General features: G+C 37.9%; 2 protein-coding genes across 3 annotated transcripts; both read left to right on the forward strand.

Annotated features, from left to right (window-relative positions):
• Positions 1-36183: 36183 nt before the first annotated feature.
• EED (embryonic ectoderm development) lies at positions 36184-71072 on the forward strand. Its single transcript, XM_043998846.1, has 12 exons — positions 36184-36399; positions 42848-43000; positions 45092-45184; positions 48680-48745; positions 58806-58931; positions 59518-59599; positions 61720-61811; positions 66293-66426; positions 68281-68386; positions 69373-69531; positions 70187-70260; positions 70718-71072. The coding sequence occupies exons 1-12, from the start codon at positions 36286-36288 to the stop codon at positions 70842-70844; spliced, it is 1326 nt and encodes a 441-aa protein (XP_043854781.1). The 5' UTR covers positions 36184-36285; the 3' UTR covers positions 70845-71072.
• Positions 71073-79915: 8843 nt separating this feature from the next.
• HIKESHI (heat shock protein nuclear import factor hikeshi) lies at positions 79916-121089 on the forward strand. 2 transcript variants are annotated; one of them, XM_043990582.1, is made up of 5 exons: positions 79916-80233; positions 89159-89396; positions 115720-115871; positions 117690-117808; positions 119873-120361. In XM_043990582.1, the coding sequence occupies exons 1-5, from the start codon at positions 80204-80206 to the stop codon at positions 119925-119927; spliced, it is 594 nt and encodes a 197-aa protein (XP_043846517.1). In that variant the 5' UTR covers positions 79916-80203; the 3' UTR covers positions 119928-120361. The 2 variants fall into 2 exon arrangements, with proteins under 2 accessions (XP_043846517.1, XP_043846516.1); XM_043990581.1 differs by having other exon boundaries at positions 79921-80233; positions 120281-121089.
• Positions 121090-134863: the final 13774 nt, after the last annotated feature.

Consider the following 134863-nt stretch of genomic DNA (forward strand, 5'->3'; position numbering starts at 1 on the left):
TTCACTGAGGATGATCTCTTACCATATCTTTATTTCAGGTTTCAGCTTCCTACTAACCACATTTTATTGTCTCTTTCCCAGTCCAAAGATATACTCCTTGACAAAACAAAACAAAACAATCAGAATCAAATAATTATGCTCTCTGTCATCCATTATCACTGTGTCATCTACCCTGGCCCTAACCCAGGGATATGCTGGCAAATTTTTAACAACTGGCTCTCTGGGAAAAAAAAAATGTACCTGTGACATACCTTTATGTTTAATCTGTGTTAGTAACATTTTCTCCATCACTTGATTAAGTCTATGTAATCAACAAAACTATAAATGAAGCCTTGCTTTGTAAGCTTTGCTGACTTCCAAGGTGTAAATGTTCACACTGAAAATTACAATCCAATTTCTGGAACATGTTTGACATGGCTCCAGCACACCCCTTCTTGGACTTTATGCCTCTGCCCAACATAGTTTAAAAGTCTTTTTCATTATACTTTGCTTTCTGAGATAGTCTCAACCATCATCATTCTGAGCTTTCTACTTCTTGAGACTCTCTTACCAGATCAGCACTTATCTATTCAATCTCACTTAACCTTCCCTTAGCTCCATCTTCTTGACATTGTTGTTTAAAATTGTACACTTTTCAGCGAATTAGTTCTCTAGTCATTCATTTTGGTCTCTTCTGCAATGTAGGCTTGAGTCTTCCAGATATAATTTTATTGAATTTTACATTAATCTATATCTAATCACTTTCTAGCTGTTGGGGTGGGGGGTGAGATGTGTCCAAACTGGCATAGTCCTCCATGACTTCCAATACTCTGCCCCAAGAAGATTTGATATAAAGTTTGTAGAAATCTTGAACAAGGAATAAAAATTCTAATATGTTAAAATAAGGTTTTGAGTTAACATTCCAAAATTACTCAGTTCCTTAGCTTGAACCACTTTTCCTTTAATATTTTCCTTTAAAATTGTGGAGTTGTGAATTGATCCAACCTTTCTAAAGAGCAATTTTGGAACTATGCCCAAAGGTCTATAAAACTGTGTATAACCTTTGATCCAGAAATTCCACTGTTAGGTCTATATCCAAAGACATTTAAAAAAGGAGAAAAGGACCTATTTGTACAAAAATATTTCTAGCAGCTCTTTTTGTGGTGGCTAAGAACTGGAAATCAAAGGAATGCCTATTAATCGGGGAATGGCTAAACAAGCTATGGTATATAATTGTAATAGCATATTATTGTGCTATAAGAAATGACAAGCAGGATGATTTCAGAAAAACCTGGAAATATTTACATGAACTGATGCTTAGTAAAGTGAACAGAAGCAGGAGAATTTTGTATGCAGTAACAATACTTTGGGATGAGGAACTGTGATTGACTTAACTATTCTCAGCAATACAATGATCCAAGACAACCCAAAGGACTAATGATGAAGCATAGTATCCACCTCCAGAGAAAGAACTGATAATGGATTGAACACAGACCAAAGCATGATTGCTCTTTCTTTCCTTCTTTCTTTCCTCCCTTCTTTCTTTCTTTCTTTCTTCTTTTCTTTCCTTCTTTCTTCCTTCCTTCCTTCCTTTTCTTTTATTCAAGTCTTCTTATACAAAATGACAAATATGGAAATGTTTTATGTAATTGCACATGTATAACCTATATTTTGTTTACAGACTCAAGGACAGGAAAGGATGGAGGGGATAGAATTTGGAACTTAAAACTAAAGTAAGGGGGCAGCCAGGTGTACAGTGAATAAAGCACTGACGCTGGATTCAGGAGGACCTGAGTTCAAATCTGGCCTCAGACACTTCATACTTAGTAGCTATGTGACCCTGAGCAAGTCACTTAACCCTCATTGCCCAGCAAAAAAAAAAAGAAAGAAAAAGAAAAAGAAAACAAAACAAAACAAAATTAATTTTTTAAAACCCCAAATATTAAACAATTTTTAAAAATCCCACCCTATGATGAATATCTTAATCTTCAATTTCAAAAGAAAAAATGCTGTCCTTGGGTGGGTAAATAACTCCAGGTAGGTGGGAAGGCAGTGATGACTCTCTAAGATAAGAGTTAAGCTTGGTTACCACTCTTACATCATTCAAAGGAAAGCCTTTGCTTTTGTTCCTCCCACTTGACTAAGGCGGAAAATCTTGGAAAGGGGCTGGAGAAATAATATTTCTAGAGAAACAAACAAAAAAAAAATCAGTGTTGGTGTTTTTAAAATAAGCTTCCACAGAAAGCTCCCCTTTTCTTCTTCTTTGGAATCATTTGTGTCTAGAATTTCATTCTTAAGAGCTTCTTATCTCTTATGGAACTGGCTTTACTTCTGTGAATCCTCCCTTCACCCTCCCAGTTACTAATGATCTGTCCTTTCTTGAAGCTACCATATAAGTAGCAATTTGAACATCTCCTGTGCAGTTAGGTGGAAAAGTGGGTAGAGTGCCAGGAGTGGAGTTAGGAAGACTAATCTCTCTGAGTTCAAATATGGCATCAGACACTTATTAGCTGTGTGACCCTGAGGAAGTCACTTAACCTTGTTTGCCTCAGTTTCCTTGTTTCTAAAATGAGCTGGAGAAGGAAATGGCAAAACTGTTCCAATATCTCTGCCAAGAAAGCTCCAAATGGAGTCATGAAGAGTTGGCCATGACTTAAACAATAACAATGTGCACATGTTATTTTGTTATATATAATTTTATATATTATAAATAGTATACTTATTGTGTACATTATTAACTTTCATTATAATTATGTATATATTTGTTTTATGCTCTCTCCTAGACTGTAAGCTATCTGAGGTCACTGACTATGCTATAGTCTACTTATACCCAACATATATCCTTACACTGTGTTTTGGGTTACTTGTGATTTTGATGTTTTGTGATATCACAGTGCTCCATGATTTGCAACCACATAACCATGTCCAGAAAAATATTAGTGTTTTAGAAAGAGAGAGAGAGAGTTGTTTTTTTGTTTTGATTTGGTTTGTTTTGGCAGCAAGCAATTTGAACTTTGACCCTTGAAAGTACAGTTCAATTTCTCAAATAGAATACAGCCTGATCTCCTCTGCTTGTTCAATTCAGGGGCTAGCCCATCATTTATCTGCAATGCTTGACCTCACTTCATACTTGGCCAAAAAAATTGAGGCTGTTTGCCAAGAGCTCCTTATTCTCCCTTTCTCCTCATATGACATCCCTCTAACATCATCTCCTCCATATCTTCCTTCACTCCAGTCTCTGATGAAGAGATGACTCTTCTTCTTGCCATGACTATTTCCTTACGTACCCAAATTCCATCCCCTCCCATCTTTTCCAGCAGATTGCCACCAGTCATCTGCCCGACCCTAATCTTTAATCTCTCCCTATATTCTAATTTCTTCCCTTCTGCTTACAAACATGCCTATCTCTCCTCCCTCCTTAAAAAAACTCCTTACTAGATCCTATCATCCCCACTAGCTATTGTCCCACTGCATTTTGTGCCTCCACTTCTCTTTTCTTTCTCTTCTAAACTCTGCAATACAGTTTCTGACCGCCTCATTCAATTGAAACTTCTTGCTTCAAAATTACCAGTGATCTCCAAATTGATGTCTAATGACCTTTTCTCAGTCGTTGGTTTTTGCAGCATTTGATACTTTTGACCGTCTTCTACTAGAGACTCTTTTCTCTGTGTTTTCGAAACATATCTCTCTCTCTCTCTCTCTCTCTCTCTCTCTCTCTCTCTCTCCTCTCTCCTCTCTCTCTCTCTCGGTTCTCCTCGTATCTGACTACTTCTCACGCTGCTTTGCTTGAGCCTTCATCCATTTCATGCTCACTAACTATAGGTGTCCAAATATCTAGCTTGAACTTTTTTCTCTTTTTTCTCCATGTTATTTCACTTGGTGGTAGCATCAGTTCCCACGGGTTTAGTGACCATCCTTATGCAACCTTAATCTCTCTCTCCTGAACTCGAATCACTAACTGCCTACTGGAAATTTCAAACTGTATGTGTTGTCAGCATTTCCAACTCAACAAGTCTGAAAGAGAACTCGTTATCTTTTCCCCCAAACACACTTTTCTTTGGAACTTCCTTATTACTGTCAAGAGCACCACCATCTCTCCAGTCACACAGATTCACCTCCTTGGTATCATCCTTGACTCCTCCAACTAGTTCTCCAAACTTGCCACCTCTTTCTGTACTGCATCTCTTAGATAGCTACCCTTCTCCTCATTCACACAGCCACCACCACCTTAGTTCAGGCCCTCATCACCTCTTCTGAACTATTGCAATTCTCTCCTAATCTCTCCTTTCATTCCGTTCCCTCTCCAGTTCATCCTTCATATAGTTGCCAAAATGACTTTCCTGAAACACAGGTTTAACTGTGTCACTCCACTATTCAATAAACTAATGGTTTCCAGGATCAAATATAAGCAACTCTACTTGCTACTTAAAATATTTTGCTAACCGTATTTTCATATAATTGATTTCCTTTCTAATCCTATACCTCACCAGACCCAAAGTGGTCTATGATACAAAAATGGCTTAGAACCCTTTTCTATTCTAAATCCTCTCACCTTACCAATGAGGAAACTGAAACCTGGGATGGATCAGCGACTTGTCCAATCTTATATCATATTTACAAAAATACCATCTATGATATATGCAATCAATTAAATTCAGCAACCATTTATTCAGCGCTTACTATCACCAAGATATTGTTTTGACCCCATAGGTACAAAGATGGAAAATTATATGATCCCTTCCTTCAGGAAGTTTACAATCTAATAGGAAGGGTATGACATGTATACATACAAAGAATAATAGGGGCAGCTAGGTGGCATAGTGAATAAGCACCGGCCCTGGATTCAGGAGGACCTGAGTTCAAATCCAGCCTCAGACACTTGACACTTAGTAGCTATGTGACCTTGGGCAAGGTCACTTAACCCTCATTTGCCCCGAAAAAAAACAAAACAAAAGAAAAGAATAATAATAGCAAACATCTATCTAGAACTTTTAAAGTTTACAAAGTAATTAACATATTATATCATATAATATGTTATACAATCATATTATACATCATTTAATACATATTATATCAGTAGAGCCTTAATAACTTTGTGAGTTAGGTGCTAGTATTAATCCCATTTTATATATGAGGAAATTGAGTTTCAGAGAGATTAAGTGACTTGTCCAAGGCCATGCAGCTAATAAGATGACCCCATGCAGGGTCATCTTTTGAAACCAGATCTTTCCTAACTTCAGGTCCAATTCTCTTTTCCACTCTGCCACAATAACAGTAGAATGTGATGGAAGCCAAGCAAAAGAATAGTCAAAATGGGCCAAGAATATTTGAGGAGGGAAGGAAAACTTTTGGTGAGGGAGAATGAGGGAGGATTTCACTGAGGAAGTGACATCTGAATTGAACTAATGTCATGTGGAATCGAATTTGTTAAATGAATAGCTGATTTCTCCAGATATGCCTTCAGCAAACTATTAGAAGGCCTGAGAATTTTCTCTAAAGCAAAGAAGTAGCTGAAAAGGAATGTCATGAGCATCTCCATGCCCAGGGATACTGACATGTGACAGGAACCCTCTACTATGTGCACATTTTTTGTGGATAGGGAGAGGAAGGTCAGTTTTTCTCTGGGGAGGTTTGATGTACAGGATAGTAAACATGTCGGAATGGAGATCTCTTTGACTTGTCTTATCAACAAAAACCCTGGAAACCCTTTTTTCCCTTCCTTTTGGGTACATTGCTGTGGAAATGTGTTTGGGTTTTCCATCAGCCTAGAAATATTTTCTCATCAGATCATTTCTTTTTTTTTTCTTTCTTTCTTTTTTTCTTTTTCTTTTTATTTTTTTTTTTGTTTAGGCAATTGGGGTTAAGTGACTCACCCAGGGTCACACAGCTAGTGTTAAGTGTCTGAGGCCAGATTTGAACCCAGGTAGTCCTGACTCCAGGGCCTGTGCTTTATCCACTGCGCCACCTAGCTGCCCCCCTCTTCCTTTCTTTTTAAAGTGACTTGCCCAGGGTCACACAGCTAGTGAGTGTTTGAGGTCACATTTGAACTCCAGTCCTCCTGACTCCCAGAGCCAGTACTCTATCCACTGTGCCACCTTGCTGCCCCCCTGGTGGAAGTTTCAATTTCACTATATACTATTTTTGAATCAGATCAAGGAGAACCATACGCCAGCCATATTTCAGTAGATTTTTAGAGAACCAAATCATGGTCTAAGCTATGAGAACTGTTAGTTACAGGTGGATTCCAACAAATGTAGAGAAGATGAAAATAACTGCAAAGTCAATCAAAAAGAGAAAATATTGAACTGTGGTACATGAAGTGAACAAAAGGGCCACAGTAAGAGAGACCAAGTTTGCATAGACTATGACAGCTACTAATTTCCTGATAAATAGTGTTCCTCCAGTCCTCCTGCCCTGACCTGGCACTGTCATCTAATGAGTTATTCCACACATGTGATGTTTCCAGATAAGTATAAACGGGTCTTTCAAGCACCAAAAATCTTCTTTTCTTTCAACCATTTCTGGTGGGAAAGTTTTCTCAAATATATTATACTTGCTTGTCTTCTCAGACAGAGGATTAATGTTCTCCCAATGGTTCAGGGTCACCATAATGACATCCATTGCTGTCATGTGGTAATATAATTGTGTCTACATTTTTGTTTTTGTCTCCTGCCTCGGTCAGGTTGTCAGTTGTGACTTCTGTTGTTATTTTATCTGCTTCTAACAGCAGTTCTACTCTTGACCTTCCGTGATCTCTACCTACCCGCACCACTAACCCTCACTCCTTTCTAGTTTCAAGTTCCTTGCTTCTAATCTGTTCTGAGATGACATATTGGATACGCAGTAGATAAAGAACAAGCCTGCAGAGTCAGGAAGATATGGGTTCCTGGGCCACCTCAGACATACTGACTGTGTGACAAGTCATTTAACCTCTTAGTGCCCAGACATCTCTCTAAGACAATAAATTGAAGAGCAGACACCCATCTGCATGGTAGAAAGTTTCCTCATTGGTAATTCATACAATGAAATCATAGTTTCCAGACAAAAAAAGAAAATAAAAAGAATTATAGGTTTAAATGAGTGTCAATGAGGTTTAGTGAGGCCCTGAAGTATAAAATACCTGACTTTCTTGCCAGGGAATATGCCAGCTCTTTCCCAATCATTTGATGTTTTATACAACCAGAGGACTTCTAGAGGGTTGAAGCTCTCAAAGTCTAAGAAAAACCTGCCCCAAATAAGTAAGATTTTGCTATATTGATCATAGCTTTATTTATTTATTTATTTATAATTAAAAATTTTTTTTTTAAGTGAGGCAATTGGGGTTAAGTGACTTGCCCAGGGTCACACAGCTAGTAAGTGTTAAGTGTCCGAGGCTGGATTTGAACTCAGGTACTCCTGACTCCAGGGCCGGTGCTCTATCTACTGCCCCACCTAGCTGCCCCTATCATAGCTTTATTTATGACTAATAATAATGTGATTAATCAGCAAACGTCTCAGGAGAAAATGCCCAACAAGAATAATATAGTAACATTTTTCAATGGGTTTAGTTTTCCTGATCGAAAGAAATTTGTTCTTTTCTATATTTGATTAGGCTGGGGTTTTTAACTTTGGGGGGGGCGGGGTAATGAGGGTTAAGTGACTTGCCCAGGGTCACACAGCTAGTAAGTGTCAAGTGTCTTGAGGCTGGATTTGAACTCAGGTTCTCCTGAATTCAGAGCCAGTGCTTTATCCACTGCACCACCTAATTGCCCCAGGTTTTTAACTTTTTGTCTGTCATGGACCCCTTGGAATGTCTCTGTACCTCTGAACTCCTCAGAATGTTTTTAAACATATAAAATAGGGGCAACTAGGTGGCACAATGGATAGAGCACCAACCCTGGATTCAGGAGGACCTGAGTTCAAATCCAGCCTCAGACACTTAACATTTACTAGCTGTGTGACCCTGAGCAAGTCACTTAATCCCAATTGCCTCACTAAAAACAAAAAACAAACAAAACCAAACACAAACATATAAAATGAAAGTCATAGGAATATGGAGCAAATCAATTATACTGAAATGGTTATCAAAATATTGAAGGAAGAAAGTTCACAAAACCCAGGTTAGAACCCCTGCTTAATGGATCAAGGATTTCTTTCTGGGGCAATTCCCTCCACAAATACAAGTGTTGTCCCATCCACACTATCTCATCCGTAGTAATTCTTGTCCATATCCTTTCAATAGAAACCATCCAGAAATCCAGTAGTGGGAGGGGTCCTATAAGGCAAGTCAACAAGTATTCATCCTGCACCTTCTAAATGCCAACACTGTGCTAAGCACTGCTCCTGCTCAGGGGGCTCCCAGGCTCCTCATGTTATCTATCCTTCAAAATCAAATTTTCATTACAAATACTATTGGTGGGCTCAAGGCCCTTCTGAAAACTTCATGTGAAGTTTTCATAAATTTTCATGCTACCCAATTAGAGTAGTAATAATAATAATAACTAACATTTATATAGCACTTAACTATGGGACAGGCACTGTACTAAGTGCTTTGCGGTTATTGTCTCATTTAATCTTCACAACAACCCTGGGAGGTAGGTACTATTATTGTTCCCAATTACAATAGAGAAAACTAGAGCAAATAGAAGTTAAATGACTTGTCGAGAGTCACACAGGGAGTATGTATTTAAAGTTAGATTTGAATTCAGGTCTTCCTGACTCCAGGCCCTGTGTCACCCAGCTGGCCCCAGAAGAAGTATTCTATCCTCACTCAATTAGAGCAAGATATAGGAGTTGAAGTAAGAAAATACCGTCCACTTTCATCCATAACTGTGACCGCAGAGACTGAAGGCTGATAGGCCCCAAATAACCAATTTCATCCACTTCTCAGCCACATTGGGAAACCACTTCATATTTCAGCTATTGTATAGGGTACAGAAAGTCACATTGTGCTCTTAATACTGCCAGAAGCATTATTTGGAGCAGATGTTTACTACTATTCAGTTAGAATGCCTCTGACTATCCCTTGTTTATAGCCTAAAGCCCTGGAACTTTCAATATTTGTAGTGATGTCGAGGCAGAGTAGCCATTGCCACATAGCCTGTGTGGTAGTGCAATTAATCTAGTACTAGAAGGACCAGTTCTGGTCAATGCATTGCCTGGGCCAGGCACCATGGTTTAGAAAGAGTTTCTAAGAAAGAACCTGAAGAGGTTCATTTAGGTCCACATTGTTGTTGTTGTTTGTCCTTTGTTCCTCAAAGAGGACCATGACATTGGGGGAGGTGATGTCATGCCTTCCAGTAAATTGGATTTAAGTGAAGGAGGGCTGTACGAGGTCACTAGCCTTACTTTCTCCTTCAGAGCTATCTGAGTTCAGTAACAAGATATATATCAGGACGACTGGAGATGGCCCTGGATGTTTGAGGCAATTGGGGTTAAGTGACTTGCCCAGGGTCATATAGCTATTAAGTGTCTGAGGTGAGATTTGAACTCAGGTCCTCCCAACTTCAGGGCCAGTGCTCTATCCACTGTGCCATCTAGCTGCCCATAGGGGCACATTATCTACCAGTAGAAAAAAGCATGGATTTATGACTATAGACTCTTGAAAAATAAGGCCATCCATAACTAGTCAACCTCTGATAGTGACACCTCTCTACCAAATGTGACTTACTGGTCCAATACAATCTGATCTGGATTTGGGAGACTGCTCCATGAAAGATGGTCTTCCAAACCCTGTGTGGCCTAGATGTCTATTGGTTTATATCCTTCTGTTTGTTCGGGGCCCCTGCAGCTGATGAGAGGTTTGTGAATTCAATATCTCAAGACCTATTGGGCCAGTGAGAGGAGGTTTGTCTTGCTGATATCCTTAGCTACTTCTAGTACCCTGATGAATCAGGCAACTAGGTGACACAGTGAACAGAGTACCAGGCCTGGAGTAAGGGAGAACTGATTTCAAATCTGGCCTCAGAGACTTACAAGCTATGTGACCCTAGACAAGTAACTTATCCCTATTTGCCTCAGTTTTCTCATCTGTAAAATGAACTGGAGAAGGAAATGTCAAACCTCTCCAGTATCTTTGCCAAGAAAACCCTAAATGAGGTTACAATCAGACATGACTGAATGACTGAAGAACAACATTCTGATGAATTGGTCTGAATGGTCATATAATACCTTTACCCCTTATTTATTAACTAAGTTGGAGAAATGCACTTTAAACAAGGAAGTTAAATTTCTGGGATGCCTGGGAAGAATATATGGATATTCCAGCAGTAAGAACAAAATGCCTTCATGAGGTCTGTCTGCTAAAGTAGCAATAGCATTCTTTATAGTATAGCCCTATTAATCGCCCTTAATTACTAACATATGTCAATCCTATCCCACTTATGTGGTCAGTTTCCCATATTTACAAGTTTACATGGACTGAACTTGCACAGACGTCATTAAAGGTATCAAGTTTCAGGCCAAGATCTTTTTTCAAAGTTCAGCAGAGGTCTTGCCTCCTTTGTGAAGCCTTCTCTGATTTCCCTAGTTATTAATGCTTCCCTCATCAAATTACTTTGTATCTGCTTTCCTGTGTACCTGTTGTATGCCTACCAACCTCCCACCTCCCTTCCCCAGTAGAAAATAGACTATTTGGGACAGCTAGGTGGTGCAGTGGATAGAGCACTGGCCCTGTTGTCAGGAGGACCTGAGTTCAAATCCGGCCTCAGACACTTAACACTTACTAGCTGTGTGACCTTGGGCAAGTCGCTTAACCCCAATTGCCTCACTAAAAAAAAAAAAAAGAAAGAAAAGAAAAAAGAAAATAGACTATTTGAAGGAAGGGATTGTTCTCTCTCTCTCTCCCTCCCTCTCTCTCCATATTCTCCCTACCTAAGTCAGGCTGGAAATGCATTCATTACTCACTGGCCCAGCCCCAATGCGGAAGTTTTAACCTGCTCCATTTTGGACCTGGGTCATTTTGCCTCTTTAGGCAATCTGGGTGTCCCCCACTCCTGGGTCCTCATCATATTGGTGCCAGACTTAATGCATACCCCTAATAAGCATTAGCCCAACTATAGCTCAGAACTCCAGAGCTCAGTTGATCAACCAACCTCAGCCTTCTTGGGCACCAAGGATTGTAGGGGTGCACCATCACTCCCAGCATTCATTTTTATTTTTTTAGCACTAATGCCTAGGACAAAAGAGGCATTTAATACATGTTTTTTAACCTTTGAAGGTATAAATACTTTACTCTCTACTACTCGTGTAATATTGTAATGAGCCCAATATTCAGAATGTATTGATCATGTACTGCTCACTCAGCACTACACTAGGAGTTATGGGGGATACAAAGAAAATTAAGAAACTGTCCCTCTTTTCCTTGAGGCTCTCATGAAGTTGACGAGTTTGGTGTGCACATTGTTTTAGTACTACAGAATCTGTCATCTGTAAAAGACCACTAAGATCATCTATCTCCATCCCTTCATTTGACAAAAAGGAAACCAATGCCTACAAAAGTGAAAAGAGTTGACCAAAAACACATCAAGAAAGTAGCAGAACTAAAGATAGTCCTGGGGTCTCCTGACTCCCTGGCTAGTGTTCTTTTCACTATCTTCACATCTTCTTCTTGATTACACATATTTTTCAGCATTGTTTTGTTGTTGTCATTCAGTCACATCAGACTCTTCAAGACCCCATTTGGGAATTTCTTAGCAAAGATACTGAAGTGATTTGCCATTTCCTTTTTTAGCTCATTTTACAGATAAGGAAACTGAGGCAAACAAGGTTAAATAGCTTGACCTGGGTTACATAGATAACAAGTATATGAGCCTAGATTTGAACTAAGGTCTTTCTGACTCCAGGTCTGGCACTCTATCCACTGTACCACCTAGCTGCCTTTCAGTATCATAGTCATAGGTAAACTTTCAAGGGCTTGTTTTCCTGATTTCCTAATTTCCTTGTCTTATATGATCCTCCCCTCCCCCTATTCCTAAGTGATCATCACAGAGTGGTAGAAAAGGAGACAGAAGGTACCAAGAATATCACCGTTTTTAGTCTACCACCTCAATATTATTCAGCAACATCCAGAGGCAGTCAAGAAAGCTATTAAGATCTTGGGCAAAAAATTGGGACACTAATGCATTGTTAGTGGAGCTGTGAACTGATCCAACCATTCTGGAGAACAGTTTGGAACTATGCCCAAAGGGCTATAAAACTTTGCATACCCTTTGACCCAGAGATACCACTATTAGGTCTTTTTCCCAAAGAAATCATAAAAAAGGGAAAAGGACCCACATGTACAAAAATATTTATAGCTGCTCTTTTTGTGGTGGCAAGGAATTGGAAATTGAGGGGTTTCCCACCAATTGGGGAATGGCTGAATGAGTTGTGGTATATGAATGTAATGAAATACTATTGTGCTGTAAGAAACGATGAGCAGGAAGATTTCAGAGAAACCTGGAAGGACTTGCATGAACTGATGCTGTGAAATGAACAGAACCAGGAGAACATTGTACACAGTATCAACAACATTGTGTGTTGATCAACTGTGATAGACTTGATTCTTCTCAGCAATACAATGGTCCAAGATAGTTCCAAAGGACTCATGATGGAAAATGCTCTCCAAATCCAGAAAAAAAAGAACTGTTGAACCATACTATTTCTATCATTTTTGTTGTTGTTTTTCTTTTGTTTTTTTTTGAGGTTTTTCCTTTTTGCTCTGATTCTTCTCTCATTACATGAATAATGCAGAAAAAAAAAGATCTTGGGCAAAATTATGAGCAATTCAACATTCAAGAGTAAGGATGTGATAATCCCAGTGAATTCTACCCTGGTCAGACCATATGTAGAACAGTTCTAGGCACCACATTCCAGGAAAGATATTGATAAGCTAGAAAGTGTCCAGAGAAGGAACAAGTATGATGATCAAGGGCATTGAGTTCAGGGAATATTAGTATGAAGGAGTTGAGCATGTCTGAACCTTGAAAAGAGACAACTTGGAAGGACATGATAGGTATTTTTAAGAATTTGGGAGAAATAGATTCTCTCACATTGGAAGTCTTTGGGCAAAGACTAGATGACCACTTTTTGAATTGTCTTAGGAAGATTCTAAAGATCACCTGTCAGCGTAAGATACCAAACACTGAGGTCCTCTCTCAAGCTAAACTGCCAAGCATTCAAACTCTACTGCAGAGGGTGCAACTCCAATGGTCTGGCCATGTTGTTCAAATGCCAAATGTATGCTTACTTAAAAGACTATTTTATGGAGAACTTACAGAAGGCAAAAGCTACCATGGTGGTCAGTGAAAGCAATATAAGGACACTATCAAGGTCTCTCTTAAGAACTCTGGAATTGATTATATGGAGACACTGGCACAGGACCACCCAGCATGGTGTGCCCTCATCAGAGAAGGTGTTGTACTCTATAAGCAAAGTAGAATTGAAATATATCAAAAGAAATGTGGGATGTGCAAATTTAGAGAATCCAACCCAAGTGTTCACATGGGTTATTTTTGCCAGACCTCTGGTAGAGCATTCCAAGCTCATATTGGTCTGATCAGCCACAGTTGCACACATTAACTTGATTCTAACATAGTGATGTCATTTTGGGTCTCTTCAAGAACAAGACAACAACCAACTAGATGACCACTTGCTGGATGTTATAAAGGTGATTCTTTTCCAAGTGTAGGTTGAATTATGTGGCGATTGAAGGCCCCTCCAGCTCAGAAATTCTGTGATTCTGTGTCAAGAAAACGGATTCAAATCTTGCTTCTGATTCTTACTACCTAGGTAACTGTGGGCAAGTCATTTAACCCCTTTGAGAATCAGTTTCTTCATCTGTAATATGAAATAATAATACCTGTGGTAGCTTCCTCATAAGGTAATTGTAGATAATTACAACAAGGTATCCAAATGAAATAAAATAGATAAAGGGCTTTGCAAACTTAAAAGCACCATTTTATTTGAGTTATTATTAAATGAAAAACACAGGTTGAGAAGTTGTAGCTAGGTTGTGAAATGCAATACTGGAAGGCTGAGCTCTTAGATCCACAGAACTATCAAAATAAATAAGATAAGGGGGCAAGGGGCTTGGAATAAACAATTTCTGACATTCCTTTCAGTTCTGACATTCTTCAGCTTTATGCTTATGAGGAAAAGAAGAATTCATCGTGGAGCCTTGAAGGGCCTGGTTAAATTAATGGAATTGAGAATTAATTGCAGCTTGATATTAGTGTGAGAAGTTTGCAATATACCACATCCTACACCACAAGTCTGAGGGTTTACACACAGTTAATAAGTGGCTTGTGAAGATGATGCCAATAACATTGCCAACTGATGTTTTATAAGAAAAAAGGCATTAGCTTTGGCTTCCCTTCACTGTCTCTAATAGCATTCCATTGCAATTTATTCCCCACCTAGTTCTTAAATGGGAAAATTAATTAGATTGTTAATATATCTCCATTGAATAATTACAGCACTCCCTTCCCACTCCCTACTTTAGTTGTTTCAACATCTCCGAATTATTTATCGGATAATTAGATGTTAGGGACAACCATTCAGCAGATGTGCTGCTTAATTAAATATGTTGGCACTGCATTTGGAAGAGGAATAGGGGTGGTGACTTTTGTCAACTTTTGAGCCCAGTCAAAATTCAAAATTTTAGTGCCTTACCTCTTAATTCTCCCAAATGTTCAGCAATGAAGTGTGTGTACCTATAGAACACTGTGCTAGGAGAGAGAAGAGATGGAACATTTATACAAGGTAGTTCCTGCTTTCAAGGTGCTTATTAGTTATGTATTAGGGAGATAGACACCAACAGAGATAGCCAAAATATTCAATATTAGGAGATAAGCACATTAGATAGTCATAAAACTAAATCCTGGGTGAGGTATGGGAGGGGAAAGCTTTAAAAAGCATATATGGGGGCAGCTAGGTGGCACTGGCCCTGGATTCAGGAGGACCCGAGTTCAAATCCAGCCTCAGACACTTGACATTTATTAGCTGTGTGACCCTGGGCAAGCCACTTAACCCTCATTGTCCCACCAAAAAACAAAAAACAAAAAGCATCTATCTCTGACTTCCCTGCCTCCCTCCTTCCAAATGATGCTTAACAAGAGAGGCAGATTGTAGAGAAAGTAACTCTGGACTTTGTTGTTAGGCTCTTTGTGACCCCATTTGGAGTTTTCTTGGCAAAGATACTGGAGTGGTTTGCCAACAAGGTTAAGTGACTTGCCCAGGGTCACACAGCTAGTAAGTGTCTGAGGTTGTATTTGAATTTAGGAAAATAAATCTCTGACTTCAGCCCCGGCACTCTATCCATTATGCCACCTAGCTGTCAGTCTCTTCATGGCCATGTTCAGACTGTCCATGGGGTTTTCTTGGAGAAGATACTGAAGTGGGTTCCCATTTCCTTCTCCAGTGAATTAAGGCAAAGAGAAGTTAAGTGATTTGCCCAGGGTCACACAGCTAGTGTTTAGTAAGTTTTCCTAACTCCAGGCTCAACCCTCTATCCACTGAGTCACCTTGCTGCCTTCTGATTCCAGACTAAGAGTCAGTAGAACTCTGTTCTCGTCCTGGATCTGCCACTCATTACCTTCATGACCTTGGACTAGTCACTTCCCTATCCTGGCAGCCTATGATTCAGAGCTGCATTGTGTCCTAGAGAAAAAAAACAGAGATTAAAAGAGGAGAGTTACAGTCATGTGTCTAATGACAACAGTCCCACCCTGACCTGGTTACACAATCCATTGATGCAGAAAATGGAAAATGACATTGACTTTGATCAACACTGTTCCAATAACAGTGTAACTATATCTACTGATCTCCCAAGCCAGATTTCACATTACTCTTTATGCATTTGGCACGTCAGTCAAACTGACCTACTTGCTGTTGTTTCCCATACAGGGCGTTCTGTCTCTTGCCCTGCTCTATCTGCACAGGCTCTCCCCATGCCCTGCCCCTTCTCTTCACCTCCACCTCTTAGAATCTACATCCCTTCAAGGCTTAGCTTGAATGCCAAGTCCTATAGGAGATGTTCCTTCCAGTTGTTAATATTCTTCTCTGACCTGACAAAGTTACTTTGTGTCTCTTTTTTCATATATGCTGTATTTACTTATCTAGGTACATATTGTTCTAGAGTATGAGTTCCTTAATACCAGACTGCTGTTGCCATTCTTGCATCCCTCGCACTTACCATAGTGGCCTGGTATTTAATACTTTTCTGTCCTTCATTCCTCAAAGAGGACCGTGACATGAGGGTGATGGCATGACTTGCAGTGAATTGGATTGAAGTGAGGGAGGGCTGTGCAAGGTCACCAACTTCACTCTCTTCCAGAGCCCTCTGGGTCCAATGGCAAGATATATATCAGGACAACTGGAGATGGCCCTGGATGTTTGAGGCAATTGGGGTTGTGACTTGCCCAGGGTCACACAGCTAGTAAATACCTGAGGTGAGATTTGAATTCAGGTCCTGTCAACTTCAGGGCCAGTGCAACCTAGCTGCTCTATTACTTATTTCAGTTTAGTTTTTGTTTGTTTGTTTGTTTTTGTTTTTTTGTGGGTTTTTTTGCAGGGCAATGGGGGTTAAGTGACTTACCCAGGATCACACAGCTAGTAAGTGTCAAGTGTCTGAGACTGGATTTGAACTCAGGTACTCCTGAATTCAGGGCCGGTGCTTTATCCACCATGCCACCTAGCCACCCCCCCCCATTACTTATTTAATACTAGATAGTAAATAAATGCTTGCCAATTTTAATTGTAATAAACCGGACTCAACTGAACTGATAGAAAGCAGTTGCCTTGAAGAAGAGGTTTAAAAAAAAGCCCTCAAATAATTTGAGTGTGTGCCAACACTTGATCTTCCTGGCAAGCTAGGAGACACAACAGTCAAGGGCAATATCAATTTAGAGGGCTCATTTTAAAAAAATACAGAAGAAGATGGCCAATATAAATATTACTGCTTCACAAAACAGTAAAAATCCATGGGGATTGGGGTGGGGGTGGCACAGAGGGCCAGGGAATCCAAGACACTGCTTTAACTATCAATCTCCAAAAAGCTTGGCATGAAACCCAACAAAACCAGGTTATTCAAAGGTGTGGAAGAAGGATCAGGGTAGTTCTCCTTGGCCTTAGAGAACAGAAGCAATGGGTGCATGTTGTGAAGAAGCAAATTTAGGTTGACAACAAGGAGGGAGGTAGTGGGTTCCACAGAAGCAGGGTAATCACTTGTCAGACATGCTGTTGTTGGGATTCTTTTGGAGGTATCAGTTAGATTGGATGGATGCAGAGGTACCTTCTAATTCTGAAATTCTGGGATTCTGAGAACAGGATTTATAAATTAGACTGAAAGCTGCTGTTCAGTCATTGCAGTTGTGTCTGACTCTTCATGACCCCTTTTGGGGGTTTCTTGGCAAAGATACTGGAGTGGTTTGCCATATCCTACTGTCTGAGGCCAGATTTGAACTTAGGAAGATTATCTTCCTAACTCTAGGCCTGGCACTCTATCTACTGCGCCACCTAGCTGTCCTAGACTGCAAAGTGTAAAACAATTAGGGAGAGTTTAAAACAGATTTGCCAGCCTGCATTTCTGACTGTCCTAATGAACTAAGAGAAAGCAAATAACAAATGAGGTCTAAGCTGAAACACAAACAAAAAATCATCTCGTGCAAAAAACTCAACCATAGAGTGTATTGTTGAGGTTTTGACAGTGAATAATTTTATGGAAGATCAAGAGGACAATAGGGACAAGGATTAAACAAGATGAGCTGGGGAGGTTTCTAATCTAGTGAAGAGATATCTCTATCAAAGTTGCAAACTACCTACCTGTCAGTGATGGTAGCCAAAGCCCTTCACTGGAACTTCAAAGGGTGTCTAAACTCCTGATAAAGAATAAACACCAATACCAATTTAAAACTTCCTCAGACAGTTCTAATATCACCCAGATGCAATTATAGAACAGTAAACCTTTTGTTTATATGAGGAAGTCTATGGCTCTGGCCTTTCTCGCTGGAGATAAGTGATATCCAGGCTGAGTGAAGGAGAGTGGTTGGCATTATGAGTCAAAGAGATAAAGGGAGCTTCAGGTTTCTTTCCACCCCCTGGAACATACTGCATTAAATACAAATTAGCAGGCTGGGGCTGGGAGGGGGTGCCCTATATAGTTTTATGTTAGTGGGATTTTAAATTTTCTATTATTAGAAATATACAGGGGGACAGCTAGATGGCGCAGTGGATAGAGCACCGACCCTGGATTCAGGAGTACCTGAGTTCAAATCCGGCCTCAGACACTTAACACTTACTAGCTGTGTAACCCTGGGCAAGTCACTTAACCCCAATTACCCTGCAAAAAAAAAAAAAAAAAGAAATATACAGGGGCAGCTAGGTGGTGCAGTGGATAGAGCACCGGCCCTGGAGTCAGGAGGACCTGAGTTCAAATCCGGCCTCAGACACTTAACACCTACTAGCTGTGTGACCCTGGGCAAGTCACTTAACCCCAATTACCTCACAGAAAAAAAAAAAGAAATATACAGATTAGGACTAGAGAGAAGTATTTACAGCATCGAATTGTTTCTTTAATATTTCAATGCATCTGTGATCTCATCAATCAGTAAAGCAGGCATTGACTTGCTTGCACAATCAAGAATTTAAGTACCAGGTACTGTACTAAGACATTGAAGTGATCTGTTGTATTTATTTATTGGTGTATAAAATAAAAATGCACCTGTCTCTTGCTCTTAAAGAGCTTTGAGGAAATTAGAGAAAATGGTGTATATGTATGTAAGTATACACACAACATAGACAATTAATGCAAGGTGACATCTGAAGGAAGCGTTCCTAGCTGGAGAGATCAGGAACAGCCTCATGGAGGAGGTAACATCTGAACTGAGCTTTGAAGAAAGCCAGGCCTTGACTCTAAGAGGTGGAGATGAGGAAAGAGGAAATGCCAACTACAGGGACAGCTTGGAAAATGAACTTGAAGGCAAAACTGGGAAGCTGAATTCAGGCAACAGCAAGCAGACCAGTTTGGCTAAACCAAAGAGTTCTTGAAAGTGAGAAATCCATAATAAGCCAATCCAAGTAGGTTGGAGCCAGGTTCTCAGGCACTTTAAATACAAAGTAGTTGAATTTGTACTTGATCCCAGAGGTAATAGGAAACCATTGGGGTTTATTGAAGGGGGGAGGGTGACACGGTCAAGCCTGTGCTTTAAGAATATCATTTCGGGGGCAGCTAGGTGGCACAGTGGATAGAGCACCGGCCCTGGAGTCGGGAGTACCTGAGTTCAAATGCGGCCTCAGACTAGCTGTGTGACCCTGGGCAAGTCACTTAACCCCAATTGCCTCACTAAAAAAAAAAAAAAAAAGAATATCATTTTGGCAGCTTTGTACGTGGAAGACAGATTACAGAGAGGAGGGACTTTAAGAAGGGAGACCATATAGGAAGAGGGGGTGCTCCCTCTAACAGAACAGATCAGCAGCCATGTATAGCTTCTCACCTTATGCCCCTCTCCTCCATGGCCTGGCAAAGATCCTCCGCACAAGGGCTCCATCCAAATTTTCCTGGCCTACCTTTGGTCTCTTGCCATTAAGTGGGTGGGTACCAATGCAGCATGTAGACTGTGCACTAGTTCTCTCGCTCATTCTCACCATATGACTGGCTCACTCCCTTTTTTCTTTTTTTTTTTAGTGAGGCAATTGGGGTTAAGTGACTTGCCCAGGGTCACACAGCTAGTAAGTGTTATGTGTCTGAGGCCAGATTTGAACTCAGGTACTCCTGATTCCAGGGCTGGTGCTCTATCCACTGTGCCACCTAGCTGCCCCTGGCTCACTCCCTTTTTCAGTCACGTATCTGAGGATTATTTTTCAAATCGATTTTTTTTCTTGCAAATAAAAATGTATGTGTTGCATCACATAATAGCAAGTAATTTCTTTATAAATAAATTCTGCAAAACTCTACTAGTATGGATCACTGGGCTATGTTAGAAATGTTTTCATTATAATGACAGTTGGGATATTGGTATATATGAAAAAATTGAATCTGACTTTTAATAACATTGGTTACCTAATAATTGAAAGCATTTGGCACAGTGGATAGAGTGTGCTGGGCCTCACCTCAGGAAGACCTGAACTCAAATCTGACCTCAGACATTTTGTAGCTGTGTGACCTTGGGCAAGTCACTTAACCTCTGTCTGCCTCAGTTTCCTCAACTTTAAAATGGAGATAAAAGTAGTACCTACCTCACAGGGTTGTTGTGAGGATCAAATGAGATAATATTGGTAAAAAGCTCACAACACAGCACGTAGGAGACAGTAGGCACTGTATAAATGCTTCTCTTTCCCTATCAAGTTGGGGTTTTTTTGGTGAAGCAATTGGGGTTAAGTGACTTGCCCAGGGTCACACAGCTAGTAGGTGTTAAGTGTCTGAGGCCGGATTTGAACTCAGGTCCTCCTGACTCCAGGGCCGGTGCTCTATCCACTGCACCACCTAGCTGCCCCTGTATATTTCTTTTTTTTTTTTTTTTTTTTGCAGGGCAATTGGGGTTAAGTGACTTGCCCAGGGTCACACAGCTAGTAAGTGTCAAGGGTCTGAGGCCGCATTTGAACTCAGGTACTCCTGAATCCAGGGCCGGTGCTCTATCCACTGCACCACCTAGCTGCCCCTCCCTATCAAGTTTTACCACAAATCTTGTTAGAGACAAGGCTTTGGCTTTTTTTTTTTTGAAAATGTACACTATAAGAATCACTAAACATTTATTAAGTGCCTACTATGTACCATTTATTAGTCACATGTGCTATGTGCTGGGGAGACAGAAAGAGGCAAAAGATTATAATCTAATGGGAGGGGCAATATCTAAACAAATATATACAGGGGCAGCTAGGTGGTGCAGTGAATAAAGCACCAGCCCTGGATTCAGGACGACCTGAGTTCAAATCTGACCTCTTGACAATTGACACTTACTAGCTGTGTGACCCTGGGTGAATCACTTAACCCTCATTGCCCCGCAAAACAAAACAAAACAAAACAAAATACATATGAAGCAAACTATATAGAGGATAAATAGGAAATAATTAAGAGAGGGAAGGTACTAGAATTAAGAGGGGATGGGAAAGGTTTCCCATGAAAGATGGGATTTTAGCTGATACTTGAAGGAAGCCAGGGAAGACAGTGGGTAGAGATGAAAGGGAGAGTATTCCAGGCAAAAGGGACAGGCAAAGACGATGCCTGCCCACAGTTGTTCTCATGTAACCAGGGCTCTCCAGTTCCTAATTATTTGTTCTATATAATACCAACAACTTAAGGAGGGATGTTTCTTCATATCCTCTAAAGGAGTTCATCTATCCTGGGGTATGGAGGGGCACCCTTGCCTTTGTTGGGAGGAGCTTTGGATAGGAAGGCAGAGGCTCTGAGTTTCGATTCTGGCTCTGTCACTTAATATATGTGTGATCTTGGGGGATCCACTTAATTTCTTTGGGTCTCAGTTTCCCCATCTGTAAAATGGGGCTAAAACGTGTAGTGCTTAACTCACAGGGTTGTTGTGAGATGCAAATGAAATCAGGGGAAATGCTTTGCAAACTCTAACATTGCTAAATAAATACTGATTTTTGTTTTATAGCCAGAAGGATCCTGACATTAATAACGGCAACTCACATTTACATAACGCTTCACAATTTATAAGTTATTTACCAACCAACAATCTCATGAGCTTATAGTACACACATCATTATCCCCATCTTACAAATGAGGAAACTGAGACACAAAGGAGTTGTCGAAAGGCCAGGGCAAGGGTAGTCCAGGACATGGTTTGTGAGAAGGCAAGCCAAGATTAAGCACAGGGCATTAGACCCAAGTCTTCTGCCTCTCTCTCCTGCTCTTTCCAAGAGACTCGATCATAGGTTAGTCCTTTAAGACATACTCACATATGTACAAAGCTAGCAATCACCCTCAAAAGTGCCACATTTGATCTAGCAGAGCAGTGATATGTTCATGTGTTTCTATTTGTGTGAAATGCTTTCCCACTAATTGAGTGTTTCAAAACCGCTGAACTAACACTAGGGGGATTCACCTGTTCCCAATTTAACACCAGGAAATTTAAATGGGTGTTAACCAAAATCCTGGTAGTGTTATGAACTTATACATTAATTGCTTCCTTTTTGGAAAGTACTGCTTTAAACCTTTCTTTAATTGATACCACCATGGGTTTATTTTTTAATGTAAAAAAATCTTCTGTTCTGAACAATTTTTCCTATTTCTTTTTTCTAGTTTGAAGAATAAATCACATGGAAAATCTGGAAATAATTTCATTTCTCTGGGACTCAGTTTCCTTGTCTATAAAATGAGGCAGTTGAACCAATTTTATCTCTAAGGTTCCTTCCAGATCTAAAAACCTGTGCTTATATTCTCTAACTAAAAACAAGGTAACGCTTTGCTCTTCCAGCTGTTAGATTCAGTAGAACAGACAAGCCTGATGACAGTTAACTTGGGAACCTTATCCCTGGATATAGGTTTATAAAATCTGGAAAGGGAATCAAGGGAATTCCAATCCACTTGACCATTGACACTGGAAATGGGCCTCTATGACTTCCCTTAGTGCATATCTAATGGATTAAGCATTATTTAAAGGAGGAAGGAGGAGTAAAAAATTGCCCAAAGTATTTTACCAAGAGTACTTTTCTCTTAATCCTTAAAGAGCCTTTATCAAGTGTTTACTGTGTTAAACCAATGTGCATTTTGAAGGGATAGAATTAATCTACTTCTGATTAATTTACATTTAACTCATCAAAATAATATTTCGAAGCTTTGCGTGATATTAAGGCTTCCCCCAGAATCCTTTAGCTACTTGTAAAGCCTTTGTTCTTAGGAACAGGAAGTCATTTTTTGCCATGAATGAACTCCAACCCCTAAAGGTTTGAAATAAAATGAACACCAAAGCAAGAGTGGGCTGTAGGGGACAGCTAGGTGGCACAGTGGATAAAGCACTGGCCCTGGATTCAGGAGGACCTGAGTTCAAATCCGACATCAGACACTAGACACTTACTAGCTGTGTGACCCTGGGCAAGGCACTTAACCCTCATTGCCCTGCAAAAAAACAAACAAATAAACAAAAAAAGAGTGGGCTGTAAATCGATGACCCATAATTGAAATGGCTAATACCTTCTTAGCTGCCTGCATTTATATAGCAATCTCATCTCCATATGGACCATTGGTTCTTCCCCCCTCAGTCCCTTTCATGTTAGTTATGTTTTCATTTATATGTACAACTTCCAGATTCAAAGCAGCATGTAGTCAGTCATGCAGAAATATTTGTCTTCTCTCCTTGGTTACAGGGACCCTTTGTGGATTGCAGGCTATCAAGGCTAACTGATCCAAATGCAATCTATTTTAAGGGAACTACTCATGCCATTTTGCAGAATCTGTGCAATCTGCATCATTTCTGTTTCAATACCAAACTTCAGTCCTGTTTTCTTATTCTAGCAGTATCAACAAAATCCAATCCTACAGGCCAATATTTTGGAAACACTCTATAATAATAAACCAAAAGGAACACAGAAAGAAGGAAAACCAAATATTAACAAAGAAATTCAAAGAGTAGTTTTTCTGCTTATAAAGGCTCAACCTTACCAAGCTCTGGTTAAGCGCTACCTCTTGAAGTAGGGGCAGCTAAGTGGCTCAGAACATGGGCCCTGGAGTAAGGAGTATGTGAGTTCAAATCTGGCCTCAGACACTTGACATTTACTAGCTATGAGAGTCTGGGCAAGTCACTTAACCCCAATTGCCTTAAACATCCAGGGCCATTTCTAGTTGCCCTGACATATATCTCACCAATGGACCCAAATGGCTCTGGAGGAAAGAGTGAGGCTGGTGACTTTGCATAGTCCTCCCTCACTTAAATCCAAATTCACTGCAAGTCATTACATCACCTCCCAAAGTCATGGTCCTCTTCAAGGAATGAAGGAAAAAGAACAGCTTAGGCAAAGACTCTACCTTGAAGGTGGTATTAGAGTTGACTTCCAATTCTTCAGTCTATTCAAACAAATAATTTTTAAAAGTGAAAACCAACCCACAAACTTCTCTTCTAGCTGGTCTCTGGTTCTGTTAGTGCTGTAAAGTTCCATCTTGGGATTGGGCATCAAATTCTATCATTCCTGAGTAGACAACAATAGTATTTATCATAGATGAGTATTTGTAGAGTTTCCCTTCCTAACTAATACAGTGCTGGATGTTGTGATATAAATTAAATTAGACATAGTCTATGCCCTATAGATAGTTATATACTTAAGTTTGGTGCCTAATGCTTCATTAAAACACTATCCTTGTCCTATGGACTCAAAATCAAAATGTGTTCCAGAAGATCTCAGTGCAAGGAGAGAATGGGAGTTGGCATTTGAAAACATTAATTGAAATGTTTTACATTTTAGTGGCACTCCCAGTTTTCATTTGAAGTTGTTTCTTTTTTGGGGGCGGGGCAATGAGGGTTAAGTGACTGCCCAGGGTCACATGGCTAGTAAGTGTCAGGTGTCTGAGTTGGAATTTGAACTCAGGTCCTCCTGAATCCAGGGCTGGTGCTTTATCCACTGAGCCACCTAGCTGCCCCCAGTTTTCATTTGAAGTTTAAAAAAAATAGAGTGTAAAAGTTTCAGATCAAAGGCCCTATAGGATCGTAAAGTATTTTTCTTTAGAAACATCTTCATCTCTAAAGAAAACTAATAATTGAAAATACGATGTGAATGGGCCGAGGGGTGGAACAGACACTAAGCTGGGGAAAGGGGGGGGCGGGCAGGAGACCTGGGTTCCAGTCCCTGTTTTGCCAGTCACTTGCTTTGGGACTATGAAAAAAGTCACCTCACTGCTCCAATTTTCCCTTTCTCTGAAAGTCTTGCCCACAGTAAATACTTAAATTCAACTAAATTGTTGAATTGGATTAAGTGCAGGGCCAGAGGACTTCAGAGTCCAAGATGGATCACCTCTAACTGGGGGTTGACAGGGTAGGAGAGCAAGACTCTCCTCTCTAAGATTCATTGCAGCACTAAAGTTCTTTTCTGTGGCCTAGTTTTTCTCTCCTACTTGGGGTAAATGATGGAACACTGGAAACTTTATAAGCAGTAATGAGATCATCTTTAAATGTATTTCTTAAAATATATTTGTCATCAAGTGTTGAGGTCCAAGTTTCAGTATTCCTGAAAACGCATAGGATGATGACTTGGGAGCTAAAAGATCTCTGTGAAAGAATGAGTAAATGAATGTGTAATGGGAGTGGGGACAGGGACTGGACAATGGGAACCTTGCCCTCAGAGGATATGCAGGATGCTCTGCCTACAAACTCACAGGAGCTCCTCCAGTTCCTATATCTCCAGTGAGGCATTCTTCTGACCCCTCAAAGCTCATTGGGTCATGGACATCTTCAATACTCCTTCACATACAAATAGGGAAAGAATAGATGCAAAAAGACAAAAGCAATAGTAGGGTCATATGATCATGGCTTCATGCTGACCCAGGAGGTGAAAGTAAGCTCTCAGTGCAGATGTTTTCTCTGAGCAACTGAACTGGCTCCAGATGGGAGCGATCCCATCCCATGGCCCCTCCCCCATCCAGAGGCCCACTGAATCTTGTCCTTGCTTGCTGCCAAACTAGGAGAGAGAGGCTATTTTGCTTGATGGGTAGATAGTACCTTTTTTCACTAGGTGGCACAATGGATAGAGTGCTGGACTTGGGCTTAGGTAGACCAGAGTCAAAATCCTGATCAGACACACACTTAACTATGTTAAAATAAGTAATTTATCCTCCCTTAGTCTCATTTTCCTTTACATACTTTAACTCATTTGATCCCCACAACACCCCAGTGAGATTGATGCTATTTCCTCCATTTTACAGGTAAGGAAACTGAGGCATGAAGGAATTTAAGTAATTTGCTCAGAGTGTCTGTGACAAGATAGAAACTCAGGTCTTCCTCACTGTAAATATCTTACTCTATCCACTGCACTACCCAATACTTCCTCAAGATTTTGCTACTGCTTTGAGTTCGTTTTCCTCCCTTCACAGGCTCAACGCTTTCAGTAGTTCAGTAGAATCCAAGCATTTTAATATTGCACCTTAACAGAAAAAAATTTAAGCATACCCATATATATGTATATATACATATACATACATAGATATTAACTCTATATGTGTGTGTGTGTGTGTGTGTGTATGAGGGTATGCTCAAAATTTTTTCCTGATGAGGTGCAATATTAAAATGCTTGTAATCTCGGGGCAGCTAGATGGTGCAGTGGATAAAGCACCGGCCCTGGATTCAGGAGAACCTGAGTTCAAATCTGGCCTCAGACGCTTGACACTTACTAGCTGTGTGACCCTGGGCAAGTCACTTAACCCCCATTGCCCAGCCAAAAAAAAAAAATGCTTGTAATCTGAGGGAGAGAAAGGGTGGGTAAGAGGAGCAAGACATGAATTTTTTAATGGCTAATAGGAACCGCCAAATCCATAGAAATAAAAGGGACATCTGCCCTCCAACATATAACCTGATTCCTAGCACCCACAACACTGGGGACAGTTGAGGAGACTCCTCTGGTGAGATTATTTTCTTTTTTATTAAGTTGAGGATTGTTTTTCTTGCTCTCAACTTCAATATCCTATTTATTCTTGTGTATTTTGTCCTCTACCTAATATGATAACGTCCCTAACTTCTATTTTGCTGATTGATTGAATAAATATGTTTGTTTGTTTCTTATGAGTTTCTTTTGTGCAACAAGTACTTGGGAGGAGGGAGGTAAGCTGACCAAACATAATTGTTATCTTCCTCTTTAGAGCAATCAGGGGGAAAATACTTTTTTCCTGAACCCCTAAAAAAACATGATGCCCCTAGACTTCATACAGCCCAATACCCCTCTTGGAGATAAGAAAATGAAGGAGTGGGTGCCTCCTACTCCACCCAAAGGTAGAAATTGCATTCTCCCTCAGAAACAGGCAATGGGATGTTATAGATCTTACATATATAAATATGCCCTTCTAACACAGGCTACTCCAAGTCTCTATGGACTTGTTAACCTCTAATACACTTGAAATGTCAAATCAGATTCTCAGTGAGTTTTCACTCAAAGAAAGCTGCCTTATTCTTAATTGCCACATGGAAGTTTAGTCTGCTTACTATTTTTGATTCCCAGCAGTCCCTGCTTTTCCATTCTTTAAAGCTGTGCCTTCAGGCAACTTTAACTGTCTATGCTTTTTTTTTTTTTCAGGGCAATGAGGGTTAAGTGACTTGCCCAGGGTCACACAGCTAGTAAGTGTCAAGTGTCTGAAGCCGGATTTGAACTCAGGTCCTCCTGAATCCAGGGCTGGTGCTTTATCCACTGTGCCACCTAGTTGCCCCTCCTATGCATTGCTTTTACCCTTCTTGCTTAAAGCTCCCTTTACAATAACTACAGTTGCTCTGGTATTCTGCTATGATTCTGCATATTCACCTAACTTGGCAAAGCTATTGTTAGCATCACTCAAAACCACTTATATTCTAGGACACCATATTTGTTGTCCTACCACTTGTTAGCAAATAAGGGTCCTAAGAAATCCTCAAGAATCAAATAATGTTTGCTCTAGGTTCAGATCCCACTTTGCAAAGGAACTTCTCTTTTCACTGGGTGTGGCAACTCAATTGAGGGAAGCCTCAGAAACATACATTTAACTACATGCTTCAGTAGCAGATTATCTCCTACCATTTTGATCTGACCATCCTAAGCCATTTCCATGGTCAATTTTTGTTACCCAGAAACACACACAGAAAATACCCCAAGTTTAAAAGGGGAGGACATTGAGCAAAAGTAGCATGGTACAAAGGAAAGACAGATTCTAGTCCAAAGACTTGAATTTATACCCTATTCCTGACACTTATTAGACTTATAAACAAAAAGGAGTGACCTTCCCTCTCACCAGGAATCTTCAATCACCTGCTGGGCCCGTCCTCTGAGTGAAGAGGAATAAGAAAGTTGGTGAGGAATGGGACTTCCATAACTATGCAATTTCAACTTCTGTCTCCTGTTATTCTGTCTCCAGCCCAATCTCCAGCCTCCTCTGGGAAGAGGAGTAGTTACCTTCCACTCAGTGATTAACAAACTCATACCTGGTCATACTCTATATACCTTTGCGATTCTGTTTGTTTGTTTGTTTGTTTGTTTGCTTGGTGGGGGAATGAAGGTTAAGTGACTTGCCTAGGGTCACACAGCTAGTAAGTGTCAAGTGTCTGAGGCCAGATTTGAACTCAGGTCCTCCTGAATCCAGGGCTAGTGCTTTATCCACTGCACCCCCTAACTTCCCCCTATCTTGGTGATTCTGAACCCCTGTAGTTCAACGTCTGAACCCCATTCCCTATCCCCCAATTTCCAATTCCTTATTACCATTGCCCTCAACCCTTCTACCCCAAAGTCCAAATCAAATAATAACTATTCTTTTCACTGTGCCCTTTGGAATGCCTGTACAATAGGCAATAGGCTTGCCTTCATCTTAAATCTTTTCTTCTCCCATTCCTCTTGTCTTCTAGGAATCACTGACACCTAGCTCCTTACTGATGACACAGCCTCCCTGGCCACTCTTTCCAGTACTAACTGTACCTTCACTCATTCCCCTTAGTTCACTGATGAAGGTAGGGGAATTAGAATACTCCTTGCTTCCTACTCCCACTTCCTAGTTCTCCCCCTACCTCCTTCACTCTTCTCCTTTGAGATCCATAAAACTACACCTCCTGATACCCTCTACAGACCCTCAGGTCACTCCCTTCCTTCCTCAATGACTTCAGTACCTGCATCACAATTTTTCTCTTCTCCCCAACTCCTGCTGTCATACCAGAGACTTCAAAACACATATTGACTCTACTTCAAACACACTAACCATTTAGTTTCTCAACCTACTCATTTCCCTACTCCTCCACCCCACTTCAGCTATACACAAAGATAGTCATACTCTAGATTTTGCCATTACTCATAAATGCACTACCTCCATGTTCAAGAATTCCTGAAATCACCTTATCTGTTCATAACATAGTCTCCCTCTGCCTGCCCTTACCAAACTCTACTCTTCTTCCACACTGTGACCTCCAAGCCCTCAGCCCCCTTGTTCTCACCAATGCCATCACCCATGAGCTAGACACTTTCTTCTTGTTTCCCATCTTGACCTCTTGGTGAACCAGTTTAACTCTATACACTCCCGTTCTCATAAGTCCCTGGCCCCATTATCATATTGCCAATTTCTCCCTTCCAAGGTTTAGCTTTGGATGATTCCCACAGACCTCTGTATTCACCCCTATGTGTGTGCTGCTGAAAAAGGTGAAGGAAATCATGGAACTATTCTGACTGGGTCTACCACAGATTTATATTATATGACCTCAACCGAGCTCTTGCTGCCACTAAGTAGCCCTCCTATACCTCCCTTATCAACTCACTATCCCACTCTCTACAGTGGCTCCTCTACACCTCTTCATCCCTCTTCAAAACTCTCATGGCTCCCCCTTCCTTTTCCCTTCATTTGAAAACCTTGCTTCATATTTTATAGAAAAAGAAAACAAGGCCATTTGCCATGAGCTCCCCCTTCTCCCTTCTTCCTCATCTCATATGATTCAGATGACTTCTATTTATATTTATATTATATTATATTTATATTTATATTATTCTCTTTCACCTCTGTCTCACAGAAAGAGATGGCCCTACTCCTTACCAAGGCAAACACTTCTACCTGCATAAGCAATCTCATTCTATCCCATCTCCTCCAACAGATGCCTTCCTAGTGCCTACAAACATGCCTGTCTTCCTCGTCCTCAAAAATTTCCCACTTGATCCTTTCCACCTAATATCATCCTATCTCTCTTCTGCCTTTTGTGACCAAAGTCCTTAAGAAGTCTACCTCCAAATACTTCCTCTCCTCTCACTCTCTTAACTGACCCTTATCCAGTTTCCAAATTCATCATTCTGCTAAAACTATGCTTTCCAAAGTTACCAATGACCCAATGGCCTTTTCTCAATCCTCATTCTCCTTGGCCTCTCCACAAACTTTGACAGTGGCAATTACCCTCTTGATAATCTTTTCTTTCCAGATTTTTGGGACACCACTCTCTTTTGGTCTTTCTACCTATCTGACTATTCCTTCTCAGTTTTCTTTGCTGGGTCTTCATCCAGATCATGCCCACTAATTATAAGTTTCCCACAGGGCTCTGTCCTGGGTTCTCTTTTTTTTTTCCTGTATACTACTTCACTTAGTGATCTGATCTTATCGGTTAGTTCCCAAGGATTTAATGATCATTTCTATACTAATGATTCTCAAATCTACCTACCTTGCCCTAACCTCTTTGCTCACCTTGAGTTTTGCATCTCCAACCTTCTTCAGAAAGACTGAATTAGATATCTCATAGACATTTTAAATGCAAATTGAACTCATTCTCTTTATCTCTAAACCTGACCCTGCTCAAAATTATTACCAAGTGAACTATTATCCTCTTAGTCCCCCCAGGCTCACAACCTAGGAGTCATCCTTGACTCTTCATTTCTTCATACTCTCTTATCCAATCTGTGGTCAAATACACTTCCTTCTCTCCTTTGATACTGTTACTACTCTGGTGCAGGCCCTCATTGCCTCACAATTAGACTATTGCAATAGCCTATTGGTGTCTCTGTTCACTTCAAGTCTCTTCCCATTCCAAACCATCATCTATTCACCTGCCAAAGTGATTTCCTAAATACATGTCCAACCATGTCCACCCTCCTATACTCAATAAACTCTGTTGTTTCCCTATCACCTTCAGGATGAAATACAAAAAACGCCGTTTAATATCCAAAGCCCTTCCTAACCTAGCCCCCTCTTATCTTTTCAGTCTTTTTATACCTTACAGCTCACTGTGTAGTGTTCTATTCAATCACACTGCCCTCCATGCTGATCCACAAAGAAGACACTCAGTTTCTCAGCTCTGAATATTTTCTCTGGGTGTCCCCCAGGACTGAAATGTTCTCCCTCCTCATTTTGCCTCTTGGTTTTCTTCAAGTCCCAACTAAAAATCCCATCTTTTACAGAAAGCCTTTTCCTTTCTTCTTCTTCTTCTTCTTCTTCTTCTTCTTCTTCTTCTTCTTCTTCTTCTTCTTCTTCTTCTTCTTCTTCTTCTTCTTCTCCTTCTCCTTCTCCTTCTCCTCCTCCTCCTCCTCCTCCTCCTCCTCCTCCTCCTCCTCTTCCTCCTCCTCCTCCTCCTCCTCTTCCTCCTCCTTCTTCTTCCAGGGCAATGGGGGTTAAGTGACTTGCCCAGGGTCACACAGCTAGTAAGTGTCAAGTGTCTGAGGTCAGATTTGAACTCAGGACCTCCTGAATCCAAGGCTGGTGCTTTATCCACTGTGCCACCTAGCTGCCCCCACCTTTTCCTATCTTAATTCAAATGCTTCCTTGATTATTTTCAGTTTATCCTGTATGTAGCCTTTTTTGTACATAGCTGTTTATTTGATGTGTTCCCCTTTAGATTGTGAGCTCCTAAAGGGCAGAACTATTTTTTTGCCTTTCTTTGTCTCTCCAGTGCTTAGCACAGTGCTTGGCACATAGCAGGCACTTAATGTTTATTGACATACTGACTGATTCATCTATTGCATATCATCAAACAATGTGCTATTGAAATATCCATCTGGATGCTTTATGTTAGTGCTTTTTTTACTCTTTGTTGCTAAATCTCTTTTTGACAAAGTGAAATTATTTCCTATTCCTCAAAAAATCTGGATCTTTCATCCAGCTATGCAGATCTAAACCCATTTCTTCCTACCATCCTTTACAAATCTTGTTTCTAACCTTCTAATAAGTTTGCCACAGGTGTTCACCTAAATTTGCTGGGTGGGTGTAGTGTGTGGCTTCCTCTTTTTCTCCTGCTATTACCAGGATGAGAGTATATAGTATAGGGGCTGTCCACCAATGATCTTTAGTTACTACCATGGGATTAGTCTAAAATCTTTTTCAAGCATAGCACAATAGCCTGGTAAAATAGAAAAGCTGTTAGATCTGTAATCTGAAGACATGAGTTCAAATCTTTGTCCTGTGACTGAATAGTGTTTGTCAAATCATATCACCTTTCTAAGCTTAAGTTTCTTCTTCTATAGAATGGGGGAGGAGGGAGGTATAAAACTGTGCATACCCTCTGACTAAGCAATACCACTATTAGGTCTGTATCCCAAAGAGAACATTAAAAGGGGGAAAAGAACCCACATGTACAAAAATATTTATAGCAGCTCTTTTTGTGGAGGCAAAGAATTTGAAATTGAGGGCATGCCTATCAGTTGGGAAATGGCTGAACAAGTTTTGGTATATGAATATAGTGGAATACTATTGTACCATAAGAAATGATGGGGCAGCTAGGTGGCACAGTGGATAGAGCACCTGTCCTGGATTCAGGAGGACCTGAGTTCAAATTCAGCTTCAGAAACTTGACACTTACTAGCTGTGTGACCCTGGGCAAGTCACTTAACCCCAAATGCCTCACCAAAAAAAAAAAAGAAAGAAAGAAAGAAAAGAAAAAGAAATAGAAATGATGAACAGGTAGATTTCAGAAAAACCTGGAAATACTTACATGAACTGATGTTGAGGGAAGTGAGCAGAACTAGGAGAACATTGTACACAGCAACATTGTACAATGATCAACTATGTTATACTTAGCTCTTCTAAGCAATACAATGATTCAAGACAATTCCACAAGACAATTGAATGCAGATTGAAGCATACTATTTTCATTTGTTTTTTCTTTCTCATAGTTTTTCTCTTTTGTTCTGATTCTTTTTTCACAAAATGACTAATGTGGAAATATATTTAACATGATTATACATGTATAAACTATATCAGATTGCTTGCTGTCTTGGGGAGGGAGGAAAGAAAGGAGGGAAGGAGAAAAATTTGGAACTCTAAATCTTACAAAAATGAATGTTGAGGGGCAGCTAGGTGGCACAGTAGATAAAGCACCAGCCTTGGATTCAGGAGGACCTGAGTTCAAATCTGACCGTAGACACTTGACACTTACTAGTTGTGTGACCCTGGGCAAATCAATTAACTCTCATTGGCCGTCCCCCCCCCCCAATGTTGAAAACTATCTTTACATGTAATTGGGAAAAAATAAAATACTACTAAGTAAAAAAAAAAGCCAGTAAGTGTTAAAACTTTGGACAAGTTATAAAATAAGTTTTATTTTACTTATACAAATTATCTTAAAGTTTACTTAATATACAAATTACTTATTTCTGTGTACATTTATCAAATAAATCATTTCAACATATAAAAAGTTTCAAAATTTTAAATGAATCACATATTTTAGTTTTGATTTATTTCATTTTTTATAGAAACAATTTAGGCAAATTATCAAAAAAATGAAAACTTTAAAAAAATGAAACAAAGGGGATGGGGTTGGACTAGATAATGTCCTTCCAAATCAAAATCTATGGTCCCAAGACCCCTTATACATTGTTCACTGACTTCTCTGCTTTGAAAATGTTGGTACTAATTCTTTTCAGCTTCTTGACCTGCCCTTTGGATTTTGTATTCATATGAATTCTGCCTTGAACCTTCTAAGTTTTCTTCTCTGATCAAAACTGGGACCACTATTTTCCTCTAGAGGACTTGCCACTTAACAAACCCAATCAATTGTTTTTAATCAGGGCACCCACCAGGGCCCCACAAATACAGGACAGCTAAAACATGTTCAAAAATAACTTTCATATAAGGCAATATGTAAGAAAGATTTCAACAAAATGCTTTAAGATCTCAGAAGAAGGTAGAGAAATAGGGAAGGAGGATGGGTTTGGGATGATAGTATCCAGTTGGTAATGTCCAATAAGCAAATGAGGATGTGGGACTGGAGCTCAAGAGACAGACTGAGGGTTAAATATCAACTTCTCAGTCATTCACATAGAAATAACTATTAAACCCATGGCAATGGATGAGGTCATCAAATGAGAATGCATATCAAGAAAGGACAATCAAGACAGATTGCTGGAACACAGGTAGGGGTGTTTGGGGTGGGGGGAAGAAGAGGGAGATTGCCATATGAAGGATAAGCAGCCAGCAAAGAAGGCTGAAAAGGAGCAGCCAGACAGATAGGAGAACCAAGAAAAAAGTGTCATGGAAACCCAGAGAAGAGAGAGTATGCAAGAGGAGGCAATATTCAAAAATATTAAGTGCTGCAGAGGTCAAGAAGGATGGGGACTGAGAAAAGTCCATAAGGTTTGGCAACTTTGGCAAATTTGGAGGGAGCAGTTTCAGTTGAGTGATGAGATCAGAAACTAGATTGCAAAGGGTTGAGGAATGAATGAGATGAAAGGAAGTAAAGGCAGTGCATGTAGACAGCTTTTATTCTAGGAGTTTCACTGAGAGAGATGGCAGCTATAGGATGATAGGTTGAAGGAATGCATGGTGGCATATATAATTACCAAATTGATACAAGGTACAGTAGGATTGGGACAATGGGTGGGAGGAGAATAAGGAATATTTTCACACAGAGGGGCACTTGAGCTGAGCCTCAAATGAAACTAGGAATTCTGAGAGATGGAGTTGAGGAGAGAATGCATCCTAACCATGGAGAGCAGTCCAACACCGCCCCCCCCCCCCCCCCCCCCCCGCAAAAAAAGCCAACAACAACTAGAAGAAACACACCAGAAGCAGGATGTTATGTATAAAAAATGGTGAGAAGGCCAGTTTGGCCACACCTAATAGTATCTGTCTATCTGTCTGGAAGGGGAAAATAGGCGATAAGGCTGGAAAAAGGGGTTAGGGCGAGGGGTCAGATCAGGAAAGAAATTGGCCTTTATTAAGAGCCTACTATGTGCCAGGCACTATTTTTGTTGTTGTTCAGTCATGTCCCACTCTTCCTGACCCCATCTGAGGTGTTCTTTGCAAAGATTCTGGAGTGGTTTGCCATTTTCTTCTCCAGCTCTTTTTATGGATGAGGATGCTGAGGTAAGCAGGGTTAAGTGACTTGCCCAGGATCACACAGCTATTAAGCGTGAGACAGGATCTGAACTCAGAAAGGTAAGTTTTCCTAATGCCACCAGGAACTCTTATCTCCTGATGCCACCAGGCACTATGCCAAGCATAATTAATAGTAAGTATTCATGTAGCACCACTTTACAATTATTACCTCATTTGATCCTCACAATAAGCCTGGAAGATAGGTGCTATTATTATCCCCACTTTACAGTTGAGGAAACTGAGGCAGACAGCAGTGAAGCAACTTGCTCGGTCCGAGGCTGAATTTGAATTGAGGTGTTCTTGACTCCGGTCCAACTCTCTGTCCTGTGAAGAAGCTCTTTGAATGGCAAATATGAAGTAAGCAAATAATAGAAGGCAAAAAGAAAGGAAGCAAATAACAGGCTGCAGATTGTCCCAAAACTGCAGCAAGGAGCCTACCCGAGCTTCCTCGCTTTCCCGATAGAATTAGAGCGGAGTAACTGTACCTCTAATTAAGATAGTGCAGTTTAGGAGGAGGTGGGGTTCCTAACCGTGGGGCGGGGCCGCACAGGTAGGCGGGGCTCAATCCAACAGCGGCGGCGGTGTCATACGACATCTTTGCGCATGCGTTCTCCTTCACGGGTAACTTCCATTTTTTTCCGCGGAGGCTCCGAAGGTATCAATACCATCGGCTCTTTACTTCCATTCCTCCACCGAGAGTTAGATTGCATCAATCTTCTGAAACAAAGTGATATGAAGACTTCAGTGCCGGAGGCATGACTGCGAGCCCTCGCCTCATTTCCCAGGAGGAGAGGCATCTCTCTGCCTCCTTCCCTTCCATAGGTGCTTCAATGGTCTGATCCATTCCGGCGGCTCTCAAGCCCCTGAAACCCGTCAGGGGATCTAGGGTTTCGGCCAATTGCGGCTTAAACGGCTTCGGAAGGCGGAAGGGTTGAGGGAGAGTCCCTTTCATTCCCGCCACTCATTTTCAAGGTGGTGGTGAGGAAGCGGGTAGAAGGACCAGGGTTTGGAGGGACACGCGAAAAAGAGCTATCGCAAGCCCGCGGATCCCCGACGCCTTTTCGCGTGAACGGAGCCAGGCGGGCGGTGGGGAATTGGTAGGGGTAGTGGGGTGAACCGCGGAGGGGCGGGGGGAGCTTCGAGGGGAGGGGGAGCGGAGGCTGCGTGGGCGGGCGCGCGCGAGCGCGCGCCCCTTTTTCAGCAGTGTGGCGGGGCCGCACGCCCGCCCGCCTCGGCGGCTGGGCGCGGTTTGCGACGGTGGGGGGGCCGGAGGAGGCGGTAGTGGTGGAGGAGGAGGCGGCGGCGGCGGCGGCTTTGCGGCCGGCGCGGGCCGGGCTTGCTTGACGGCGGTGTGGCGGAGGCCGCGGCCGAGGCGACAGGAACCCGGAGGGAGGCGCAGGAACATGTCCGAGAGGGAAGTCTCGACAGCGCCGGCGGGAAGCGACATGCCTGCGGCCAAGAAGCAGAAGCTGAGCAGCGACGAGAACAGCAACCCGGACCTGTCCGGGGACGAGAACGTGAGTGGGCGCCGCTGCCGCCGGCCGCGGGGCTGGGGAGGAGGGCAGAGCGAGCCCACGGCGGAGCCTTTCATCTCGGCTCCGGCGTGGCCCTGCTGTCCGGGCGGGACGAGTGTCATCCCCTGGGAAGGGGGGCGTCGGGAAACGCGGGGAGCACCGGGGAGGGGGTGGTCGTGCTTCCTCGCGGAGTAGGCAGTGACGACACGTCCGTCCCCCCACCCCTGGGCTTTTGGGGAAGTATTTCTGTCGTGGGGGAGGGGGCGAGCACTTCACCTGAGTCACCACCAGCTTCCTCCTCCCCCCACCCCGAGATGGAGGAAGCATGTGGAATGCCCCAGGTGGTGGCAGGTCAGAGTGTTAAAGCGTGGGTATGTGGCTCTTGGGTCCCACAGAGGGCAGTGTGGGGGAGATGGCATTTGTGTCCAAGGCAGAGACCCGAAGCCTGGCTCGGACTTGACAGGTAGTGTGCATCCCACCCAGAGTTTCCGCCCACCCACCTCCAACACTCGAATTTTACAGTTGAAACCAGAACCTAACGAACTGAAGTGGCTTGGCAAAAGAGGTTATCTGGATAGAGAGAATGAGTCGTAGAAGAAGGGCCAAACGCTATTTGGGAAACTTTAAACTGAAAGTTCATGTTGGGTGGTGCCCCAACCATCTCTTCCAGCTTTAAGACACATTATTTTCTTCTCCATGCATTCTCCCATCTCCTGTCTCTGGCTTTGCACTGACTGTTTTCCATGCCTGAAATAGACTCTCTTTTCTTGCCTCTACCTCTTAGAATTCTTCCCTTTCCTCTAAGACCCAGCTCAAGTGCAACCTTCTACTTGAAGCCCTTTTTGAAATGCTGCCCCCCAGCTGCTTGTCCCATCACCTCCAAAATTAACTTCTTAATCCATTTGTACATGCACATTTATAATGTGTATATATGTATGTATATGTGCATACATACAAGTATGTATAGACACATGTTCCCTAGCTAGATTGTAAGCACCTTGAGAGCAGAGATTTTAAATTTTTACCTTGGTATCCCAGCAGTTAGTGAAGTGCCTGGCACTTAGTAGGTGGTTGAAGGAAACTTAGAGATCATCTAGTCCATCTCCTTCCTTTAGCAGATGAGGAAACTGAGGCCATGGAAGAAGGAAGGATTTGCTTAAGGTTATTCATGTTAAGTGGCAGAACTGAGATTTAAATCCAGGTCCATCCCTCTTTCCACTCCTCACCCTGAATGGGAAGAAGAATCTTTTAAATAAGAGTAGTGAGGAATACCAGGTAATAGAAAACTGGAACCTTCAGAGGATCACTGGAAGGAATAGGTAGTTGGGGTCTTTAAGAAGCCATAAAGTCTAATATTTTTATTAGCACACCAAACCTTAATCAAGGAGGTAAATGATTTGTCCTCCAGCATTCTTATGTCAGAGGCAGCATGATATAGTGGATATAGAGCCAGCCTCAAAACCAAGAAGATCTTGGTTCAATTCCTGACTGTCATACACTGGCTCTGTGACCCTGGACAAGTTACTTAACTTCTCGGCTCTAGGCAACTCTCAAACTCTAAATCGCACAGATGATGGCAACCTGCATTGATAAATGGAGTTTCCTCCCTGTGGCAGAACAATTACAGGGCAGGCCCTCTCTCTATTTTTGTATTCAGTTGATCTACAATGAAATATGTCTCAGTCATTTTAGTGTTGGTTTTTTTTTTATTTCAAAGCAACTGATTTTTGTAGTCTTAGGATTATACTTGATGTAATGTACTTGATAATCAGACAAGGATCATAAATTTAGAGCAGGGAGGGGATTCCAGGCCATCTAGCCTAATTCCCTTATTTTACAGATGAAAAAACAGTCTTGGAGAGATTAAATTATTTCCCCCAAATCACAGAAAAATGTGCATAGCAGAGCTTGGACCTGAGGCTTCTGAGCCTCACATTCATTGCTGTCTCCAACTGTGCTGTGACAGCAAAGCATTTAATTTACAGATAAAGACTTAGACCAGGTATTTAAAGGTATTTAATATTAACATTAACTTAATTAAAAGTAATTAATATTTAATATTAAGTATTTAAACATTTAGACTAAGAAATATTCCAATTGTAGACATGAATAATTAGTAAAAAGTTACTCCCCTTTTTCGCCTTATGCTGATCTGTTAAAAGAGGAAAGTGTTAAAATACTCAAAACTAAGTTGATTTTTAAAAGGTCACTTTATTAGTATTGGAATCAAACCTAATAGATATACATATAGAAGAAAAGCATTATAAGTTAGGGGAAGGAATAATGGAAGGGTGAGAGAAGAGTCAAAAGAAAAATAGTTTTACAATTCTGAGTTGATTAAAAAGTATAGTATTTGGATAGAGCACGGGCCCTGGAGTCAGGAGTACCTGAGTTCAAATCTGGCCTCAGACACTTAACACTTACTAGCTGTGTGACCCTGGGCAAGTCACTTGACCCCAATTGCCTCACTAAAAAACGAAACAAAAAAGCATGGTTTTGAAGAGCAAGAAAAAATGCCAGAAATAGTAGAAAGGTGTGATAGAAATGTCCCCGTGGAAGTCTGATGATGGCAGTTGCCATAATGGAAAACCAGCCCTAATCTATTTAATTAAATGGCAGTGCATGTTTGGGTTTATATATAAAATATTCAGTACTGTAAATGTTTATTGTTAACTTTAAATAAAGGGATGAATGTGATTGATGAACATTTTTTGAGCAGTGTATTGAATTGGCCATAAGGGACTTGTTTTTGTCATTTTAAAACCCTTTAGCTCACAGGAAGTAAAAGGAGAAGCAGTTCTTTGGGTTTTTTTGTTTTTTAATGATGCTAATTTGAGGCAACTAGACAGCACAATGGATACAGCAACTGCCCTGGAATCAAGAGGACCTGAGTTCAAATTTGACTGCAGACCATACTAGCTGTGGTGACTCTGGGTAATCCATTTAACCCGGATTGCCTCCAAAAGATAAAAATAATGCTAATTCCTGATTTAGTGGGGGAAAGCAAGGCACTGAGAATTAATTAGAACCTAGGTTCTAGACCTAGTTCTAATTTAAGAAAACAAGTGGGGCAGCTAGGTGGCGCGGTGGATAGAGCACCGGCCCTGGAGTCAGGAGTACCTGAGTTCAAATCCAGCCTCAGACACTTTAACACCTATTAGCTGTCTGACCCTGGGCAAGTCACTTAACCCCAATTGCCTCACTAAAAAACAAAACAAAACAAAACAAAAAAAGAAAACAAGTGATGAGTTTTAGAGACAAATGGCTTAATCACTCTGTTCCTCTGTTTTCTTCATCTGTGAAATGAGAATATCTGCACAGCCATGCATGTGCTATTGTTCAAAAAAATGTTAGTAGAGATCATTTTATGTACTGTTACTTTGTATTTTCTTACCATCTTGGCCACATGCTAAGCTGTTGGTAAATGTTTGATTAGGAGTATAAAATGAATTCACAAATAGGAAATTTATTATGTTCTGTACATTTATGGCGTACAGGTCTGACCATATCATTTTCTTGTTCTAAAAGCTTCAGTAGGTCTTTTATTGCCTCTAGGATCAAATACAGACCTTTTTGGTTAATATTTAAAGCTTTTTTGAATCTGCATCTAACCCATCTCTCCATTTTGATTAAACATCTTCTCTTCCCCCGAGCACCGCCCTGCCGCTGCCGCCGCCCCCCCCCCTCTATATTTCATCTATGCTGGTCTAGTTGATGTTTCCACTTATCTAGTAACATTCATGTCTTGTCCTTCTACCTTTGCATAGACTTGTGCTTCATACCTGTATGTTCCTTCAGCCCAAGCACTACCTATTTCAAGAGGCCTTTCTTGATTCACTCTCTCCCTATCTTAAAATGACTTTATGTATATTTATGTTTACTTATCTATGTAACTGTTCCACTTTGTAGAAAGTAAATTCCTTAAAGCCTAGTTGTCTTTTTATCCTTAACACTTGGCATACTCTGTGTGTGTGTGTGTGTGTGTGTGTGTATGTATGTATATGTATGTGTGTGTGTGTATGTGTGTGTGTGTGTGAGAGAGAGAGAGAGAGAGAGAGAGAGAGAGAGAGAGAGAGAGATGTACATATTTATTAGTCAAGATCAGAGAAACAAATCAAAATAATTAAGTTGACTACGGCCTTAAAGAGAAATAAAAGATATTAGGTTGGTTACTGTTTTATAGTGAAAAGATCATACAAGTCTTTTCTTTGTTGTTTCCTGTGTGACCTTTGGTGAGTCACAGCTTCCTTGGGCTTTGGTTTCCTCATCTGTAAAATGAAGGAACTTGATCTTCAGTCAACAGGTATTTATTAAGTGCCTACTATATGCTAGCCCCTCAGTGTACTAGGCACTTGGAGGTACAAGAACAAAAAAACCACTTCATATTTACAATGAGTACATTCTAGTTAGGGAGACAAGCACATATAAAAAAATACAAAGTTAGTAAAAGTCAGTAGTTAAATACAGGATAGTATAGGAGGGAGGCACTGGCAGTTGGGGAGATCAGGAAAGGCTTCCTGCAGAAGTTAGTGACTGGACAGCATCTTAAAATTAGATACTTTTGAGATCCATTCAATCTCTAGATCTATGATTCTATAATTTTGACTTAGTGGAAGAAGAATGAATTTTGAGAAACTCCAAAAATAGGGGAAAAAATTGCCAAGCTACTGATGACAAGATTTTTAGCCAAAATATAAAGAAATTGCCTACAAATTCTATTTCTTAGTCATTTCTAATCTTTGACTATCGGGTACTTGTCCTTAATGTAAAAAAATTTCACACACTCCCCAACATAGTAGTTGTGCAAGAAGATAGATACTATTTGTCATTATATATGAGTTCAGTAATGCTTTAAATATATTTGTATTTTTACAACAGCATCAACATACATTTGAAAAATAGTAGGAAAATCATGTATATGTGAGAAGTATTATTTATCCAGTCTAGAAAAGGTATGTTTGCTTATTTATTATATAGTCATTAATGAGATATAGCCCTTGCTATTGCAGGCCCTCCACCTCAGGGTCCATGCTTCACAATTTAAGGGCTAGTGTGGTAGGTTTTAGATGTATGAAAGTGAAAGAAGGAAGACTCAGGGGGAAAAGTATCATTTCTTTTATATCATGTACCTAACTTGAAAATTTCAAGTTTTATGCCCTTTTAAAGAATAAACCACATTTATCTTATTTTTTTCTCCTTGGATTAGGGTATCCATAATTGAAATACTTTATGTATTTAATGTCATATTATTTGCAGCATAGCTTTGGGAATCATGAATGTAGGAAATAACACTGGGGGAAACTTTCTTTTGATGGTTTTAGTTCAAAGAAAAGAAGTTATAGTTTGATCCCACTGAGGAAGTATAAAACAAAATTAGCTTAAGCTGTATCACAAAGAACAAACTCTTAGGTGTTTTGAAGAACTTCATAATTGTAACTATTTGGGATACTGAACTATTTTATCAAGGGCAGTTAGGAAGTTGACTCTATACATTGGGGAAAATGTAGGTATCTCTCTGAGGAGACTTAATTGTATTCTAGAATGTGAACATTTTTGTATTCTACAGTATGGATTAGTTTACTTCTCAAGACCTATTCCAGCCCTATTCTCTAATGACATACAGATTTCACTTAGTTTTGAATGCTTTCATGATGCCATCAAAGTTTTTCAATTTTTCATATTCTTTTTCTTATTGTTTTTCTTCCCTCAAAATAAATATACAGGAATTACCCTTAAAGTAGAATTTGAAGGAAGATGTAAGAGATTACAAGAGGTGCTTACCTTGATGACCTAACTTTTGGGAATTCTATAATTTTCATGTGTGATATTAAATTCACCCATTTCTGGTCACTAGTTTGAGAAAATTACACAAGGAGTACTAAATAGAGGCTTCAGTCATAAACATAGAAGTTTTATTTTCTTTTTAAGATCTTAGAATAATTTTCATCTCAAGTGGCTTTGATAAACAGGTCTCTACTAGAATAGCTATTAGCAAAAGGCATGCAGAAGGGTCTGAAAACTAAAACTAAATTTGTGATACCCTTAGGACAATTATGGGGATGCACTTTAAACTGAAAAACATTCAAGTGATTAAATTTTTGAAGGATAACAACTCCTATTTCCTTGTTGTCTTTTTTGGGTAATATATTGATTGATACTGTGTTGGTAGATCATTATCTTCATTTTACATATACAGAAAAGTTAGATGACTTATATAAAAAACTGGATTAGAACTAGAGTGAGGTCAAGTCTCCTGACTCCCAGTACCTATCTTTGTACCTATCTTACATTGCCTTTCCCTCTTTGTTTGGTGGGGTAAATTTTAAACTTGATTTGAAATATCTTTCACCCTTTTGCACACCTTGCTAATGATCATTCTCTACAACAAAAGCATTTGCTTCTAAATGCAGTTCTGTAGTTTTTAGTTATATTTTCTAATTTGTCTTTGCAGGATGATGCTATCAGTATAGAAAGTGGCCCTAACACTGAACGACCTGATACTCCAACAAATACTCCAAATGCTCCTGGAAGGAAGAGTTGGGGGAAGGGAAAATGGAAGTCAAAGAAGTGCAAATACTCTTTCAAATGTGTAAATAGTCTCAAGGTATGTGGGAGAAAAGTACAGCCCTGTGAGCTTGAATTGTAAACTTGAAAATTATTTTGCAATGGTTAATGTTTTATATTCAAAGTATCCTACAAATTCTATGAAAGAAGAATTGAAAATTGAAAATAAAATGTATATGTTGTAAGGTAGGCTGCTTATTATTCAATTTTATCTCACAGTGGCCAAGTTTCCTTCTTTTAATAAGATGTTTTATTTTAAAAAAACTCTACTTCCTGGCACCAGCTAATTGAAAAGACTAACCATGGTCCATTTGCTTTGAGTCAGCATAAATTGAACCAGATGGCTTAACTTGTATAGAGGGTTTTTTTCCCCATCTATTTATGATCTGTGTATGTTTTTAAAGGCAACGTAGAATTTAAATGTCAATTATTTTCAAAAGTTTCTTTTTGTAGGAATAGATGGTATTTTTATTATACTTGGGATTGCCAAATTTTTGTCAATGTGGCATTAGAATCTTCATATTTAACTTTTTATAGTTAACTTTAAATTCAGTCTATTCTCTTCCTCCTCTCTTCTCCTTCAGTAGTTTATATCATATAAACATATAAAACTAAAGCCTAGATTAGTTTTAATTTCTAAGAATCTAATATACTTAGGGCAAGAGTATAGACATTTATGGTAACTGATTTTTGTTCAAAACTACTTTGGAAGAATAATTTCAAAATGTAATAACTATTTTGTGAAATAATCATTCTACTTTGCTCTATATGTTAGTATAAGTATGGCAGTTCTGAAAATTATTCTTTGCTATTTAGGTTCTTTAAGTTATTATTTAAATGAGTAAGAAATTAAAATGATTGCTTTCCAAGTGACAAGAAATGAAATTTAAGTTATTCTTTATGAAATGGCACAAAAAGTTTGCTGTTTAATTAACCTGAAAATGAACAGGAGAAAAGTAACTTTTATATTGCCAGTAGACTCCTAATTCCCCTCCAGAGCTTTTGTGAATTAAGTTGCTATCTCTCTTTTTCCTTTAAGTTCACATAAATCTTCTAAGTTGCTTTTGTGAAAGCAATAATTTTTTTTCTCAAGTAAACCTTTTTGGGTCTTACTTACATGTGTTTCTCAAGTCCTGAACTAAAGATGTAAATTCTGCTACTGCATGTTCAGTAGAAATCTGTATTGTTTTAGAGGAACTTGTTATATTTTAATGTCCTTTTTTTTTTTTTTTTTTTGGTGAGGCAATTGGGGTTAAGTGACTTGCCCAGAGTCACACAGCCAGTAAGTGTCAAGTGTCTGAGGCTCAATTTGAACTTAGGTACTGCTGATTCCAAGGCTGGTGCTCTATCCACTGCACCACCTAGCTGCCCCAAATTTGTTTTGGTTTTTTTTGTGAGGCAATGGGGGTTAAGTGATTTGCCCATGGTCACACAGCTAGTAAGTGTCAAGTGTCTGAGGCTGGATTTGAACTCAGGGCTTCCTGAATCCAGGGCTGGTGCTTTATCCACTGCACCACCTAGCTACCCCCTGGAACTTGTTATATTTTATTCTAAAAGGGAAATGGCCATTTCACAATTGCCTGTTCCAAGAAAATAAGTACTACTCTATGATCTGAAAAATGCAATATGATAAAGTTTTGGTGAAAATAGTTTGTACAGTTGAAAATAATACTTTCGGGACAGCTAGATGGCACAGTGAATAAAGCACTGCCCCTGGATTCAGGAGGACCTGAGTTCAAATCTGGCCTTAGACACTTGACACTTACTAGCTGTGTGACCCTGGGCAAGTCACTTAGCCCTCGTTGCCCTGCAAAAACAAAAACAACAAAAACAAACCAGAAAATAATACTTTGAGATAGATTTTTAACTTAAGTCCAAGTATATCTAAGATATATTCAGGTGTTTTGGATAAATGTATAATTGTTAACTAAAATATGATTTGAATTTTTTAATATTTTGATTTTATTAATCTTCCCACCCTCTATTTAGAAATATGTACAGTTGGCATAGTTAAAATACTTGCTATTTTTCATCAAGTAGATTCATGTGTGATGGATATATAATATGCTTTTTAAAGTTTTAGGTTTCTAAATGATACTAATTTTTCTAATGGTATTTGTTTCTCTTACAGGAAGACCACAACCAACCATTATTTGGAGTACAGTTTAATTGGCACAGTAAGGAAGGAGATCCCTTAGTTTTTGCAACTGTAGGGAGTAACAGAGTAAGTATAGTATTAAAGGTGTTTTCTTCTCAACTTATGTATTAAGTAAACATTTATTAAATGCCTTTCTTGTGCTAGGCATTGAGGATACAAAGACAAACAAAATGGTCCTTGTCCTGAAGGAGTTTATTCTATTTTACTAGAATTTTGTATGATGGTTTTGAAATAATGAATTTAATATAAATAATATGAGATTTTTAAAAAAGAAAAAAGTTATAGTTTAATACTCAAAAAAATTCGTTAATGTAAGTGACCCATACAAGAAATTTTCAAATTAAAACTGTTTGGCCAAAAATATCAGCTAGTTTCTCATGCAAAATGTAAACACACTTTAAAATTTTTGCGTGAATGAATTTGCATGTCCCTAATTATTTAAGTAAATTCAGTATGTTTGGGTTTACATTTGAAAGAAATTAGTAGACAAAAATTAACCATCAGTAAATTTAAGGTTATTTAGAAACCAGCTGATGAAAAGTACTTAGTAATTTTTTAAATGTTATTTTTTTTTAAAATCTAAGTTTAAATTATAGGATGAAAAAATTGTTTGGTTAATTTATTTGCAATAAATATTTGGGTTTTTTTTTTTCTTTGAACAAGTCAAAATAGTCCAGAAACACAGGAATTGTTTGAAAAAGAACTACACTTATTATTGATCTTAAGCAGAGCCAGAGTTTGGACCCCTAAGTGTTGTTCATTTGTGGAATGGTTGGTTGTTGGTATGAATTGGTAGAGTTGGGCAGTGTCTTAAAGGAAATCTGAATTTAGTCGTCATCACCATCCAGTCATCTCACTTTGGTAAAGCATTTCCTTGGTACTACCCTGTGGTGTAGATCTCCTATTAAAATGTAGATCCTTAAGCCTAAAACCCTTATTTCCTATAACAGTTTAGGTAATCAATTAACACCTTGGAAAAGATTAACTGGATTGGGAACTGTTGATAATGCTTAGGGCTTTTTTGGATATTCTGGGTTGGGGTTGGTATCAGGAGGCAGAAAGGGAATTAACCAAGGATTTCAAAGGACAGCAAAGACAAACCTGATCAGCTTCACCATTTTATCTATAGACTCAGCACCTTTAGCACTAAAAAAATTATCTTGTGGCTTAAGTGCCATAGATGGTTGAAACTTTTAAAGCTAAACAGCTTCACATTCTTGAGCTCTCAGTATTTAAGAATTGTCATTGGGGCAGCTAGGTGGCACAGTGGATAGAGCATCAGCCCTGGATTCAGGAGGACCTGAGTTCAAATTCGGCCTCAGACACATAATACTTACTAGCTGTGTGACCCTGGCAAGTCACTTAACCCCAATTGCCTCACCAAAAAAAAAAAAAAAAAGGAATTGTCATTGATTTTTCAAGTGGAAACTTGAAATTCAACCAGTTCTGTTCGTTTGAACTCACTTTTAACATCCCCTAAGTTCTTAGAGATGGAATTATCACTTCAATAGAGAAATTAGGCCTTCAAAAAGTCTCTTCCTTTCCTATTTTTTTTTTAGTGAAAATTTCAGAGTAGATAAGAATAAAAGCACAACTTGTACACAACTACTTCATTCCCCATAGTTTTCTATAAAGTGAAATTTGGTAGAAGGTACATGCTTCTTGGTTCATATATAAGGAAATTTGCTGTAGTACGAAAAAAGACCTTGCTTTTCCTTTAAAGGGAATCCTCTGGCATGGATACTAAGGCTTCATTATATCTTCCTGCTTGACATAGTTTCAGAGTTTATATATATTCTCCCAAGATTCACCACTGAAGTTGGTAACATGGTAAAATGCCATTAAAAAATTTGACTTTGCAATTAAGATGCATATCTCTTCAGTTTCAGTTTTTACCTTTGGTTTTCTAACTCTAACCTTGAAAAGAATACAGAGAGTCAAAATCCTTTCAAGTGAAGAAGGAGGGGGCTATGTACTCTGTACCTTTTGGCTTGTGGGAAACAGTCATCAGTTACCATAAGGATACTTAAAACATTATGTAAGATCTAGCATGAATTCTTTTTTTAAAAAATTGGTACAGGGGACTCCTTGTGAGAAAACTCCCTTTACACATAGCTAAGCAACTACACTGCAGTTTATGGTCTTAGAAAGTTGCCTGGTTTACTAAGATGTTAAGTGGCATTATAATGTAGCTAATATGTGTTAGAGTTGAAACTTTAATCCAATCTTTCCAGGCCAGCAGTCTGTTCACAGCATCATACTGTCTCTTGTACTACTACCAAAATTCAACTTCTGATCATGTGTTTTGCTAGACATCTTTTTTAAAACTTTCCCTTTTTGGAATTTAACACAGAGGAATTTAATTCATTGGTCATTTATCAAATTGGCACTGCTGTGTGTTAGGAAAATAAAAAGAAAAAAGTCCTGGTCCCAGCTGTCATGAAGTTTATTGTCTAAATGAAAGGCATTGGTTTAAAATGATCAAAATTTCTGTTACGTGTTATAAAATAAAGTGTACAGAATTGTATCAGCATTACCAAACAGTTATCACAAAAAGGAATATTTTTATATACTTTATATGCTTTTTAAAAAAAAATTTTTATGAGGCAATTGGGGTTAAGTGACTTGCCCAGGGTCACACAGCTAGTAAGTGTCAAGTATCTGAGGCTGGATTTGAACTCAGGTCCTCCTGAATCCAGGACCAGTGCTCTATCCACTGCGCCACCTAGCTGCCCTTTATATGCTTTTTATAGCCTTAAACTGAATGAGTGTAAATAGATAGTGAGAAATTATATATAGGATCTTCAAGTTATTGTGTATTTTAAAACTTTAATATTATGGTGCTTTCAGGTTTGCAAAGTGCTTTACATTATTATTTCTTCTAATCCTTTCAACAACCCTATAAGGTGGTTACTTTTAATTTCCCCATTTTACAGATGAGGAAAGTGAGTCACAAGAAAGGTAAAGTGACTTTCCCAGGGTCTTACATAGAGTAAGTTAGGATTTGAATTCAAATTCTTTATTCTGAGGTCACTATTCCATCCACTAATCTGTACTGCCCTAGGGATAGCATACTTGAGATCCATCATGTTCATTTGTTAGCAGAAAGATTACAGGATGTTTTCTATTAGTCACATAAAGTTATTCAAGTTTCAAGTTACATAAGGACTTTGTAAAAATTATTTGAAAAGAGGGGAAAATCTTATAACATTGTTTATCATATGTATTCTGAAGTGAGACTTTATCAGGGTTGACTAAATTAACACTTCATAGAAATTCTATTTTGAAGCAATAATTTTATAGTGTTTCAATATGTTTTCTTAAACCTCTTCAAAACCTGCAGAATCAACTTCTATGCTTATCAAAATTAAATATACTAGAGGCAGCTAGGTGGCTCAGTGGATAGAGCACCGGCCCTGGAGTCAGGAGTGCCTGAGTTCAGATCCGGCCTCAGACACTTAACACTTACTAGCTGTGTGACCCTGGGCAAGTCACTTAACCCCAATTGCCTCACTAAAAAAAAAAAAAAAATTAAATATACTGTTCATTTTGTTTTATCAGGTTACACTATATGAATGTCACTCACAAGGAGAAATCCGGTTACTGCAGTCTTACGTGGATGCTGATGTATCCTTCTCTAAAGTACATCATTTTTTTTGTTAATATGTGAATTGACTTAATATAAGGACTTCACCTCTGGGGAAAAAAATGCCTTAAGTTAATTATTCCCCTAAAATTTGCATTAATCTTCATTAATTTCTGTTTGTGCCATTCCTTCTTCCATAACTTTATTGTTCTCCATATTATTGGCTTCGTAGTATTTTAAAGTCTGCCGAGCATTTTACAAACATTATATCATTTGCTCTTTCTAACAGTACTGTGAAGTAGGTATTAAGGTATTACCAGTATCAGTATCTATATTTTATAAAAGAGGAAGTAGCATCAAAGATCTTTGACTTTGTCATGGTACAGCTAGTAAATGTCAGAGTCAGGAATTCTGCTTTGAGAGTTTTAATTTCTGATCTATATTCTTAATTATTTCTCCCCCCCCCCCCAAAAAAAAACCCCAAACATTATAGGTTAATTATTTCTTCTATGAATTTCTTTTTTCTTTTGAGCCTTTCTGGAGTTTCTTACTGTTCTCTTTTCTCTTGGGAGTCCCCAGGATTCTGGATTTCAAGAGGCATTAGGTCATTTAACTTTTCTTGTGAATTTGTTGAGAACTTTGTAATCTCTTTAAGGATTTACTATTCATCCTTCTGGTTGTTTGATCCTCTACTTGTGTTCTGAACTTTGAGTTTTTTTCCTCCTAAAATTTTTAGTGTTTCAGCCTTTTTATGTAGTCACTAGTTACCCTATTTCTGATTTATCTTTTGCTGGTAGGCACACCCATCCTATTCTGCAGCCTTTCCATATTGAGGAATATAGAGTTCACTAGTCTAGGTCCCTGTTTTGAATACCTTTTGGTGCTAAGGGACCTATACTCAGTCCCCATTGCTTCTGAACTAGAGTGGCCACACACACACTGATTCTCCTGCCTAAAGCCTCCCTTGACTCCTTTATTTCTTGTGGCTAGGCTGACTCATTGTTTTGTGCCTCTTTGTAGGATGGGGCAGGTTTTTCAAGCAGTTTCTGAAGTCTTGGGAGTCTCTAGCTTGGACGAGGCCCCAGTTAGAAGACTGTACTGTTTTCAGCCCTTCCCTTCTACCTCACATGATTGTTCCGAGTCTCTGGTCTTGGGAAGGAGTGTTGTGGCATTATCTGCAGGGGGTGGGAGTGAAACCTCAGGATGGACCCAAGCACAAGTGCTGAAGTCCACTTAGTGTTCCTGTCAGGTGAATGTGTTGGCTAGTGGCTAAAATGCTTAAAGCTAGCATTTTAAGGATTAAACTTCCCTAGTGTTCATTCATAAAGGTTTTACCTTATTGGGCTTATTATTTAGATGATGTGTTATGATACTCAAAATATTTGTATTTATTTCTTTATATTTATTTATGTTCTATATATTTTATATTTACTTAGGCATACATATTGCTTTTCCCAATAGCCATCAACTCCTTCCAGGTAAGGAACTGTTCTATTTTGTCTTTGTCTCCTCAGTACTTAGCAGAATGCCTGAGGAATAATAAGAACTTAATAAATGCTTGTTGATTGATTGAAGTGGTCAGTAATGATACTGTGAAGATCAGATCCAGGAGGGTTTTAAAAGGTTTTTCTTGTCTCCAACCTTATTAAATAGCCTAGAGCATTAATAATTCTTGATGAAATATTTGATTAGCATCCTAGACTCTTAGTGTGGTATATATGACCATCTATAACTTAGCTCTGCTTGCCTGGTCTAATCTTATCTACCTTTAACCGCCAACATAAACCCTCTAGTGGTGTCCCAGTTACTGAACACACCTTGTTTATTCTTGTCTCTGTTCTGGAGGCAGCATGATCCAGTGGAAAAAAATACTAAATTTGGAATCACAGGGCCTCAATTTAAATCCATCCTCTGACACCTGTTACTTATTACCAAGGATCATATTATACATATGACCCTTGGGCAAGTCACTTAACCTCTCTGGGCCTCAATTTCTTCATCTTTAAAATCAAAGATTTGGACTATGTGACCTCTTCTAAGATCCCTTCCAGTACTTGATCTCTGTGATCCTGTGAGCTATTGCTCATATTATTCCCTCTCCATAGAATAATCTCCTTATTCCTGTCTGACTCCTAAATCTTGTGCATTTGTTTACTTCGAATGTCTCTCATATAAGTAAATAGAAAAATTTGGATTTAACCATCATATTCAGCTCCTGTCGTCTTTGTCTACATTCTTTAAAACTTTTATACGAATATCTTTATTACAAAGTCTAGGCACTTGATATCTATTTTGACAGTTGAACCTCTTATTAAAGGAACAGGCTGCCTTTTGAAATAGTGACTGAAAGAATTCAAAGGATGAAGACCTTTAGGTATGTGTTCATGTAAAAGATTGCTGCATAGGAAATTGGATCATAGCCTTAGAATTGAGTAGTGATAGGTGGAAGACTAGTGGGTTATCTTCCAGCTCTAAGGTTCTGGGAGACTAAGTTGAAAAGTTTGTTCAGATGAGGAAGCTGAGAAGCTGATAATGTCAAGTAGAATTAATTGGAAAAGTCTCCAGAAGAATTTAATTGAATCCAGAAGAATCAGTTGAATTATTGATTGATAATCATATAAATTCTACAAATATTAAACACCTACTATGTTCTAGTCACAGGGCTCACAAAGGTAAAAAAATGTTATGCTCTTTGTTTTCAAGTTTATATTTATCTTAACAGCAATGGGTGATATTAAAAGTGCAGATGGGGGGCAGCTAGGTGGCGCAGTGTATAGAGCACCGGCCTTGGAGTCAGGAGTACCTGAGTTCAAATCTGGCTTCAGACACATAACACTTACTAGGTGTGTGACCCTGGGCAAGTCACTTAACCCCAATTGCCTCACTAAAAGAAAAAAAAAGTGCAGATGAGCGGGGGAGTGACATGGTCAGAACGTGACTTAGAAACATTATTTTTGCAGTAATAATATTAAATTTTTCTTTAGCCTTGTTACTTATTTTAATTTGGCCTGTTTAGTTCCATGAAATGTGGGGACTCAAGCAGCAATTTTATTAATATACTTAACATCTGTGTGAAAAAATGCCTTAGGAATAGTTCTGTGTCAAGATATAAAATGCATGATTTATTGAATAGTGATGATTACCTTGATGTTTTAACAAGTCTTAAAAGCTGCAAACATTAGCACATGTGTCTATGCTTAATTGCCCCAAAGCAGAGGTTCTCAAAGTGTAGTCGAGGTACATTCTTGGGTGGCTAAGAGTCTTTCAGGGGGTCCCTAAGGTGAAAATTATTTTCATAAGAATACTAAAATGTTTTAATTTCTGATATAACAACCTGTAGCTATACTATGCATAAATCCCTATTTGGGGATTCCTCAATGATTTTTAAGAGTGTAAAGTAGTCCCAAAACCAAAAAGTTTCAAGAACTACTACTGTACAAACAAATTTGCTATTTTCCCACTTAAATGAATTAAATTAATGGAACTAGACTACAGCAAAATTTTTTCTGAGGCTGAATGAATAGGCAGAAAAGTGGTAGATGAATTTCACTGCAGGCCAATGCAGAATAATCCACTTAGGGAAATATGATATGCCAACTCTTATAGTGGAATATGAAACATTGTTTTCAGTCCAGGAAAGGAATCTAAGAATCACACACACTTTCTTGGAGCTTTTGGTTTATTATATTATTGCAGGTAGAAGACCTTCAAAATGTTGGTTCGTCATTGAGAATGCATTAGGAATAAAGCAGAAACATCCCACTCTATACAAAATCTTGGTTTGTCATCAAATAGTGGACATATTTCTATTTTGTGTGCATCTAAGCTTTAGTTGAACTAGAGAGATATTTACAGAAGGGAAATTTTATAAATGATTAAGGCAGGGCAACTGCTGTGTTTAAAGTCTAAAAACAGTAGGTTTTTTCATCTTAGATGAAACTTGAGGAATTTAGGTATATAATTGAATCTAGGGCAGCCAGGTGGCTCAGTGGATAAAGCACTGGCCCTGGATTCAGGAGGACCTGAGTTCATATCTGGACACAGACACTTGACACTTACTAGCTGTGTGACCGTGGGCGAGTCACTTAGCCCCCATTGCCCTGCAAAAAAAAAAAAAAAAAGGAAAAGAAAAAGAAATCTAAAAAATTGTGAATGATGTAGATAAAGTTAAATAGACATTTACTAAATAGTTCATTAGAATTTAAGGTATTTTTCTTAAAACTTGAATGGATTAAGTTTAGAATAAAGTAATACTTTCCTCTAAAAAGTAAGGAACTTTTAAAAAATCATTACCCCCAAGAAGGTAACTTAAGCTGAAATAGTACAGGGTTAAAAATAATGTTAATGTATAAAGGACAAAAATTCTAATTATTAAGGAAATATATGTCAAGGAATGCATTGTTAGCCCTCCCACAAGAAAGTCTATTTTTAATATCAGATACAGAATACTGGGCTACATAGCTCCTGGATTTTTCATAGCCTCTAAGTTTAATGTTTTCACTGACTGTATTGCACTGAATGTATACAGACATTAATGCATTAATAATTTTAGCTTTCTTCACAATGTGAGTCACTATGTAATTCATTCAGTTATAATGACCAGTGTTCCTCTATCATTTTAAAGTGTTTTTTTAAAAAGTTTTTTTCCAATTATGTGTAAAAATATTTTAATTTAAAAAAAATTTTGTTTCAAATTCTCTCCTTCCTTTCCGCCCTCATTGAGAAGACAAGCAATTTTATATAGATTATACATGCATAGTTGTGGAAAACATATTCCATATTAGTCATGCTGTGAAAGAAAACATAAACATCCCACCCCCCAAAAAAAAATAAGGAAAGATTTTTTTTTTAAGTATTCTTCGATCTGGAAATGGACAGCATTTTTTGTCATGAGTTTTAAATTAATTTTTTCAATGTGGTTTGCTTGATGCTTATAAGTCTGTCCTTTGTGTAGATAAAATGTAAAAGTATTTGTTTTAAAGTTATAATATTCATAGAATTCTCCCATTATTTTTTCATTCAAAAACTGTTTAATTGGGGGCAGCTAGGTGGTACAGTGGATAAGGCACCAGCCTTGAATTCAGGAGGACCTGAGTTCAAGTCTGGCTTCAGACACTTGACACTTACTAGCTGTGTGACCCTGGGCAAGTCACTTAACCCCCATTGCCTGCCAAAAAAACCCCAAACAAACCAAAAAGAAACCTGTTTAATTACTACTTTGCTTTGACATTTTCTTAAGTACTCAAATAATTAGTTACTTAAATGGATCTTTGCTTTCATCAATGTGGATATTAATAATACAGATTGAAGCCCATCCATCCTTGCCCATCCTTTATGCATCTCTAGTCCATGTTCCTTGATAAGTTCACCTTGGGAGCAGCATGCAATGTGACAGAGACTTGACTTGCTTACTTCTGACATCTTGAGGATACCAGTGGAATGTACAGATTGTCCATGGGTTCTCCCTTGTTCTCATCATTTGACCAGCATGTTCATTTTTATCAATAGGTTCCTTGATAGTATCTTTTACTATCATTTTTTGAAGTTCCTTATTTGTTAAATATTTTGGCATTGTGCAAACACGAACCATGCACCTTTTCTTTGGTTTTTTTTTTGGTATTTATACTTAATACTTTGGAAACTGTAATGTTCCATGAATTGAAGACTTACATCAATACTGGTAGGATATTGATATTAAAACAATAGGACTTTATTTCTGTGAGAAGCTTAGAACTCTTAAAAGGGAACATTGCAATTTCCTCAAGACAATCCATCCTGATCATCTGCTTTTTAATTCTGGGTCCAACTAATGGTCCATTTGTACTGTTTATTCAGGAGATGCATACTGATTGATTAACTTGGTGATCTATGCAATTGTATGTCATAATCTAGACAATAGACCTTTCTAAGTTCATTTGGGTTTTCCTATACCAGTGGTTAAGTTGAACTCCTTTGAGTCATTACGGATTTCTTTAAGAATACTCTGCAATGTACTAGAGCTTGATCACTCAACCAACAAACATTTATTAAACACTTACTATGGGGTAGGCACTGTGTTAAGTGCTAGAAATAATTTTTAAAAAGTAAAAATAGTCTCTTACATTCTAATGGGGGGAGACAACATATACATAAATCAGTATATATGAGATAAATACAAAATAAATGGAAGAGGGTAGCCTTAGAGGGAAAAGCAGCTAGTTTGTTGTCATCACAAACATCTGGAGCACCTTACCATCATTCATAGGAATTCCTTTATCATCCATTCAGTGCTAGATTTCCCTCCATGGCAGTGGTCAAAACCTTCAATGACCAGATGTTGGTCTGTTTTATGTCTTGCCTGATTTTAATAATTAACGTTCTTCAAATGAGACATTACTATGTGCTGGCACATAATAAATGCTTATTGATAGATTGTTGATTATCACTGTTAAAGGAATTTTGAAGGAGATAGCCTATTTAGCTGCAACTTTTTCTTTATTCTTCTTGTTCCCTTCATAGTGGTGTTTTAAAAAATTACATGATTCTGTTATTCCAGAAGCATATCCATTTGTTTGTTGGACAAGGATCTCACATTTAGAATGCTGCCAGCAAAGTGAATGTTTATGTATAATTTCAGAACTATGATTCTTAGCATTTTCTATTTCTTGTTCTTCTGCTACCATCTCTGCAGAAATGGAACAAGACCTGACAGCATACTTAGGATTCTTAGGTTGCCACAGCTAAAAAATTAACTATCAAGTGGCCTGCCTACTTGAGATGAGTTTCTCTGTACTTAGCTATATTGTTCCTCAAGAAACAAGCTTGGGTAGCTAGGTGGCGCAGTGGATAGAGCACTGGCCCTGGAGTCAGGAGGACCTGAGTTCAAATTCGGCCACAGACACTTAACACTTACTAGCTGTGTGACCCTGGGCAAGTCACTTAACCCCAATTGCCAAAAAGAAAGAAAGAAACAAGCTCAGTCTGCCACTGGTACCTTACTCGAAGCATTTGCAACATAATACAACTTGCCAGACATACGCTCCACTAGTAAAGTGTTTTTTTGTTGTTTTTTTTTTAGTGAGGCAATTGGGGTTAAGTGACTTGCCCAAGGTCACACAGCTAGTAAGTGTTAAGTGTCTGAGACCGGATTTGAACTCAGGTACTCCTGACTCCAGGGCCGGTGCTTTATCCACTGCGCCACCTAGCCGCCCCTCCACTAGTAAAGTTTTAAAGAATCTGTGTTTACCACTACACCATAATAAGGAATCCGTAGTAGGACTTTTTGAAGGGTTTTTGCCCTTGAATATCAACATTTAAAAGGAATTTGTTTTGGAAAGGTAATTTTCTGTTATTAAAATACTGTTCTGTCAAGCCACTATAAAGCCATTGAATATTTGAGAAAAGTCATTGCAATGTGAACTGAAGAATGTTTGCTTCAATTTAGCAATGGTTTAACTACCCTTTGATTATAGTATCAAAATAGTATCCCTTGGGCTATCAGAAGATGCATTGATTTGTTGCAAAACAAAAGGTGATTGGAAACTTCTTTTGTACTTATTAGCTTTCTTAAGTTGTTCATCATTACTCTCAGAAACTATCCTAGAAACCAAGCTCTTAAACAGTTACCAGCTTATTCTTTTAGGGTAGCAGGAAGATGAACAGCAATAGCAGAAAGAGCCCTAGGTTGAATCAGTAGGAATGTTATCAAAGGAATTCTTTCCCTAACAACTGAGATCTTTGGATTTATCAAACATGCTACTATATTTATTTGCTTTTCTGTATCTAATATTTTTGCTGACTGACCTGTTTTTAACCAGTACCAAATAGTTTGGATGATTACTGCTTTGTAGCGCAATTTGAGATCTAGGACTGATTAGAAATGTGTTATCCATTATGTGTTGATCAACTGTGATAGACTTGATTCTTCTCAGCAATACAGTGGTCCAAGATAGTTCCAAGGACTCATGATGGAAAATGCTCTCCAAATCCAGAGGAAAGAAAAAAAAAAGAACTGTGGAATATGGATGCAGATTGAACCATACTGTTTCTTTTGGTTTTGGTGCTGTTGTTTTTCTTTTTTGAGGTTTTTCCTTTTTGCTCTGATTCTTCTCTTATGACTAATTCAGAAACATGTTTAGTGTTATTGTACGTATATAACCTATATCAGAATACTTGTTGTCTTGGGGAGGGTGGAGAGGGAGGGAGAAAAATTTGAAACTAGCAATCTTATGAAAACAAATGTTGAAAACTATCTCTACATGTAACTGGAAAATAATAAAATATTTTTATATTAAAAAAAATAAAAGTAACACTAGTATCAAACCCTAAAAAAAAAAAAAGAAATGTGTTATCATCATACTTAATTCAGTAAAATCCTTTTTCTAAAATCAATATGAAATCACAGAATTGGGGTTTGAAGGAACTTCAAGGGGCTATCTAGTCCAACCCCTTCATTAAAAGTCTCTTACAGGGGCAGCTAGGTGGCGCAGTGGATAGAGCACTGGCCCTGGAGTCAGGAGTACCTGAGTTCAAATCCGACCTCAGACACTTAACACTTACTAGCTGTGTGACCCTGGGCAAGTCACTTAACCCTAATTGCCTCACTAAAAAAAAAAGTCTCTTACAGTTGAAAGAAACCTTAGAGGTCTTCACATTGCAACCAATTTAGCTAACTTGGTTTTTCATCTATAGGCCACACCAAGGATCAGTCTTGGTAGCATACTCCATTTTGATAAGTTTGTGATCTTAAGAAAAGTCTTACCTTAAATGAAGACCCCCCCCCCAAAATCTTTGGCTTTACAAGAAGGGTGATCTCAAAAATACCTAACATTTAGGGCAGCTAGGTGGCGCAGTGGATAGAGCACTGACCCTGGAGTCAGGAGTACCTGAGTTCAAATCTGGCCTCAGACACTTAACACTTACTAGCTGTGTGACCCTGGGCAAGTCACTTAACCCCAATTGCCTCACTTTAAAAAAAAAAATTAACATTTAAAAAACCTCAAGTTGTGTTCCTGATTTTGTGGTTTATCTAGGTGAGTGTTCTCAAACTCAAACTGCATGTTTAATTTGTTTATCCTAGATTAAGAGCTAGAAGAAACCGTCGGGGTCATCTAGTCTTCCATTTTGCCAGTAAGGAAACGGATACAGAGATTAAAATAACTTGTTCAAGATGCCAGGAAATAAATGGCAGAATCAAGACTTAAACCTAGGTCCTCTGACTTCTAATTAATTACTGTTTCTCTTTGAACTGTTACTTTCTAAATCTTAGTTAGATGTTTGAAAAAAAGGACTTCATAATTAATGTACCCTGAGACAATGTAAGCAACTCAGTGAGGTTGGAAATCTCATACCTCTTTACTGCAATTATTGAAACCTCCTTTTTGACTGCAGCATTTTATAATTAAATAATTCATAACCATGTCTGTAATTCAGATTCTTCTTATACTGAAGAATAGGAATTTTGGGTGATCAGATTCTTACTTAGTTTGAAACAGTAACAGAAAGAAAAGGAAAATGTATATCTATATTGTTAATGACCAAAACATAGGAGAATTAGATTTTCATGCAGAATATCTTTTAGTATATGTAAAGAACTTCTCAAACCTTAAAGTACTGTTTTGTTTTTGGTTTTTTGGTTTTTTTTTTTGCGGGGCAATGGGGGTTAAGTGACTTACCCAGGGTCACACAGCTAGTAAGTGTCAAGTGTCTGAGGCTGGATTTGAACTCAGGTACTCCTGAATCCAGGGCCAGTGCTTTATCCACTGCGCCACCTAGCCGCCCCCCTTAAAGTACTTTGAATGTTAGCAAATAGCTCGACAAGTCAGCATCAACACCATTTGGAACTAAAGTGAATTAAAGTGAAATAGGAAGTTAGATGGGAAAACAAAACATTGTGCATTTTTGTTAATTGATTTGTTGATCCATTGTGACTTTTAGACCCTAATCTGTAACTGAGTGAAAATAGGAACTGAGAGTTAAGTACTTGTCAGAGGCACTGATAAAACTATTGGTTTCAGTATAGTTGAATCAAATCAAAATGTTAAATACAATGCATCAATGAAATGAGTGTGTTTAGAAGTTGTGTTTTTAAAAGTTGTGTTCCTTAACAGTACTTTTTCTTAGGCTGATGAAAATTTTTATACTTGTGCATGGACTTATGATAGCAATACAAGCCATCCTCTCTTAGCTGTGGCTGGATCTAGAGGCATAATTAGGATAATTAATCCCATAACAATGCAGTGCATAAAGGTAAGTTGCAGGTTAAAACCATAGATGTACTTTCCTTGAATGTATGTTATTGGAGCTTTGTCATCTAGAATTTGTAGCTAGTGAAATTTTGAATTTTAGCATTAAGTAAAATGATTGTACTTTCCTAAGAGTTCATTGGACTAAGGTAATTTAAAACTGAATTTAGCAGACTGCTTAAAGTGAATTTCTATATTCCTAAACATGTTTTGTGTTATACGTGTTTATCTTGATAGAGAAAAACATGTGAGATTCCCATTTTTTAGTCTCATATTTTGGACCTGTCTAGAAAAATCTCACATTTTTGACATGTCAAAGAAAAGGAAGGAGGGAAAATATAGGGTTTTTGTTTGTTTTTGTAATTTCCTCCCACCTGCCTTCCCAGATTTTTTTATTCTGTGTGTACTCTCACTTTTAAATGCTTGGACATCAATTTAGAAAGGATCACATGGGGCTCATTTAATCAGAAAGATATTTTAATGCGCAAGTTAGTCATAATGAAAATGATTTCCATTTCTCTGAAATGAGAAAAATATTTGTTTTGGGGACTTTATCATTAAATGAACTTTATCATTAAATTTCATTTTAGCACTATGTCGGCCATGGAAATGCTATTAATGAACTGAAATTTCATCCAAGAGATCCGAATCTTCTCCTCTCAGTAAGCAAAGGTAAGACAAGTAACTCTTTCTTTAGATCTATGTATATGTGAATGAAGTTATGTTCCTTCCTTTTAGTTAGAAGTTGAACAAGAATTTTGCTAGAAGTTATACTGGAAAAATATTAGAAATCTTACAGCCATAAGGAATAAAAACATAAGCCTATATGAAGTGTCAGACCAAAGTAAGTTCTGAAAATAAGACGTTTACTTGTGGCATTTTACTAAAATAAATTAAGCTAATGGTACCAGGGGATTCTGGATAATATAGATAAGAGAAGTCTGATATTGTGAAAATACTAAAAGTCATCCAATTTTTCTGCAGTTGAATTATTTGAAAGTTTTAATAATTTGAAGGATGTTGTCAGTAGTATGTTGTACATAGACTTATTTTAAAAGCATGCTTTACAAACCAGCGTACCAAAGGTACTTTTAACGTTTTAAGTATATAAGTATAATCTGCATGCCATGATATTAATATGATCTGATTAATTCACATTTATGAAAATACGTTGTTACCAGACTGCTAAAATAGTGTGATCTTGTTTACAAAAATATTAATTTACAAAAGGTTTTCCATAAAGGGTCACTAGACAGTGTATTGTGTGTAGTTCTAGCATTCTGTGTGCTTTCAAGGAGATTTTATCAGTGCATGCTTTCTTTCCCATTGCTTCATGTCTCTTCTAAATCTGAACCCACTCAACGTCACCTTGAGTTCATAGAAGTTAGTGATAAGTAACCTTTGCTTCCCTAAAACAGCTGAGTCACTCCTGGTCATAGGGTCTTTGCTTGTGTGTTTTCATCCCACTTTTCTCTTTTTTTTTGTGGCCATGGTCTAGTGTAGTCTTTTCATAGGCCCATTCCCCAACTAGGCTACAGATTAAAAAGGGTTTGTGAAGCAATGCCCTGATGAATTTTAAATTATTCAATTTACAAAAAAAATTTTTCAGAAATGTTTATATGTAAAGTATATATATATATATATGAAGAATATTTCATGCCATAGGCCTCTATGACCCTCCAGTTCCTAACTGTGCCACATGTCACCACCTCTCAGAAGTAAGAGGAATAGAAATACTTTTTTCATCACCTTGCCTCTTGGCAGTGGTGAGTGGAACAGGCAAGTGTCTGGACTCAAATGCACTTCTGTGTGTAACACAGGTCATATTTTCATTCACTTAGCATTTTTCTACTCAGCTTTTTCCTCATTTGTATATCTAAAAGTAAACAAAAAAGTCAAAGTAAACTTTTAAAATCAATTGGGATTGAACGGAATATTTTTAAAGTTTGCCACTAATGTTATTTTGAGGTCCTCTACTTTTAAAAAACCTAGTATGATACATAAGAGTTGACTGTTGATACACATTGTTGAAAATTGTTGCTATTGAAAATGTACTTGACATTCCCTGATTGGCGTTTTTTGAATTCTGATTTAGAGCATTATTATACTTTTTCTTACATTCATATTTAAAGAAAATGAAACATTTGAAGAATTTGAAGTAAAGTTTCATGATTTTAGAATATGAAGAATAGTATACTACAAAGCTGGATATGATTGGACCTATATATTCCCATCTGTTTCTTAGTATAAGCATAACAATGTGAAGATGAATGCTTAATGACAAGTAGTTTATTTTTTAGTATTTTCTAATAAAATGCCTAAACATGATTTTTCCTATTGTACCAAAGGTACACTTCCATTTTATTTTTGAAAAAAAGTTCTTATAAGCTATGAGTATTAAAAATATCATTACATGATTGTATCTTCATTTTTCACTTTGTACTAAAAACAATTGAGCTGATAAGTAACAAAAATAAATTTTGGGCTCAAATAATTGTTAAAAATTGGTCTGATAATGAAATTTATTCAGATTCATCAGAATTTATGATGACACTGATAAAAAGAAATTGAAAAGGAGTGCTATTCTATAAATTATAAAGTTTTTTGAGTGTACAGTCTTGATTCCCATTCTTTTACATACGCTTTAACTGCACAAAGAAAGCCTAGTGCAAATCGAAATAATTTTGATAATTACCTTAAGATTTTTTTGCCTGTCATTAGGTAGGATTAGGTCTGAAAGGCCAGAATTATACATGATAAAGGTTAATCTTAATTATTTGCATTTATACTAGATCATGCTTTGAGACTGTGGAACATCCAGACAGACACACTGGTTGCAATATTTGGAGGTGTAGAAGGGCACAGAGATGAAGTTTTAAGTGCTGTAAGTAGAAAGCCACAGCGCAGTGTGATTTTTTTCATTTATTTGTGAATTTGAGATTTATTTGTGAATAATTACCACTGATAGCTTTTCTTACAAGAAAAGGTATGGTTTCTGTTGTATAGCTTTTCAGGCCATCATTTCACTTATCCATAATATATACTTTAATCTTGTTGGTTGACTGAAGCAAATAGTTGTAGTATTTCTTCTTCATTCACATTAAGATAAATCTTGAAAGAAAAGAAAGCAAAAAAAAAAAGAATAGGTTACCTAATGAATCTTACTCATTTTTAGCTTCTATGAGGTTATAGAATGGGCCTAATGGATGGAGAATGGCCTTTGAGTCCATAAGACCTCAGTTCATTTCCTGCTTCTGCCACATATTGGCTTTGTCGCCCTGGGCAAATCATTTAACTTCTCAGCACCCCAGGCACCTCTCTAATACTGTCACTTGCACAGCAAGTGCCAGTGTAGATTCATGAAGAAGTTTCTTCAGAGGCAATTCCCTGAACCGATGAAATCACAAGTCTGGTACCTCAAAAAATTGGATTTTAAATATTTAGAAAACACCATGTTTGCCATTATAGCTCATGTTGCAAAGAAATACTGTTTCCAGCTCTTCTGTGTGAATTATATGTCTCTGTGAGACTAGGTATATAGTAGTTTTCAATCTCTTCAGAGCACATATAGTGCTGCTTTGTTTGCTGTAATGTATTCTTAAGTTTTCAATTTAAAAAAATGTTTCATATATTGTGATTTTAAAATTAATTTTGGCCATTTTATGGCATAATTCTTGTAGTAGTTAAAAAGTTATCCCGTCCAGTGCTTATATGAGAAGAAACTGCATTTTGGAGAGTACAGGACACATCAGGCACACAATAAAGATCCCTCGCTTGGGTTTGTAAGTCAGGGACTCTCAGCCACAAATGCTATATAGAATATAAACATAAGATTTTTTTTGAAAGCATCAACAGAACCATAGAGTAGTCTCAACATAGAAGATCCCAAGCTATCACCCTAAATCAAGAATCATAACTTTAGAGCTACCAGGTAAAGAAGAATGCCTTGTTGATAATGGTTTTCCTAAGTCAAATGCTTAGAAACAAAGCAGTGATGTTTGTGAACTAAAGTTTTAGTTTCTTGGATTACAGTAGCCTGTGGCTCATTTGATAGGATTCATTCTTTAGCATAGGTTAGGAAATTATTCTGCTCAATAGGTACACTTTGCTTTGTTTTTCTGAGTATTAAAGTGTCTTGTACTGTGGGTTTACCATGTAATTTTAAGGAAGTAGCATTCTTTGAAGAAATTGTTATTTGATAGCAAGAGAAACTTCTTTTTTCAAGATGCTTTAAACAGACTTTCTGAAATATCAGGATTATTAAAAATTGGTGTTGGCACTGGCTATTCTATTGTGATATACCGAAATTATAGACTGCAGCCTGGGGATGATGGTAACAACTTTGGGCAAATAGCCCAGGTTCATAGGCAATTTGGGTGGGTAATAAGATATCTTTAGAATTTTTCTTTATTGTACTTTGAACTTACTTGTTTTGACAGGCATCTTTCACCTCTGCAACTGGTATATCACGTCAGTGAACTTGGTGTGTTTCCTTTTTTTTTTTTTTAAGTAATTTACATTTTTTTTTAAAAGAACAACTATGTATACATGACCCTGTTGGATATTAGGTTTAGTTTGAGAGGTACTATTTACAACTTTTTAAGAATGTAGCGCTTGGGGGGAAAAAAAGAGTAAGTTGTTAAGGTTTTTCTTTTGTTATTATCATTTATCAATGTAAACATTCAGTGTACATTGAAACTTAGTCACATCACTTGATAGTTTGAAAATTAACAAGGTTATATGAATGGAATAGAAGGAGATTGTTGCAAAATTCTCAAATCTTAAACTCCTAGATTGCTTGCTTTTGAACTGAGTTAAGAGACAACATTAACTAACTCAGAGACTTATTTCTGAAATTAATGGTTTGTCAATATGTTTTCAGTAGTCTCAAGCTATAAAATAGACACAAAACTGTTTACTTTTTAACTAATGAGTTTTTTAATGTATCTTTTTAATAGAAAATTATTTTTGTTAGGAAATTATTCTGAATTGAAGTTCTCATTAAACACATTATTTGGAAGACCTGTTGTTTTTAGTATCTTTAAGAGTAACATTTAGCATTGATTTCGTTGTTCTTTTGACCTTTGGTGCTGATACCTGTTAATGTATATTTTACAGGCAATGCTATTTCTATGCCAGTGTGCAGTCATTAGTGACATGTTAAGTTGTGTTGATTTCAGATACCTTGTTTGAATTTCAGAAAGCAAACCTTTAATCTTAGGCATATGATAATTTTCCCCAGTTATCTCAGCAGTTAACTTAGCTCAGTAAAGGTGTGAGCTCATAGCAGATTGCTAGAAATAAATTATTCACAGACCTATTGTTCATGAATGTTGTTTTGTGGCTATTTGACATCTCTTTAGCACTTCCATCCACAAGGGTAAGAAAGAAAAGCAAAATACTTCAGTCATATCAGTTTGGTTATTTTATAACTTTTAAAATGCTTAATAAGGGGCAGCTAGATGGCGCAGTGGATAGAGCACCGGCCCTGGAGTCAGGAGTACCTGAGTTCAAATCCGGTCTCAGACACTTAACACTTACTAGCTGTGTGACCCTGGGCAAGTCACTTAACCCCAATTGCCTCACTAAAAAAAATAAATAAATAAATAAAATGCTTAATAAGAAAGAAAATGGAAGATTCTGAGTTTAAAGATTTTTTAAATTTTCTTTTGGATTTTTAGTGTCTATTTGTACCTTCTTTCTTGCTGTTCATAGTTAAGCATTGACTTGTCTCTTTAAATACACAGTTGTATGTTATTAAGTGAGAGTCTCATATAACACATAGAACTGAATGAAAATTCATTTTTTACTTCCTTCTGTAAAAGATGCCTGTTACATGAGAAAAAAGTTTTAGTTTAACATTTAGTTTGTTCAAAATTAAGCAAAGAGACTTTGGTGAATATCTAGAAAAGGAAGGGCTGATCACAAAGAATTAGCCTGCTTTTTCATCAAAGAGCAGCGCAATATTAACATTTCCTTAAGTTGTTCAGGGGTGAGCTATAGTTAAACTTATGTAGACTTTAGCAAAGCATGATAAAGTCCTTTATGTTATTCATCTATCATAAAAGATAGAAGTATGTGAACTAGATAATTATGTAAATAGGTAGATTTAGAAATAGGTAAGTAACTGGACTTTGAAAGTTTATGGTTTGAGTAAACTCAGAAGAATGTCTCATGTCCCAGAGAACAGTGTCCGACTATCCTATTTGACACATTTTTTAATGACTTGGTTAGCAGAGATGGCCTGCTTATCATATTTGCTGGTGACACAAAGGTAGAAGTTACAACTAAGACACCAGATGCAATTGCCCTTGACAATAGACTCCTGGCTACTAAAGGCAGCAAATGGATAGACTGCTAGGACTGGAGTAAGGAGGACTCAAGTTCAAATTGGGCCTGATATTTATTTAGCAGCAGTGTGATCCTGTCGATTAATTTCTGTCTTCCTCAGTTTCTGCAAATGTAAAATGCAGATAATAATAGGACCTACCTCCCAGGGTTGTTGTGAGGATCAAATGAGATAATATTCATAATGGGCTTAGCCCAGTGTTTGGCTCACAGTAGGCACTTAATAAATGTTTTCTTCCTGGATACCTCTGTTATACTTCCAAAATATTTTGGCAGATTAAAATGTCTTGAATATAACAAATGAAGTTTAAAGTGATTAGTATAAAAGTTTACATTTGGTTTAAAAAAATGGGGTGTTTTGTTTTTTTAAAAGTACAAAATGTAGAAATCATGGCTAGGCCAAAGTTTATCTAAAAAAGATTGATTGTGTTTCGGGAGGAGTGCAAAGATCCCAAAGAGTCATTAGTGTGACTTCATAACTACCAAAGCTAATGTGTATTATGGCCTGCATTAAGAGAGGGATAGCCACCAAGAATTAAAGAGCAATGCCTACAGAACTTAATTGATGTGACTGCATTTGAGGTGAGGGAAATGCATAAGAGAGTCTACACAGGAGGGCAGCTAAGAAGGTAAAGGGCTTCCTGTATGGGTCAGTTGAAGTAATGGTTGGATTTTTAATAATTAGCCTGGAAATGTTGGGGATGGTGATATTACAACTATGTATAGGTTCTGAAGGACTGTTAAATAGAACACAGATTGGGCTTGTTTTGCTTGGCCCCATAGTACAGAAGTTACAAGAAGGTAACTTAAAGCAAAATGCCTTTAAGCAAAGGCTGAGTGGCCATTTAGTGAGCATAGCTGTAATTTATGACTAAATTTTTAAAACGCCCCCCAAAATTAGCTATAGAAATACAATTTGTGTTGTAGTTAATATTATTTTGAATCTCATCAGGTGAATTTGGATAGATAGGATAATTTAATAACTTATTTTCTTGATTTAAACTGTTTACTGTATAGGATTATGATCTTCTTGGTGAAAAAATAATGTCCTGTGGAATGGATCATTCTCTCAAACTGTGGAGGATCAATTCAAAAAGAATGATGAATGCAATTAAGGACTCTTATGATTATAACCCAAATAAAACTAACAGGTAACATTAGTGACCTTTACTTCAGAACAAACAAAACTCTTGCCGTACAAAACAAATAATTATAAGTATGGGTGATAGCTATTACTTTTACAAAATCATTTTTAACCCTTCAAAAAAATCAAATTTAGAAAGTGATTTCTAAATATAATTTATTAATGGGTTAATTTGCTTGGTCTGATTTATTTCACATTTTTTGTCCATTTTCAGTTTATTTTCTCAGAATGTGTTTTCATTTTTTAAAAAAAATTTTGTTTATTTTAATTAGATATCACAATCAACATTATGTCCTTAGATTTTTTTTTTAATAAAGGACAAAAACTTTCATGTTACCATATTTTGTTTATTGTGAAGAAACAGGAGACAGTAAATGGCAATTCAGAAACTTTAAATTATCATCAGTTATGGCCAATAAAATCTCAAGTTCTATTCAACAATGGTCTGAGGGAAAAGTAATATTTAAACTTAATTTTAGCATCTAAAGACTTTGGACACCATGTTGGACATAGATGTTCAAAACAAGTTTTCATAGTACAACTTTAAAAGTTTTATTTTCATTATGTCTACATGCTTAGTGTAAACCATGTGCCATATAAAACATTTTTTTAAATGCCTGTGATTTTTATATTTAGGTCTCAATTTCTACCAAATATTATTGCCTTATACCAAATAATCTCCCATTTTATTAAAGATAGGGTCAAATGCAAAACAGAAGAGATTCTGTGGGAAGGCAGATGGAAAGGGGTTGACCTTTCCTTAATCTTCTTTGTCAAGACTTCTTAATAAGTTATTTTCAGAACCTTAAAAAGGCTATGTATGACTCTTTCATTGTAGAGAATATATATATCTGTTATATGTGCATTAAATTTTCACATGTCTTGCTAAGAACTAGAGGTGCTAAAGAACACAGATTTAAATTCTCTTTGATTATTGAGTCTCAGCTAGTGCTGGTCTCTCAATTCCTAATGGCTTAAAGAATTACTATATTTTTACTTAATTCAGAACCAAAGAATGGGAGAGTAACTGGCAACATCTACCTAATTAATTAACCTGGGAATATTATTAACAAATTATATTTCTGGAAGTAAAGGAAAAATTCTAGTTAGGGTCATTTTTTATTGAATACTTAGAGCAAATCCCCAATTTACTTGACAAAAAAGCATTTAACTTATTTTTGACAAATAACATAAAACCAGATCCATTAATCAGATTTTTGTATATGATAACTCTTTTTATAAGCACTCTGAGGATAGATTTAGCTATTAATCTTGATGAAGTATCAAGTTAGAGAATATAATCTCACTTTACAAATGAAGAAACTAAGACTCTTAGAGATTCAATGACATGTACAAGTTCAAACAGCTAGTTAACAGCAAAAATAGTAGTTTCTATTGTTAAAAAAAAAAAACCCACCAACTCAAAGGCCCAACTTTATTGGTTTAAAAATATAAGACAAACTGCCTTTCCCCCTCCATGCTAGAGTTAAATCTACCCTTGGTTTTCTTATGTTAATCTCATCTAAAGTAAGAATAACATAGAAATAACTTTAGGGAGGTGGCACTTCATTTATGGTTTTCTAAAACAAAATATAGTTATTTGTGATAGTTACGCCTTTGGATTTTTAATCTTTGAAGGATTTGTTTATAGCAGTTTACTGCTCATCATGAAAATAATGAGGCTTAGCTCCCCATCAGTAGAAAGGAGGAAGGACTCAGCCATTGGAGAATGCCAGAACAAAGAGAAATTAACAGCCCTCTTTTGTTTTATTCTTCCACACTTACATTTCTAAACAGTGAAAATGAATGTGCCACTGCTGTTCTCCTTTTTTGAGTTTTGACATATCCATTCTTCCTGCAGGCCATTTATTTCTCAGAAAGTTCATTTCCCTGACTTTTCAACCAGAGACATACATAGGAATTATGTCGATTGTGTGCGATGGTTAGGAGATCTGATACTTTCCAAGGTATAGTAGCTGTTGTTTAGCTGTATTTCTTTGTGTGTGTTGGGGCTCCTTTTTTAGGGAGTTTACCACTTGAATACAATTAGTTTCATTATAAATCTTGACAAATTGTTTAACAGTTTTCAAATTATAAATGTTCCTTGTTTCCTTGCCAGAACATAGGGAATTTATTTAACCAAGGACAAATATTTGGTTTTGCAAAGAATAATCTTCTATTTTAACTCATCTTGATGGTTGTTAGTGGTGATAAAGTGTTATCCTGGGCTCCTTTTTATCTATTTGTCCCAGATAAAAAAAATTGAATTTTTTTTTTTAAGTTTGCAAAATTATTTTAGAAAACCTTAGACAGTGCTGAATTTTAGTTATTTTCAGCCACTTTGTAGGAACCTTGTTTGGGTGATAACCTTATTTCAAAATCTCAACTATTTTAAGTAAAGTGTTAAAAAGATGGATTTTTGCAAAGGATTATGGAAAAAAGGTATGTGATAGTATAATTGTAGATAATAAAGGGTATTAAAATAGAACCAGGAAGTGTTAGTTTTCATTGGGAACTATGAATATCTTTCTTAATCCATTCGGTTTTTATCAAGACTAGGTATAGTTTATCCCGGTCAAAATAAAACCCTTTGTCATTTTTAAAAACTAGAGATATTTGGCTTTGGAGAATTATCGAAGGCTCAAAACAGAATATTGAATAGTTGTTATCTAGTGCTTTATATCAGAGAAACTAGTGCTTTGAAAAACGTCCACAGATAATTGAGTTCTGAGTTATATCTTAAATATCATGGAACTTCAAAATCAATTTCTGTATCTCCTATTTCAGTCCCTTTTCATTATAGAGGCAATTCTTGCCCTAGGTGGGAGGTTGAGCTAGCTGTAAGTTGCCTTCCAGTTATAAAATTTTACAGTTCTATAAATTTAACCAATGTAATAATTGGAAAAAAACCTGTTTTAAATTTTTTTCCTTTTATCGTCTTTTTGCATTTCAGTCTTGTGAAAATGCCATTGTGTGCTGGAAACCTGGCAAAATGGAAGATGAGATAGATAAAATTAAACCTAGTGAGTCAAATGTGACTATTCTTGGGCGATTTGATTATAGTCAATGTGATATTTGGTACATGAGGTTTTCAATGGATTTCTGGCAGAAGGTAATACTTTGTTTTCATACTTTTAAAATGATTTATATTTAGAAAATTATAGTGCAGTTTGTATTTTATTGTGCCTCTGGTCTATTTATTTGAAGTGGGTATGTGGGTTGATTTCCTTTCTTTACCTACAGAGGATATTTGGTGCTTTCTCTGTGGGTTTACATACTGTCTGCAGTGCTTATTATGAGTGAAATTGGCAGTTGGGTGTTAAGTTTTGTTCCAAATAACCCCTGTTACTAAGCTATTATGTCTAAGGATTGAGAGTTATTCTTCAACGGTTTTCTGCTCTTTACCTGAAAAAGCCTTATATTTGAGAGAAAACAGTAGAGGTGGAGGTGGTAAGAAGCATGTTAGTTATTTAAACAAAACATAAGTTTGTTAAGAATTGTTGGCAACAAATTACCCTGAAATGTCTTTTGGTAGGAGTTTGAAAGAATCACTTTATTACAGTTTTTGCTGCCATTCTTTTAATATGAACTATATATCACATGCAGTCTGAATAATGAATTTCAGATTATTCAGAATATAATCACAGGAAGGTGCTGATATTTTTCTTCAGTAGAAAAACCGTAGATTATCTGTTTTTCTATGATTTTTCAGGCATGCTTTATATCCAGAAGCTTTTGTTTATATAATATATTTCTAATTTCTTCAGATGCTTGCATTGGGCAATCAAGTTGGCAAACTTTATGTTTGGGATTTAGAAGTAGAAGACCCTCATAAAGCCAAGTGAGTATTCATAAATGTCTCTTCATGCTTCCTATTTCCATCTCTCCAGCAGTTTAGGAAGCAGTAAATAAGTATGTTGTTACCTTTAAAAAACTTCTGTTTGGTGTTCTTAGATGGGCATTATTAAATTGAAGCAATATTGATAGATTAAATAAATCTACTTTTATTTCTGTTGAACTCTGATTACATAAGAATTCTTTAAAAACTTAGTTTTTATTTTAATTAATAATTTCCCTTCAGTTTTATGGAAAATTAATTTTCAACTGTAAAAGTAATTATATTACCTTAGAATAAAGTGATTTGTCTAAAGTACTTTTTATTTGATTGTGAAACATTAGTTCATTTTGTAGTTTTATGGTAGAGAAAATAATTAATGATAATTGCTACTACCAGTATTTGGGGTGCCATTTTAACCTATAGTTATGGTTTTTGTTTGTTTTTGTTTGTTTTCCTACAGATGTACAACACTTACTCATCCAAAATGTGTTGCTGCTATTAGACAAACCAGTTTTAGCAGGGATAGCAGTATTCTTATAGCTGTTTGTGATGATGCTAGCATTTGGCGCTGGGATAGACTTCGATAAATTACTTTTTCTTAATTGAAAGTAGAAAATTTCTGTGTACAATATAATCTTCTACTGTGTCTTGCTAGTAAGAGCACCTAGAGCATCGCTAGCATTTAGAATTGTGTTGTCTTCTTCCAGTGTACAATCAGCCTGAGCTGAACGTAGTGATGTTTACATTGTTTACATTCTTTGTACTGTCTTCCTGCTCAGACTCTACAGCTTTTAATAAAAATTTATTTTTGTAAAGCTCTCTGTATTGAGTCCATTTTCATTTTTCATTGTGTTAAGAGATACTCTACAGCATTTAACAGTTATACTTTGTTGTTTTGTGATTATTCTCGTTTTGGGTTTTTTTTTTTTTCCGGGGCAGTGAGGTTTAAGTGACTTGCCCAGGGTCACACAGCTAGTAAGTGTTAAGTGTCTGAGGCTGGATTTGAACTCAGGTCCTTCTGAATCCAGGGCCAATGCTCTATCCACTGCACCACCTAGTTGCCCCCATTATAATTATTCTTAAATGTGCAGTAAACAAAAAATAAAGTTTATATGACCCTTTCATATTTCAAAATGAATTCTGAATAAAATACTGATCCTAATACTTTTGAATGATTAAATGATGTGCACTTTATTGAAAGAAGTTATAAACATAATAGCATATTTTAAATATCAGTTAATTATGACTTGTCAAAAAGATTTATATAAATCATGACGAATTATCTGTTACACAAAGACTTGACAGAATTTTCATATTCTTGGCTGTTTTTAAAAGTTTAAATGTACTAGGAAAAGAAACTTGAGTACCTAGTATATATTTTATGCTGTGTGAAAGAATAGAGATTGAAAAAAGAAAAGTGTGGCGTGGCTATAGAGTTATATCATATATATGACATAATCCCTTCTTAGGAATTGATAATCTTGGTGAGATGAGACTTGTTCATAAAAACAGAGTAATAAGCTATGATACAATGCTTAAATGTGAGATATATTTGAGAACCAGCAAAAGGCAGTACAGGCCAGAGTTACTGAAGAATGCTTAAGTGTTGTTTTTTCCTTTCCTCCACTCAACGTAAACTATTGACATTTATTTCTAAAGGCTATTGGGTCCCACAAAGTGCTAAGGGGCACAGACTAAGCCACAAAGAATTGTAGTATGAATCTACTCAAGAATATGGAAGATGGGAACATGTATAACAATCAAGTCCAGTAACTTGTCTGAAGTCTTATAGGTAATAAGAGGCAAGACCAAGATTTGAACTCCTGCCCAGTGACTTCAAATTCAGCATTCTTTCCAGCGTACCTTGCAGGCCCAAAAAAGTACATCTCTGATTTTTATAATGAAAGTTAGGAGAAATTGATTTGATATGTAAAAATGCATTTCACAGGCAGTAATGTTTTCAGGAACATATCTCTTTTAAGTTTTTATGAAGGGCAGAGTGAAAAATTATTTTATATAAAATCTGTTAGCAACAAAGAATTTAGATAAATCTAAGCACCATTACAGATTAGAGACCTATCTGTACTTTTTCAGCTTATATATATTTTGTGGTTGTCGTAACCTGTAAGTACTCCAGAGGTTCTTTCCAATGTGCTAGAGGCCTGTTTTGTATTTTTACATTTTTTTAGGAAAAAGGAAAGCTCCTCAACTCCTCACTCATATCCAGTTACTTGCCAAATCTTGTTTTTTCTAACTCCACAATATTTCTTGCACACCTGCCCTCTCTCCAGTCATAACTTTAAAGTCCTGGTCTACCTAATGAAATTTCCCCTTCCCTTCCCCCTCCTCAGTGGCGGCTCCTTATTCCCACCCGGATCAAATATACCCTCCTCTGACATTTAAAGCACTTTGCCACCTGGCTCCATTCTTCTTTTGCAAACAGCTTACATGTTATATATCTGTGTTCCTGCCGTACTAGCCTAAACATACTTTCCTAGTCAAGCATTTATTAAGCCTTTAGTATGTGTTCTGCACTGTGCTAAGTCCTAGGGATAACAAAGAAAGGCAAAAATAGGCCCAAGCCTCAAGAAACTCATTCTAATAAGGACGATAGCATGCAAATATGTGAAAATAAAATTTATACAGGATAAATGAGTTAGTCTTTGAAGTCATTGGCATTAGAGAAAACTGGAAAAAAACTTGTAGAAGGTGGACTTTTTTCTGAGACTAGGGAAGACAGATGAGGAAGCATTCCAGGCATGACAGCCAATAAAAAGGCATAACAGAGTTAAGAGATGGGAGTGTCTTGAGTAAAGGGGCTAGCTAGGGACACTACCATGGAGTCTGTGAAGTGGAGAAGAAGACTGGAAAAGAATTGGGACCAGGTTATGAAGATCTTTAAAGGTCAGCAGATTGGGGGCAGCTAGGTGTCGAAGTGGATAAAGCACTGGCCCTGGATTTAGAATCTGACCTCAGACACTTGACGCTAACTGTGTGACCCTGGACAAGTCACTTAACCCTCATTGCCCCATCAAAAAAAAAACGAGGACTGTTTCAAAAGTCAGAGGATCTTATATTTGATCCTAAAGGTAATAGGGAACTACTGAAGTTTATAACATGGGCGTTGGGGAGAGGTAGCATGGTCAGATCAGAAGATCTAGATCACCAAGCAAAATATGGAAGAAAAGAGGGTCTAGGAGAGAAACTTGAGGAATGACCAGTTAGTGGGTGCAAGTTGCATGAAGATTCAGCCAAAATGTCTGAGAAGGAAAACCAAGAGAAAGTCATGTCACAAAAACCTAGAGAAAAGCCAGTCTCATCTTGGAGAAGAGGGTGATTGACTCAAAAGAGAGGTTAAGAAGGAGGTGGATTAAGAAAAGGCCGGTACATTTGGCAATTGAAAATAACTGGTAACTTGGGAGATAGCAGTTTCATTTGAACAGGTTGAAAGCCAGAGTTGAGAGAGAAAGGGATGTGTAAGTACTTAGAGTAGGACTTTCAAACCATGAAATGAAGGAAGGAGGTGATATATAGGGGGACAAATCTAGTGCAGATATTTCTTGAGGATGAGGAACAGGTTTAAACTTGGCAGGGAAGCAGCCAGTAGACAGATATAGAAGGTGAGAGTGAGGATGACAAGGCAATCTACTTTAGAAAACCAGATCACGGGGCAGCTAGAAGGACGGTCAAATAACAACATTAAGAGAGATTTCATCGGGGCAGCTAGGTGGCACAGTGGAAAAAGCACCAGCCCTGGATTCAGGAGTACCTGAGTTCAAATCCGGCCTCAGACACTTGACACTTACTAGTTATGTGACCCTGGGCAAGTCACTTAACCCCCACTGCCTTGCAAAAAAAAAAAAAGAAAACCAGATCACTTGTATATGCCTTGGGATTTGCCTTGACAAGATGAAATCTCTTTTTTTTTTGTGAGGCAATTGGGGTTAAATGACTTGCCCACAGTCACATGACTAGTAAGTGTTAACTGTCTGAGGCCGGATTTGAACTCAGGTACTCCTGACTCCAGGGCCGGTGCTCTATCCACTTCGCCACCTAGCTGCCCCGATGAAATCTCTCTTAATGTTGTTATTTGACCATCCTTGAAGAGGAGCATGACAGATGGCATGACTTGCAATGAAGTGAGATTTGAACTCAAGTCCTCCTAACTTCAGGGTCAGTGTTCTATCCACTGCACCACCTAGCTGCTCCATTTCTTCATGTGAGACAGGAGTGAAGGAGATAGTGGAGGAAGGCATCTGATGTGAGATGAGATGATGTACAGCAGAGGTCTATGGGGAAGGTCATGGTGGCCTACAACATTCAGTGGCTGGTACCAAACTAAAATGTAATTGGGAAATATTTATTAAAATAAATAAAAATGCAGGGGCAGCTAGGTGGTGCAGTAGATAGAGCACCGGCCCTGGAGTCAGGAGGACCTGAGTTCAAATCCGGCCTCAGACACTTAACTCTTACTAGCTGTGTGACCCTGGGCAAGTCACTTATCCCCAATTGCCCCACAAAAACAAACAAAAATGCAGTAGAACATAGATAATGTTAATGTGTGGTTTTCTAAGTAAATATGTAGCCCATGGGGATCCTTATATACATTTTTTTTGCCCGTTTCCATTTGAATTTGACACCTCTGATGTAGAGAATCCAAGATCCCTCTGTTAAAAATACAAACTTTGTAAAAAAGCATTTAATTTGTTAAAGCAAAATGCTTTCTAAACACTTCCAACAAGGTTTTCCCATGTATATATCAAAATTATACAAGATGCTATAAAAGTGAATTTTAAGACCCTGTAAAAAATGGAAAAAATAAGCATTTACTTTGAGCTAAACACTGCAGGAAGAATGAATATGTCAAAACTCAAAAAACAGGACAAAAGTGACACCTCTGCTCTAACAACTTCTTAGAGAAGAAATAGGTGGAAGCTGAAAATCAACTCTTTTCCTATCCAAAAGGGAGGAAGGAGCAGAAAGAATAGATTACTGGCCAGCAAACTTTGAACCATGGGGAAAGGTCGACTTTGGAATCCAATTTTAGACTTAAGTTTTAAGTTTCCAGCTGTGACAATAAAAAATGAGAGTTCTTGGGTAATTTTATAATTTTATTACTAGGCAGGTTATTAATAAAAAGATAGTCAATAGCCATCTCTCTCAGACCAAAGACCCCTAATGGTGATGGGGTCACAGCTTACATGCCCTTCTAACTGTAGGTAGTCCATCACATAGCAATAAAATCTAATTGGTCAATAGCAATCAAATCCAATTGGTTGACATAATTGGAGGTGGGTTATATTAAAATGAAGCCTTGGGATATGTGACTTAGGTGACTCAAATCTTGGTCAAAAAGACATCAGAGAAAGAATACAAGCTGATTAGAGCACAGTAGTTTCCACCTAGGTGTGATTTGGTGCAGGCTAAATCTTATCAGTATAGTCCTTCAGAAAACCTGAAGGACTTAGAAGGGGGGGCTACTGAATATCCCCAAAATATCAATTATTAATAATTATTTCTCACACGGTGTGACTTGTAGGGGAAAATATCCAGCAAATATTTGGAAATGTGGGACTAGAGCTTAGGGAGAATGTAGTGAAGGTATAGATTTTAGAGTCAGCATAGAAATGATCATTGGAGATACAGAAGAATATGATGGAGTAAATGTTGGAGTAAAGGGGGCCAAGGAGAGCTCCATAAAGAGAGGCCCACTTTTAAGAGTTCAAAGAGATATGAGGAGCCACTGAATGAGACAGGAGTCAAAGTGTTGGGGGAACCATTTAAATGTTTTAACAGGAACCTGGGGAAAATCGAGTGTGAAGTAGGGGTGTGTGGTCTACAATGTCAAGAAAGTCAAGGAGGATGGGGGTAGTGGAGGGAAACATCTTAAATTTGGCATGCTACATTTATTATAGTATTTCTCTGATCTACTAGTCTAATAACTGCAAAAAAAGTAAGGTTATTCTGTCATGTTGGGTTTTTTTAATCATGATCAATACTTCCTGTGAGAAAATGGGTAATTATCTCCTCTCAATGAGGATATAACAGTCACCATTCAAATTATACTCCTCCTGACCTGTTTTAGGACAAACGTCTCAGATCCCTTCCTTCTCCAGCAGTATCACTTGGTTCAAGGAGCCCTGAGCTGGTCTCAATTAGGTTCTCTCCTGAGCTATGTCCATATGAGGGAGGATTGAAGAATTGTCCCTGTATCACCTCCCCCATTGGTTAACCCAAAGAATAATTATGGAAATTAAGGTTGGGAATACTGCATTCTGATTAGCTAGTTTTTGTGTGTAGATTGTAACCTTTGAATAATCAACCAGTGATGAAAAAGAGGAGGGTCCATTTCACATTAGGGAGTAGGGGATAAAATGAGGTCTGTGAGGACTAGTGACTTTATCAAGGTGCTAGGTGGGGCAGTGGATTGAGTGTATGGCCTAGAGTCAGGCAGATTCATCTTCATGAATTCAAATCTGGCCTCAGTCACTAGCTGTGTGACCGTGGGCAAGTGATTTAATCCTGTTTGCCGGTTTCCTCATCTATAAGATGAGCTGATTAAGGAAATGGCCAACCACACCAGTCTGAACAAGAAGTGATTTTTATCAGGTATAAGGAACTCTGGGTAAGAGAAACTTCTCTCTACCTATGAGGAATGTATCTATCTTGAAATTTAAAGTCTTAGAGAATTGTTTAGGAATATTGAGAAGTCAGATAACAAACACTTATTAAGCACCTGCTATGTGCCAGCCGTGGGCTATGCAAGAGAGATACAAAAAAAGGTCAAAAGGCAGTCCTTGCTCTTTAGTCTAAATGGGGGAGGCAACATGCAAGCTCCGATGTACCAAAAAAGCTATATGGAAGATAAACTGGAAATAAGCAAAAGAGGGAAGTCTCTAGAAGTAAAGAGGATAGGGAAAGGTGATAATGTCCAGAGCTGGGAAATGAATGATCAAGGAATCCAATGTCATTGGATTACAAAGTAAATGAGAGAGGGGCCTGTGTAAAGTGTAAGGAGCTTGCAAAGGGAGGGTGTGTTACAGTGTGTGTGTGTGTGTGTGTGTGTGTGTGTGTGTGTGTGTGTTTATTAGGGTAGGCTATTGATCGCTGCAATTTCCTGAGAACTGACTGATCTTCACCTAATCCCCATTCCCAGGCCAATGAATTGCCTGGGGCTAACCAATCTTTGTCAATTTCAGACTCTTGATTGACTTATGGATCTATCTCCCCCAAACAAACTATCCCCTCTCAAAGATTCCGAACCTTACTTTAAGTTGTTTCTATACTTAACTCAAGAACGGTCCTATAGTTCCCTTTTTTCTGTTACCCCATAAAAAATCCTGTCCTTGGTTCCCATCTTTGGGTATTCCTAGCATCTTGCTTTGGAACTATAGTTCCTCTGCCCTGATTAAAGACCTTATTTCTCCTATATTGCTTGTTTTCTTAATTTCCAGGTTAACACTATGAAGGGCTTTGAATGCCAAACAAGATTTTATATTTGATCCTGGAGATGATAGGAAACCATGGGGCATAGGGGATGGGGGGTGGAAAGATGAAGTGGTTCTATTCACAAATTTGCCCACAGTTACAAAATCTTAAAGCCCTCTAAAATTTAAAATAAGAATAGGGACTAGATCTGGAAAATGCATGTCAGCACCTTCTCTCCAAATTAGCCTTTTAAGAGCTGAGGAGTGTGTTGCCAGGCTCAACAACTTGCCCAGTCACACAGCCAACATGTATCAAAGAAGGAAATCTCCTGGTTTTGGGGGCCAGCTAGCTTTCCATTATACAATTCATCTGCCTCTTAAGTTTCATGAAATTATTCTTTAAAAAAAATACTTTTGGGCAGCTAGGTGGCACAGTGGATAAAGCGTCAGCCCTGGATTCAGGAGGACCTGAGTTCAAATCCAGTCACTCAGACACTTGACACTTATTAGCTGTGTGACCCTGGGTAAATCACTTAACCCTCATTGCCCTGCCAAAAAATAAAAGAAAAAAGAAAACCTCAAATTAACATTATAAAAAATACTTTTATTAAAAGTTTTGAGTTCCAAATTTTGTCCCTCCCTCTCCTCCCCCCTCCCTGAGGAGGTAAGCAATCAGAGATGGCAGCACCCATCCCCATTTTGCATCACATCTTGCAGACCTTGGTATTGCTTATCAGTGTACCAGGACTGGTAACACCCATTCCTGAGGTGGAAAGACAGAGCTGCTTTTCCCTTGGCCTTGGGGGTCCCACTGCATTCCCACAACTTCACTATAGAAAAGTTCATACAAGTCTTTCTAGGCCTTACTGAAGTCATCCTGCTTGTCACTTCTTATAGCACAATAATATTCCATCACCATCATATACCACAGCTTGTTTAGCCATTCCCCAATTGATAGGCATTCCTTTGATTTCCAATTCTTAGCCACCACAAAAAGAGCTGCTAGAAATATTTTTGTACAAATAGATCTTTTTCTCTTTGTTGGAATGTCTTCATTAAAATATTCTCATCATTATTGTCATCATTGTTATCATTGTCATTATAACCTGTTTCCTACTTATAAAAAGAGGTTGTTGGATTAGATTGAGGTTCTTGAACTTGTGAAGGGCTAAAATTCTAGTTAAACTGTCTAAAATATCTAATGAGTGGTCGCCAATAAATTATAAGCTTTAGCAAGAGTTAGACTTTTAAGCATTTATTAAGGAGAATAAGAATTTGGTAAAGAGAGAGAAAGGCCTAGATTCCTATCTATTAAAAGGAGAGCACATTTCTAGCTCCCTTCTCCACCAGAGTCCAGAGGAAAGAGCGCCAGATAGAGCGCCAGTCTCTTCCTTCCTCCTCCCACTAGCCTGCGTCACTTCCTGACGCCAAAGAAAAGACTCCTGGTCTTGCTCTCAAAGACCTTAGCTTCATGGGTGGAACTCTTCTACAGTAAGTCTCCAGCAGGTGGCGTCATTCCAATCGTTACAAACTGGAATTCGTGAACTTATTTTTATAACTGTCAATATAATTGATTTCTTTTGTAGTTCTATGTCTCATATACATTATTTATCCATCTATCTATTTATTTGTTTGTGTGGCAATGACGGTTAAGTGACTTGCCCAGGGTCACACAGCTAGTAAATATCAAGTGTCTGAGGCCACATTTGAACTTAGGTTCTCCTGAATCCAGGGCGGGTGCTCTATCCACTGTGCCACCTAGCTGCCCCTCATATATATTTTTGTTGTTGTTTTTGCAGGGCAATGAGGGTTAAGTGACTTGCCCAGGGTCACACAGCTAGTTAAGTGTCAAGTGTCTGAGGTCGGATTTGAACTCGGGTCCTCCTGAATCCAGGACTGGTGCTTTATCCACTACGCCATCTAGCTGCCCCCCTCATATACATTTAAAAGCATTCTTTTGAGAAGATGTTCATAAGGTTCAACAGGCTGCCAAAGATGTCCATGATACACAAAAAAAATGGGTGAGAACTGGGGGAGAATGAGCTTCAAAGCTGAGAACCTCTAATAACATAAGATTTCAAGGTTATGTATACAAACCATTCTCTAGAATACGAATCCCACCATGCATTGCCTCCACCGCTGCGCCCACCGGGAGTACGGTGAAAACTGCATGCTGGGATTTGTAGTCTTAAGCATGTGTGTGTGGATTTTTTTCCTCTGGTTTCCTTTCCTTTGGCACCCGGGCGGAGCCCGGTTCCGTCCCCGGAAGCGCTTGCCCCAGCTGGGTGAGGGGCGGGGGCTCCGAGCGTAGGTCAGAGGTTACAGGTCAGACACCGCCTCAGCGGGCCGCCTCAATCGCTATGTAGCTCGCCGGCTGGAAGGGTGGCCGAGCCTTCTGGAAACTTCCTGCGAGAAAGAGCGTCGCGGGCTCTACGGCCCCTGCTGCTGCCGCCGCCGTCTTCGCCGAGCTCCTGGGGCTTTTCTCTTTTCCGCTCCGTGGAGGAGCGGCCAGTATCGCCATGTTCGGCTGCCTGGTGGCCGGGAGGCTGGTAAGAGACCGGGACTGGCGGTGGGACAACGAGGGTGGGCGGGGCTGCTCCGGCCTGAGGGGATCCACCCTCTCGGAAGACTAGGGATGGTCCTGGTCCTGGACACCTGGGACAGATGATGAATGTGTGTGTGTATGTGCCCCCGTGTGTCTCCCGGTCCCCATGTGCACGTGTGTGTTTGTGTAGTGTACGTGCATGTGTCGTGCACGCATGTGTAATGTGGGTGTAATGTATGTGTAACGTACTGTCAGTTTGTAGTGTATGTATGTACGGTGTATAGTGTGGGGCGTGTTCATGTGTAGTGTATTTAATGCGGGTAGTGTGTAAATGTGCGCTTGTGTATTGTGTTTACTGTACTATGAGTATATAACCTGTAGTGTGTGTGGCATTGCTCGGTGTGTGACGGTGTCAGGCCCTATGAGGACCAGCTTTATGCTTTCAGAGGGCTCCAGTGCATGTGAATGTACGCGTGCGCATCTTTGTGCACACACACATCGTTATCCTTGCATCTTAATCTTTACACACCTGCATCAGCGCAGGCATCGGAAGCAGCTCTGGATTTAGAACCATCTGAAGACCCGGCCCTGAGCTGGCACTGACACGGCTAGCTCCTCTTCTTCGAACTTTGTTAGGAGGGGGTGGGGGATGGATTCCTTCTTTTCCTTGCTCTTGTGGTCCTAGCACCTGCCTAGCATAATGCCTGTCAAGTGGGAAGTAGGAGCTTAATAAATGTTTGGTGATGGATGGGTTGATGGACAGGTCACTTCACCTCTGGGCTCCAGGGTCCTCATCTGGGAAATGGGAGGTTGCATTAGGTTAGGTAAATGAACCGGAGACCATTTTTGTATTATAAACCCTCCCCCTTTCCCCTGCCTTTGATTGTCTGGGAAAACCTATGGCCTCCTTCTCAGGAAGTTTTTAAATGCCTAAATAAAATATGTAGAATTACAAAAGAAATTAATTCTATTGAAATAGTTATCAAAATAACTAAAAAAATTATAAGTTCACAGACAACAGATGAACACTAGAAGGACCTGGTGCAACAATTGACAAAAACAATTGTACTTTGAAATAAAAAATTTCAACTGACTATCCCTATTTTCTTTATGGATTAAAAAAAGTATACTCTGGGTCAGTTGAGTATTTTTAAGATTCAGTCCTTCTAGTTTAAGAAGACAGTTAGAAAAATAATCTTATTGCTTAAAGCTTTCAGTGAGGCTGTGCTGGGAAGACCAGAGCTCAAATCCAATATCTGTATGACCCTGGGCAAGTCACTTAACCTTTGTGAGCCTCAGTTTCTTCACTTGTAAAATGGGGAAAATAATAAGCTACCTTGCAGTATTGTTATGAGGATTAAATGAAATACTTACAAAAGGCACCTGGCACATAGTAAGCTGCATATAAATTCATATTTCCATCCCTTTTAGAAATTATTATATTACTTTGAACAAGATTTTTTGAAATTGATTTTTTTAAAGGGGCTAAATAGGAGTAAGGTCCTGTTTAAATATTGAACGCAAAAATAATGATAACTGAATTTGCCTTTGAAAGTTTGCATACTTGGCATACTCTATCCCATTTGAGCCTAGGCATACAAGTATTATCTGCATATTAGAGATAAGGAAACTGAAGTTCTAAAAGTTAAGTGACTTGCTTAAAGTCTCTTAGCCTATGTGTCTCAGGTAGGGTTTTATTCCAGGTCTTTTTGCACTCTCTGAACTACCCAGAGCCAAGACACTAATAACTTAATTTAATTAAGGCCCTACTCTTTGTAAAGAAATGTGCTAGGTCCTGGGGGTACAGAGACTAATACTTTATGTTTGTCCAAAAGGAACTGGGGGATACATGGTGTATGTGGATAAGTAAATACAAAGTAATTTGAGGAGGAAGAGAACACTATTAATGAAAGAATTTATATTCTCTTCATTAATTTCTTCAGGATGTAATTGTATACAGAAATCCTGCTCAGATTTTTTGTGGCACCCAGGTGACTGGATTCTTGAAGGGTTTGTAAAGAAGTACATGCTCTGACAGATTTTTATCAGAATAGAAAAGCTTTCTTTTTTTTTTTTAAAACTTCTTTTCCTTTTTCTTTCTTTCTTTTTTTTTTTTTAGTGAGGCAGTTGGGGTTAAGTGACTTGCCCAGGGTCACACAGCTAGTAAGTGTGTGTTAAGTGTCTGAGGCCGGATTTGAACCCAGGTACTCCTGACTCCAGGGCCGGTGCTCTATCCACTGCGCCACCTAGCTGCCCCTAATAGAAAAGCTTTCTATATCTGAAACATAATTTCCTGTCCTTATTTATCTTCTTTCCTAAATTTATTTTCTAGTCAGTTCCAGGTACACCACTTCTCCTTGCATTCCCAGGTGTACCCTTGCTCAGGCCTCACTTTCCTCTCTACATTTTGCTCCTTCCTCAAACAACCTTCAACATCCTCTCCTCAATTCTTCTCAGGACCTGCTTCATACTTAAAAATAAAAATCAGGCTTCCTTTCTTTCACTACCTTAGTTCTATGCCTCAAATCCCCTTATCATCATCCTGCCATTATCTCCTTTGCTCCATTCTCGGATGAAGAGGTATCCTTTCTTTCAAAGGTCAAATTCTATTGGTATTTTTGATCCCATCTCTTTCCTGTTCCAGGAAATTAATTATCCCTTTGGTCATCCCCTCTTCCAGTCTCTGCATACCTAGACCTTCCTCTTTGTAAATCTTCACTTGAGTTCACTGTCACCTGTCCTCCCCCTTTTTTTTCCACAGAAAGGAGAAAAAATATTATAAATTGTATTTCCTCATAATAATGTAAGGATTGCATTTTGCACACTTTTTCGTCACATATTTACCATACATTTGCCATATATTTGCCACAAACAAGTCTTTTGCAAATGAATCATACATTTGAGTCTTCAACCATAATTGCTTTAACTTCCAGTTGGCCACCTGGACAATCTTCAATAAGCTCCTTACTAATTTTTCAATGCAATCTCACTAATTAATATTTGAATAACAAAGTTTTCAAGTAGGTTATCTAGCTGTTAATGAGGTCCATATTTAGAATTTTTTTTTTGGTAAACAGTATTTAATTTTCCCCCAATTACATGTAAAGATAGTTTTCAACATTTTGGGGGGGGGGCAGGACAATTTGGGTTAAGTAACTTGCCCATGGTCACACAGTACATGTCAAGTGTCTGAGGCTGGATTTGAACTCAGATCCTCCTGAATCCAGGGCCTGTGCTTTATCCACTGTGCCACCTAGCCGCCCCCCAACATTCATTTTTTATAAGATTTTGAGTTCCAAATTTTTCTCCCACCCTTCCTTCCCTCCCCACTCCCAAAGCCAGCAAACAATCTGATAAAGGTTATACATTAGAGTTATGTTAAACATTTCCACATTACTCATGTTGTGAGAGAAGTATCAGAACAAAAGGAAAAAAAACAAACCACAAGAAAGAAACAACAACAACAAAAGTGAAAATAGTATGCTTTGATCTGCATTCAGAGTCCATAGTTCTTTTTCAGTATGTCAAGAGCATTTTCCATCATGAGTCTTTTGGAATTGTCTTGGATCACTGTATTGTTGAGAAGAGCTAAGTCTATCACAGTTGATCATCACACAATGTTGTTACTGTGTATAATCTGGTTCTACTCACTTCACTTAGCATTAGTTCATGTAAGTCTTTTCAGGTTTTTCTGAAAACCACTCATCATTACTTACAACACAGTAGTATTCCATTATATTCATATACAAACTTGTTCAGCCATTCCCCAGTTGATGGGCATTCCCTCGGTTTACAATTCTTTGCCACCATAAAAAGAGCTGCTAGAAATATTTTTGTACATGTGGGTCCTTTTCCCTTTTTTATGATCTCTTTGGGATATAGATCTGGTAGTGCTGGATTAAAGGGTATGCACATCTGTCCTCCCTTTCACAGCCAAACTACTATAAAAAAGTTATCTCCTTATACTGCATCCACTTTTTAACTCACTTGTTTTTCAGTCACTTATAACTTGTTCTTTCATGGAAACTGCTCACGGTCACCATTGAACTTTGTTGCTAGATCTAATGTCCTTTCAGTGTTTGTTCTTCCTCCAGGATATTCTCTTCTCCCTGGATTTTTATGTTACTCTTCAATCCTGGTTCTCTTTTTATGTATCTGTCTTTCCTGCAGGATTGTCATCCATGTCTGGCTCCCTATATGTTGGCATACCCAGGTCTCCATCTTGGGTTCTCCTCATTCTTAGTAATTTCATTAGCTCCCATCCCTATGCAGATAACTCCCAAATGTACATAACCAATCCTCATCTCTTTCTTGAGCTCTAGTACTGCATCACTAATTTCTTTACAAGCATCTTAAAGACATTTCATACTCAGCACATCCAAAACTTTCTCCCTGAATCTACTCTCTTTCTGCTAACTCCCCGGTTGCTGCCAGTTATCCCTATTTACAACTCAGGAGTCCTGAACATTTCATTCTTTCACCCCCATCATAACCTGGCAGGGGCAAAGCCTTGTCATTTCTACTTGACTATGTCTTTAAACCCAAATCGCTCTAGTTCTCACTGATTGGCCAATAATATGTTCCATCCCAAGCTTCACTTGCTTATTTTTTTTTGACTTTGATGGTTCAGAGTGAGTGTAAATAGCAATTGTTTCTGTTCTGGCCAGAAATTCTGAAAGCCCCCCCCCCCTTTAATTCTTTTGGGAAGTCAAATTAGGCCATCCTTAGCCTCAAGTCTTTCCTAGCCTTTAATCACTGAATGGGCTTTAGTCAAACTGAGACCTGGGAAAGACCTTAGCTTAAAAAGGCCAGAGTCTCCCACTACATCCAGGGCCATTGTCAGTTTTCCTGATCTGTGTCTTGCCACTAGACTCTGATGACTCTGGAGGAGAGAATGAGGCTGATGACTTTGCACAGCCCTGCCTCACTTAAATCCAATTCACTTGCAAGTCAAGATATCACCCTCCAGATCTTATTGGTCCTCTTCGAGAACAAAGTACAAGCAACAACATTTCTACCTCTATTGCATCTCACTTGTGTCCCCTTCTCTCTATTCACACAGCAGCTTCTGGCTAACTGAAGCCTTCGTTTCCTCTCGTTTGGACTATTTCAGTAGTTTCCTAATTGATTTCTTTACATTTAGCTTTTCTTCTCCATTCCATCCTCTGTATATTTGCCAGATTATTATAAATTAATATGCCCTGTCACTCTCTTGTTCAGGAAGCTTCTGAGGCTCCCCCTCACTTCTTCGGTAAACTACAAATTGTTTTGTTTGCCATTTAAAGCCAAGGCTGTCTCCAACATATCTTTCTAAGCTGACAACACATTATTCCAATTCCTGTCTTGTGCTTTATATTACAGATCCTGCTTGTTGTTCCCTAAACATAACATTCTATTTGCTGTCTCTTTGCCTTTGTCTTGGCTGCCCCTTGCACCGGGAATGCCCTTCCTTCTCATCTCAGCTTTGGAACTTTTAACTCCCTTCAAGACACTGCTCAAGTGCCACCTTTTGCAAGAAGCCTTTCTTGATACCTTCATTAGTCTTGTTTCCTCGCAACCTCAGGAAATTACTTTGTATTTACATCTCTGTACATAAGGGTTTTTCCTAATTAAATGTAAGCTTTTTCAGGGAAGGAACTTTTTTTTTATTGCGTAGGGTGGTGGTCTGTGTAGCCCTAGCATGCAGCACTGTACGTGGCATATTAATAGATGCTTAATAAATACTTATTGAGAGCAGTGCAGACCTGCAGAATGACTTGTTAATACTTGTGTTTATTGCTGGAAGACCAGACTACGTGAGTTCACTGAGGCTTATTACTGAAGAGTTGACTACATGGTATTGTTTAAAAAAAAAAACAAAACTATAACAACTCCTGAAAATGTACTGAGATGCCCCAAGGTTAGAATAAGCATCAGTGGAGGGAGTCTCCATGCCAATGAAATCATGGAATGTCAATGATAATACCTTGCTAAAGTTATATGACATTTGACAAGTATGCTCTCATTTGATATTTGCCACAAGCCTTTGAGTTAGGTACTATGCATATTATTTATTATCCACTTATTATAGATGAAGAAAATGAAGCTCAGAGAAATGATTTGTCCAGTCATGTGGCTAGTAGGTGGCAAAGCTAGATTCAGAGATCTCCTGATTCTAAAACTAATGTTTTTCTACTATATCAATGCTTTGTCCTTTCTTCCCCATTATCTAAGTCATTGATGGCCACAGTATCAGATTACATTCATTGAACAGTGTTGGCTGCTCATAAAACTTGTGTTTACCACAAGTAGAACCTCTAGCAAGTAATAAATAACTGACAATTTGATTTTGGTTTTGAGTGGGTGGTTGGAGACTGTGTTACATTGTACCATTGTCTTTGGTACATATTGAAAATGTATCAAAGATGCAATAAGTCATATGGGTTTCATAAAACTTTTAAAACATTGTCTCTTTATAGTATCAAAATATTTCATGGTTGGTACATTGTATCTATGGACCTCTTATTTTTAGCAATTTTGAAAAGTTTATATTGAGGTAGCATACGTTGTGTAGTACCTAGTACTTTAAGCTCTATGCATCACAGTTTTTGTGAGCACAGATTCTTTAGTACAGTATATTTTGGGGGGGATGAGTGTGTGTGTGTGTGTGTGTGTGTGTGAGACATTTATTATATTATTTAAGTAGCTCTTGATACTAGCTCACATTTATATCATGCTTGAAGGTTTTATAAAGTGCTTTCTGTACAACAATGCTTTGAAGTAGGGTAGGGTCCATTAACAAATTAAAGATGATTTGCCCTTAAGAACATAACTCCAGGGGCAGCTAGATGGCGCAGTGGATAAAGCACCGGCCCTGGATTCAGGAGTACCTGAGTTCAAATCCGGCCTCAGATACTTGACACTTACTAGCTGTGTGACCTTGGGCAAGTCACTTAACCCCCATTGCCCCACAAAATTAAAAAAAAAATGAACATAACTCCATAATTCTATCACTACAAGAATGTACTTTATTCAAAGGGATGAATCAGTTTTTACTTATGTTTGAAATGTTTTTTCATTCTCTGAAAATTCTTTCTTAACCAAATGTTTTCAGGGGCAAGGACCTCATCTTCATAATGTGTAATATGAATATAGAATGTCAAGTGCCATGAAAAGAGTAGGTTCTTTACAAGTATCTTTTTCTGTACCTGGTTATTTCTAGACCTAAAAAGATTTGTGTTTAAGACCTTCTGGGGTGGTCATGTAAATAGCAAAATAGTTTCATTTTGCTATTTATGTTGCATACTAAAGAGAACTTTAGAATGAACCCTGTCTGCAAAACATTTTGTACCCTTTACCCCAAGCCAAATTAAGAGGGTGTTAATATCTCCAATAATTTTAAATTTTTTTCTTTTTCTTTTATTTATTATTTTATAAGGCTCTGCACAGCCTTATCTAGATACTAAGTTTTATTAGACACATTCAATACTATTTCAGTAATATATAACCATGTTGGGGGCAGCTAGGTGGCACAGTGGATAAAGCACTGGCCCTCGATTCAGGAGGACCTGAGTTCAAATTCAGCCTCAGATACTTGACACTTATTAGCTGTGTGACTCTGGGGAAGTCACTTAACCTTCTTTGCCCTGCAAAAACAAACAAACAAACAAAAAACCAAATATATAACCATGTGCATTTTGAGGAAAGAGAATTCCAGAGTTAATGTTTTTCTTCCTTAAGTAAATTCACTGGTAGTGACTCAGATTTCCTGATCTGGCTAATGAGTATCAGTTACATAGGATTTAGATTATAATTATACTGTAACCCCCTACCAACTAAACTTTTCTAAAACCAGTGTTTGATTAAACCCATTTATAGTTATATCGTTGCAGAATGATCCCCAGTGGCTTGTATCCCCGTGAAAGCAAACCTTCTGAATGTCAAAATAAGATCCTACCTTTTCCTCTTTTTCCCATATATACTATCTACTTCTCCCTCCTCAGAACTGACTGTTAGTGAAAAAAAGATGGAGTTTTTAGAGGCTAACCTTGTCAAGTGCCAGGTAGAAATTTTAGTACCTCATTGAACAAAATCTAGGTGATGCTTACCTCTTTTTGTGTAAAACAGCTCTTCCAAAAACAAAGACACTAAACAAATCACAAAACCCCTTACTAGAATGTAAATACTGATATTGGTTTGACATTTCAAAGTTGATCAAATTTTGGGAGGTAAGGTGTAGTGAGGGGATTCTAGAGTGTGGCAAAGACATTTTAAATTATTTTCATTGTGGTTTTAGCATTTTTCTGATATATGAATCCATGATTTCATTGCTGTGGGTAATCCCTCAACTGATAACAGATTGTAATCTCCTATGGCATCATAGCTCTATGATTCTTATCCATGTTGTCTCACAAATCCTCTGTAGAGGATCTACTTCATATACTGGGGGGCCTTCCTTAGGTTCTCTTACTATCTGGGGGCAGGGTACCAACCTAGCATTCTAGCTGTCCATTGTTGTGTCTCAGTCTTGTTTTATGATTGATCCAACCTCAATTTCTGGTCATATATGTCTTTGTTATTGTTGATTGCTTTTCTCACACAAGTTATTCTTGATAATTTTCTGTATGTACCAAAAGGTGCGTTACTTGTGATTTTGATTCTTCTGAGATTATGGCACTTTATGATAGCTTCATTGGAAGAAAATTGGTGTTGAAGAAAGACGCTTTTGTGGGTGTGAGCAGTTTTAGTGCTAAATATGTTATTGTGTTATAATTCTTTGAAAATTGCTAATCTACATATGACATATGGTAACTTTCAAACTGAATACTAGACTAGTCAGAATATTTTGGTTCTCATTATGCCTGGCGATGCAGTTAATTGTGTTACATTGGATAGTTAAGGGTTACAGAACCTCGCAAACTTTTTCATCTGAGAATTTTTTATTTTCTAGGTGCAAACAGTTGCACAGCAAGTGGCAGAGGATAAATTTGTATTTGACTTACCTGATTATCAAAGTATCAACCATGTCGTGGTGTTTATGCTGGGAACAGTCCCATTTCCTGATGGCATGGGAGGATCTGTCTACTTTTCATATCCTGATTCAAGTGGAATGCCAGTATGGCAGCTCTTGGGGTTTGTCACGAATGGGAAACCAAGTGCCATCTTCAAAATTTCAGGTCTTAAATCTGGTAAGCTTTGTACAGTTCTACATTTAAATATTTCATATTCTTTCATAAACATTGTGTGACTTTTTAAAGGAGTTTCCTCTTTCGGTGAGTATTTTAATAAACAGATTGGAAAAAAAGTCGAAAGATAAATCAGGCATTTAGTACTTCACAATATAAATAGCTGATTTCTGGGATAAGACAGAGATTAAACTGAGATGAGATATAGTGACAATTCTTTGTGTCAAACTGCAAACTTACGTTCATATGATCTTGAAACATCCCATTACCAATCCTGAAAATATCAAATCCTGGAGAAGAAAATTAAAAAAAGAATAACACATTTGAATGAGATCTTTCAGTTTCTTTGGTTTACACGTGAATAAGCTAATATATGAAGGTTGCAATTTGCCCAAGGTCATACCAAAAGTGAGTGACAAAGCTGGAACTTCAGGATTCCTGACTTCTGCCTTCTGTTGCAGCATGGTGAGCTGAATTCCTAAGAAAGGCACAAAGCTCCTGAGTACAAGTGTTAAACTATGGCAGGTCATTTACTTGTTCAGTACTCAAGCTTATGGATCTCCCAGTTTCCCTCTAAATCCTAGGGAGCTGAAAATGAAAGTTTTCCTGAGGAATAGGAATAGGCCTACAGGTGCAATACTTTTGTATAGAGTCCTGGGAATATTACTGACTGGCTATCAGTCTTTGTGATGCTCATTCATGACGATAATAACACTAACAGCATAATCATCTTACAGTATTGAAGATGATACCTCTGTGTGTATGTGTGTGTGTGTGAGAGTAAATGAAGTCATAGTTATATTTTTTTCATAAAAGTTACAGAATTCAGAGATAGAAGATCCTCAGAGACCATATAATCCATCGTACCTGGAAAAATATCCCTTTTACAACATGCCCCCAAAATGTTCATTTAGCCTTTGCTTGAAGACCTCAAGTGAATGGTAACCTTCTACTTTTCTTTTCTTTTCTTTTCTTTTCTTTTCTTTTCTTTTCTTTTCTTTTCTTTTCTTTTCTTTTCTTTTCTTTTCTTTTCTTTTCTTTTCTTTTCTTTTCTTTTCTTTTCTTTTCGTGAGGCAATTGGGGTTAAGTGACTTGCCCAGGGTCACACTTCCTTCCTTCCTTCTTTCTTTCTTTCTTTCTTTCTTTCTTTCTTTCTTTCTTTCTTTCTTTCTTTCTTTCTTTCTTTCTTTCTCTCTCTCTCTCTCTCTCTCTCTCTCTCTCTCTCTCTCTCTCTCTCTCTCTCTCTCTTTCTCTCTCTTTCTCTCTCTCTCTCTCTCTCTCTTTCTTTCTTTCTTTCTTGGCAATTGGGGTTGAATAACTTGCCCAGAGTCACACAGCTAGTAAATGTCAAGGGTCTGAGGGCAGATTTGAACTCCTGAATCCAGGGCCAGTGTTCTATCCACTGCACCACCTAGCTGCCTGAAAGTGCCTCTTTCAGTGAAGAGAGTATAGGTTATGATGACCTTTATAATTGTCAGTAAGAGTTAGATTTTAGTTAATAAAAATAGAAAAGACCTATTCCATTGGTTTTCAACTAGAAGATTCAAAATCTATTAGTGATTCTCAAACCTGACATGGTAGATCACTAAATTTGTAGCCGTTTTCACATCCCTCTCCCTATGGTAGTTTATGTGTTCTAGGGCCCCAAAAGAGTGAAGGTAGAAATACTGCCCCCTTTCTGGCTTCACATAGAAACTTGACAATTAGCACTCCTCTTCCCACTTACCTCAGCCTTACTCACAGATTTTGCTTTCAGTTATACCTCTCTTTCTCTCCCCTTTCCTCTAACCCCAGAGTTCAGGCAATTTAATATTAGGATCTTGCCATTACCCCTCCCCTTGGCCTTTATATTTCAGAGCTTTGAGCTTTAAAAATCATGAAAAGGACAGGAACTCTTAGCTTATACTTTACCATCATTCATCCTTTGCCTATTTTCTTTTGATAACTAGTTGGGGATAGAGAGCAATATGAGGCCAGGTATAACTTTTATTGGCATTTTCTCAGCTAATCTGAAGTAAATTTAGTCCAAATGAAGTAGACCAATAGATGATTATAACTTTGCCTTCAGTTGTTGTTAATGCACTGGGATCTATTTTTATTATTACTTTGGAATTGTGTTTCCTAGAAAATTTATTTGGTTCACTGATGTAAAAGTTTAGGATACCCCATTTTAATTTAAATAATGATGATGAGAAGAAAATCCTTTTGTCTTTTCCTTTAAATTGTTCTTCAGAGTATTATTTCTGTTGTAGTATGATTGGAGCCTTTTGCTAGTTACTTTTTTCCCAGGGAAACAATCCAATTGTCAAAGCTTTGTTCAGTGATAGGGAAAAATAAAACAGGACCATAAAATTGTTTTCTAGTGGCTTGAAGAATGTAAATTTTATTCAGGGGGAATGGGTTATTTTTGAAACATTCTAGATGTGTTACATTAGGAGCTATTTTAAAAAACACTTGCCTTTTTAAATACTTAACCTCAAATAGCTGATAAAATAGCAAATTTAATATTCAGCATTGGAAATAGCATATTAGGGTTAATTTGAAATACATTTATACTTTGAAGCCTTTATGGGTGTTATATCTAGTTTTATATGCTCTGTATATTTTGTACATTAGCTCAGCCTAACCAAGGATATCAGTGTGAGCAAATGTTGTTTGTTGGGAATTGACATTAAAGTCTAGACAGCAAAAGTTGTCTGTTACTTGATTGTTGGTCATGGTATATATGTATATGTAATTTTGTACTTCTTTTAGAATTAGAACTATTTTGCTTGTGTTTTCATGTTGGCAAATGATAAAAAATAGCATCTTAGTAAAGGAGGGGCATATTTTAATTGCTTAGAGAGCTTGGACAACTAATGAATCTTTAACCTGAAACTTGGAAGAATATTTAGTTCTTACATACATATATACAGAAAGACTAGTTTTTGATGAGCCCAACCTTCTTTGTGAGAAGGCGTGGTTCCTACTCTAAAGGGAATTTAACTGTATGATGTGGTAGAAACAAGGAAACCAATTACATGTCATAGAATAATATAAAATTAGAGTTGGGGGCAGCTAGGTGGCGCAGTGGATAAAGTACCGGCCATGGAGTCAGGAGTACCTGAGTTCAAATCCGGCCTCAGACACTTAACACTTACTACCTGTGTGACCCTGGGCAAGTCACTTAACCCCAACTGCCTCACTAAAAAAAAAAAAAAAATTAGAGTTGGAAGGGATTTCTAGAGGGCATCTAATCCAACCCATACCTGAACAGTAATCACCTCTATAATAATCCCTGATTATTGGGAGTTTTTCGACATCTGTTTGAAGTCTTCCTGGGATAAGGAAGCCCTTTCTACTTTTGGTCAGTTCTAATTAAAAGTTTTTGCTTATACAACCATCTAGCTAATTTTGTAGCTTTCTGCGCAAGAGCCTTCTTTATTGCTTACCATATGAAGTTCAAATTCTCGTACCTGCCTTTAAAAGCCATCTGTAATTTGACTGTATCATAAGTATCAGGTTTCATTTTTTTAACCTTTTTTGTTTTGTTTTTTTGCTGGGCAATGGGGGCTAAGTGACTTGCCTAGGGTCACACAGCTAGTAAGTGTGTGTTAAGTGTCTGAGGCCGGATTTGAACTCAGGTACTCCTGACTCCAGGGCCAGTGCTCTATCCACTGCGCCACCTAGCTGCCCCCATTTTTTTACCCTTTGTTTCTTAACTTCAGCACAGGATATCTACTTCTGTCAGGTCAGGTCTACACATTCTGTGATGGTCTCAAGAACATGAGATATTCTTTCACCTCTCTCGTGTTAATGCTGTTGTGTTATCCTTTCTCCCCTTTTCTTTTCAAAATTCTGCTTTCTTCAAGGATCAAGTAAGCACTATTACCTCTATGATGTTTTTCCAACTCCTGCCCACATTAATCTGTCATTGCATTGAACTTGGATTTATAATAAGTATCACACGGTTTAGGCCTTAAAAAGCATTCTCTGTTTCACATTTATTTTTGTTCCTTCCTTTAGATTTTGAGTCCTTTAAAGACAGGACAATGTCTTCGTGTGTATGTGTGTGCACACACGCGCCCATGTATGTTCTCTTTATTGTTTAGCACAGAAGTGAGTACAAAGCAGATACTCAGTAAATTTATTGTTAATGTGACTGATCAGTTAGTCAACAAGCATTATTAAGCACTCATTATATATACCAGGCATTTGGCTAAGCACTGGGGATAAAAATAGAATTAAAAAGAAAGGCAGTTCCTGCCTTCAAGGAGCTTACTTGCTTACAAGGCAAGACAACACATAAAAGGGAGCTGAAGTTTTGGATAGGGTGGCGAGTACCCATTCAGGACCATGGTAGCAAATTTTGGAGAGTCAGAAGCAAAGCTGGGAGAGAAATGAAGGAATTGTAGGTCAGGCCCCTTCCCAAATTAGGGGCTTTAGGAGATTTAGAAGAGGTGGCAAGAATACACAAAAGAACTATACAAGAAAGATCTTAATATGGTGTAGTTACTCATCTAGAGCCAGACATCCTGGAGAATGAAGTCAAGTTGGCCTTAGGAAGCACTGCTAACAATAAGGCTAGTGGAAGTGATGGAATTCCAGCCACGAGATTTAAAAATCCTAAACAATAATGCTGTTAAAGTGTTGCACTCAATATGCCAGCAAATTTGGAAAACATAACAGTGGCCACTGGATTGGAAAAGATCAGTTTAAGTCCTAGTCCTAAAGAAGGGCAGTGTCAAGGAATGTTCAAATTACTGAATAGTTGTACTCATTTCACATACCAGCAAGGTTATGCTTAAGATTCTGCAAGCCATGCTTCAGCAATATATGAACAGATAATTACCAGAAGAGCAGGCTGGTTTTTGAAGAGGCAGAGGAACTAGAGACCAAATTGCCAACATTTGCCAGATTATGGAGAAGGCAAGGGAGTTTTGGAAAAACATCTACTTCTGCTTCAATGACTGTGCTAAAGCTTTTGACTGTGTGGATCACAACAAAATGTGGTAAATTCTCAAAAGAGATGGGGGTATCAGATCATCTTACTTTTCTCCTGAAGAATCCATATACAGGCCAATAAGCAACAGTTAGAACCAAACATGGAACAACTAATTGGTTTAAAATTGAAAAAGAAGTAAGACAAGACTGTATTGTTACTTTATTTATTTAATTTATATGCAGGGTCCATAATGTGAAACACCAGGCTGGATGAATCAAAAGCTGGAATTAAGGTGTGTGGAAGAAATATCAACAATCTCAGATATGCACATGATACCACTCTGATGGTAGAAAGTGAAGAAAAATTAAGAAGCCTCTTGATGAGGATGAAAGAGGAGAATGTAAAAGTTTGGGGCATTTAGGTGGCACAGTGGATAGAGTACCGGCCCTGGATTCAGGAGGACCTGAGTTCAAATCTGGCCTCAGACACTTAACACTTACTAGCTGTGTGACTCTGCAAGTCACTTAATCCCAATTGCCTCACCAAAAAAAATTTAAAAATTAAAAAAAGAAAGTTAGTTTGAAGTTTAACATTAAAAAATCCTGATTTCATCAGAGCATATGATCAGTATCTTATGATAGTATAGAACTGGTTAAATGATTGGACTTAAAGAATGATGATGGTTTGCTATTATCTTGGAAGGAGATCTATAATGGAGTGCCCAGGGAATCTGTCCTTGGTCCTGAGCTGTTTAACATTTTTATCAATGAAAATGAATGACAGAATCGGGATCCAAGAAGATTTTGAAAGGCTAGGAGGATATTGGACTGAGGGTAACAAAATGAAATTCATTAGGGAGAATTGTATAATATTTAGTTAAACAGGTATAAGATGGGAAAAGACATGGTTGAAAGTTTTAATGATTGAATCAGCAGTGGCTTGTGGTACCTAACAAAGCTAATGGTGTCTTGGGCTGCATCAAGAGAGGCAAAACATCTAGGAATAAGGAGGTAATATTTCCACTATACACTGTCCTGGTCAAGCCATATGTGGAGCATTATGTTTAATGCTAATTGATAAGATGGGGAGTGCACAAGGTAAGATTACTGGATTGGTGAAGGATTTATTTCCATTTCAGATGAACATCTGTTGAAGGAAGTGGAAATGTTTAGCTTAGATAAGAGAAAACTTAGAGGGACATGATACATTTTCAGATATTTGAAAGGCCCTCCTTTGGAAGAGGTTTTTGGAATATTAGACCTGTTCTGATTCTTCTTAGGAGGCAGAAACAGGAAACATGGGTCAAAATTGCAAAGGGGCAAGTTTTGACTTGCTATCAGTGGAAGGGGGTTGCCTTAGGAAGGAGTAGGTTCCCTTTCATCAAAGATCTTCAAGTAGAGGCTAGATGGCCACTTGGCTATGTCTGGGATTCTGTCTTGGTAAGAGGTTGGACTTGATACTGAAGTCCTTTTTAGCTCTAAATTTTGAGAAGAAGGCAATCACTAAAAATTATGGTGATAATAAGAGTATTGTATGTTGTTTGGTACCTTGAATTTCTAGCTTCCTTCATAGCTTAGCTCAACCACCATCTCCTACATGAGACCTTTCTTACTTCTCCTAGCAGCTAGTGCTCCCCTAACCTTGTGATTATTTTTGTATGTGTGAGTGGTGTTTCCCACTAAAGAATGCAACCTCCTTAATGACAAGTACTTTTTGATTTTCTCTTTGTATTCCTATCATTTAGCACGTAATAGGCATTTAAATACTTGTGAATTAATACAAGTTGGACTGAAATTCCAAAAAGCTGAGTATTAAGTATGGAAGGAGGACCTTAAAGCAAGTTCTGAGTTTTGAGTCCAAGAAGTGATTGGAGGTTACTGTGAGATACTGATAAAGGGAATGAAATAGTTAAAACTACATTTAGGAAATATATTTTCTACTCTGTGTTAGAAAGAAGTGATTGGCAGCCGGAAGGCCAGCTTGGCAGAATGTTGCAATAATATAGAGATGGTATTGCAACTTGGAATAGTATGGTATGTGTAAAAATGTAAACAAGGTCAGCTTTGAGGAATAAGACAAAATAACAAAACACAGTAGATTTTGGGAATAAAGGAGAGAGAGTTACAAACATAGTTACAAACTTTGGTGAGTAGGACAATAATCATAATACCTTATTTTAGGCTAGCATTTTACAGTTTTGTGTTATGTAAATTATTGGGTTACCAACTGTTTCTAGCTAAATTATTGGGGAAGGCTAGACTGGATTTTCTAAAATATTGCTACTTATATATTAATTGCTATTTATATATTAATGGCTATTGAATCACTTTAGGCAGTAAGCATTTATTATTAAAGTATATTAAATATTAGTAAAGAATTGACCTCATGGCATTTAACACAAGCAGAAAACTCCCCAGCCACATTTTGTCTCTATATGACCTGTACCAGCCTAAGAGGAGAGCACTTACCAACAGGACAGTGTTCAGAGCCTAGAGTGCAAGCCAAGAAAGGGGCTTGCCTCTTGGTCCAAGGGTTTTTCCTCTTTTTGATAGAGGTGGCTCCTTACACACTTATCAAAGCTAATTGACTAGCATCATTCAGTTCCATTGGTTGGCATGACTTAAGGGTGGTCCACATTAAAATGGGCTCTACCCTGATGATGTCAGGGTCTAATGGGAGGCCCCCTGAGGGGCAAAGGCACATTCAGAGAGGTGTGGTTTAATCCTATCAGTTCACTGATCTAGTAACAAAAAAGTCTTATCTCCATCCTTTGTATGCCCTGCACTGGATTAGAACGCCCTCCTAAAAATTGACCTATTGGGGGGAAGAGAAAGGGTCCCCCCAAAAACCCATTAATATTTTCTCCCAGTTTATAGGAGCTTTGGTCCATAATGTAGTTTCATTTGGTTCTCATAGTAACCTTCTGAAGTAGACAATATATGATCTTTGGGAACAAGGTTAAATGACTTGCTAAAAGTGGGATCTAAAACCAGGTCTGTGCTTTTTCTGTTATGTTGCTATTTATAATTTACAAAATTTGGGGGAATTGCAAATTAGGCACAAAATTTCTTTTTTCTTTCTCCCCCCCCCCTTTCTCTCTCTCTCTCTCTCTCTCTCTCACACACACACACACACACACACACTGCAATAGCCTTCTATGTGTTCTCCCTGCCCCAAGTCTCTCCTCACTTCAGTCCACTCTCCACTCAGTTACCAAGGCGATTTTTCCAAAGCAGTGCTCTGCCATTGTCACTCCCAGTTTAATGAGCTCCAGTGGCTCCCTGTTAACCTCCAAGATCAAATATAAATGCCTCTACCTGGCATTTAAAGCTCTCTATAACCTGGCCTTTCCCTACCTTATCATTAGAGTCTTTAAAAAAAAAGGTTTTTATTGATATATTATTTTTCTTACATCACCGTAGTATCACATCTATCAGTGCCATTCCATATGACAAAAAGTATTCTTAGAGGAGAAAAGGAAGTCGGCACAACTTATAATTCATTGAAAAAGCCTGAAAACACATATTGTGGGAGCAACTAGATGGCGCAGTGGATAAAGCACCGGCCCTGGATTCAGGAGTACCTGAGTTCAAATCTGGCCTCAGACACTTGACACTTACTAACTGTGTGACTCTGGGCAAGTCACTTAACCCTCATTGCCCTGCCAAAAAAACAAACAAACAAAAAACACATGTAGTGTATAACAGTAACACCTGTGGACCTCCCACCTCCATGAATGGGTAAATTGGTGGTGTCTTCTCATATTTCTTCATTTGAATCCTCCTTGATATTTATACTTTTGTTATATTTACTGGTGTTTTTTCCATTTACATTGTTGTAGTTACTGTATAAATTGTTTTCTTGTTTCTGTTTCACTCTGCAACAGTTTATATAGACCTTTCCAGGCCTCTCTGTATTTATTACATACACCATTTCTTATAGCACAGTAATGTTCTATTACATTCATGTACCATAGTCATTTAGCCTTTCCCCATTTGATAGATATTGACTCTATTTCCAGTACTTAGCTATCCCACACACAAAAATGCTATTATAAATATTTTGGAGTATATGGGAACTTTTTTTTTCAAACTTTAAATATTATTTATTTGGCTAAAAAACCTCGAACTGTTTGGGTTGATGGGTTCTCTGGCTATGGGTGTCTAGGGACCCTCAATACTGGCTGAATTAGTGTGGGGGCAGGGACGGGGGACAACACACCCTTTCCTTCCCATTCCACCCATTTCTTGGAAGATTCCAAGGGTAGGGGACAACAGGAAAACAAGAAACAGATTGTGAGAAAAGCCCATTTTTAAACCCTGGCTCAGGTTCAGGGTAGGTCAAGGCTCCTTAGCTTCCCCTCAGTTGCCCCCATTAGGGCTGGAAGAAGTCTGAGACAGCCAGAAAGCTAAGGATTTTATCTGGTCCTCATGGAACTTTTTTCTTATCATTAGCTTCCTTGGGGTATAATCCCAGTAATAGAGTCAAAGGATATGGACATTTTAGTCGCTTTGTGTAATTCCAAATTGCAAATGGCTATACCATTTCACAGTGTTTTAGTGTGTCTAAATTTTCACAACCCCTCCAACATTAACTATTGTAATTTTCTGTCATCTTTGCCAATTTGTAGGGTATGAGGTGAAATCATAGGGTTAGCTTTAATGTGCATTTCTCTTATTATTAATTATTTGGAGTGTTCTCAGCAAGGCATGGTGGGGTTTGTAAGAAAAGGATTTGACAGAGTCCTTGCCTTTCAAGAGGCTTGCAATCTTTCTAAGAGACAAGATATGACCTTGAAATTTGACACATTTCAGTAACAATATAAGATGAGGTTAAGTGCCAAAATGTATGCTATAGAAAAGGAGTGCTAGAGGAATTCTGAGGGAAAAGTTAAAATGAGCTAATGTGGTTAGGAAAACTTAATGGAATACGTGTGTATAGGGTGGGGACAGGGAGAATATCCAAAATTGGAGAGATAGAAATGAAAGTGATTCCTTTGGGAAACAGTGGAAGTACCAGCTGGGGTCACATTTGGGGAATAGTAAGAGATAAGACTGGAAAAGTATGATAGGGCCAGATTGTGGCATGCTGGCAAATGGGCCAGTTAGGATGTTTTTGCAATAATCCAGGCTTAAGGTTATAATGGCCTAGATTTAGGGGCTTAATAATGGGGATGGAAAAGAAGGAATATAAATGCAAATATTCCGGACTCTGATGTTGTGATTAATAAGCCAGAGAGGAATCTTAACTTAATTTTTTTGAGTTTGGATGATTGGGGAAGTGCTAGATACATTAAGTAGTCATACATAATCTTGCTTGAATTCTCCTTTTTGCAGCTCTGCTTAAATAAGGAAGTTAAAATATTGGTAAAAGCCTCAGTTGGTTTTTAGAATGAATGGTTTAAGAATTTAATGGGGAGGATAATGTGAATTACACAGATAATTAAGGAAATAAGAAATCCATCAATGTGTGTAGTACTGAGAACATAATCCTTCAGTCCAGTGATTTGAAGTATGAGTGATAGTCCTGGAAAGGATAGCAAGGAAAGAAGCATCATCAGAAGGATCCATGTCCCTGGGCAAGTCACTTAACCCCAATTGCCACACTAAAAAAGCCCCAAAAAACTGCAGTCACTCAAGCACAAGGATCCATGTCTCACTGAGTGCCAAGAGATGTATTAAATGAGAAAGGAAGAGGCTTAAGGTAAAGGCAAGTTTGGGTAGTTGTGGAGCAGGTGTTCCAGAGGGCAAAGCCAAAGGGGTATGCAGAACTGGAGTGGGACACAGGGGACGTAGGATTGAGGGAAGAGATTCTATTATTTGAAAGTCTGAAATAGGTGCACTTAGTTCTGTGACCAATAAAGAAATTCGTAGAGAAAAATTGGCAAACCAGAAGACTGTGACAGATAGAAGTAAAAGAGGACTGTCAAATCTATTTTGTCATCTTCCCACTTTCATAATTTCAAATTGCTTTCCAGAATGTTTAGACCAGTTCTTGCTTCACCAACAGTGTATTAATTTACCTGTTTTCCTGTAGTCTTTTCTAACATCTGCATTTTCCTTTTATCCCAACTTTTCCATTCTGATGGGTGAGATGGAATTAGAGCTGCTTTAATTTTCCTTTGCCACTTCTAAAGGACTCATGAGGAAAAAATGCTAGCCATGTTTAGGGAAAGAACTGATGGAGTCTGAATGCAGGTCAAAGCACACTTTACTTTTTTCATGTTTTCTTTTAGTTTGTTTCTTCTTTCACAACATGACAGCATGGAAATATATTTTACATGATTGCACATATATAACCTATATCAGTTTGCTTACTGTCTTAAGGATGGGGGAGGAAAGGAGAAAATTTGGAACTCACAATTTAAAAAAAGTGTAAAAATTGTCTTTACATGTAATTTCGGAAAAAATAAAATACTATTTTAAAAATAATTTCCTTTGTCAGGGGTCAGTAAAATATAGCAGAAGGCCAGATACAGCAATACTGTTTTTGTATGACTTGTGAACTAAGAATGGTTTTTATATTTTAAAATACAAAAGAACTTTATTTTAAAATGTAAAAACCATTCTTACTTTCCCTGCTGGAATGTCATAACTTGCCCTGCTGTAGAGCATTTTTTGTATGGCTTTGAATAGAATGGATTTCTTCCTTTGAAAATTGTCGGGGCGGCTAGGTGGTGCAGTGGATAAAACACCAGCCCTGGATTCAGGAGTACCTGAGTTCAAATCCGACCTCAGACACTTGACACTTACTAGCTGTGTGACCCTGGGCAAGTCACTTAACCCCCATTGCCCCACAAAAAAAAAAAAAGAAAAGAAAATTGTCCATATACTTTGACCATTTGTCATTTGGGAAATGACTTTTATTAAAAAAATTTTAATCATTTCCCTGTGTTGTTTGGAAACCAGAGAAATATACTATGAATATTTTCCTAGTCACCTTCTTATAATTTTTTGTAATGGAAATTTCTCTTTTATCTTTTATGACTACTCTATCCCTTGTTTGGCTGTGAACTTTTCCATGATCCATAGATCTGAAAAGAGAATTTCTTCTTTGCTTCTCAGTTTTATTTATGACATCACCCTTTATATTTGAGTCATGTATTCAATTGGAGATTATCTTGGTATATAGTTTGAGATACTGGTCTATTACATAGTTTCTGTCAGACTCCTTGTGGAGTTTTGCCTTAGCAAAGTCCAGCCTTGTATTAACTCCCACCATCTTCTGCCTTTGTTCCTACTCCTGTACTGCTGAACAAAACAGGAAATCAGGAAAGTGTGTGTGCTAAGTAGCTCCACTATAAATTTATGCTAGCTAATCTCGAGTGCATGCTCACCACAGCAGGCAGTCCTACCACTCTTCCATTAGAGATTCCCTATCCCACTTATTGCAGCAGTTTTTCCAAAGCTTTTCTTTTCTTTTTCTTCAATTCTCCAATATGACTCCCTTCTACCCTTCTCTCTGCTGATGTCTTTGCCTTATACTTGACTAAATATTTGAGGCCATGCTCTGAAAGATTCCTTCTTTTTTCCCCTCTTCAGCTCAGATCCCTTTGAAATTGTCTCTTAACTGTCTTCTCTTTATTCTAATGTCCGATAACGAGGTGGCCCTTCTGCTTACCATGGCTAAGCTATATATACCCTTTATCCCAACCCCTCCTGTCTTATCCAACTCATTACTCCACCATGATCCCCACTTTCTCTCTAATATTCTGTCTCTCCCTATATCTTGGTACTTTCCTTGCTGTCTAGAGACACATTTAAGTCTCTCAAGACTTAAAATACCTTCATTAGATACTGTCATCCTATATGTTACCTGCACTTTTCAACTAAGCTTCAGAAAATCCATATTCATTGCTTTGACTTCATTTCCTCTAGCTTTCTTCTAAACCCTTGGCAGTCTGATCTGCTCTAACTGTTCTCTTCACAGTTCCTAGTGATCACTTAATTGCCAAATCTAACCCAGTCTCTTCTAAATCCTTTTCCTTTTGAGGATTCTCATCCTTTACAGGTAGTCGGATGGTGCAATAGATAGAGTGCTTGGTTTGGAGTCAGGAAGACCTGAGTCATAATCTGGCCTCAGACACTTCATTAGTTATATGACCCTGGACAAGTTACAACCTCTTTTTGCTTCATTTTTCTCAACTGTAAAATGGGGGTAATAACAGCACCTACCTCACAGGGTTGTTGTGAGGATCAAATGAGATAATATTTGTAAAAAGTGCTTAGCACAGTGCCTGGCACATAGTAGGAACTGTATAAATGCTTATTTCCTGTCCTTCTCCCTTTTGACCTTTCTCTCTCTCGACATATTTGACATTGCCCACCTTTCTCCTGGAAACTCTTGGTTCTTCTTTCTGTCTGTGAGAATTAGAGCACTACCAACCTATTGAGAAAGATAATGCAGGGAAGCTCCACCATGAAAGGAATGCATGTGACTTAGTGTCTGGAGGTGACTTTTTCTAGAGTTTCAAAGGTCAGATTGGCATCAGGAAGTGATGTCTGCTGCCTGTGGGTCCTATCAATCAGGCTACCAGCCAGTTAGCTTGGAGCTGTCTGTGTGGATGACCCTGTTTCCTGTTTCACAGGAGGCTTCTGGGAGAAGCAGCAGAGGAGAGAGGCTTTTTTCGGTTCTGGACTTGGGCTTGGCGGGAGGTCGGAGGTGGGCTCTTAGAGATAGCTAGATGAAGGTTGTTTTACCTCTCTCTTCACTAACTTCTCACTTTAATAAATACTTAAAAGTCTAAACTCTTGCTAAAGCTTCTAATTTAAGGCCACCACTCACTAGATTTTAGACATCACAGCTAGAATTTTAGATCATACATGTCTCACTAATCCTTTTTAACCTTCTTTACTGCTTCTTCATCTGTGTCATGCCTACTAAATCTGCGTGTTCTTCAAGGCTTTATCTTGGGCCTCCTCCTCTTCCTCCTTCTTCTTGATCTATACTTTCTCACTTGATAATCTCAAGGATTTCAGTTACTACTTTTTTGAAGATAATTACTAGCTCTATATATTTGTCTCTAGTCTGTCTCTTTAGAACTCTAATTGTACATTATTAGCTGCTTGTTGAACCTATCAAACTGGATATTCTGTAGGCAGTTCAAACTCAACATGTCCAAAAAAGAATTCTTTCATGTGCTCTTCTGCCCCCCTCAATTCTTCTCTCTTCTGAATTTTTAAATTATTGTTGAGGGCATCACCATCCTTCTAGTCACCCAGTTTCACAGTTCTCCACATCATTTGAAGTCCTTTATCTTGTTCATCCCGTGTTCAGTCCTTTTCCAAATCTTGTACTTTCTTTACATCTTTAACATGGCTCCTTTTAACTCATACAGCCATCAGTTTCCTTCCTACCCTCATCATCACTTTTCACCTGATCTATTGCAAGTAGTCTTCTAAAGGGTCTCTGTGCCTAAAGTCTCTCCATTCTAATGTATCTTCTAGTTAGTTTCCCAAATGATTTTCCTAAAACATGTCAAAAGCATTGCCAGTCAATACAGTCTGTGGCTTCCTATTGCCTTCAGGATCCAATAGAAATTCCTTTGGCATTAAGAACTTAAACTGGTTCTTTCCTACCTTTCCAATCTACTGTGTTCCACACAATCCACTTTCCATTTATACTGGCCTACTTGCAGTTCTTTGGACATGACATGGAGACTCCTATTTTCATGGCTTTGCCCTGGATGTCCCTCATGCTTGAAATGTTTTCCTTCCAGCCACAGACTTAAAATCCCTGGATTCTTTTAAGATTCAAATCAAGTGCCTCTTCTTCCAAGGGGTCTCTTTATTTGTTGGTGCTATCTTTTCTAAGCTTACCTTCTTTCTATTCTGTCTTTATCTTGTATGTTTTCATTTCTATGTTATCTGCTCTTTCTTGAGGGTAGGCCTGTTTTGAACATTTTCTTTGTTTCCCCAGTTTTTTCCAGGCACAGTGCTTGGGACATAGTAAAAATACGTGATAAATGCTTATTGACTGATTGGTAAAGCTCAGATGATATCATGGAAGATGTATTTTCAGATGGGTGGAGGGATTCTACACATAATGCCCATTGTTTCATCATTGGGTAGGGGTTTCCCTAGATTCTTGAAGGCTTTGCTAGTGAAGTACAAATTCTATCTAGTTTTTCCAAACAGAAATGGTTTTGAGTCATACTTGATTCTGTCAGGTCTTGATCATCTACTTAATTGTGGAAGTTGGCCATGGAACCATGGTTTGTATTTTCATTCACAGAAATACAAATGAATCTTTTGGACTTTTTTACTTCTATAAGTGACAACGATGGCCCTAGGTTAGAAAAGTACTAAGGATCACAGTTTTAAATTACACATTCATTTAATCTGATTACACAGTAACTTTTGGCATGTTAAATGGGCTGGAAAGGCATTGTGATATAAACGATGGAGCTAACTTTCTGTGGAGTGAGGAAGATCTTGTTTCAAATTCTTCCTCTTAAACATACTGGCTGTGTATGACCCTGGGCAACATTTAATGTCACATTGCCTTAGGTATATAGGTATCAAAAGCTTTAAGTTGAAATACAGTGGCTGATGTGCATTGGTAGAAGGAGTTTTCCTCACCAGGAATTTTCTATACCAATAACATCACAGATCTGGACCAAGTAAAGATTTTTATTGTATAGTCAAGCAAGTTAGCATAATAGCAAGGGAGCTGAATCACATCCATATGTTTTGGGTTCAAGAAATTAAAGCCAAGTATGCATATAGTACTCTTGTCTCATGCTCATATATCATGAAGAATATTGAAAAAAAATAATTGAAGACTGGATGTGGCAAGAGCATAACCATTACCAAAAATAAAGTTGACTTTATAGATTGGAAGAGGTGAATAGAAGTAGATTCCAATTCATAATCAGCTCAATCTACTGATCATGCACTAATTAGAATAAAGGTTATAGTTACCATATTAGAAGATAATGATGAGAAGATGCTGTACGTGAATGTATTAGCTCCGGTTGGATTTATTTAACCAGGTTATGGATTTCAGGAAATGGACAAAAGTAAAGTAATTGATTCAAAATGATCACTTTAGAGAAATTTAACCAGTGAAATAGGGTTGCTACAATGAAGAGCCTGAAAGAAGTCATAAAATGCTTTACGCCTCCAATACTTATCTCCTTGATGAGTGTAAGGATGTAAGAGCCAAGTTGACCATAGAGAACAACCATATAGAAGTTGACAATGGCAATTTAAAACAGGCATAGTTATCTCAAGAAAGAGTAAAAGGCAGTTGAGGAGCGAGTGACCCTGAAGAGAGCTTGGCATGAGAACCAACTAAGCCAGATCAACCTATTAGAATTTGTATTGCAAATCAAGACAACAGAATCTCAAAGAGAGGAAGATTCCAAAAGAGTATAAAAGATCCTGGATACTACACAATTGGGGGGGCATAGATACTCAATAAATCCTTATTGAATGAATTTTACTAAAAAGGGCAGCTGAAGACATCAGCTACTACAACCCATTTTTATGGCTTCTGATGTGCTCTAAAATTTATGATTTTATAAACAAGGTATAGAGAATGTCATATTTCCTGGTGTCTTATTTACTGAATTTTTTAAAAGTTGATGGTCATTGAAGAAAATATAGTCTTGAAGGTTCTCATGAAACTAGGTGTCTTCAAAATATATTATTAAAATAGGACAAGATTCTACTTGTGGAATGTGACTACAGAATAACTTTATACACTGACCCACTAAGTGTTAATATCAAGTGTTTCATAAAATATAGAGCTTAATACTTCTGTCATGGAAAATGTTAACGCATAGTCTAAACAGTAGAATTCTCTAATTGTTCTCCTTCAGAGATGATTGTTCTACTCTATTCAGGAGAAATCTGTTTAACCCATACTGAAAAAACTGTATAAACAATGAGTATTTTTCAAACTATGATAACAGCCATCATCTTAGTCCATCTACATAGTTGTTTTGAACAGGTACTGCATACACACACACACATATATATATATAAACAATAAACTAGGCTATTAAAGCAAAACCTTTTAACAGATATTGTCCCAGTAATGTTATATGGCAGTAACTACAATACACAATTTCAGAAGAATCTAAATTGTAAGTGATCTAAAAAAGGATTGTGTTAGTTATAAGTAAGCTGTAACATATTACTTATGTTTTATGCATAAAAACATTATTAAGGATGCATATGATAAAGAGATAAAATAAAATGTTCATGTATTAAAAATAAGAAAATAGACAACCCAAGTATTCATTGGTTTCCTTAAGATATTAAAACTATGGGGCAGCTAGGTGGTGCAGTGGATAAAACACCGGTCCTGGATTCAGGAGGACCTGAGTTCAAATTCGGCCTCAGATACTTGACATTTATTAAGCTGTGTGACCCTGGGGGGGAGAAGATATTAAAACTACCAGAGGAAAACTTGTGGAATTAGTTGATTACATATCTAAGGAAATAGTGGAGGGATAGTAATTTTGGAGAAAGGAACTTGTCACAGTCATTAGAACAAATTCAGAATTAAGGGCAATCTCATTGTCTTTTAACATTCATGTAATATATTTTTATTTTGGCTAATTGAAGGTATAAATCATATTTCTGTGGTTTTTATAGCAAGTGTGTCTTTCGTACAAGGCACAATGGATTTGTTGCATTTGAAGTTTATTATGGGAAAGTTAGACAGTAATTATGTGTTTCACAAATATTTTTGGGAAACTGCCACTTGTTTATATGGATGACAATTTATAGGATTTAAACCTCTTTTAAATTGAAATTAATGCTTTTGTTATAAATATGTTTTCTCTTTTGTCACAAGGAATGTGGTTACTTTGTTTTTAAAATCCCCAAATGATAATAAAACTGATTTTTAACATAAACTTGGCTTTCTCCCAAAAGAAATAAGATTTTTAAAACCACATAGAAAAAACACTTAGGGTTGTTACAGAGCCTGGCAACCCCTCTCCTTTGCTGAGCCCCACTTCCTTGAAGAACATATACAATTCTTCAGACTTAGAGTACTGTTCTGGGATTGAGGCCTGCCCCTAAAGGAAGAAAGCATTAAGGGTCCTTAGTAAACTCTTTCTACCCCTGAACCTGCTCAATCTTCATAATTCACTATATGACTGAAGGGTCACGTCTTGGTTTTGTCCTACTACATCACAGTTCTGTCCCTTGTCTATACCTTCTGTTCCATCCTGGACCTTGATTGATTCAGGAACTTGATATTTTCTAGGCATTCTTCTGGGTCCAGGAGGCTTAGTCTTTGTTTGTTTAGAAGCTCCCTTTTTCTTCTTTTAAAAATGTTTTATTGACGCTCTTCTGTTGTCACTGTCAACTTCCTAACATCTCTTCTCTCTCTACCACCTTTCCCTTTCCCTTGCCCAAGGCCACATAGGAGGTAAGTGACAAAGACAGGGTTTTTTTTTGTTTGTTTGTTTTAGTTTTTTTTTTCTTTTTTAGTGAGGCAATTGGGGTTAAGTGACTTGCCCAGGGTCACACAGGTAGTAAGTGTGTGTTAAGTGTCTGAGGCCGGATTTGAACTCAGGTACTCCTGACTCCAGGGCCGGTGCTCTAACCACTGTGCCACCTAGCTGCCCCAAAAGACAGGTTTTAATTAAGATTCTTTGATTCCAGAGCCCCACAGCTCTTTCTACTACAGAAAGTGCTGCTATGAATATTTTTGTATAGATGAGACCTTTCTTCTTGGGATTGATCTCTTCGGAGAGTATAGGAATGGTTCCTTCACAATGGTGCTGTTGTCTGCTTTTGTCATTATAGATCAGACCTGCTCCAGGAACACTTAATGCTCCATTGCTTTATCCGTTGCTGTCCCTGGTTCTTTTTCTACAGAGGTCTTAGTCTCTATGTACAACTACCCCTCTCCTTTTCTCTCAGTTCTTATGATGATTGCTCTAAACTATGAATCTGAAGCAGTTTCTAAAAGAACCATTAACTATGGGTTGTTAAGGAAAATGGTTATAAAGCTTTTTAATTACCAGAATCATACGTAAATTAAGTTAAAGAGGATCCCTGGCAGAGAAACAAGTTCTGAGAGGATCCCCCAAGGCAGGGATCTCAAATTGGCCTATTATGGGATTGTAGGTCCCACCATGCCCTATTCCTGTGGCTGAAATGGAGAAATGTTGGCATTTCTCTGTGGGGAGATGGACATGCAGCAGATTCCCTGAGTCCCACCACTTTAAAAGCCTCCCCTGTTAAACAGGGATTTCATTGATACCCTACCCTCTTTACTAATCTTTACGTTTCATGTGAGGAGCACAATAGGTGCTTACCACAAAAAGATTCAGGATCCTCTGAGGTAAGTGAAGTAGGCCACCTGGCAGCAGAGAGAAACTATGAATGGTTTTGAAGTTTGAAACCAAGAAGTGTATACGTGTTGTTCAGAGCATCAGTTTTTGACACCCAAGTTAAGATTCAAGGTTTCATGGAATCTTAGAATTGGAAGGAACCCAAGAGATTGTCTTAACCCTTGTGCTTCCTCTGCCATCTTAGAAATGAAGTGGACATAAGCTGTTCTGGGACTAGTTAAGAATTAGTGAAGAAATATGGTCATTTATCTTAGAAATTTCATTTGTTTTAACAAATTGCTCTAAAGAAGAGCACCATCTGTGTAAGCTTTCATAGCACCAAATGCACCAAGCCTTTTGGGACATGCTGTATTTAATGTTTGCTTTTTAAAGTAGCTTAAGTATAATGACTAAGAATTAGCCCTAGTGTAATGGTTAGAGCTGACTCTGGAGCTAAGAGGGCTTGGGTTCAAGTCTTATCTCTTACACATACTGGTTGTATGACCCTGAGCAAGTACTTTCCCCCTTTCTGTGCTTTAGGCATTTCTCTCAGAGTTAAAGTTGCACAGAAGGTGCCAAACTGCATTGGTAAGAATTTTCCTTATTTGGGACTTCTCTATATCATTCAAATCACAGGTCCTTTCACTATCTCTGTCCTATAAGTTGTTGTAATAAAGAAGTTTGTTTCTGGTGTGAAACTTTTTGAGTAGAAATCTGAGTAGGTTCATACCTCCTGAATCTCAATTGGGAAGCCTTATAGGGCTAGTTTATAACCAATGCACATTCTTACCATCTGGGAGTACATTAAAATTGCAGTGAATGTTAGCAACCTCCTGAAGTTCTAGAACTGCCAAAATAAATGTAATCAAGTGACAGCTATGAAATTTGATGGGCCCTGACTTCTGTGAGAAGGAGTCAGAAAAGCATTGAAGTATGTCCTGGCTGTCTGGTCCTTAAGTTCTCTCCAGACCTGTTGAGCTGAGTGGAAGAAGCAAGTCAGATGGTTTACTTGATACTTTGAGATGAAATTTACCATGAGGATTTCCTTTTATGCTGTCAGTTATCTCAGTGGAAGTGTAGCTTCAGTTCTAATAATGACATCCATGGAGAAACTGAATTTGATAGTCTACTATGTAGTACTGGTGGCTGTTTTTAACTAAGAAACACTTGTAATTAGAAAGTAAAATAAGTTTTCTATTGATACCAAAACATTCTTTTCTAGATCTTACAATATGAGTATTGTCAAATTTTGACATTTTGTTATAGGCTTGGGACTTTATCCATTATAACTCCTATCAGGAGTTTAGAAAGTGGTGTTATATACAGGCCAAGTTACTAGAAAGTATATTATCAGCCTTGAAAATCCAGTCAGAATTGAGATGTATGCAAACTAATGTCTCTATAGAAATTTAAACATCTTTCCCACATCTATGTTGATTGAGAAGCCAAAAATTATCAATTTTGTTTTCTTTCTGTAAAACCAAATCAGTCATTATGGAATAATGATCTCCAGAAAGAAGAATTTTAAAACTTTTTATTCAGAATTTAAATGGGGAAAAGTTTATTTATTATTGAATATATCTGAAGCAGTACTACGTTATAGCATACACATGATTGCCTAATATATCCTATTTGGGTTTTTTTGTCAAGATAGCTTTATAATCTTCTAACTGCTGAACTCTCCCTCTGCAGTGATCTTTCCCATGCAGAGATATGTATTTTAAGAGTTCATAAGTGCAACATCTATATTCTTTTTCATACCCATAAAGCTCAACCTAAACCCTTCCTTTTCTCTGTAGGTTGACTATTTGTAAAGTGTCTCAAGATACAAAGAGGAAATGGCTCAATGTCTCAGGCAGGGAGAGTTCCAGATTGGGCAGCGCAAGTGCCATCTGCAGTGGAAAATTGTATGAAGGATGGGAAACAGAAGAGGCCAAGATTGGAGGAGCAGGTGGGGGAGTAGGACATTAGTTCAGATGTAAGATAGATTTATCATAAAAGTATTTGTTTTTATGTTTAGCTTCAAAGATACTTTATATTGTGTCTACAGTACTCTTCAGAGCACGATTGTGCTTATCTCCAGATGATGAAATGAAAGAGCAGAAACAGTAGAATCGTACTGATATTTGGAGATCATGGTAGAGCCTAGTGTTCAAGTGAGGGATATGTGCACCACAGTTTTCTCAGAGAACCCAATTTTTTAAAACTTGTAGTACAACTGAATTTATTATGTCATGAGGCCTTTCACAATTGCATTCTACTTATCTTAGAGTTACTATTGTGAAACAATGTTAGACTGTGGGAAACAATTCCAAAGTTCCCCCCCCCCACTAATTTTCACATTTTTTATTAAGGATTAGAGTATTTATATTACTTATGTGCTAGTTTTCAAAATTTGTATTCTCCCAGGAAAGAAAACTAATCATTGAAGAGAAATTTTAAAAGAACATCTCTGTCATCTCTTTTAAAATTCAAGTTTATAATAAAGTAGGATTTGCATTTCTCTTTTCCATTTTTGAGATCGCCGCTCCCTATTGTGTGACACAAACTGATTTTGCTTACTGCTTCCTGTTCTTTCTGATGTTACTATTGCTTTAGTACTGTACTATGAAGAGTTAAAATAAGCAGTTATGGAAAAATAGACATAATTTTCATTAATCTTTTTCTCCTTTTTCACTTCCTGTTTTTTTTTTGTTGTTGTTTGTTTCTTTGGGTTTTTTTTTTTCTCAGTGTGTAGCTCATTAAATACTTTCTGATCCTTATTGTCTCCTTTTCTCCTATCCCAGCTCAGATTTTAGGAAAGACTTTAAAAAACAATAATGCCTAACTTATTTCCCCAATTTCTGTTCTGAGGAAAGCATGAATGATGCTTAGTAGAGGGCAACATGAGCTTAGTAAGCTATAATTCATACTGAGGGGTGATGCTTTCCCCCCATACATGAAATAAGGGGAGAACAAGAGGCATACAATGGAGAAGTTTTATTTCTCTAGTTTAGTCAGCTGAGTGGCCTTTATTATGTTGTGAGTCCTTGGAATGTCACTTATACTTTGTACTATATAATTCAACATTAAATACGTGCTATTTGTATTCTTTAATTTTTGGATGTATTTGGATGCCTCATTTCCCAAACAGTTTGTAAGCCCCAAGCACCATCATACTTTGATATCCCCTAGAGTACCTAGCAAAGTGCTGGGAACAATATATTTGGTTTGTTTATTAAATGAATATCTCACATCTATATTCACATGCATTCTGAAGTTAGATAGGGTAATCCAGTTTTAAGCTCTGTGTGTATGTGTATGTGTATGTGTGTGTGTGTGTGTGTGTGTGTGTGTGTGTGTGTAAAAAAGACTAAATATCTCTTAGAAGATACTGAAATGAAGAATAAAATTTGGACTGTTAGCTATTTGTTGCTTTTTCTACTAAATTGATAGTAAAGATTATGATTTTAATTATAGTATTTAAATTTTTATAGTGAAAACATCCAAGAGCATATGATTAAACTTCATGTTGAGTAAAACACCCTTTTTACCGAGTGCTGTTTGATTTGTATTTTACTGTATTATAATTGGATGTGCATACTGTGTCTAGATTATCTAGCCTGTCCTGCCAGTTTTCTGTATCATGGTAATTATCTTAGTGATGGAATTCAGGTTAAGACAAGAGACTGTCATTGTTCTTTGACCTCTCCTTGTTGTCACGAACATCTAGAACCCTTTAGTGACTTGAAGGACTGAAGCTATTGTAGACTTTGCAGATACCATGTTACCAGAGACTGAGGAGACTTGCCAGTCTTTACCCTATATGATGTTTCTTCAAGTCATGTAGGGCTTTCTCATGGCCTTGACATTAAAGCAGATTATTAATTCAAGAATTCATACCTTCTCTGTAGAATGGAATTTTGTAGTAAGAATCAGTCAACAAGCATTTATAAAGCATAGTTAATCATTTTGGGGATAAAAATGCAAAGAGTGAAGCAATTCCTACCAGCAAAGATCTTTCCCTTAGTCCCAGGGCCTTCTTTGGACTGCTCCCATTCCCTTTTGAGTTTTTCTCTTTCTGCACACACATTAGTGATAGCAGTTGAAAGCTTTCCTCCTTTCTCTCCTTCTTCCTTGCACCCTCCCATAATAGGAAGCTTTGGATTCTGCTTATTAGGCAGAAATAAACATTTAACATGTCTCATCATAAATTCTGAATTTGCATGACCCTTCAAAATGAACCAATCATATAGAAATACTAAAACTGATCAGCAGTAAATGAGTTGTTTTCAAGATTTTTTTTGGTAAAGTTCACTTATTTATAAAGCTTAAAAAAATTTAAAAGTGTTGAAGTTTGAACCTACAGAGCATCTAATTCTTTAAACTATCCCATGTTTCCATTTTTATACTTTGGCTAAACATTTAAGAGTCTTGGGGTAAGTAGTTAAGAGTAATAGAATGAGGGGCAGCTAGGTGGCGCAGTGGATAAAGCACCGGCCCTGGATTCAGAAGGACCTGAGTTCAAATCCGGCCTCAGACACTTGATACTTACTAGCTGTGTGACCCTGGGCAAGTCACTTAACCCCCATTGCCCCACAAAAAACAAACAAACAAACAAACAAAAACAAAAAAAAGAGTAATAGAATGATGGATTTTGAATTAGGAGACTTGAATTTGAAACTTGACTGACAGGGTATGATCATAGAAAAGTCACCTCAACTCTCTGGCCCTCAGTCACCCAACAGGCTAAAACCTGTTTCCTCACCTGTAAAATGAGAATGATAATTGGTCTACCTACTTAATGGTTGTTGGTTTGTTTTTTTTTTGTTGTTTTGTTTTGGTGTGTGTGTGTGAGGAAGAAGCTTTGTAAACCTTTAAAGTTCTACGTAAATGTGATATAAAGAGCTGTAGGACTGCTCTTATGTAACGTATAACATCCATAGCATAAAACAAAGTAGATATTCATATAGAGCATGAATCCAAATCTGTGAAAAGAGAATTAAAATTATTTATCATCATTTATTAAGTGACTGTATTCAGGGCACTGTATTTTGGATAATACATTTTGTGAATTCCCTCCCCGCCCCAGCAGACTGACCTTTATAATTAATTGTCATAAGCTAACAACAGTATATATAGAGCCACAGAAATTCGGATTGGAAAAGACCTCAAGGTCCATCTAGTCCAAGCCATCCCTGAAAAAAAGAATTCCCTTTAGAGTATGCCTGCAATAGGGTCATTGGGCCTTTGCTGAAATACCTCGTATGGACATTCACTTAGGGATAACTAGTTCTAAGAAACATTTTCTTGATATTGAGCCCAAATTGACATCGTGCAGTTTCCACTCTTGGCCCTTATACAGACAAGTCCTCTTCCAGCTAAAGGGTTTCGTATGTTAAAAGATAGCTATCAAATCCCCTCTGAGTCTGCTCTTCTCCAGACTGGATATTCCCAGAATGCTTGAGGTTACTGGTAGGGGTCAAGGCCCTTTCAGTATCTCTCTAGATGTTGTTCAGCTTATTAATGTCATTTGTCAAATGGAAGGCAGCTAGGTGGCTCAGTGGATAAAGTGCTAGCCTTGGAGTCAGGAAGACTCAACTTCCTGAGTTCAAACCTGGCCTCAAACACTTACTAGCTGTGTGACCCTGGGCAAGTCATTTTACCCAGTTTACATCAGTTTCCTCACCTGTAAAATGAGCTAGAGAAGGAAATGGCAAAAGAAAGCTACTCCAGTGTCTTTGCCAAGAAAACCCCAAATGGAGTCACTAAGGGTTGGACGTGACTGAAAACTAAAAATGACTGAACAACAACAATGCCCAGAATATAACATAATACTTTTGGTGTGGTCTCACTAGGGTTGAACTCTTCAGGACTATCTTCTCCTTAATCCTGGATGTTCACAGTTTCCTTTATGCAACCTAAAATCACATTAGTGTAAGATTTAACTCAAGTTTCTCTTGATTTTGTATTAGATGCAACCTAGTGCTCTAGCCTGTCAAGGCTCTATCTTGTTCAGATCTTTTTGTATCCTGACTTGGGGGATATCCAGAGTGTTGTTGGTTATCCCCCCAATCGCTGCCTCATCTATAGACTATCTGCTGGTGGTGATTCAAATCATTAATAGTTGATAAAAATGTTAAGTTGCCCAGGGCCAAGCACAGATCCCTGGGCCTTTTGTTGAAGCCTGCTTTCCAAGAATAAGTCAACTTGACGTCTATTCAGCTAAGTCTGAATCCATCTGTCATCTAGCCTCCATTTTCATTTTTTCCACAAGAATGGCATTAAAAGACTCTCAAATTAGCTTAGAATTAAAACTAAGATTTGCTTGCATTCAGTGATCACCTAACAATTTACATTAAGAGGAGGTGGCTTAGAAACATAATGCAGAGTCAAGTTTGGATGTCAGAGAAATAAAGTAATTAACTTTTAAAAAATGATTTTTTAAAAAGAGCCAATGAGGCCCATTAGATAAAATGAATGACTCTTTGGGGTCAGGAGACCTGGGTTAAAATCCATCTGTGATACTGACTAGTTTTGTGACCCTAGGAAAAACATTTAACCTGTAATATTTTTATAAATCCAGGACTTATCCCTGAGTTGGTGGGACTAAGTTATCCAAGCTGAGAATTCATTGATCCTTGAGTACTAGTATATGGGCAGTCCAAAAAATCACATACCTAAATACAGGATAGTAATACATATTTGATGTTGACCATTCATGATGACAATTGAATTATCTTTTGTTAAAGAAAAAGATCAGCCATAAAAAGCTATATGATATCATGTAGATTTAGAAAATTATCCCATAGACCTAATATTGGTTTTTTCTCCAGTTTCATGTCGTGTATGTCATACTCTAGCAATTTTAGTGACTTTTGAAAAAGTTATTTCCTGGTGTAAGAAAACCTAAAAAAAACCCTTTTGGGGGGGGACTTCCGAATATAAATAAAAGACTAGTATTCTACAAGTGTTCATTATTAACTGTTTATATATATATATATATATATATATATATATATATATATATATGAGTCATACTTTTGTTAAATCGTGCAGATCTGGTATTTGTATGGATCAGCATCATCATAAAGAGAATCCTGTACTGGTTGTGTTTCTTTCAGGAGAAGGCAGCCAGCATCCTTTTGGAGCCATGAATATTACCCGTACTCCTACTGTTGCACAGATTGGCATTTCAGTGGAATTACTGGATAATCTGGCCCAGTTGACTCCTGTGGGCAATGCTGCTGTGTCATCAGTTGATTCGTTCACTCAGGTAACGGGATGAAACTTGAGAACAAGTTAGCATACTTCAAAAGTCAGCCTGTTGGGTACAAATGTAAATGTTTTTTAAAAATCACAAAATTTTAGTTACCAGCCTATGCATTTAGAAACTGATCTGGGGGCAGCTAGGTGGCGCAGTGGATGGAGCACTGGCCCTGGATTCAGGAGGACCTGAATTCAGGTCCGGCCTCAGACACTTGGCACTTGCTGGCTGTGTGACCCTGGGCAAGTCACTTAACCCCAATTGCCCCACAACCCCCCCTCCCCCCCCAAAAGAAACTGATCTACTTGTTTTCTCATGAAAAAATATCCAGTATAAGTGGTTTAAATAGGAAGATTAACTGACTGAATTAGTCTTTAAGAGGAATGCTGGCATAACTGACATTATATAAACCTGTCAGGGGCTGTGACCTGTGAGCCTCTGATATATTATAAAGTCCTGTGCTGTCATTCACAAAGTAGTGTAAATTTACTTAATTACTTGAAAAATAGGAACCCATATGTTCATGATTTGTTTATTTTAAAGAGACAGTGGGTCAAAATGGATAGAGTTGATCCTGAAGCCAGGAAAATCAGACTCCAAATGTTGCTTCTGACACCTCCTGGCCATGTGACCGTGGAGAAGTGTTGTAGGTGGCTCTCTGAGAGTAAGAGTCAGAAACTGTTGATGAGGGAGTCCCCTAGCCTAGTGACATATAAATCCAGTCCCTATCCCTACTCATATTAGATGGGGAGGGAGGGAGGGAGAGTGGCTGTGGAGATTATGGGAGAATATGGGTCCTTATCCATTTAAAACATTTTTTTCTTCAAAGCATAAAAAATTCAAATTATTTAATTGACTTCAGATAAAAAGCATGTCCCGAATATAGGCCTTCAGTATTTGTTTTGCTATTAATAATAGTTCAAATAGTTAAAAAAATTTTTTTGTTCTCCCACCTCGTCTAGTCCCCTCCTTCCTCTTTATTTTAGAATTAGTCCCTTCTCTTAACAGCCATTTTTGTATGATTGTTTTCTGAAATAATCTTTCTTGTTTTGTTCCTATTAGGAAGAAGGCCACTCCTATAAGTTTCTTAGAAGTGTTGCCTGTAGCTGGCATTTGATGCCTAATTTTTGTTTCTGAGAAAGGGGAAAAGAATGATTTTTTTAGTCGTCAAAAAAGTGGTACTTAACACTTGGCTTAATTAATTTTCACCTTCATAACTTAAGTGTCTTGTTTAATCAAATCTGTGTTTGTACTGTCTGGGCAAAGCTCTGTTGTTTTGGAAGGGCTAGGAGTATTTATGTTGGGAAAAACATTTTTTCATTTTTCTACACATTCTCAAAATCGTAAGCTTGGAAATTGAAACCGTTTGATAAGGACTGCTTTGAAATTATAAAGGCAGTACTAGAGAAACACTTATGACTTCTAGAATAATAGAGCATGCTGAAAATTCATGAAACTATCAAAACCTATTCAAGGGAAAGATGCCTACAGTTCGGGGCTTAAATATTATGCTCAAGACTCATTGTTTTGATAAGATGAGAAAAGAGGGGGCAGCTAGATGGAGTAGTGGATAGAGCACTGGCCTTGGAGTCAGGAGTACCTGAGTTCAAATCCAGCCTCAGACACTTTACACTTACTAGCTGTGTGATCCTGGGCAAGTCACTTAACCCCCATTGCCCTGCCAAAAAAAAAAAAAAAAGATGAGAAAAGAATCTTTCCTTTCATAAATAGACATACTTATTAATACTGTAAAAAGTTAAAGAACCAAATAAACAGTCTATTTTGGGCATTGGCTAACAATTCATGGGCTATTTATTTGCTTTTCAGTTTACTCAGAAGATGTTGGATAACTTCTACAATTTTGCTTCATCATTTGCTGTGTCTCAGGCCCAGATGACACCAAATCCATCTGAAGTTTTTATTCCGGCAAACGTGGTTCTGAAATGGTGTGTAGAAATAGAGGTTTTCACTTTTAGTAACATTTCTTTACTGACTATATGTTTGCAAAATCAGAGGGAATGAATATTCTCTATCTTGTCAAGAACACTGACTTTGAAGTCAGTGACCCTCTCTTTGAACCTCAGATCTCCTATTTACCAGATGGCATGTTACACTAGAAAGAACACTGACTTCAGAATCATAAGGCCCAGCTTCAAGTTCTGCCTTGAAGTAAACGATTTATATGACCGGATCACCTAATCTCCCTGGACTTTAGCTTCCTCATCCGTAAAATGAGATGTGCCTAGATCTCTTCTGAGGTGCTTTCAGGATCCTCTCTGCGTGGCCTTTTGACCTCGTTTTACTCATCTGTGAAATGATCTCTTTCAGTTGTAAACCATTTGTCATTTTATAGCCGAGCAGACTTGTAAAGAAATTGTCTTTTGTCTCGGCATTAACAGTAAATATTCACTGAGTAGCTGTTTTACCTGGATGACGTTAAACTAGGTACCATGGAGTTAGAGAGTAAAGTTGCGTCAGTTAGGCTTGTTTATGATAATGTTATTCACATATGATGTCCAAACTCTACCTTAATCACCCTAACCTTTTTAGAACGTTGTGCTCAGCTCTTTCTCTCCCACGTTGTTCTCCAACATGCTATCCTAGTCTAAGAGCATAGGAAGATAGATTTAGAGCTGGAAGGGGCTCCCAGAAGCCATTGGGTCTGGCTGCTCATTGTATGAATGAGGAAACAGACCTAGATGAGTAAAGTGACTTGCCCAGGGTCACACAGGTGAACTCAGGCCTCTCACCTTCTAAGCTACTACTTTCCCCTCATACCATGGTGTTTTCTAGTTCAGAGATATCAAGTCTTGGTGCTATTAGAACCAGATTAGATTGTAATTGGGAAATATTTAACAAAATAATTAAAAGTACAGTTATCCCTTCCACATGGCAACTTTCCCCATTGTGATTACGATATATTGCAGGTTGGCATAAAAAATTAAATGGAATTTTGGGGGGGAGTTTTGTGGAAGCCACAGACAATACGTGAAGGCCAGTAGACAGCACAGAAAAGTTTAGTAACTCAAACATGCATGAAATATATGTTTAATATTGTATAATATCTTTTCTGGTATGACAAGAGGGCCAAGAACTTTTAAACAAATTTTCCATATTGCAGCAGCACCACACCCCAATTCCTGCAGTGTGGAAGGGATATGTACAGTAGAACACAGATAATGTTAAGAAGTGGTTTTCTAAGTCAGTATGGGTCACTGGGATGGGCGATCCATTTTTACTTGAGGTGGACACCCCTGCTCCAGTCCACCTTTCTCATTTCATGGATGAGGAAAGTGAGCCTTTTCCAAGGTCATGTAGGTGGTAATAGGATTTTAGTGCAGATCTTCTGACTTCACATCTGTGCTCTTTACCACTGCTCCACCCTGCTGTATCCTCTGCAGCTCTGATTTTTCCTCAACATGGAACTACTTCTTAGAAAGTTGTTTTTCTTAATGTCATGTTTTCATGGAATTGATTAATGGTATATGTGAGAGATTCCTGTGCCCAGGTATGTGTGGTTACCCCCTAGAGAATTTTAAATGCAAGGAGTGTTTTTTTTAGTACATAAAAACAAGAAATGTTATCTGAAGATTCTTAAAAATCGTGTTAAAAGACCGTAAGTTAATTTACATGTGCCTTGAAGGCATATACAGAAAGACATAAAATTTGGTCATATCACCCTTCAATAAGTGTTGATAATTTAGAAGCAATAATGGTCTACATAAAAATAAGGACATTCCACTTCATGGAATTTTTGTGCTTCTGTAAGTTACAAAAGCTGTAGCTGTAGGTGATTTCAAGTTCCATGTTTTTTATACTTTGTAGGAAAGCGTTTTGGAATGAGGTAATGTATGTAAAGGCAAAGCACTTAAAGTACCTTAAAGCTCTACATCAGTTTTAGCTATTAACAATAATGAGTCATGTCAGCACGAGTGACAGAAGAGTTGAAAAGAACCTAGTCTTGGAGTTGAGAGACCTGTATTCTAATCCAGCTTCTCAACCCTTACTAGCTTCGCAACCTTGGATAAGCCACTCAAGGAAACGACTAAGTTTCTTCACCTGTAAAATGGAGATAATACTTGCACTACCTACTTCAAATGGGGTTATTTTTGAGGATCAAATAAGTGTATGTAAAGTGTTCTGTAAACTTTCAAATAACATAAATGTCCACTATTAACATTATTACCACTAAAGTCAAGTCCCTGATTGCTCTGAATTTGAAATTAAATGAATGCCAGTGTTAAAAATTAAAACACCTAATTGTAACTCTTTACTAGGTAGTTGTACCCCCCCCCCTTTTCCATTTGCTAACTTGTTTTCAATTTTCTGCTTTGCCCTGACTTGTGCATAATTTGACAGGTGGTAAGAGATACCATTTTAATTTTCTTACATGTAATTCTGTTTGCTTTCTTTTCTAGGTATGAAAACTTTCAAAGGCGACTAACCCAGAACCCTCTTTTTTGGAAAACATGATTTAAATAAAGTAATTTTTAAAGGGAGCTGAACCATTGTCATATTTTGAAGATAATAAACGAACTACCATTTAAAAGCATGAGGATGAAAGAATAATGAAATCTAAACTGAAAAACTGCTTCTAAATTATTAAACTTAGTTAAAATAAACCAGAAAAAGTTAAATTAAGAACAGAAAATCTAAAATGTGCTCACTGTTGATTTGTTTCTTTATAAATTAAAAAGCCTATTCAAAAAGAATAAAAACATTTAATCTAATTTGGTTAAATATACACTAATTAAAATAGATTTTTAACAGTCATGATTTTGACAACTCTGAGTACTAAAAATTTAACTAGAAATAGCATCACATTTATAAATTCTTTTTAGTTTATTCTAGCATGTTGTTCCAGATTCAGTAACCAATTATGTAAAATTTATTTTGTGGATTCTTCCCTTTTAAAAAACTTCACAAATATATAAATTTCGGTGCATTAGACAATAACGTAGGACTAGTTTTTTTCTTATGATTAATCTCAAGTTATGAAAGGTTGCTGCAGTTTTTATATGCTGAAAGCTCATATTTTTTTTCTCTGCATGTTTCATAAAGTTGTAATGAGCAGGAATATTGAAATTCATTAACTGTGCATGTTTAGAGTAAGCTTGGGGTTGGAGGGAAGAAGGGAGAACAAAAAAACACTTTTCTACCATGAAGAATCTTCATGCTTTTAAAAAAAATACACACAAATAAAGATTGTGTAAGCCAGGTTTCTTGATATTGTTTTTGTGCCTGTTTGATGGGAGGGCAACTATGCTTAGAGATACTTAATGGTAACCAAGCTCTCTTGATAATTGAGTAGGATTTGTGTAGCCGTGTTTTTTTAAGGTGGGAGGGCTTAGCACCTTTATTTTTTGGCTTTGTTTGCTTTGTTTTTTTCGGTGACCCTTTAAGATTGTGTTTTCATAACTTAAATTAGTTTTAACTAGTCTAGGCTTAATTTCACTATGCCATTCCAGAAGGGTTACATGTTGTGTAACTGGTGTTCTACCATTTATCGAACGAAGGAAAAGGAAACTGAGATACACTTCAGCAACTACTTGTACTACTTAAATTTGGTCTAGCCATGAAGAAGCGGGAAACATTAGTAAGCATCGTCTTATCTCTTGTCATGTAGATAGACTTGTTAACTCTTTATGACAGATTTTAAATAGTGTTATTTGAAAGTCTTTTCATGAATTTAATTTTTTAAAAAATCAGCTTACTTGAATTTTTGCTGGGAAGAAACTACAGAAAGGCCTCACAAATTCCTTTCTTTTTCAGTTCCAGTAGACCAGTCCTGCTAATTATCTGACATATATTAGTGAATTGCTCTCATATCAATTTTACTAAACCCATTACCTCATTTTATAGCTTCTTGAAAGTATTTTCTTTTGGGTGGAATAAGGGTGAGAGCTATATTTTTGTTGCCAGTACATTTAAGAATATTTCCAAAATCTGCTACTTAGATGTGAAGTCATTGAATTTTGCAGAGGAATAATTGTCACCATAATTTTACATAGAGGCCAAAATGGATTAGATTTGGTTCTGTGGACCACAAAAGATAATTCTTTCACATGAAAATAACATGACCTATTAAAAAACCCTTTGCATATAGAAGGTAATAGTCTACTTAATTTAAAGCATTTGGCACAAATAGAGCCTTTGCCTCCCTCCCCCTACCCCCATACTATATACCCCAAAATGAGATCTTATTGAAAGTTAAAAAAAATAAATCACAGGCTGAAAAATAGCACTGATTTAGACTTTGTGGTGGTTATATTGATCAAATCCCCAGAAAAAATACGCAGCTTCATTTTGTACCAATGTGGTATTTTTGTTTCTATTCAGATAAATTGCCTCTTAATCAGAGCATTGTTATATGCAGACAGTTTTTGCTTTATGTACATTCACATTATGCAATTTTGATTTCATATAAAGAATTCTGAATGAAATCGACATTATGAAAAAACACCTATGTTAACTTTACTGAACAGTACTGTACTCCCTCTGCTCCTGACCCTCAGCTAGGTGCTAAGCCCTCCCACCTCTCTACTCGGGGGGGCCCCCAAAAAAAACACACCCAACAACAACAAACCCTTTCCAAGTGAAATCAGAAGAACTGACACTGCCACCCCATTCTGGATTGGGGGCTTAGCTTAAGATCTCTTGCACAGCAAGGAAACCTTTTCCCTGCTCTACCCACATGTACAGTCCCTGTCGTCTGTCCATCCCTGCTAGGTACCATGTATCTGTCCCCTACCCCCTCCCTGTGTTGCCAATCCTCTCCTGTCTCTGGCCCCCACGTGTTTGCTCCCCACAGTGTTCTTCCTCTTGGTTCAGGCTGGCTTCCTTGTCTTCCTCCTCCTGCTCTTGTTTATTTGTGCCCTGTCCATACCTGTCCTAGAACCTTGTGCTGGCCCCCTCCCTCCACAGGTCCTCTCCTGCCTCCCTCCCTCTCTTGTTTCCCCAGGTCTGCATGCAAATTTGCAGAACTGTCTACTTATATAAAGTGAGAATTGTTTACTTATCTCATGTATATACTCCCTTATGCTAGTTTTTCATGGCCCAGGGACATGACAAATTTATTGGTAAAAATGAGTATTTAAGAGACAGGCTCACAAGTATAGTGGTTGTAGCTTATATCAGATGATAGTTTTAACATGTAATTCAACATGGAGGGAATTGCTGGTTGTATATTATCGCATCAGTACCACTTATCTGTATAGTTGTCACAATTAAAAGCAGCATTTTTAAATATGAAGAAAATTATGTAACTTTCTACATATAAAAAACTGCTTCTTTTCAGCCTGTACAAATAACAGAAGACGGAAGGGGATTAGCCTGCTTGTCAGGTTGCACATTGACAATGCCTGCTATGTTTTGACGATAAAGCTAAAGTCATGAGGGAAGAGTGAGATTGTATGGATATTCTCCTTATGACTTTGCTAAGTACAAAATGACTTTCGGACAACCTTTCCCTTCTCTAACAGTTTGAGCAAAGAAGAAAGTATAAGTCAGTATTTGAGGTTTAATTCAATTTTATGTTTTATCTGTAAAATACGAATGTTAGTAGTTATGAACTGCAGTGTAGCACCTTTTTTTATCTTCCTCAGTTCCTAAGCTAACTGAAATTTTTACAACTGCTGGTTTTGTTTTGTTTTTTCCATTTTAAGAATTGGAGTACCAACAAGTATGATCTCAGGGGAAGGCCAACACCTACCAACACACTTTATACATAATTATCTATGTGGTAGGAAGTTGACAATAAATGTCAATCAGGTAGTGCCTTTGGGGTGTGTGTTATATACACATCAGTGCAACTGGTGAGGGAAAGACTACCTGGTCTTAAAACTTGGTTTCGATACCTTAGAAAAGTAATGACAATCACTCTACTAAAACAACAATTAGGGGGCAGCTAGGTGGCACAGTGGATAGAGCACCGGCCTTGGATTCAGGAGGACCTGAGTTCAAATCCGACTTCGGACACTTGCCACTTACTAGCTGTGTGACCCTGGGCAAGTCACTTAACCCTCATTGCCCCACCAAAAAAAAGAAAGAAAGAAAAAGAAAAATGAGAATAGCTAAGTCATTCATAGTTGATTATTGTACAATTTTTCTGTTGCTGTGTACGATGTTCTGGTTCTTCTTACTTGACTTTTCCATCAATTCAAGTAAGTTTTAACAGGTTTTTCTGCAGTCAACCTGTTCATCATTTCTTAAAGGTTGGTAGTATTCTATTACATTTATATACCACAATTTGTTCAGTCATTTCCCAATTGATGGGCATCCCCTCAATTTCCAATTCTTTGCCAGCAAAAAAGAACTGCTATAAATATTTTTGTACATGTAGGCCTCCCCTCTTTTTTTATCTCTTTGGGATACAGCTAGTAGTGGCATGGCTAGATCACAGTTTTATAGCCCTTTGGGTATAGGAACTTCAGATTTTTGAAAGATGGATCACACAGTAACATTGACCCTGTCTACCCCAGTTTTTTCATCTGTAAAATGAGCTGGAGAAGGAAATGGCAAATCACTCCAGTATCTTTTCCAAGAAAAGATGACCCAAATGGGGTAACAAAGAGTCAGACATGACTGAAAGTGACTGAACACCAACACTACTTGTAGAATTTATTGGGATTTTCAGTTTTTTACTTCCTTGGGATGTATGCCACTTGTCCTTCTGTCCTGAAGATCCCTGGTGTGCTCCCTGGACATTCCATTCCTAATGCTCATAGAGCCATAGATAAGAGCTGCAGGAGATCTTAAGAGATTGTCTAAGTCAGCTGTTTATTTCTCAGATGAGAAGATGAAGGCACAGAGGGGAAATGACTTAGCCAAGGTCAAAGAGGTTATAAATAATAGAGCTAGGATTCAAAGCCTAGGTTTCTGACTGCAAATCCAGGTTTCTACATGAAGCTTTTCCTTAATTATCTATTCTCTTCATGCATATATGCATGTATGTTATCTCCCCTTCAGAGTAAGGACAATCATAACTCTTTGTATCCCTAGTGCCTAGCACAGGGCTTGGCACATAGCAGTTACTTACTAAATGCAGATTTGTTGGTTTCTGTCTCACACTGTCTTATAGTTTGTTCCGAGAGGTATAGAAAGGTATGTCAGAGATGTCACTAGAAAGGAAATATAACAGGATTGGGAAAGAGGAGTAAAGGATTCCTCCTGCCTTTCCCCTTCCTCCCAGGAGGGAAAATAAGGGAGAAGCAATAGCCTGAATTTCTGGAAATTTGCTTTGGCAAGGTGCTTCCTTCCCCAATGGCTGCATCTACTTCCAATGCATGGCTTATTGCAATTGGAACAGCATGGTCATGGGAATAGAAAGGGGTCTGAGAACAACAGCAGCAGACATTTACTAAGTGCCTAGTGTGAACAGAGTATTGTGCTAATTTCAGTGGAGAGAGAAGATAGGATCCCTCTCTTCATTTAGCTTACAATCCATTTTAACCACCTCACAATTTCCATTAACCATGAACTTGAAGTTACTGTCTCTTGCCATCAGATGGCAGTAATGCACGATTTAGGAGAAATGATGACGCTGGATGGTATGTTGTGATAACAGTGTAATGTACGTTTACAAAATGTTCTCACAAAAAACCTATGAGGCAAGTAGTATAAATATCATTATCCTCATTTTATGGATACAGAGATGAACTAATTTGCTTCATGACCACACAGCTACTAAGTATCAGAGCAAGGACTTATAACCTGGTCTAATTGAATCAAGTCTTTTCTCCATCACTCCAGGGTAACTCAAACCAGGCTCCCCTGCATTGGTCTGTTTCCCAGCTCAGTATATTCTGTGGCCCTTTGTGCAGGAGACCACATAATCAGATTAGCAAGTTTTTATAGAAAGACATTTAAAAATTTTTTTTTTTAAATTTTTTTAATGAGGCAATTGGGGTTAAGTGACTTGCCCAGGGGTCACACAGCTACTAAGTGTTAAGTGTCTGAGGTCAGATTTGAACTCAGGTACTCCTGACTCCAGGGCTGGTGTTCTATCCACTGCGCCACCTAGCTGCCCCCTAGAAAGAAATATTTAAACAATAGAGCAAAAAAAAAAAAACACCCCAAAAAACCCCCAAACAAACAAACAAACAAAACAGCCATGAAATTTCTACTTAAGATCTCTGGGTTTAGATGATGTAGAAAGTCCCTTCTGAGCCTCAGATTCTAAAGAACATGTGTTTTGATCATAGAGTTAATAACAGCTAGCATCTGTATAGCATTTTAAGGCTTGCAAAGCACTTTACACTGGTTAGCTTATTTGATCCTCACAACCACCTTGGGAGGTGGATGTGATTATTCCTCATTTTATTATTCCTCATGAGGATTTAGGCTCAGAGAGGTTAAGTGTTTTGCCTAGTGTCACATAACATCTAAGACAGCCTCTAAACCCAGGTCTTCCTAACTCCTAATTCCAGCACTATTCACTATGCCATCCATGCTGCTTCCTTCAGTAGGTTTTGGTGATTTCATTTATTACCTACCCATCAAAATAGGAGCATGGTATATTGGAAAGCGTCTAGAATCCAGAGTCAGAACTTGAATTCAAATCTTCCTGACTCCAAGACCAGTCCTCTGTCTCCTTTATGCTTTCTGTGTTGCCTTTTGTTGGTTCCTGTAACCCCAAGTAAACCCTGTGGTAATGTTTCCTAAAGATTGAGTTTTCAGATAACAAGACAGCAGGGATGGAGGTAAAGAGATTTGTGTGACTAGGGTCTTGAAAAGGAAGGGATAAAGTAGTTGGTGATAATGTTCACTGCCAAGATGAGAGGGTCATAAATATAAATATATGATGCAGACACATTATAGCCAGTCCTGTATATTTATTATTGATAGACACAATTTCTTAAACAGGAAAGATCTATTATGTCACCTTCACTTTCTAGGCCACTTAGGGTGGTATGGACTCTTCCAACCTATCATTAAACTTCAACATTTGGTAGATCAATAATTCTGTCAGTGTGGGTATTTCCTCTGGTGGTACAGATTGAAAACTTGTGTAAGCTTTCTTGTCCTGTGTAGCTCTCCTTGCCCTCTCCAAAATCTTCCATAGGGACTCCACCCAAACTGCTAGCAACCTTGTATAAATTTTAACATACGGATACCAGTTTTAATAGTATATGCATACCAAAGCTATACAAATAGCAATATTACCCCTCACTCATTACAGAATATCATAAAGTTACCTAGTCCAACCCTCTCCTTTTACTTTGAAGAAACTGAGGGACAAAGAAGTTAAATGACATAGGAAATAACAGAGCTAGAATATAAACTCCAAATCCAGCTCTCCCCTGTACTTGTCCATCTCTTTTTCTAAATGTATATCTCTTAGATGATGACTTTATTTAAAAATTTCAATGAATAAAAATTATTTTCTCTCCCACATTACTACTGTTGAGAAAAAGAAAAAACCCAAACCCTTGTACAGTCATGCCAAATTACCATGTTGATCATGTCCAGAAATATGTCTCATTCAGCACTTTGAATCTATCATCTTTCTGTCAGTAGCTTGTTTCATGATGGATGGCACTTTATGCTACTTTTTGCATATTTCTATATTAGATTTATTTTTAATTAATTTTTTTCTAATTAGCAAGAATTCATTTTTTTTCTCCCACCCTTCCACTAGGAAAAAAAAAAGGAAAAGAAAAACAAAACCCTTGAAACAAGTATAGTCAAGCAAAACAAATTCCCACATTGGACATGCCTCAAAATCTCTCATTCTGCATATTAGTCCATCAGCTCTCTATAAGGAGATGGGGATAGCATTCTTCCTAGATCCACTGGAATCATATTGATCAGAGTTCTTAAGTGTTTCAAAATCATCCATTTATACAATATAGTATAAATTAATATATATTATATATATAATAAAAGTATATAATAAAAATCAAAATATAAATTATTTTCCTGGTTCTGCTCACTTTACTCTGCATTAGTTCTTATAAACCTTCTAAGGTTTCTTTTAAACTTTCTTCATTTCTTACAGAACATAGTATACTATTTTTTACCTTTTTATGCCATAATATCTTTAGTCATTCTTTAATTGAAAGGTGTCTTCTCGGTTTCCATTTTCTTTGTCACCCCCAAAATAGATGCTAAAAATATTTTTGTGCAGACAGAACCTTTTCCTCTGCAATATTATTGGGGTTTAGGCCTAGTAGTAGTATTTTCTGGGTCAAAGGGTATGCAAAGTTTAGTGACTTTTTGGGACATAGCTTCAAAAGGCTTTTGTTAGGGGCAGCTAGGAGGTTCAGTGGATAAAGCACTGGCCCTGGATTCAGGAGGACGTGAGTTCAAAGCCGGCCTCAGACACTTGATACTTACCAGCTATGTGACCCTGGGCAAGTCACTTAACCCTCCTTGCCCCCCCCCCCAATGAATATATTTTTTAAAGGCTTTTATTTGATTTAATTTTAAACAACTTTAAATGAAGAAGTTTCTTCCACCACTCCATTAGGAGACCATTCTGTGAATCTTCCTGTTATCAGGTCTAAAGATTCATTTTCAGTTCACCTATTTCCTTCTTAAGACATAATTACATAAGAAAATAGCATTTTTTTTTTTTGCTAAAAGTTTGCAAATATATGTAAGCCATTTTTTTTTTCTGTCCCTTCCAGCCCTTCCTAAATTGTGGCACAGTTCTCCAGGCATGGTTTTACCAGAGCACAAGATATGGGACTATCACTGGACACTCAACTCCTATTTTGTATTTATTGGAAATCATCAATAAAAGGTGGTTTACTTTACCCTCTTGGCTTGATTTCTACCTTCAGTCTTCTCTGGGAACGATGCCCTTACTGTTACTGGATATTGCCAGGAGACTCTGGCTGTTTATTTCAGAGTCCTGCTTCTCTCTTCTTCTGTGGTTCAGTCTCATTAGCAACCATTTATAAGCATTTCCTGATGCTTTTTAGATAACTTTTAATGATCCAGTTGTAAAACGTCCTATTACCACATTTCATTACAAATTTATTTTATTAATCCCAGAAACTTATGTGTTTATACAATTTTATTTTTATCAAGTCATGAATAACAATGCGATCAGAGGGGCAGCTAGGTGGTGAAGTGAATAGAGCACTGGCCCTGGAGTTAGGAGGACCTGAGTTCAAATCTAGCCCTGGATACTGTAAAAAAAATTCTTAACTAGCTAATCTTAATCTGAAAAAATTATATAATTGTACTTATATGAAAAATTATAACTATGTGAAAAACTGTAACTGGGCCATAAGTCCTGCCTTGGTCGCCATTCAAATGTAAGAATATTTTTGCTAACTAGCTGGGCCTAATCTCACTGGGGGCACTAATCTGTGGATGACTAATTTAACTGGAGGACTAATTTTAGGACTTTTAACTGGCTGGCTATCTGACTATTAATTTAATGTGGGCTGTTTAAAAATTTCTCCACACTGTTCCACTCCCAAAATTGACAAGCAAACAATTGAGCAGCCTCTTAATTAATTAATCAAAGCAGAATTTATTTATAAAAATAAATCTAAGAGATAAGGGTAAAGAAATGCAAATTATACAACCTGTCAGCTTTTAATACAATAAGGACCTTTGCCTCCCCTTGCCTTAGGGTATGCTCCAGCTTTCTCCAACTTTCACTCTTTTTCTCCTTCACTCCAACTTTCTATCGAACCCCCTGAAAAGCCCCTGAGCGTTCTCACCTCTATTGCCAACCCCCTAGTCTTTAGAGTCTCTGTATCATAGCGCTTTCTCCAACCACCATACTGTCTCCTGTTCTCTTAATCTTCTGGCCTCTCCCAGCCTCCATACCTCTGCCCCACTAGGCGTCTCTAGTGTCCCTTTTTATTAACTGTCTCTCAGCTGAAGCAGAGGGGGAGGGGCCCTAGCTCCTCTTACACAGAAAAAAAAAACCCCTGAGGGTCTAAGGCTTTTTCATCTTAGCCCAAAGGCAGGGTCCCCAAATCAAAATAAATTTCCACAATACTTACTAGTTGTGTGACCCTGGAAAAGTCCAGATTGCCTCCTTAAAAAAAAAAATTATGCTATCAGCACACACACACAAAAAAAGAGCATGTTTTGCATTTTTAGTCAAGGCATGTCTTTCAAAACAGCTTCCTGACTGCTTCTAATTTGTGTTGGGTTTGTGCAGGATCCATGATTTTAGTGGCGCAGGGAACTCCCATAGTGGAAACTTCCTCCATTGATTCCAGTCAGCATCTCCTTTGTAATTTACAGTCTTAGGCACTCTCCGGGCACACTGAGAGGGTAGGTGACTTCCCTATGGCAATACAGCAAGTAAACTGTCAGAGATTGGACTTGGACTCCTGTCTTCTTGATGTATACATTGTGACACACTGCTTCTCTTAACCTTGGGCAAAGCTTTTGTTAATGGGTATGCTGCCCTATGACATCAAATTGATGGACAGTTCAGCTTGGGGTTCTGCAAGGGGCTGTTTGTGGAAATCAATCAATCCATTAGTCATTCAGCAAGCCTTTATTAAGCACTATGCCCAGGTACTGAGAACACAAAACAAAAAATTAATCTCTACCCTTTAAGAGCTTATGTTCTGGGGGCGGCTAGGTGGCGCAGTGGATAAAGCACCGGCCCTGGATTCAGGAGTTCCTGAGTTCAAATCCGGCCTCAGACACTTGACACTTAACTGGCTGTGTGACCCTGGGCAAGTCACTTAACCCCATTGCCCCATAAAAAAGAAAAAAAGAAAAAAAAAGAGCTTATGTTCTAATAGGAAAGACACACACATACATATACACACACACATATATACATACTCTGTAGTAAAAATTATTTTTGGTAAAAAATTATTGGAGTTTTAGCTGACTCCTGGCCCACCCTGAAGTTATGTATGCTACTGAGGTCAGAAGAAGAACTCTCCATAGGCAGTTTTTGAAGGACCTCCCCTTTTTGGGGAGGGAGATTGAACGCTTGTTGAGGGGAGGCGAGAGGCACTTAGAGAACACTTGAGCACTCGCCTCGGTTTCCTGGTGATGCAAGAAAGCTAGCAGACTTTCCAGGTTTTGGTGAGTGAACACAGAAAACCCTGCATTCCTTTGAATTAGCTCAATTGGAAACAATCTGGGGATCGTATAGATTTTAGGTTAGAATTAAGAGGATTTATCTGTATTTCTTTTTCCCTATTTCCTTATCTTTGATTTTTTATTAATTTCACCTTTGTTGTTTAATTAATTCCCAAGTAATAAAATCTGATCCTTTTGTGGAACAGAAGCTGTAAGGCTCCTTTCTTATTGGCCTGGGAGAAATATCTAAAAGGGCAGTTCAGAGGGGAGGAAGATTTGAACCTAAAGGTGCCTCATATTTCCCGGGACCCCAATATTTCAGTGAGTCACCCAATTAATGCTCTGTATATTAAATTTTGGCCCACACACTCTGTATCTTGTAGGAATATACATATGTACATGTCCTGTCCTGTCCTGTCCCAGGACAGAGCCTTCAGGTTAGTGGGTATGACATGACAAATATGGGTTAGTGGTTGTGACATGGCATATATATATATATATATATATATGTGTGTGTGTGTGTGTGTGTGTGTGTGTATAATATAAACTATATATATATACATACACACACATATATATTTACATGTATGCATCAATCAATAAAAATTATATACCTGGCACTGTGCTAAGAGATGGGGATACAAAAGGATACAAAGACAGTTCCTGCCCTCAAGGAAATAACAATCTAATGGGGAAGACATCATGCAAAGAAATATAAGCAAAGCAAGCTATATACAGGATAAATAGGGAATAATTAACAAAGGGAAGTCACTGGAATTAAGGGTTGGTGAAGGCGTCCAGTAAAAGATGGTACTTTAGTTTGAATTCAAAGCAATTCAGGAAGTTCAGTAGTTGGAGAAACACAGAGTAAAAGGAAGACAGTCTTGGGGGAAAAGCACTGGCAGCTGAAGGGACACCAGGCAAGGTCTCCTACAGAAGGTGGCATTTGAGCTGAGTCTTGAAGGGAACCAGGGATTCTAAGGAGCAAAGGTGAGGAGGAAGGGAACTTCATGCATGGAGAAAAGATAATACAAAGGCTACAAGATAGAAAATATAACACTGTAAGGAACATCAAATAGGCCAGTATGGCTGGATCACAGAGCATGTGAAGGGGAGTAATATGTAAATAGACTGGAAAGGTCAGAAGGGGTTGGGTTATGACCATCTTTAAATGCCAAACAAGAGAGTTTGTTTGGTCCTATAACTAAGAGGAAACCTCAGGAGTTTATTGAGTAAGGGAGTGAATCCTGTCAGATCTAAACTTTAGGAAAGTTTGGCAGCTGAGCAGAGGATGGTTTAGAGTGGGGAGAGACTTAAGGCAGGGAAACCTACTAGAGGCTAGGGTTGTGGCTATGTGAGTGTAAAGAAGGGGACATATATGAGATGTGGACATAGAAACAGCTGAGTGACTATAATGATTGAGAGAAGTGCTGAGGGTGACACTGGAGTTTCAGAATGGGGTGACTGGGAAGATGGTTGTGCCCTTAACAATAATATTAACATTCAGAAGGGGTGGGTTTGAGGGGAAAAGATTATGAATTCTGGACAGGAGTTTAAAAAGTTTCCTGGATATTCAGTTCAAAATATTCAATAGGTAAAGAATTAGTGATATGGGACTGGATTTCTAGAGAGAAACTAGGGCTAGATGTGTAGATTTGAGAATTATTAGCTTAGGAATGATAATTGAATCCAAAGGAAATGAGATTACTAAGTGAGAAAATATAGGGGAAAAAAGGGGGGGGGTCCCAGGACAGAGTCTTCAGGTATACCCAGAGTTAGTTGGCATGACATGAATGATGAATCAGGAAAGGAGACTAAAGAAAGAGTCACTCACAGTTAGTGGGAAGATGCTGTTGTCCTATAAAACTTTTTAAAAGACTAGGGATGTTATATTTAAAAATATATTTACATTACAACAAAGCTAGGTTGAACTCAGGAGATGATGTAGTACAATTGTTTTCAAAATATGGTCCAAGTGCCTTTGGGGCTTCCTGACTCTCAGGGAATTCATAAGGTCAAAATTACTTCTATAATAAGATGTTTCAATTTTTAATATGATATAGATATAATCTACATGAACAACAGGTCTTTGTGTGGAGAGGGGTCCCCAGTAATGTCAAGAGTGTAAAGACGTCCTGAGACGAAAAAGTGGGATCTAATCGAAACCCTTCCCTTTACAGATGAGGATCCTGGGGTCCAGAGGCATATGGTGATTTCACAGAATTGAAGAATCTAAGAACTGGATAGGTAGGCTCAATGTTCATCTAACACAGCCCCCAGATTTTTCAGGTTAGGAAATTGAATCCCAGAGATGGTAAATGATTTGCCCAGCACAGTTAATGATAAACAAGCAGGCTGTTTCTGAATGGTAGAGCCAGAACCAGGACACTAGTCTGCAGACAGTGCCATGATATACCCAGAGATTCTCACAATGACTGGCACATTGTAGGTGCTTAATAAATGTTGATTTATGATTCTTTTCAAACAGTATGAGGACGGCTTAGTTCATTTTACTTTTTCAAAAAATTATCTTCAAAATACTTTTAGTTTGGTTACATAAACAAAAATACTACCATCTGGGACTTGTGATTTCCTTGGTATAGGAAACTCCTAGATGAGGGAACTAATTCCCTTTTCTAATGCAGGTCAGCCACCTTTGCTTCAGCTTATGTCTGAAGAGTCGCCTAGAGCCTAGCTTCTTAAACTGTGGCCTTCTGAAACTCAACGTGGGGATCGTGAAAAATTTGGCAACAGTAAAAGGTTATGTATACTTATTTTATACATCTGTATACCTGGGGTCACGTGAAAATTTCTCAGGCAAAAAGGGGTCGTGAGTGGGAAAAGTTTAAGAAGCCCCACCCTAAAGCATCAAGAGGGTAACTTGCCTAGGTCCAAATCAGTCACACTGTCAGGTTGTGTCAGAGGTAGGATAGTCTTCCTAACTCCAAACCTGGCTCCAACCTCACCACTGCTGTCACTGCCACCACCACCACCACCACCACCACCGCCACCTCTATTTTTGCCTTGATATTTTTTGAGGGAACAGAAGGAGAGCTTAGGGAGTCACTGGCTTCTCTCCGCCATCTTAGCTCCGTCCTCTTGCCTTGATATTTTTAAAGGGAAGGTGCTTTTATATAACAGTAACTATGTAATGAGACAAAAAGTAGCCATTTAAAATATTTCTTTGGTTCATAAATAGAATGATGTAAAAGGACTAATGTGATGTTTTCATCCTAGAGTTTTCCAAATGACATATTCTCCCATATGGTTTATGTAGCATTATATGGTGTGAGAATATGGCTTTCCTTTGATACTAAGAAAAATGAACTGTATAGAAAGTAACAAATGAAATACAATTCTTAGAACTAAGAACTAATGAATGTATAAGAACATATTTTGAAGACCTTTAATCAATGCTGTCTTTCTACTGTAATATAATACTACTTATAATAACAAGAATTTAAATGGTGTTTTAAGATTTGCAAAGTGCTTTACATTTGAGCCTCACAACAACCTTGTGAGGTGAATGCTATTATTATTAAAGATGAAGATGCTTACACTGAGAGCAGTTAAGTAACTCTTTTTTCTTTTTTTTGCAGGGCAATGGGGGTTAAGTGACTTGCCCAGGGTCACACTGCTAATAAGTGTCAAGTGTCTGAGGCTGGATTTGAACTTAGGTCCTCCTGAATCCAGGGCCAGTGTTTTATCCATTGTGCCACCTAGCTGCCCCAGTTAAGTGACACTCTCAGGATACAGCAATAAGTATCTGAGACAGATGCTGTAGAAACTGTGTATCACATATTTAGGTATAGTTCTGAGTGTATGTGCTAATGCATATGTTATAGATCACTGATATCTATGGGGAAAAAAAGTTAATTTTACTTATCCTCTTTCCATTCTCTACTACCTTTTAGGAATGAGTTTAGTTCCATAAATTAATTACTTACTAGGTAAAATACTTTATATTTTAGGTGTCTTTTAAAACC

This window comes from Dromiciops gliroides, chromosome 3, assembly GCF_019393635.1.
Source record: "Dromiciops gliroides isolate mDroGli1 chromosome 3, mDroGli1.pri, whole genome shotgun sequence".
NCBI classification, from domain to species: Eukaryota; Metazoa; Chordata; class Mammalia; order Microbiotheria; family Microbiotheriidae; genus Dromiciops; species Dromiciops gliroides.

What these genes read in the sequence shown, in the direction of transcription:
- EED (XM_043998846.1), top strand. Translation starts at nt 36,286, where the DNA reads ATGTCCGAGAGGGAAGTCTCGACAGCGCCGGCGGGAAGCGACATGCCT. An exon ending in CAACTGTAGGGAGTAACAGA is followed by an intron (nt 45,185 to 48,679) that starts GTAAGTATAGTA and finishes TTGTTTTATCAG; the next exon opens with GTTACACTATATGAATGTCA. An exon ending in AACCCAAATAAAACTAACAG is followed by an intron (nt 66,427 to 68,280) that starts GTAACATTAGTG and finishes TTCTTCCTGCAG; the next exon opens with GCCATTTATTTCTCAGAAAG.
- HIKESHI (XM_043990582.1), top strand. Translation starts at nt 80,204, where the DNA reads ATGTTCGGCTGCCTGGTGGCCGGGAGGCTG. An exon ending in AATTTCAGGTCTTAAATCTG is followed by an intron (nt 89,397 to 115,719) that starts GTAAGCTTTGTA and finishes TGTTTCTTTCAG; the next exon opens with GAGAAGGCAGCCAGCATCCT. An exon ending in CAGTTGATTCGTTCACTCAG is followed by an intron (nt 115,872 to 117,689) that starts GTAACGGGATGA and finishes TTTGCTTTTCAG; the next exon opens with TTTACTCAGAAGATGTTGGA.